The 144179-nt window shown below is 42.2% G+C and overlaps 1 protein-coding gene across 1 annotated transcript; it reads left to right on the forward strand.

The window, feature by feature from the left end:
* Positions 1-5051: 5051 nt before the first annotated feature.
* Positions 5052-116113, forward strand: LOC126095595 (para-nitrobenzyl esterase-like). The gene is made up of 10 exons (XM_049910368.1): positions 5052-5108; positions 11910-12056; positions 27989-28250; positions 37077-37262; positions 57105-57322; positions 63075-63240; positions 73444-73625; positions 86284-86407; positions 89351-89483; positions 115936-116113. The coding sequence occupies exons 1-10, from the start codon at positions 5052-5054 to the stop codon at positions 116081-116083; spliced, it is 1623 nt and encodes a 540-aa protein (XP_049766325.1). The 3' UTR covers positions 116084-116113.
* Positions 116114-144179: the final 28066 nt, after the last annotated feature.

Genomic DNA, 144179 nt, shown 5'->3' on the forward strand with positions numbered 1-144179 from the left:
CGACACTTTGCCAACGATAAATCTCTTAATTAATCTCAACCGCCTTCCCGCGAAATTATTGTATTAGTGAAATAACTTTCTACTACAAACAGGTGCGCGTGACTGCTGCTTGCGGGTGCCCAACACAAACTTTTCTTGCACACGCGAAGACGGCGTGCTACCACCGGCGTTGGGGCATTGTCATTATACTGCAAGACAATGCTCCCTCATAGAGAAGGCGTGCTTGGCACCAGAAGTTCCAGAGGGCAAAATAAGTATTACAACATAAAAGATAGCAGTAGTCCTTAGAAATGTTACTTGGGCAAAATTCATCTGTATGGCCATTTTGGTACCTCATTTCTCAGTGAAGAAGTTTGCTGCTAGACAAGTTGTGTGACTGCAATGGCGTTTATGTGTGATCATCCCTCAGTACCTAGTATTACAGATCAAGATCCTATCGACTCTTTCTAACGGCAACTCTAAGTCCGACTTACGTAGAAACCTATCACTGCTCTCACTGAAATAAAAACAAAGGTGAGTCCAGTTCCTTATCAGAATGACATGTTAATGATGTAAGAATTTTTAGCACTGTACGTGAGTCAAAAGGCGGTTCAAAAAATACTGCATGACTGTGAGTCAACACCATCGAAAACTTGCTACTGACCTGCCTAGCCAGGCATTTGAGCAAGTGTTTAAATATCGACGGTTAGAGGTAAAATAGCATAAGATTAGTCTTCTTTACCTGCTTTGGGCTGTCTTAACATATATGAAATGTTATTTGTCTGAGAACTTGTAGCATTGTACTTGATAATGGCATAAAATCCGAAATATAAGTATGACAGAAGATAAATACAGTAATACACAATAAAATTCCGGTTAACTCTTTCAAAGAATATTCCATGACCGTGGCTCAACACCATTGAAAACTTTTTAAACTAAATAGGATTGTTTTTACATAAACTCCGTCGCCTCGTACCAATTGAACTTCCACCAAATTCTCCACCCATTGTCAAACTGGTTTCACTACACTATGTCTGCTAATATAAGGACAGAAAGTGGGCGGTAGTTTTACTGTAAGCAAACTAATATACAATTCTAACAATCGCTCTCGCTCTCTCTTCGTTACACACACATTCTCTCTCTCTCTATCCCCCCCCTCTCTCTCTCTCTATCCTTCCCTCTCTTTCTCTCTCTCTCTCTCTCTCTCTCACACACACACAAACACAAAAACACACACTCTCCTTCATACTGTGCCTTCCTGTCCCTCTCTCCGCCCTCTCTCTCTCATGCACACACACACACACACACACACACACACACATACATACACACACACACACACACACACACACACACACACACACAGAGTTCCTACCTCTCAGCTTTCCTTCCTCCATTAACTTAGTAAGTACGCTAAGCAGGCGAACAGTTATCAGATATTACTCGAATGAGGTTGTTATAAGAAAATACTTAGTTAATTTTTACGAATGAGAATAAGACATTTTTAACTACCAAAAATATGTGTTGTACATTCACTGCCTCTTGTCACTCTCCCTTTATCTTTAATAGAAATATTATTTATGGTTACTTTCTGTGCATTATTTTTGGTTTTCTTCCGTGTCTTTCTCTGCAAGAGATTTGCTCCTTTGCTATCATTAAGAACTGCAAGGAAGGAGGGAAGGAAGACTGAGTTTAAAGTCCCGTCAACATCGAGGTCATTAGAGACGGAACACAATCTCGGGTTGTGTCAAAGATGGGGAAGGAAATCGGACGTGGAATTTCAAAGGAACCATACCGGTATTTACCTGGAACGTGGTAAGGAAATAAACTAAATTGTCACGATTTTACTTAACCAATTGCAGTTTGTTGCTTTGCTTGTCCTCCTACTTGCTCTCCTATCGTCAACTACAGCCTGAAGGTGGCGCACTGAAGGGTCGAAACTGGCAGCTACAAAATAAGTAAAATTATAAGGACGGCTGTAGGCGTTTCACTTTCTCACAGTAATAAACGGCGGGTGATCACAAGACCTCCTGTCAAAAAGATGGACATACAAAAACAAATTCTCTGTCGTATTTTTATGGCGGCGTCGAGGACCTTTTGTTGGTTAAAAGTTTTTCCGACGCTTCCTGGCGCCAATAAGGGGGTTTAGTAACACGCCTCCATCTAGCACCGAGTAGGCCACGAAGGAAATTTGAAGGGAACAGCTATTCCTCACAGCCATAGAAATATTGGATTTACAGTAATCACATAATTATTCTGATGTCACTATCTGGTAGTTCTATTCTTCCGCAATATGTTTTACTTCAAAAATTTAACGCATAATTAATTTACTGCAGGAAATTTGTATATTAAGGTTATGGTCTTTCTGCACATGAGTGCAACTGAGCGGTGATTTCTGTTTTATCAGATTTGTGATCAGAATTTAGGTGAACTGTTTAAAGACATGTTTTTCCTTTGTTTGGGATGGACGTAATGATCGACTTGATGGTTGACTTGGCCTTGCCAACTTGAGCGTGAGTCGCTCTGGAAACGTTTTTGATCTACGAATCGAATTAAATCAAGTGGTTAGCGAATTTGATTAGAAAATGAGACAGTAAAAGTAGTATGGTACTGATACTTGGGCAGCAACACAGTTGACGATGGGACAATTAGAGGAGATGTAAAATACAGACTGGTAATAGAGAGAAAATATTTTGTGAAAAAGAAAAAGAAATCTTACTATAGATTATAAATTGAAGTCTTTTTGGAAAGTATTTGTGTCGAGTTGTTCTTATATTGAAGTGGAATGTGGTCTACATTATCAGTACAAACAATTAAGAACAAAAGCTTCTGATCTGTGAAAAGTGCTGACAATTATATGGCTAGATCGTTTAAGTAAAGAAAATTAAATGAATCGGAAAGCAAGGAACTTTATGGTACAACTTGAGTAAACAAAGGGTAAATTGATAAGTTAGTCGGATACATCTTGAGGCATCAAGGAATAGTGAATTTGGTAGTAGAAGGACTTTGTATGTGTGTGCATATGTGTGTGTGTGTGTTTCTTGCGAAGGTGTCACCAGTCTTCTGACTGGTTTGATGCGGCCCACCACGAATACCTCTCCTATGCCAGTCTCTTCATCTCAGAGTAGCATTTGAAACCTACGTCCTCAGTTATTTGCTGGATTTATTCCAATATCTGTCTTCTTCTACAGCTTTAGCCCTCTACAACTCCCTCTAGTACCATGGAGATCATTCCCTGATTACTTAACAGATGTCCTATCATCCTGTCGCTTCTCCTTGTCAGTGTTTTCCACATATTCAATTCCTCTCCGATTCTGCGCAGAACCTCCTCATTCCTTACGTTATCAGCCCACCTAATTTTCAGCATTCGTCTGTAGCACCATATCTCAAATGCTTCGATTCTCTTCTGTTCCGGTTTTACCACAGTCCATGTTTCTCTACCATACAATGTTGTGCTCCAAACATACCATTCTCAGAAGCAGCCTGGCCTGAAGTATAATCTGTGTTGTCAACCCCGTAGGTAAGCTACACTGTCCTATCTCTGTCATTGTGAGAAAATGAAGCGCCTACAGCCGTCGTTATGATTTTATTTATTTTGTAGCCACCAGTTTCTCCGCTTCAATGCGCCATCCTCAGGCTGCCGTTTTTACCCACTACATTTCCCTCTAGTACTATGGAGATTATTCCCTGCTGTGATAATAATATTCCATTGCATTAACCCTTCTTCTTGTCAGTGTTTCCCGTATAGTAATTTCCTCGTCCATGCTGCAAAGAACCTCCTCATTCTTTACCTTATCAGTTTACATTATTTTTAACATTCGTCCGCAGCACAACACTGAGATGCTTACATTCTCTTCAGTTCCGGTTTTCCCACAGTACATGTTTCACTACCATACAACGCTGTGTTCCAAACATGCATTCTCAGAAATTTCTTCCTCAAATCAAGGCCTATGTTTGATACTACTAGACTTCTCTTGATCAAGAACACCCATTTTGCCTGTGCTAGTCTGCTATTTTGTCTTCTTTGTTCCATCCGTCATGGATAATTTTACTGCCAAGGTAGCAGAATTCCTTAAATTCATGATCACAAATTCTGATTTCGAGTTTCACGCTATTCTCATTTCTGCTACTTTTCGTTACTTTTATCTTTCTTCGATTAACTCTCAGTTCATATTCTACGCTGATTAGATGATTCCATTCAACACACCCTGTAATTATTCTTCACCTTCATTGAAGGCAGAAATGTCATAAGCGATTTTTATCATTGATATCATATCACCCTGAATTTCGATTCCGCTCGTGAACCTTTAATTTTATTTCGGTCACTGCTTCTTCCACGAGTAGACTGTGCAGTAGGGGCGAAAAACAACATTCCAGTCTTACACCCTTTCTAATCCAATCACTCTTGTTCCTTCTAGATTCCTCTATATGTTGTATTGTACCCGTCTTCTCTTTAGCGTACCCCATTCATCTCAAGATTTTGAAGATCTTGCACCATGTTCTACTGTCGAACGCTTTTTGCAGTTCAACAATCCTATGTACTTGTCTGGAGTTTCTTCAGTCTTGTTCCGTTTATCATCCGCAACATCAGAACTGCTTCTCTGGTTCCTTTACCTTTTTTATAACCAAACTGATCGTCATCTAACAGATCCTCAATTTTCTCTTCCTCTACAAAATGATTAACATATTTGTGGACCCAACCAAGGGATCCACCACGTAGAATTACATAAAGATAGAGGAAATTCTACGAAAATGTTCTGTATTTAAATTGCTGAAATATTCCCCTTCAGTGACTCGAGCTTCCTAAGTAGGAATTACTCACTAAGACCTCTTCTTCCACACAGTCTAGTACGTTTCGAGTCGTCGAATGAACTGCTACAGCTAATGAGTGCAATTTGCGTTTCGAAAATAACTCCGAAGCATCCATACCAGCAAACATCTGTTTGTAATCGAGGAAACGCCGTGGTATCAGCTCCAGCGTGAACTGCAGATAAGAAGCGATACTGTACACTTGGCCACTTCTTGCATACAGCTGCAATACTGTGCAGTAGGGAGCGAGCATCGTTTCAGACATGTGTCCCTCTGTGGTGCAGTTCCTGTTGCTGACCTCCATTGGCTTCTCAGTGGGGGTGAGGGCCTCCGCGAGCGGTCATCCAGTCGTCAAGGTTGTAGCGGCTCACACGCTTTCACTTACAACATTACGCCTATATCTGTGATAAAGGGTTCTCATTTTGCGATTGCTCGGTTATCCTGGCAGTAAAAATTCGGTCATGACGGAATTTAAAGAGCGACACGTCAGAAAGATTAGATACCACTAGCACAGAGGAAGGACATAATGTAACGCCATATGTTGATTTTATAGAGCGCATCGGAGATACGAGCATATACTCATCTTTGGTCACTGTTGAAAATGATTGTAATCTTTTTCAACAGAAATTTCAGTGATACTATAGGAATGTGGTGATTTAATAGGCTCTTTCCCGAAAATACTATCATTTAATTTCTTCAGACATGTACAGTGAGTTTGTTGATTCTCCACGAGAACTTTACAAGTAGAAACTTCCAATGGTGTTGAGCTGTGTTTATGTTCATGTCTCTCACTATATTTATTCGTTTATTTATTTGTTTATATAACTGCCTAGAACAAAGCTTTCTGCAAAAGACGTTACTGTGTATTGAGATGAGCACACGATAACAGAAGTCTAGAAATTTGAAAAAGAATCACTACGTAATATCGAAAACAATACGCAGTATCATAAATTCCAAATGCAAGTAGCACAAAAACTAAAAATTACAAATGTAGAAACAGGTCACTAAGCGTTTCTAATTGACAAATTCAAGCAAAATGTGATTTTTTTGAAGTTATTCACAAAAAATAAAGTTGTATAACGCCAGACAGAATTTTTGTGGATACTTCACAAGAGAACGTAAAAATCGAAAAAAATCGAACTACACTCAAATAAAAACTTATTATAGTTTCCATATCGAGGTAGGTGCTCTGTGCGAAAGCCAACACTTACTGACACCTTTGAGAATCATTTATTGTAAAAGAACATATATGAGTAATAGTGGTCTACCGCCCACAGGGCGAGGTGTATTCCCGGGAGTGATAATCTTAAAAAACTAAAACTATTAGCTTGGCTCGAGTCGGACACGAAATGGTCTGGACAGGGAATGAAAGCGAGCTACGAAACCAATTAAAACGTGCGCAAACGGTACTGCGAGTTCGTGGAATACTTGCCAGTAACGAGAACTTATGATCTGCAACATCGTCAATCAGCAGGTACGAAAATAGGAAAGACTGTGCAAACGCGACAGGTTACGAAACGTACAGTCTCGTTGCGCGATCTTAGTAACGTTTGCTTCCAATAAGTCTTATTTTCTGTAACCGTCTCTCGTCAGGGGGACGACAGATTGTTTTTAATGTAGGGGACTCTGTAACTGTTGTTTCTGATTTTAATCTGCTGGGTGATTTCATAACACCACATATCGGTGTGGAGTGAGAGCTTTTTTCCCAGAACGTCCTCGCAAGAAATAACATTTTTTGGAAAACAAAAGAGCAGAAATGGTTTTAGCATAGAGTTTCACCTGAGTTGGATCCCGTGGACAAAGCTGTGTAGAGCCTTCCAGTGAACAAATTCAGTGTATGACTCTATCGCATGTTATCGCACCGTTGTTCCTTGTTGTGACTGCAACTTATTCACGCTGGGATAGTATGCTATTGGATTTCTCTGCTGACACAGAAGTTACATTATGGCGTTTTTAATAATAACGGCTGTAAGTATTTTCGCTGTCAGGGCTATAAATTTTTTGTGTACATTTAAAGACAGCAAGTGAGTACAAAATCCTCTGCACATATGGTGTCATTCTTTGACTTCATTCAATTTTTCAGTTCAACAATAAGAAAGACATTATTCATACTGGACGTGTAACTGATCCACTGTGATAGTACCTCCGAAAAAATGAATAAAAGTAGGTTTATTTATAGATAGATTTTTGAGTAGTGTCTCTTTTTAGTAGCAAGGTGTGATCCCTACAGGGTGTCGACCATTTCCACTTCTTCATCTCCCCCCCCCCCCCCCCGCCCCCTACTCACCATAAAATCCATTTTGGAACAGTATTTCCCATTCAATACTTGCAGATGTGATGTTAAAAACTTGAATTATACACAAAAAACAACGATTCGCACCAAAAGCTGTCCTGCTCTAGTGAAAAATGACATTCTGTGCCAATAAGTGACATGACCCCCTACTTCTTCCTTCAAGGCATACTATTATGTAATTAATACTAGGTAATTGTTTTTATAGTGTTACAGCGTTTGGGATTCAATATAAATGTCAAATTACTTTCTCATTCGAGGCGAACCTAAGTTTTCTTCCTGATACATGGACAATTTTGTTCTGGAGTTTTTAGGTGGACTTCTCTGCCCCGCAAGAGTTCATTCGATAGATTCTTTATTTGATTCAGGTAGAAGCAGGCATGTTCAGCGAATGGAGCTCAGTTTCCTTCGACCACAATGGTTTGCTTATTCCTTTATGGAGATGTACATTATCATTTTGAAAGAGCGAAGTCTATTTCTTAACTAGACCATCTTGAGAAGCGTGATCGTCTTTAATTTTGTCCATGTACATCCCGCTTCAACTTAGATTTGAAAACCACACCATAGACGATCTCCCCTCTCCCATATAATATCGTTGCTACTATATTCTCCGATAGAAATCGAACGCGGGGCCAACCATAGCGCCATCTGGTTTCCCCCTTCAAGCTAGACGAATTTCGTTCTTTGTAGTTTTTCCGTTTGACGCTTATATTGTGAGATATTTGGCCCGGTCACTATCAATGGACCACCCTCTATAACCAGACGACACACATTCGCTTTCTGAGGGGTTTCTGGAGAGTATGGTCCCCTATTATAACTATTATAGCAATATCTACTACTTTGTTCCATCTCTGATTGCTTATTTTCTGTAGCTGCAAATCGTGAGTGCCAAATAAATTGTACGAGGGCGTGCTGAAAAGTAATGCCTCCGAATTTTTTATGTGTAGACTCTTAAAGCTTATTAAACAAAGCAAACGTAATTATCATTCTACATCTCTGTTCTTCATGTCTATGTATTTATTTCTCGACGTAGTGACCCTGGCGACGTACACATTTCTCCCAAGGAGAGATCTCTTAGTTGGTACCGTCACTGTAGAATGTTTGACTTTGTTGATGGAGCCGCAACGTCACCTTTGCCTGCACCGTATCATGTCTGTCAAAGTGAAGTGCTCAAATGTATTTTTTAAGTTTTGGAAAGAGATGAAATTCGGATGAACCCAAGGCGTCGGATATTTGCAGCGTCCGTGTGTGGTATAGGATTGTCATGCTTAAGGAGAAGATGCTACATATGTGTACGAATTCTAAACTCGATTATAGCAGGCTATTTCTCACCTACTGTACTACTGTATCGTGTGTTAACCGTGGGGCCTAGAAACGGCGGAGAGGCTCCGTCGCCCCCCCGCAACCGCAGTGGTTCACAACCCCACGACGACTACCGCAGTCCACTAAACAACCCCACCGCCCCACACCGAACCTCTCTTTCAGGGTTATCCTGCGGTTCGTTCCCCAGTGGACTCCACCGTCTCACGTCTCACACCGGACGAGTGTAACCCCTTTGTTTGCGTGGTAGAGTAATGGTGGTGTACGCTTGTGTGGAGAACATGTTTGCGCAGCAATCGCCGACATAGTGTAGCTGAGTCGGAATAAGGTAAGCCAGCCCGCATTCGCCAAGGAAGATGGAAAAGCGTCTAAAAACCATCCACACACTGGCCGGCTCACCGGACCTCGACACAGGTCCGTCGGGCGGATTCATGCTGGGGACCAGGCGCTCCTCCCCAGTCCGGGAAGCCGTGCGTTAGACCGCAAGGCTAACCGGGTGGGCCTTAACGACATGTTACGTTACACACCGCTACATTACATGAAACAATTCGCAGCCCTTTAGCGGCAGAGGACTGCAAATGTATAGACAAGAGGGACAAAGACGTAAAATGTCGAAAACTTCTGTATTATTTTAAAAGCTTCAAGAAGTTTCACAAATAAATTTAGGGGGCATTACTTTTCAGCACCCCTTGTACATATGGCCATTTATCATTAATTATTCATATAGTGTACTATAATTTTGATATACACTGCGCAGAAGAACCGTCCGTCATCCTTACAAGGATGTAATGAAATTGAGGGTGAAGTTTTTTGAAACCCTGTGAGTACACGGGAAAGGTACACATACTGTCCTTTACTAATGACAGTCACTGCAATCGTTGCTCAACGTCACGTCTACAGTTTCAGAATAATAAGCTTTCATTTCTGTGTTATGACATTGCACACCGCGCCCAACAGAAAGATCTCATCGTAGGAAATATTGAGTGGTCACTGGCATATGGGCTTTGGTACCGAATTAAATGTAGAGTAGGAAAAAAAATACTTTGTCCCCTAGGCTGATACTTATTCATATAAAAGTAGATGCTATAGAGATGATTTACTGCGGCGTGTGAAGGCGGTTTAAAGCCTAGTTTGAAAGTATGGTAGGGTGACAACAGCAAGGTACCATTATATAAATGGCTGTTTACATTGTTTATTTGCTAAGTGAATCAAAGTAGAACATATATTTTCGCCATACAAATTAATAAAGCTCGGGAAAAGCGTGCACTGAAAATGAATCAGCTTTTTAAATGGGTGGGCTGTGATTTGTTAAAACGATTAAGACGTTGATTTCGTATAATTTGGTATCGATATTCAAAATAACGTTATTCTGCCATAGCCTTTCAGTGGTTTACTAGAATCTCTTTAAGCAAATGCACGGTGGGAACTTCGCTGAAAGGAAATGCGTTTCCTTCGTTACGAAAGACAAATCAGTTAATAAAATGAAAACATCTCCATAGAGTAAAAGATTAATAAGGTAAATCGCAAACGACGGACCTCCAAACTAAAATTATTAGATAAGAATGACGTATATGTATTCTTTAAATGGACGTCAATAAAACTATGGAGCCAAGAAATGGTAACATAATTACTACACGTTACGACTGTCAGTTTAACAGCAAAAAGTTAAACTATATAACTTTTACAGTCAGAAATTCGAAGGGAGACTAGAGTTACTCATCGCCGGCCGCGGTGGCCGTGCGGTTCTAGGCGCTTCAGTCCGAAACCGCGAGACTGCTACGGTCGCAGGTTCGAATCCTGCCTCGGGCATGGATGTGTGTGAAGTCCTTAGGTTAGTTAGGTATAAGTAGTTCTAAGTTCTAGGGGACTGATGACCTCAGATGTTAAGTGCCATAATGCTCAGAGCCATTTTTTAGAGTTCCTCATCTGTCATATAGCGATCATAAGAGATACAGCATTATCTCAGTTAGGTAAGAATAGGGGTTAAATAGAAATTCAGGTGTGCATAATGTTTATCTGGTAAGTTAACGAGCACCTTTTGTCACATATCACTTTTAATAAAATTTAAACTTCCATCGACACACCAAAGCGCTGATATCGGTTAGTTTTACCTAATTTTAAAAGTATATATGTCCACATTTAAAAGTTTTAATCTAGTATTTAAATAGTTGTTCCTATAAGAAAAAACCTGAAACTTTGTAGAATTGTAAGGGTTTGATGGGTCACTTTAAGTGCGAAATAACACTAGTTCTCTCGTTTTGCTTCTGTGTTAATATCACTTTCATCAGCTCACCCGAGCTAAAAAATTTCAACCGTTCGCTACGTCTGCATAAAACATGACTGACCGTTTCAAGGGACTTCACAAGACCATTCCTTTCAACTACTCATCCTGCTAATAGAGAAAGGGCAGAGAGATTACACTCGAAGCCAAAGAATCTAATTGTTTACATCGCTGGCGAAGACAGTAGTTAAATTGATTGATACATATTTGATAGAGAAAACATTTTAAAATAAATTTACTGAAAATATTGTAATCAATTTTACAAAATTTACATCGGTACGTTTCTATGCACAACGAATGTAAGAACCAATACACATAATTTGACATTCACGAAAAATTAGTTTTGTATGAAGTTATTGTCCTACAAACGAAATGATCGATATCAACTGGTATGAGAGAGATCATAAAATGCATTACGTGTGATTACGTTTCACTGTGACTATACCCCTGAAGATTCACAAATCCCCAACTTCCTTTAATAGTACTTTCTTTTGACGTCGTGTTCTTATCCCAACCACGTCTTCTCCTGATGTCTAATGTTATCTTAATAGTATAATCAACGAACAGCAAACGTTTTAGAGAAGTTTTGTTTATTTTCTCACTTTCAGCTTTGTAGACGCACGTAAATGACAAGGAATTGCTTTAATTTTCAAGGTGGGTGACATCGATGTTACCATCGTAAAATTATTTCAAAGGATAATACTGATGCTACGTATGTGGCACACATAGTGTCTCTATCATCCATTAACACTTCCTTCAAACATTATATCAGCTATAACGGGCTTTGAAACTTAACCCTCCCGAACACGAGTCCAGCGTGTGAAATACTGAGGCTCCTCGCCATTTTGTGGTCCTAAGAGAAGGACAATATAGAAACTTATCGAGAATTTGTGAGATACTACTCGTCGTCATTAATATATTTTTTGCTACCATCGAAACTCTGGCGCTATTACGACTGAAATTGCGAAGTATCGTAAAACGTTGAAGAAATTAGGAATTAAATGTTATCAACTTTATTAATCATGTCTATTAAGTCTATGCGAAATGTTTTATCATCACATCAGACGGTTTTAAAGTGTTAATTACAAAGCTTCATTCGTTCTAGGTGAGCCATCAACAAAAACTTTTACGACTTTGCTTGGGATTTTACCCTGATTTGTGGATTTGTGGAAACCTGTGTAGTTAGCTCCAGTCACGTTCACGAAATTCTCATCGACGCCTTTGTTGCAGGTGACTCAAGACGGCAGTTACGTTTTCGTGACGACTGAGAATGGTGAACTACGGGGCACCGTGAACACCACGCTGAATGGGACGCTCCACAGCAGGCTTCTCGGCATCCCGTACGCCACACCCCCTCTGGGGGATCTCAGGTTCCGCGTAAGTATAGACACTGACTTACTCGTGTGTCTTACACCTGCTTCAAGCTTTTGTAGTTCCATGAAATTTGACATTATCAAGCTGACTTTTGGGAGCTATTTCAAATACACCCTTTTATTCACAAATTTGTTGATCACATTTGGTGGGTTTATGTCAATTTGTTTTGACTCTAATGACTTTCACCACGAAAGTAACACGTCAAGCCGTGGTCACTTACAATCAACTCCAATCAACTCTATTTTGACTTCAAGAGACTATGGGAGTACTATATGACACTTCGACATGTTACTTTCGTAACAAGATGCTGGTTAATTGGCATAAATTCACAAAAACTGATCAAGAGATTTTTGAATAACAGATACACTACTGGCCATTAAAATTGCTGCACCACGAAGATGACGTGCTACAGACGCGAAATTTAACCGACAGGAAGAAGATGCTGTGATATGCAAATGATTAGCTTTTCAGAGCATTCACACAAGGTTGGCGCCGGTGGCGACACCTACAACGTGCTGACATGAGGAAAGTTTCCAACCGATGTCTCATACACAAACAGCCGTTGACCGGCGTAGAATGGTGAAACGTTGTTGTGATGCCTCGTGTAAGGAGGAGAAATGCGTACCATCACGTTCCCGACTTTGATAAAGGTCGAATTGTAGCCTATCGCGATTGCGGTTTATCGTATCGCAACATTGCTGCTCGCGTTGGTCGAGATCCAAAGACTATTAGCAGAATATGGAATTGGTGGGTTCAGGACGGTAATACGGAACACCGTGCAGGATCCCAACGGCCTCGTATCACTAGCAGTAGAGATGGCAGGCATCTTATGCGCATGGCTGAAACGGATCGTGCAGCCACGTCTCGATCCCTGAGTAAACAGATGGGGACGTTTGCAAGACAACAACCATCTACACGAACAGTTGGACGACGTTTGCAGCAGCATGGACTATCAGCTCGGAGACCATGGCTGCGGATATCCTTGACGCTGCATCACAGACAGGAGTGCCTGCAATGGTGTACTCAACGGGGAAACTGGGTGCACGAGTGGCAAAACGTCATTTTTCGGATGAATCCAGGTTCTGTTTACAGCATCATGATGGTCGCATCCGTGTTTGGCGATATCGCGGTGAACGCACATTGGAAGCGTGTATTCGTCATCGCCATACTGGCGTATCACCCCGCGTGATGGTATGGGGTGCCATTGGTTAAACGTCTCGGTCACCTGTTGTTCGCATTGACGCCACTTCGAACAGTGGACGCTACATTTCAGATGTGCTACGACCCGTGGCTGTACCCTTCATTCGATCCCTGCGAAACCATACATTTCAGCAGGATAATCCACGAGCGTATGCTGCAGGTCTTGTACGGGCCTTTCTGGATACAGAAAATGTTCGAGTGCTGCCCTGGCCAGCACATTCTTAAGATCTCTCACCAACTGAAAACGTCTGGTCAATGGTGGCCGAGCAGCTGGCTCGTCACAACACGCCAGTCACTGCTCTTGATGAACTGTGGTATCGTGTCGAAGCTCCATGGGCAGCTGTACCTGTACACGGCATCCAAGCTGTGTTTGACTCAATGCCTAAGCGTATCAAGGCCGTTCTTAAGGCCAGAGGTGGTTGTTGTGGGTACTGATTTCTCAGGATCTATGTACCCAAATTGCGTGAAATGTAATCACATGTCAGTTCTAGTATAATATATTTGTCCTATTAATACCCGTTTATCATCTGCATTTGTTATTGGTGTAACGATCTTAATGGCTAGTAGTGTATTTTCTCGTTGGTACTTCTAGGACACCTAGTGTGCAAAGTGACTATGATGAATCTGTATAGCGTATAGTGTTGTATTTTCGCTGTTGTTCTTGCAAGTGATAGTCGTGATGAAAAAATGGAGATGGAGAAATACGGTACAAGTGCAAATAATAACGTATGACAGACGGATACCGACAACAGAGTCACATACTCCCACCTCAAGTGACACTTTGAGGAGGTTTGAAAGTTGACACAGGTCACTCCACATCTACATCCATTTCCAGCTAAATACTAGAGATGGAAATTACCCCATGTAGAGCGCACACAATCGTGCGTTAGTATCTTCTGAGATAGAGGCACTTCGCATCCATACTGCTATTATTAAATATTCGCTAATTGTAATTTTTAAATGTTGTGATTTCCATGAAACTACTAATTGGATTTTGAAGAGTTAAACGCCGTTGATTACGTCTCTTTTAAATCGACGAATTAACAATAGAAGCTGTTCAGCTCCATTTGAAAAGAAGAATTTGATGACGATATCTCAGCAACGAGAAAAGATTATACGTATAGTTGCGCTCTGCCAAAACTACGACCGCACTTCTCTTAGTGTTTGCCAGTTGTGTATTTTATGTGCCTAAAAATATAAATTGAATGTTATAAGTAATAAAAAACTAATTGGTTCCACAATTTCTTCGCTTTTACGTAATCAAAGCAATTACTTTTGATGCAAATACAGTTTACAAGCAGAAACATAGAAAAGCTATATAATTATTGGGATTATTTTATACCTCTTTTACTGCTCTTCATCATGATCAAAGGCAAGAGTTTCCTGTTATTACTGATAAGTGTGAAAGTTGTTTATCAATAACAAAAACATGTTTCATACAAGCTGAACGGAGGTTTTTGGAGTAAATTGTGTTTTCCAGTACTTCATGATAAATATTTATCGCTTTTTTTTATTTCTTTCTGCAATATCCCTCATGTTACACATCAATAATTTGCTAATGAAACCTGAATTAAACACTGACATTTTCAATTTTTTCTTATAAATACTGTGTATTTTTAAGAAACAGCAGGTGGATAGCTATGTAAAACAAAAATGTTCTGTAGGTTACGTCGCCCCATATATATCATCAATGAGTTTCTAGACAGTACAACGCTTCTGCTTTCTAAGGGAATCTACATATGTAAACAAGATGATCAAATTGGATTAATGTTTGATAAGTACACAACACGTATAACGTACAGGTAACATGGTTATGATTTTAACTATAAAAGACTACTAGGAAAACTACCATAGTCTATGCTTACTTGTGACAGCCTATGGTAATCATTTCGCGAGGAATTTTATGCAATTCATTTGGGTGAAAGCAGACTTGAGAAACCTTTAACGATTGTGTTTCCCAGCAGTTTTCCGTTCCACTGTACATATTTCATGTTAGTTGTTTACTACTGTGAATTATTAAAGTAGTTGTTCACTAATATTCATACCCGTTAGTACATAGTGTCAAATATCCTGCGAACTAGGTGGTATTGGCATGTCATGGTTAGATTGTCAAAATGTGTTAAAAATTCCACGGGAATGTAGTCTACAACAGGAGACGTTTTGCTACTTATGTCTCTCACTGACCTGTAAAATTCTCTTCCCAAAATCGTACTTCTTACCTCGGCTTCTTCTACTCCTCTTCCGTTTTCATAATATGATCCTGAAGTCCTTTTCTTTTGTATAACCTTTGTACATATTATTTCCACCTTTCAGCTTTCCCTCGTTTGCTTAGTACTGCATTGTCATCTGAGTTTCTGATATTCATACAGCTGCTTCTTTCTTTCCACAGGTTTTTTCACTTTCCTATAGGTGGCGCACTCCTACAACTTTTCGTTTTGCTTGCTTCCTTTCTCCTTTCATCCATTCAGTATAGCGTAAGTTAACTGGGAATTTCTGGTGGGTGTGACCCTCTTCCGGATTCACTATTTCGTTTCTCTAAGCTAACCATTCAAATTCTAATGTATTTTTAACCAGTTTCAATCAGTAACTGCCTAATGGATTTTATGAAACCCTCAAAAACATCTGGTTCTTTCTGCTTATCCAAGTCCCTCCTCTTAATTTCCTATGTTAATGCAACCGATCTAGTTTTTGTTTGTGTTTAATAACTAACGACTGCACTATGGCGAGAGTTCAGATCTGGTTTTGGAATTATTCAGCAGTTTTAAAATATAGTTCCTGAATCTTAAACATTCCGGTGTCTCCATGTCTCTTCCTTGTTGTTTCCTAATCTTTAAAGCACTTGGTTACATTGATTAAATTGTGTTGTGCTCTATGCAAAAATTTTACCAAACGGCTGCCTATTGCACTGCTGTCCATTAGCAATATAGGACTCGACAAACCACGGGAAGAGGGAAAAAGGAACTATGTCCCCACTTTGGTGCTATTTGCAGCTACCCTATAGGTAAGGTAGCTCAAGAAATGCGTCGAAAATTGTAACAATCTGTCATAGCCATTGGTGTCAAGCTTAGGGTACAGTTCAGGGCGGTCGCCGACTTCATCCAAAAGGGCGGCCACTGACGTCATGCTGTGAAACGGCCGTCACCCACAGGAATTGCTTGCACACGCGCACACCTCGAGAGCCTCGATTCTAGCGCCGGCCGCGAAGACGTTCTTCCGTAGGCGTGAGGTTTCACGCCGCTTCACACGGAGTTTTTAACATGCTGCCATTGGACACGAACAGCGGGAAATTCAAGTAGGTGGATCGATCTACCGGTTTAGTTAGCATGTTCTGATATAAAGGTTGTCTCAAACCTTTCGGAACAAATAAAACAGATGATAATGGGTCCGTAACCGATCATACTGAGATAGGAAAGCAATGGTCGGAAATGCATATTTATTATCTTGTGGTCATACACAGCGTACAACGCTTAAAAACATCGTAGCTCATAGTAATTGTTCAAAATGACGATCACCTATCTCAGTGCTTGTATGAAAAGGGTGCATGAAGTTGTGCTGTACAAAAAGATCCCTGATGTCTGTTGTACCAGCTGACGGGCAGCTTGGGCCCTAGCAAGCAGGTCGTCATCAATTTCTATGTGCGTTTCGAACACCAACGTCCCGACGAAAGCCCAGAAGAATAAGTATGAGATCCGGCTATCGCGCTGGCCATGGGACAGAACCTCCTTTTCTGGCCTTGCGAAGAGTCTACATGTTGTTTAGGCGCTCGCTGGCGTTAACATCGAAGTGGACTGGTGCATCGTTGTGTTGAAATCGCGTTCTTTAGCGGACAACAATGGGACAGTCTCCAAGAACTGTGGCAGTACATCTCGCAGGAACACGAGATAAAGTGGACCAGTCAAATGGGCAGACAGTAAATAAGGGCAATGCTGCCCATACATTAACAGAACATCGTTGCCGACGGTCACCGATGTGGTTGGCGTGGGGATTATCCTCACTCCAGACTTGGCTTTTGCGGTTGTTGGAATCACCATCAATGAGGAATGAAGCCTCAGTCGTGAACAATACAAACTGTACGCAGTTCGGCACTGCAGCACTGCGGTGTATAATCGATTGACAGAAATGAATGCGTGGTTCGCACACATTCTTTGTGATGGGAGCGTAATACCTGTTCCACCAGTACTCTCCACACTGTATACTTCGAAATGTGCGCTTCACGAGCAAGTTGACAGATACTTATTGCTAGATGGCTGGTTAAACGATCCAAAACCGTCCACTCAAAGTCTGATGTTCGGATATGTCTTTGGCGGGAACCTTTCCAGCTCTCTGTCTCGTTAACGACCTCATTTCCCGTTTGTTGGTATCCACGGTGACAAACTTCTTCCAGCTGGGATGATGGCTGTTGGGATAACGTTTTCTGTGCGTTAGTGTATTAAATGCATGTCTGCCAACTCTCGTAATTAGTATTTTCCATTTTTGACTAAGTGTCATGCGATATATACGCATCACCGTGATCACATAACACGCTATCTGATGCAATGGATACAAGACACCATGGATAGTAGCGTGCATGCAGCACAGTTTAATGCTCCCATGCGATGCATGTAGTCGTCACATGGCACAGGTGCTATGAGCCAAGTTGTGTACAGCATGTTTGTTTGGTTGTTAGGGGCGTACGCTAACACCTGCTGCCTGCTCTAGTGTAGGACACTGGTGATCCCTAGAGAGTGCGGCAGAACTGCATGCACCGTTGCAGTACATGCGTTGAGACTGGCGGTTGTCGCATTGAACAGTTACTATGACCTACATCGTTGTAATGCTTTGTACATTGTGTATGTCCATGACACAACAAATATACTTTTCCAACCATTGGTTGTGGATCCACTACCACCTGTTTCCATTTGACTCAAACTGTTTGAGACCACCTGTATTTGGATTCTCAGAAATTATAATATTCGTATTTCCATTAGATGGGATGGAAATTCAGAGGAAAAGACAATTGTCCAGAGTCTATTGCTGTCTTTGGAATCCGTCGTCTGAGTAAAGCTGGCAAATTTATCATAGCGAACTATATATGTAATACTGGCCTTGTATTTAGTAGGATACAAGTATATTTTGTAATGTGAGGAGCTTAAACTATTGAAAGGCCATGGGAAGCTCTGAAGATTATGCATGAACTTAAATTAAGAGAAATGTTGTCAATTTTGACCCGTCTGTCGAGTGTATCCTGCGCCAACTCTCTTCAGCGTAGAAGCTTCTGCTGGCGGTACAGAGAGGCTAAAGAAGCGCAGAAACACAGAACGTTTTTCTAATCGTTGAGCGCGCCAGACATGGTTTACATCGTGGTTGGTGTACGCTTAGAAGCGAGCTGGTGCACCACACGGAACGTGCTCCTAATCATGACTCACGACTGCGGCTTTCTCCAGAGGCAGTTACTAGCGCTACTTCGCTCGCTAGTCACACGATTTGCCTACGAAAATGTCTGATAGTAAAATTCCCATGTTAGCTCTATTAATACGCTCATTTCCTCTCTTCTCCATATGTTAGTCAGGTTCTGTTTGTAGTATGTGTAAAAAAAATCACAAGTACCCGTGAACATGACGAAAGTTAAAAGTAAAGTTCTATGTCCACTCAGTAACGAATCAGCTTATAAAAGTTCCATTACAAGTAGTGCAAAACAAATCTACGATGGTCTTTCACATATGGTAAAAAATTTTCATCCTCACGTTTTAGTGAAACTCTAAGTTCAGTCTTGGAGGGTAACTTGTTTTAGTCGGTAGCAGAAATTTTTGGAACACAAGACTTAAAATAAGAAAGTGGAAAATATCTCAGTGCAAGCTGTCTTGTAGATAAATACAGAAGCCAGAAAAATAGTTTATTTACTGCCATACTACTTTTCATTTTCTGGACTTCGTTTAAGTGTGTGTGCGTAAACACAATAATAACAAATAAAACCTGAATAGTGATCGAATTACATACTGAAGCTGAAAACAATCTTGCAGTTCGTTGGTCCGTGCTCCCTGGCATGTTCAGAACACTGAACAGACTCACTCCTGAGTATATTATATACCGCCAGTAAATTAATAATATGTCTCAGAACTTTTTAAAAGATAAAAAAGAATAAAAAAATTGTATATAGAGGGACATGAATTAACTATACCTGGCTTGCCCGCCCGGCTAGCCTCGCGGTTTCAACACGCTGCTTCCCGAGCGGGAAGGCGTGCCAGTTCCCGGCACCAATCCGCCCGGTGAATTAGTGTCGAGGATCGGTGTCCCGGCAAGCCTGTGCATGGCTTTTAGGCCGTTTTCCATCTGCCTCGTCGAATGCGGGATGGTTCCCCTTATTTCGCCTAAGTTACACTATGTTGGCGATGGCTGCACGAACACTGTCTCCATGTACATGTACACCATAATTACTCTACCACGCGTCCGCCCCCAGTAGCTGAGTGGTAGCCGGCATGGTAGCTCAGCGTGTTCGGTCAGAGGGTTAGCTGCCCTGCGTAATAAAAACACTGAATTAATCGATCAATGACGAACTTAAACTGGTGACTTACGACGTCCACTCCGAGCAGATGCAAGGAACGAAAACGAACAAAATGAGATTAAAAAGAAAGAGTGGTCAGAGCGACAGAATGTCAATCCTAAGAGCCCGCGTTCGATTCCCTGCTGGGTCAGAGATTTTCTCCGCTCAGGGACGGGGTGTTGTGTTGTCCTAATCATCATCATTTCATCCTCATCGACGCGCAAGTCGCCGAAGTGGCGTCAAATCGAAAGACTTGCACCCGGCGAACGGTCTATCCGACGGGAGGCCCTAGTCACACGACTTTTACATTTTTACTCTACCACGCAAACATCTGGGACTACACTCATCTGTTACGAGACGTTCCCGGGGGCGTGGTCCATTGGGGGCCGAGCTACACAATAACCCTGGGTTCCGTGTGGGGCGGCTGTGGGGTGAGTGGACTGCTTTTGCCTGTTGTGGGGGTGTGAACCACTGAGGACAAAGGCGGGGACGAAGCTTCTCCGTCGTTTCTAAGTTCCCGGTTCAATACACACACAATGCACACAGTACCTGGCTTTGTAACTGCTTACCTCCACCCGCTACATTACCGACAATGATGCATTTTTGAGAGATACTCAATGTGCTGGCGTGTCGAAAAGGCATATATTCGTGGCAATTCACCAAATACGGGCGCCGGCCGTTGTGGCCAAGCGGTTCTAGGCGCTTCAGTCCGGAACCGCGCTGCTGCAACGGTCGTAGGTTCGAATCCTGCCTCGGGCATGGAAGTGTGTGATGTCCTTAGGTTAGTTAGGTTTAAGTAGTTCTAATCTAGGGGACTGATGACCTCAGGTATTAAGTCCCATAGTGCTTGGAGCCATATGAACCATTTTTTAAATACGGGCTTCAACCTGAAATGACGAAATCCGATACGGTGTCACCAAAGTTCCGCTTGTGACGAGACCACAATCTTGCATCTCATTGGCGGGTTCCTCTACGCAAAACAAAAATCTGACTTGTCTCTTACAGAATAATGTGGAACGTAAAATTTCACGCGGTCATTCCACAAAACTAGACCACCTCCTCGCTCTCAAATTCTGTCTCACCCCGTGTGAGGGCAGCTTTATTTCGGAAAGACGTGTAACTCTAAGAGCGCAGTTCACTTGGTCGATTTTATGCAAACAATGCCACTGTTTGTAAACACTGGAAGTATTGTCTGGCAAAGTGGATTGAAGAGCAGGACAGGATAGCAGCACTGCTGCGTTTATGTTCGAGATCCGGAGATTGGTATTCGTTGACAACGGACTCTAATAAGTCAAAACAATATAACCACTCCCCGCGGTGAAGGTTGAATGCCGCCTGTTGGCGTTAAGGGCACGTGACTCGTAACAAAAGTGAGTAAGCGAACCAGACACGTCCGGAGGATCACCCTAGTGAAGATAAGTGCCGCAATAGTCAACTGAGACAAGCTACTTTGTCAAAGGACTTATTATTATTATACGAAGCCTGTGAACGAACATCTCGAAAGAGGCGAAGCTGGTTGAATGTTCACGTGCTACTGTCGTGAGCATCTACGGAAATGGGTAGAAGGATAGTAGACACATAGTTGGACGTCCACGACTGTTCATAGGACGTGGCGTTCGGCGGCCTGTCTGTTCTGTAAAGTAGGATGGCTGGTGATTTGTGGCACCTCTGCTGTAAGAGTACAATTCTCGTGCATGCACAAGTGTTTCAGAGCTCGCTGCTCATCGTACATCGTTGAACATGGAGCTGCGCGGTAGATCCCCCCTACGTGTTCACATGTTGACCCAACGACATCGTCAATTACAATTGCAGTGGGCACAGGACCAAGGGGATTTGACCGTCGATCAATGGAAACTCGTCGGCTCTTCGTGTGAATCACATTTTTGTTACACTACGTTGATGTTCGTCTCCACAAATGCCTTCATCAAGTTGAAGGGTAGCTCGAAACGTGCAGCGCGCCACCGCACCACGGACGCAGGATGGTAGGACAAGTATTATGCTAAGGGAGACATTCTTCTACGCATGCGTGGGACCTATGATAGTAATCGAAGACAGACTGACAGCTGCGAACCACCTGCATCACTTCATGCGTCATATCTTCTCCGACGGCGAAGTAATCATTCAGCTGTATAACTGTATGTGTCTCGGAGACAGAAGCGTGCTACAGTGCTATGTGGGACATTGTAGCGGACTCATCTTGACGTCTTGACGACCGAATTCACCTAATATAAATCCTATGAAACTATTCTGGGTCGCTATCTGTCGTCGTCACCGCGTACATAAATCAGTGGCCCGTTATTTATGCGAAATGTATGACCTGTGCGTAGACATTTAAAGCCGTATACCTCCACAAACCTACCAGCAAATTGTCAGACCCGTGACACGTAGAATCAGTTGTGTATTTCGTTCCAACGACCGACAGACAAGGTATTAGGCAGGCGGTCTTAACTTTTTGGCTTATCAGTGTGCGTTCTCCCTAGTAATGTACGTAAATTTATGATTCGTGTGAATAACCAAATGGCCGTTTTAATTATGCTTACGTTGAAACTGAAGATTGTTTGCCGTGATTCCGTGGCGCAGTTGAAGTCCCGCCCTACTCGACTGGTGTTGTCAGGGCCGTAACTGCTTCCTCGCTTTGCTCAAAGGGCGCGTGGATCAACGGAGGTGCCCTTGCCAGCGCCAGCCATGTTGGAAGGCGAGCAGCCACGGCGGCCGTGACGTCCTGTGTGGGGCAGCGGACGAGCCGGTACTTCGAGAGAGGCCCTGGTCACTCCATTGGCGGATGCTTGCTCACAACACCCAGGCAGCGCCGTCGAATGCACGAAGCACGTGACGGACTTTGTCTTGGTGTCTGAGAAGTCTGCTCCTGGAGTGGTCAACATGCACTCTTTGAAACTCTCAGCAACTCACTGAATTGATCCTCCACAAGAAGGAATCAATATGGAATTTTACTGGTTATATGTGGCAATGACTGACATTCACTGTATCAGTACTCGTATACTCATTTTGCGATGGGAGTTAATTCATACTAGTTGGGTGTATCAGTTTACTGGAGTTTGCTTATTATGTGTAGCAGTTTTGGTAAACATGGTTTGCGTATCACCTACTAAGGCAAATATTCCCTGTGATTACTGAAATTAGCACTCTAATCACTCTGTTCAGTGATTTTGACGAAAGTTTCTTAATACAGTAAGTCGTAATATAATTACTGTAACACTGAAATGACCTTGGACATGGCAACAAATGGACGTTGAAGCACATTAACACTTCACATTATTTTAACTGAATTAAACCCCCGGGAAAAAAATAAAATAATTACAAACTACTCAAATAACTGTTGAATCCCTGTTAAAACACTGCACATCAAGAGACTAGCACACAGTAAGAATATGGATGTAGAAGTAAAGTACATTTAGTATTTGTTTAGTGTCAAATTCAAATAAAATCAAATAATTACTTCCAAATAAAAGAATCGATTTACTCACGAATTTTTAAACGAATAAACTTTTAAACAACCCTTTGTAAACTGATCCTGAAGTCCTGGTAGATCTGTGATCATAGTAAGAGTAACTATGAAAGTGAATTTAAAAATTCAGGTAAGTCGCATAAGTAATTATTGTTTGTCACCAGGTCACCTGATGATGGATACGCCCAAAACGTGTCATGAGCAGAGTAAAGGCTTCAGTACTACCTGGATCTGAACTACTTACGCGACATACCAGCATTTTTAAATTCACTTTCATAACTGATATAACTCTGTTAAATTGTGAGATACATGTATCATACTTGTTCATGCCAGTAGGAATCTTGGAATCACGAACGTTCCCAGGTAATAATGTCACAGGTCAACAATGTAGTTTACCACTCACAATCTACACTGATAGAAAACACTACATATTCTAGGAACATTACTGGTTTCAAGGAGTCATTGGAAATTTACAGTTTAAATTTTTGGTAATTTGTGATAAGATCCTATGGGACCAAACAGCTGAGGTCATCGGTCCCTAAGCTCACGCACTACTTAAACTAACTTTAACTTACCCTAAGGGCAACACACAAAGCATGCCCGAGGGAGGACTCGAAGCTGCTACGGGGGAATCGTACGAACTGTGACATGGTGTCTAGGCTACCCCGCGCGGTTACAGGTTAAATTAATGATGAGTCTAGGCGTCAATCTTTCAGTCTCATGATGCTCGCTTAGTCGAGCATCGTAATCTTGTGGCGTAGTTAGTCGTTGGTGACAATGATACAGAACTACTACACATCCGACTTTGCGACTACTCATTAATATTTTGCAGAGGCGTGTTGGCGAAATTTTCTTCTCTGCCCATTGCAACTCCTGCGTCTTACGCTTGCGAAAAATTGCATGATGTTAAGGGGAGCCTCACAGATGCACGAGAGAACAGTACGCCGTTTACCAGCTCGCCCCCCGGTTCAAACCTGCTGATAACGACATGTACAGCGGCCAAATTGCTTCCGTCGGCCAGCACGTACCCCATGCGGGACTCGTCTACTTCAACTGACGCCAGTATGATGTATCTTCGATAAAACGCGATGTGAACACTACATTGCATAAGAGTCGACAAATGCAGAACTTAGCAGGGGCCGTTCCGAATTTACATATTTCATTGTTCTTGTGTTTTAACTTGTGTGTAATGAAGTATGCTGTTTAAGGTAACGGATCATTGGAGATTTACTAGAAACATGTCGCTCTTGATTCGTTTTGTTATGCTTAAATGTTTGTTATTGACAAACTCTTCCAGCACATCGTAACATAGAAGATAACGTCACAAGTTATAGGGAGTTCACTGTAGTGCAGTGTGCAGAGATACGCAGAAAGAAGGTCCACATCATTCTGCACGCTGATACCTTTTTCACCTTAGAGTTTGTAAAGAATTGTGGGACGTTGTTATTAATTTAAGAAATGTACGTTTTGCAGCATTGGATTTATTTACACGCAACAGCGCTCACTCTAAGAGTGTGTTTCTTCAATTTTTTGATTTCAGTCTCTTTAAAAAACGAAAGATTAAAATGCAGGGAGTGAAACGAGCAGCAGTGATGTTCATATTGTTGCTTTCACAAATATTCGGCAGTTTATTTACGAACAGATCGCAATTTCCTAGGGTACAGTAGGCAGTAACCTAAGAGGACAGCTTAAATTGCTGCGAGTGAAACGAGAACGGTGAAAATCACACTCTTACTTCTTACAAATAATATCAAGCGGAGATTCTGAAATTTTAAGATTTTGAACGTGACAGCGCTACAGTAATTGTGCTTGCAAGATCTTCAATGGAGTGAAAATAACCGCCTACTAGTTACAAAATATAGCTTTATCAAACCTTGATCATGGTTTTGACAGTTTTAAAACTGTCTTGTCCAGAAGGTATTGCGTTTAGAATCATATATTATCCATATACGATGTGGAAGTCGTTGGCTCTGTCTGGTAAATGTGCGTGTGACCCGATAATAATCATTTAAAATACACTCCTGGAAATGGAAAAAAGAACACATTGACACCGGTGTGTCAGACCCACCATACTTGCTCCGGACACTGCGAGAGGGCTGTACAAGCAATGATCACACGCACGGCACAGCGGACACACCAGGAACCGCGGTGTTGGCCGTCGAATGGCGCTAGCTGCGCAGCATTTGTGCACCGCCGCCGTCAGTGTCAGCCAGTTTGCCGTGGCATACGGAGCTCCATCGCAGTCTTTAACACTGGTAGCATGCCGCGACAGCGTGGACGTGAACCGTATGTGCAGTTGACGGACTTTGAGCGAGGGCGTATAGTGGGCATGCGGGAGGCCGGGTGGACGTACCGCCGAATTGCTCAACACGTGGGGCGTGAGGTCTCCACAGTACATCGATGTTGTCGCCAGTGGTCGGCGGAAGGTGCACGTGCCAGTCGACCTGGGACCGGACCGCAGCGACGCACGGATGCACGCCAAGACCGTAGGATCCTACGCAGTGCCGTAGGGGACCGCACCGCCACTTCCCAGCAAATTAGGGACACTGTTGCTCCTGGGGTATCGGCGAGGACCATTCGCAACCGTCTCCATGAAGCTGGGCTACGGTCCCGCACACCGTTAGGCCGTCTTCCGCTCACGCCCCAACATCGTGCAGCCCGCCTCCAGTGGTGTCGCGACAGGCATGAATGGAGGGACGAATGGAGGCGTGTCGTCTTCAGCGATGAGAGTCGCTTCTGCCTTGGTGCCAATGATGGTCGTATGCGTGTTTGGCGCCGTGCAGGTGAGCGCCACAATCTGGACTGCCGAGACCGAGGCACACAGGGCCAACACCCGGCATCATGGTGTGGGGAGCGATCTCCTACACTGGCCGTACACCACTGGTGATCGTCGAGGGGACACTGAATAGTGCACGGTACATCCAAACCGTCATTGAACCCATCGTTCTACCATTCCTAGACCGGCAAGGGAACTTGCTGTTCCAACAGGACAATGCACGTCCGCATGTATCCCATGCCACCCAACGTGCTCTAGAAGGTGTAAGTCAACTACCCTGGCCAGCAAGATCTCCGGATCTGTCCCCCATTGAGCATGTTTGGGACTGGATGAAGCGTCGTCTCACGCGGTCTGCACGTCCAGCACGAACGCTGGTCCAACTGAGGCGCCAGGTGGAAATGGCATGGCAAGCCGTTCCACAGGACTACATCCAGCATCTCTACGATCGTCTCCATGGGAGAATAGCAGCCTGCATTGCTGCGAAAGGTGGATATACACTGTACTAGTACCGACATCGTGCATGCTCTGTTGCCTGTGTCTATGTGCCTGTGGTTCTGTCAGTGTGATAATGTGATGTATCTGACCCCAGGAATGTGTCAATAAAGTTTCCCCTTCCTGGGACAATGAATTCACGGTGTTCTTATTTCAATTTCCAGGAGTGTATTTGTAGCTTTCTACTGTAGAGTTTTGTCTTTAAAATGTTTCAAGACTAAACTCTACAGCAGGGAGCTACGTCTTTTTCATCACGTATTTTTAAAATGGTTATTAGTGCGCGACCTGCACATGTACTAGAAAGAGCCAACAGCTTCCACATCGGATACAGATAATATGTGATTCTACGTACAGTATCTTCTGGGGAAGACAGTTCTAAAACTGTCGAAACCATAGTCAAGGTTTAATAAACCTATATTTCGCAGCTGGTTGACTGTTATTTCCAGTCCACACTAAAGATCAAGGGAGGAAGCTAGTTTCACCCGAATCACAATGGGACACGTGACCACGAAACTCGATAGTAGTGGACAAATGAACAGAGTCATTTATATTACTTCACAGTAACTTTACAGTTATCTTTGCCCTATCGTATCCCAGTGATCACAATAGATACACATCAACATTAGATGGATTATTTTTTTTTATTAATGTGCGTTTCATAATAAAATACATGGAAAATGACATATCTGACCGAGTTTATATCTCATAATTGACTCTGTGATCTCTGTACTGGGGCGAGTGATATTTCCATAGTCGTTTACCTTAAGATGAAGTACACAGGAATCCTATATAATGTGCTGTTATTGTGCAAAAACTATTTAAAGTTTACGAATTGAATCTGTACTTATTATGACACTCGGTCACAACCTGACCATCCTTGGGCCATAGAACACGTATTTTATGGCCAGAAGATGGCCACATTGTGAGCGAAATCGAGTGTCACAATAAAAAGAAGTACAACTGTGTATTCCATGACGCGGTTCCTAATTTTCCTGAAAGTTGTTCATCTCGCTACACAAAAAGAATTAAAATGTTCCAGAATATTGCGAAATGCATGCAGTTTGTTACTGTTTCAAAAATATTGCTGAGAATATGGTTCAAACGGCTCTGAGCACTATGGGACTCAACTTCTGAGGTCATCAGTCCCCTAGAACTTAGAACTACTTAAACGTAACTAACCTAAGGACATCACACACATCCATGCCCGAGGCAGGATTCGAACCTGCGACCGTAGCGGTCGCGCCGTTTCAGACTGTAGCGCCTAGAACCGCTCGGCCACCCCGGCGGGTTGCTGAGAATACTTAAGCTACGAGACTGTTATCGATGCCTTTATTTTGTCGCCGAATTGGATCAGTACTGGTACTAACTGGGTCAATCGTTTAAATCTCTTCTATTAAACCTCCAGGTTGGCGAAATTGGGCTGCATTTTGCCAGCTGGGAAGTGATTTGGTACAAGCGCGGGTGGTGTGGTTTTCCGGCAGGCGCCGCAGCCGGCGGCCAACTGGTCGGGCACCCGCGACGCGATGACGATGAGCGCCGTGTGCCCGCAGAGCGGCGTCGGCTCGGAGGACTGCCTCTACCTGAACGTGTACTTCCCCGTGTTCCACGACTCGCCGCTGCCCGTCATGTTCTACATCTACGGCGGTGCCTTCACCACGGGCAGCGCCACCGGCAAGGCGCCGGACTACTTCATGGACGAGGGCGTCATGCTGGTCACTTTCAACTACCGCGTCGGCTCCATAGGTACGTTCCGCGAAAATTACGGCTCTTCACTTCTAACGAGTACGACATAGAAAAATCTGATCAATTCCTTAACATTTTCATAGTTCCTGAACAACATAGCACCAATTTGAACAACGTACTCGTGTCATGCTCACTGCAACTCGACTTTACAAAGAGATGGTAGATTGGTTGTGCTGAAAGACCTCAACATCCATAGTCGTTCCGCTGCCCAGTTACGGCGGTGGCATCGGTTCCTCTCCTCCCTTCAAGGCGACCTCGTCCCCATCCCCCAGCACACCCGTCCCAAATCCAACTCCACTCCCGATGTTGTCCTTTCCTCCCCCAACCTCCTTGGCCGCATAACGGTGGAAGTCCTGGAGCCTATTGGTAGCGACCGTCTCCCTGTCCTCCTCACTGTTTCAGACGGTCGTCGCCCCCGCCCCGACCCTCGTAATGACCCTCCCCCTAAGTACGTCCATGACTATTCCCGTGCCAACTGGAATGCCTACCGGGATACCCTCTCCACCCAGGTCGATAGCCACCCTTTCACCTACCACCACCCCGACGATGTCACACATGCCTCTTCCTTTCTCCAGCAGACCTTGTCTGAGGCCGTGGAGGCCCACGTCCCTACTGTCGCCATCCACCCCCACCGTCCTACCTTACCCCCGCAGGCCATACTCCTCCTCCGTGAATCCCGCCGTCTCTACCGTGCCTTCCTCCGCACGCGTGACCTGGACACACTACGACGCCACCGGCATCTACAGCGACACATTCGAAATTTGCTCGCGGCTAAGAAACGCCGGGACTGGCGACAGACATGCACCCGTTTAAATGCTACCCTCCCTGTCAACTCGTCCAAGTTCTGGTCAGCCTTCCGTCGCCTTACCGGAACTAAACCCTCCCCCTACTATCCTCTTCTCCATGATGATCATCCCTTCCCTGACACCCTTAGTAAGGCCAATCACTTTGCCTCCTACCTCTCCGATGTATTTTCCATCCCCGATGATCCCCAGTTCGATTACTCCCTCTTCCCAGATATCCGCGATCGAACTGACACCTCTGTCCCTCCCCTCGCTCCTGGTTTCCAGTACTTGGACAACATTGCACACACGGAACTCAATGCCCCCATCACCACACAGGATCTCATTGATACACTCTGCACAAAACGCAACACCGCTCCTGGTCACGATCGTGTCACCTACCGTCACCTTCGTGAAGCTCCTGTCTCTTTCCTGTCCACCCTGGCGAGGCTCTACAATGTCGTCCTGTCCACCGGTTACTACCCCGACCTGTGGAAAACCTCCTGTATCCTCATGTTCCTTAAACCTGGCAAACCGCCGTTTGCCGTCTCCTCCTACCGTCCCATCAGCCTTACCTCGGTCTTCAGCAAGGTCCTGGAATCTATCCTCACCCGCCGCATCCACCAGCATCTCCGCCAGCACCGCCTCCTTCCCATTACCCACTGTGGTTTTCGGCCTTCCTTCTCTTCCGACGACCTTCTCCTTCACCTTACTCATCTCCTTTCCGAACAGCTTAATTCGCGTCGCTCCGCTATCTTCCTCTCCCTGGACCTCGAGCGGGCTTATGACCGCGTCTGGCATTCTGGTCTCCTCTTCAAGCTCCAAACCTTCGCCCTTCCCATTAACCACGTCCGTCTGATCGGCTCCTTTCTCTCCCGCCGTCCTTCCTATGTCACCATCCATAACACAGATTCCTACACCTTTTTCCCCCTCCGCCGGTGTGCCCCAAGGCTCCGTCCTCTCCCCCCTTCTGTACCTTTTGTACACGGCGGACATGCCGCCGCCGTCACCCCCCGTCCACCTTCTCCAGTTTGCCGATGACACCGCCTTCCTTGCCCTTGCCCCCACCCTGCAGCGCTCCCAACACCTTCTCCAATCCCATCTCGACCGGTTCACCGCTTGGTGCAACCAGTGGTTGCTCAAGGTCAATCCCTCCAAAACCCAGGCGATCATTGTAGGCAAAACCACCCCTTCCTACCACCTCCTTGATTTCTATCTCACCGTCTATGGTCGTCCTATCGCCCTCACCCCCACCCTTAAGTACCTTGGCGTCACCCTCAACCGTCGCCTCTCCTGGACTCCCCACCTCCGGACAATCCAAGCCAAGGCATGCTCCCGACTCAGTCTCCTCAAGCTCCTCTCCGGCCGTACATGGAGTCTGGACCCCTCACCATCCTCCACACCTATAAATCCCTCATCCGTCCTATCCTTTGGTATACCCATCCGGCCTGGATCTCTGTCCCCCCTATCTTTTACAAATCCGTCCAAATCCTTGAACGTCATGCTCTCCGCCTCGCCTATCGCATCCGTCTCCCCTCCCCCACGTGGATCCTGTACGATCTCATCCCCTTCTCCAACCTCCTCCTTTTCCTTGAAAGGATACGGATCCTGCACACCTCCCGTAAACTCGATCCTCCTCACCCGCTTGTCTCCCCGATCCTCTCCCACCCCCGCCCGCTGCCGTGCCTGTATTCCCATGTCCCGCCCGGTCTCCATCTCTCCACCCTCCTTACCCTCTCCCAAGGTGGCTTCCTCCAGCTCCCCCTCCCTTCCTTTAGGCACCCTCCCTCCCTTCTCTTCCTTTCCCTTCTCTTTCTTTTTCCCCATCCCCTCACTCCACCCCTCTTCCCCCGGGCTTCCCCTTCCCCCTTCCTCTCTCACCCTTCTCTCCCCTGCCCGTGGCATCTCTGCTCTCCCATCTCGCTCTCCCACTCCGCTCCTCCTCCTCCTCTCTTGGCAGGTCCCCGGACTCGCACACGCATAGTGAACATTCGCGCGCAGGAGATCATCGCCATCAGTGTCTTGTGTGTGTGCTTCGTTTTGTGTTTCGCGTTCTTTCGCAGTTACGACTCCACTGTTCGCATGTGCCGTCGCCGTCCTCCGTGTTCTGTGCACCGTGTCAACCAGTGTTAGTGTTTTTATCGTCCAGCGTGAACGGCTTCATGTTTATTGTTTTTTGTCTCTACTTTTTTTGCCCGCCATTTTCATTGTATTGTCTATGTCGCCTCTTTGTCACGTGATTGTACCACTTAAGGCTGAAGAGCGGCGTACTATGCTGCTGACAGCCCGCCTGTATGAGGTGCTAAAATTACAATAAAGAAAAAAAAAGTTGTGCTGAAACAACATGTTTAACGTGCAAACGATTGTGAAGCAAACTGCAGACGGTACTTTACATTGAACCACTTGTCAGCAGTTCTACCTGCTACATCCACATGTGGAGCATGAGAAGAATGATTGCTTAAACGCCTCTATGTGCACGATAATTTATCGAATCTTGCGATCGCTACGAGAGTGGTACATAGAGGGTTATAGTATATTTTAGGGTTCTCATTTAATTTGATGCAGATTTAATCGAAGATACTACAGTTTTAAACATGGCTGTTTCTCAGCACCCGTATAGTAGTCCCAACACAGGATTATACAGCCAACCGGTTGCAAATAACTATTTGGTACACGGATATAGGTTTCGACACCTGATATGGATGTCTTCATCAGAATGAAATATTGAGAAACCGTAAAATTACATTGCGAGAAAGCAGTGGTCACAATTTAGAGCAGCTGTGCTCAAGTCAAAAATAAAGTAAACCATGTTATTTTTGACTTGAGTATAGCTGCTCTAAATTGTGACCATTGTTTCCTCGCAAAGTAATTTTACGGTTTCCCAAAATTTCACTCTGATGAAGGCACCCTTAAATAGTTGTCGAAACCTAGGTCCATGTAACAAACAGTTAGTTACAACCGGCTGCCTGTGTTATCCTATGTTGAAACATTCGTACTAAGTAGGACAATGTTTCATACGGGCGTGACTGGCGGCTCGTAACAATTCATTTGCAAATATCTTGCAAACGATTGGTTAGGTTGGTTGGTTCGTTGATTTGGAAAAGGGCACCAAACAGCGACGTCAACAGTCCGATCGGATTAGGGAAGGTTGGGGAAGGAAGTCAGCCGTGTCCTTTCAAAGGAACCATCTCGCTATTTGCCTGAAGTGATCTAAAGAAATCACGGGGGACCTAAATCATGATAGCCGGACGGTTGATCTGCGGACCCAAGTGTACTGAAACGTATTTGATTCTAATACCATATATTTTCACCCTTGCGAGTTTTCGCGAAGGTGACTTGTTCATCCAACATGGATCTCAATATTTGAATCAATTATACGAAGCGAGTGCAGAAATGGCGAGTTTTTGAATTTACATATACAATATTTCTCATTCACAACAAAAGCAAACTGCATTTTGTGTTTCTAATTTTTCCCGATCGAAATTAAATTTTGATTTGATTCAGATACACAAATGAAACTCAGTAGCACTGCCGAAACAGCAAGAAACTGTAGAAAAATACAGATATGTTACGTGAATTTAAATGGACTGCCTTTCATCCCTCTCCCCTACCTCTAGGTGTTTCTATCCCAAAGTCTCTAATGACCTCGACACTTACATGATGTTGCACCCAAATGTTGTAACCAAGGAGTTTGTTACTTAGTGTAGTGATCAACCACTATGTATCTTCCCAATACCGGCCAAATACAGCTGATTCTTCTGGCATTAGGAGTAGGCAACACGGTTATCTCCCTAAGGCTCGTCACCATACAGATGTTTTCTAGCGACAGGCTATGGAAGAAAACCTTTCTTCGTTCCACTGGAATGATGTGCAGGTATAAAGGTCTGTGCATGAGGCGTTCTACGCAGAGAGAGAAAAAGAATACTTCGCAACGTAGCCAGTGTGCAGTCCGTCTGTTCCTCCACGCTACACACCACAACCGTAGCCTACGTTAGCAACTTGAAAAACAGTGGTAATTGTCACATTAGGCCCCACTTTTTGCTCCTAACGTTCTCTCGAACAATTTATATTCTCGAAGAATTATTGCTGTAGCATTTAACATTCGTCGTGTTTCCTTTATGTCATCCACATTGAATACTACAATGACTAAATATCCTCATACCTAAGCGAAAATGAATATCAAAGGAAAATGTTCAGCGCGCTCCGGAAGCTCCCGCTACAGTCAGATGCAGGAGAGTAGCGCTACTGTCAAGAATAATTACTCGTTTCTCGCGTATTGAAATTGCTTGCAGTTCTCATACATGGAGTATATATGCTGAAAGTTGTTCATTAAAATGTTAGCTTTCAAATTATTCAGTCCTCCGGGAATTCTAATCGCAAGTACGAAGGGAAGATGTTCTGCAACAGGTGATCGATTGTTTAAGATATCGCAGCCTTTGACTAGTCGAGTAAAGGCTACCACACCGATGCAGAGAAGTGAGGAAACTCTTCGTGCATTCAAGTCCGCCATTTCCAGGAACGAATATGAATAGTGGCTTATGGTTTATATGATATGAGAGACACTGAAAGGAAATCAAAGAACAAAATGAAAGGATGTTCACTACACTTTCTAGTGAGTAATCAAGTCTGTCTTAAATGATTCTCGTTCCCTAGTTTTCTGTATCAGGTCTCCATCAAAAGACAGAAAGTTGTAAATATCTATTCAGGAACGTAAGATTCGTTTCTTACATGTACGAGCGAGACGTTTTCGTTTGAAGATAGTTACATGAAACTTATGAAGTAGAAGATAATTACATTATCATTCATTTTTTCACTCTCGGTTGTTATTTAATATTTCCTGGCACATAATCTCCGCCTGTCTTTCGCGATTATTATCCAGTTTTTCATTTATTTTTGTATGGCATAATTTTATTCGTCTTACCTTTCACAGTTCTATCGTATATTTCATTCAACTAACTTGGAACTGAATAATTGAAATCTCCAATATCACTTGAAATAGCCACACCATTTTACACATTTTTCTAACAATACTGATACAAACTCCTTATGAATGTTATTTTCATCTGTTAAGTCATCGTGTGTGCAACGTTTTATCACATATTTGGCATCATTTACTAAACTCAAATACAGCGCTGTCCTGCAAATGCCAGCTTCAATACGGTAGCGTACACTAACGCCAGTGAGCAGTCTCATTATTCTTAGTACTTCTATGGTAAAGGCATGTCTGCCAGTAAGTATTTCCTGGCAGTAAGTAAGAGACAATCACACACCTGTCCGAACCCCATCGTACGTTTGTGCGCCTCGTTGAATGAGGAAAAAATCATCGTGTTCCTGACTCTGTTTCCGGGCGACTTTCCATAGGCTACCCTCATTCTGATGGGGTTCTTGGTTGTTGCTTCCACGTCTCTTACTAAGAACTGATACGGTATCTCGATGATTTACTTATTGATGGCTATTCTCACGCAACGAGCTGAAAGAATTATAGTGAAAGGGCGACATGCATTTTGCACATTGGCGTAAGATTAGCCTGCAGTACTCTGAGGTGACAAAGGTCATGGGGAATCGACTGTACACATATACATGGCGATAGTACCGCGTACACAAGGTGTAAAAGGGCAGTTAATTGACGGAGCTGTCATTTGTACTCAGGTGATTCGTGTGGAAAGGTTTTCGACGTGATGATCATCCCACGACGCAAATTAACGGACTTTGAACGCGGAGTGGTAGTTGGGGTTAGACACATGCGACACTCCATTTCGAAATTCAATATTCCGAGATCCACAGCTCAAGACTGTGCCGACAGTACCAAATTTCGGGCATTCCCTCTCGCCACGGACAACGCAGTGGCCGACAGCCTTAGAGCAGCGGCGTTTCCATAGAGTTGCCAGTGCTAATGCCACTGCTAACAGACAAGCAACAATGCGTGAAATAACCGCAGATATGAATGTCGGACGTATGATGAACGTATTCGTTAGGTTAGTGAGACGAAATCTGGTTTTAGTTGGGTACGACAGCAGACAATCAACCCGAGTGCCTCTGCTGACAGCACTACATCGCCTGGAGCGCATCTCCTCGGCTCGTGACCAGACGACTGGAAAACCGTGGCCTGGTCAGATGAGTCCCGGTTCCAGTTCGTTAGAGCTGATGGTAGGGCTCTATTGCGGCACAGACCACACGAAGCCATGGATCTAATTTGTCAATAGAAGCCGGTGGTGGCTCCATAATGGTGTGAACGGTATCCTCTGATCCCACTGAACCGATCATTGACTGGAAATGGTCATATTAGGCTACTTGGAGGCCGTTTGCAGCCATTCGTGGACTTTATGTTATGGGTCACAATGCTCTCTGTCATTGGGCCACAATTGTTCGCGATTGGTTTGAAGAACATTCCGGACAATTCGAGCGAATGAATTGGCCACCTACATCGCCCGACACGAATCCCATCGAACATTTATGGTACATGATAGGGAGGTCAGTTCGGGCACAAAATCATGCAGCGGCAACACTTCCGAAACTGTAAACTGCTATAGATCCAACATGGCTCAATATTTCTGCAGAGGACTTCAACGACATGTTGAGTTCATGACATTTCGAGTTGTTCGAGTTGCTACAGTACGCCAGGCTAAAAGGGGTTCAACACGATGTTAGGAGGTATCCCACGATTTCTGTCAGCTCACTGTCTTTACATGTGTTTAAAGGTTCTTTTGCTTCTATTCAGACGTGACTTCCATTGTTCAGTGAGTAAGTTAGCTTTACATGTATGTGGTACAAAAACAATTTTTCATTAGTTCATCTTTACGGTAGGCTTATTGACTGTATCACATTATCGTTTATTTAAATGTGCTCAGGATTTCCTGATGCATCTGGAATTGTTCTTAAATGATTCAAATGGCTCTGAGCACTATGGGACTTAACATATATGGCCATCAGTCCCCTAGAACTTAGAACTACGTAAACCTAACTAACCTAAGGACATCACACAACACCCAGTCATGGAATTATTCTTAGTTCTTTTCTTGTTTATATGGCGGTTCAAAAATGGTTCAAATGGCTCTGAGCACTATGGGACTTAACTGCTGTGCTCATCAGTCCCCTAGAACTTAGAACTACTTAAACCTAACTAACCTAAGGACATCACAAACACCCATGCCCGAGGCAGGATTCGAACCTGCGATCGCAGCGGTCGCGCGGTTCCAGACTGTAGCGCCTAGAACCGCTCGGCCACTCTGGCCGGCTTATATGGCGGTCTTGCATGTCGCGTGATCGTGTTCAGACAGTTATGATCTTTCCTGTGTTGCTGGGTGTAGACTGACTCTCAGTACCCGTAAGGTTGCCTTAAGAGTCCATGAGTTATATTCATACTCATATGAAATTCATGTCCAAATATGTGAGTACCTACGTGTCTTCCTATTCATTTCTCTATCTGCACTTACTTGAAAGCCTCATCTTCAATAAGAATTCTGCCTTCAGCAGTAACGTTGTTCATTGTGAAGCTAAACTGCAGTCAGCATAAACTTTTTCAAAACTTCAGTGAGCAGAAACTTTTCTTCCATTGACTGCATGCTTTACAGCTTGGAAGATAAATGGTGGTGCGCAGATTCGGAGACCGTTTGCTGCTTATCAGATTGTGTTTCGATGTGGTTGTTATACATTTTTATATTTCAGGTCTTGTGTGGAAAGGTGTTAGGCTATCAGATGGAACCACGCACGCTCATTAAACATGATCTACGTATACGATAAATCAATTACACGTTCTCTGGATCAGATTATGAAATTACTAGACGTGACTGTGGGCTTAAATTTCACTCAAGTATTCATTTGTGCCCCGCATTTGTTTATTTTACTGAAAGAAAACACTCGACACTCTTGAATATGTTTATGAAATTTGGTCAGATTGTGTTATAAATTATTTGTTTGGTTAAAGTTTTATGTAAAGAGGGGAACATATTCAGGACATTTTTCGGATGACAGACTTTCTTCGGGTGATTACAAAAAAGAGTAGGTGACTTACAATGATAATAGCACGTTTGCTTATGACCTCTAGGATTCCTGAGCCTGCAGAACGACGACATCCCTGGTAATGCGGGCCTCAAGGACCAAGTCATGGCCCTGCAATGGGTGCAGCGCAACATTGCCGCCTTCGGCGGCGACCCGGACAAGGTCACTGTTTTTGGGGAGAGCGCAGGTGGAGCCTCCACGTCACACATGCTCCTCTCGCCGGCTGCCAAGGGTAAGTGCATCTCCTCATCCGCAGATACGTTCAAGACAGTTGTTGGAGTTCTGTTGTATGTGGCTAATTGACTGCTACAAAACTCAGTTCCTACCTGTGTTCTCTATGTAAGCGTCACCCCTTGACAACATACCAATTTTGCTTGTAGTGCTTCAGCTCATTTTAACCATACCGCCCGAAACGATATATAGAAAGTTGCAAGAATCGCTATAACATGTCTGGCTTGCAATCCTATTACCATTCTGAACTGAATATTTAAAATGCGAATCTAATTGCAAATTACTCCAAATAATGGGTATGTTACAACGTTTAAGAAATATTTGAGAACAAGAAGTACTACATATTTTTATTTACCGTAGCTTTTGTATCGCTGGCCCTTACAGAAGTTCATTGTATGCAGATGATTTGGAGTTTCTATTATTGTCCCAATCTGATCTCGATTTTAGGATGTTGCAAGTGTATCTGATGATTTTTCTCCTTATAAATTATTTCCTTCAGTTTCCCCAAATACATTGTTTATTTGTTTTCAATTAAAACTGTGTGCCCGACCGAGACTCGAACTCGGGACCTTTGCCCTTCGCGGGTAAGCGCTCTACCATCTTTTTTTTTAAATCTCATTTTGTTCTTTATTGTTCGTTCCATTTGTTCGGGGCAGACGTCCCACGACACCCTTTCAAGTTCGTCGTTGATCTATTTATTCAGTTTTGTTATTACAGAGGGCTTCTAACCCTCTGACCGAACACGCTGAGATACCATGCCGGCAACCATCTGAGCTGCCGAAGCACGACTCACGCCCGCTCCTCACAGCTTTACTTCTGCCAGTATCTCGTCTCCTACCTTCCAAACTTTACAGAAGCACTCCTGCGAACCTTGCAGAACTAGCACTCCTGAAAGAAAGGATACTGCGGAGACATGGCTTAGCCACAACCTGGGGGATGTTTCCAGAATGAAATCTCTCTACAGCGGAGTGTGCGCTGATATGAAACTTCATTCATTCTGGAAACATCCCCCAGGCTGTGGCTAAGCCATGTCTCCGCAGTATCCTTTCTTTCAGGACTGCTAGTTCTTCAATGTTCGCAGGAGAGCTTCTGTAAAGTTTGGAAGGTAGGAGACGAGATACTGGCAGAAGTAAAGCTGTGAGGACCCGGCGTGAGTCGTCCTTCGGTAGCTCAGATGGTAGAGCACTTTCCCGCGAAAGGCAAAGGTCCCGAGTTCGAGTCTCGGTCGGGCACACAGTTTTAATCTGCCAGGAAGTTTCATATCTATATATGATTATACGATTCAAAGATCCACATCGATGGTTTAGAAAAAAATTCGTTTTAAACAATTGAGCTATAATTCAAATTTTAGTATGTTGATAACATGTTTTCAGATGTGCAAGCATTAATTTTGTTGAAACGAAGTAACCTTTTCAGAATTTCAAAAATGGCAAATGGATCTGAGCACTATGGGACTCAACATCTGAGGTCATTAGTCCCCTAGAACTTAGAACTAGTTAAACCTAACTAACCTAAGGACATCACACACATCCATACCCGAGGCAGGACTCGAACCTGCGACCGTGGCGGTCTCGCGGTTCCAGACTGCAGCGCCTAGAACCGCACGGCCACTTCGGCCGGCAGAATTTCATAATTTCTATAAACTGATGATTATATCCAGAAATTATTATAGAGCTTATTTGAATGTGGCAGAAACACATTCACAAGCGTTATTTTGTAAAAAAACAATAATAAAATGCCTTCCAGAAGGAAGATAAAATAATCTGACTGAATCCCATGTCGCATATAAAGGTCAATGGAAGTGACTACCGCCACCTCACGACAGCAAATGAAAACCCAAACCCCACGGAACGAAATTCCATTGCGCAGAAACATTATAGTCCTCATAAAATTTGTCCGAATGTGCTGATCGGACAGCTGTGAGTCTAACCGCTCCTAGAATAGCTTAATGTGCAGTGGAATGCATTTAAATTTTTGTATACACCACAAAACTCTGCTAAAATCTTTATGCTATATCCATATAAATAATATAGATTTCAGCATGCACGAAACTACTTTTTTTTTTATCAAAGCTATAGAACACAACCTAAACAAATAGGCATTTTATTAGCTGCGATTTAATGTAAGCTTAATGCAATCGTCAAGGGTTTCAGATTATATAGAGGAACAAGATGAATTAACTTATCAAATTGCAGGGGAAGCAATCAATTTAGTTTCCCGCGACAAATTCGAAACAGCTTTTCCTAACCTACGGGAAGTTTTATATGTAGAACCGCAATGCTGAAAATAATAAAACAGGTTCCTGGGAAACGGTGGTCAACAAAGTTATCCACAGGAATCTAACACATTGCGTAGTATAAAACAAATCCCACAGATTCGCGTTCGTGTCAGCAGCTTCACACATCATATATGGCTCTGAGCACTATGGGACTCAACTTCTGAGGTCATTAGTCCCCTAGAACTTAGAACTAGTTAAACCTAACGACATCACAAACATCCATGCCCGAGGCAGGATTCGAACCTGCGACCGTAGCGGTCTTGCGGTTCCAGACTGCAGCGCCTTTAACCGCACGGCCACTTCGGCCGGCACACATCATATATACATGCATTCCTTTATAAACATTATGATATTGAAATAATACCTCTTTGTCCTTTGTCAAATATCTGTTTCGCTATACAGTACCGTCCTCTGTTCATATCAAAGCACGTGACCCTAACTTCCCAAGTTCATGTGTCAAATACCCATGAGGAGCGTTCCTTCAAAATTCGATAAATGCAAGACATACAGTTTTTCATAAAATGAGTTTTCTATTTTCACAAAGCTACGGAAGTTCGAGTATTTGAATTTTTACCTAGATCTTACTGACATTAATAAAGTGCTGTAATGAAATATACTAGAATTTAATTTTATAGGAGTGTATTAAGAAGCAATTTTTTTTTCAAAGTGCTTTTAATTGTTGCTGGCATCACTTATGTTGCCTTCTTTAATTCTGTGTATTTTTTTTCCACAGCTAATCTTTTTATGCACTGTGGTGTTATTATGCAGCTGCATTCATATTTTTGCATATATTAACATACATAACATGTTCTTAAAATTTAGAGTTTTTGCTTTTAGAATAACAGAAACAGTAGCATAATATTATAATAGAAATGATATCTATGTTGTCTCCAACGAGGTGTAAAACACGATGCTTTCCTTTTTTTGCTCCTTAGTGTAGATCATGATGCACAAATTGTATAACCATACTTGTCTACCACAGAAATCGTCACTGGCTGATAGTTTTGGGATGGCGTGGTTTCGCTGTATGTCAAAAAAATCTTAATGACAGTTGGGTTATCTTCCTTCATTATATCATAAAACCACTTTACACGACTTGTATATAACCTGTGTCCAGTTAGTGGTCCAGTCTTCTTCTCCAGACTTGTTTCTGCTGTTATTCCCATTAAACCAATCTTAAAAGTGGAGGAGGTATCAGTACGAGGTGTCCCGAATGATATATTGAAATGTTTGTAAAATATGTGTATATATTTTGGTAAGGAGCATTGTTTCAGTCTTGAAAGTCTCCTCTCTTCACAGAATCTTTTGAACATTGTATTGAATATGAGATCTGCAGTTAAATAACTTCTCGTAGACTTCAATTCCATGACGGCTCTCTCTGCATTTATATATTTTTTATATCATTCTTAATGGGAAAGTTGTGAAACTTCTTATGATCCTTTTATGTTGTGTTGCCTCCTATCCTTTCAAAAAAGTGTTCAAATGTGTGTGAATTCCTAAGGGAACAAACTGCTGAGGTCATCGGTCCCTAGACTTAGACACAAACTAACTTATGCTAAGAACAACATGCACACCCATGCCCGAAGGAGGACTCGAACCTCCGGTTGGAGGGGTTGCGCAGTCCGTGACACGGCGCCTCAAACCGCGCGGCGACTTCGTGCAGCCCTCTCCTTTCCTTTGAAAATCTTCCTCCTTCATGAAACCTGCTTACTAGACAGGATAAACTGTTCTTTGACATGTCAGACACTAGTTGGAAAGCGGCAGCACAAACAGGCATTTCTTCACCACACTTCTTTTTTAATGGTATACTTCGCTCTCACTGTTTTCTTCCTTTTTGCATTCTATGTGTCCACTACTCTGCGCTGAGGCGAAGAAATAATAAGAAATTTTAACACAAACTTATCTTGATCCATTTTAGTTAATGATTTCCAGTGATGATGAAAGTTGGAACTATCTTCATAGCAGAGTTCAGTTCCTTTACATTCTTTCATTCCCTCAGCTTTTGGAGCCGAAATCTCAAACACATGATTCAATTTAATGATTGGTTACTTTTTACACTTTTTGTGTTTTGTTTCAGGTCGATGTAAGCTCTTTTTGAAGCGGGATTTTCTCCCAGCATAGCGTACTTTGACCTGTACTCTGTTTGCAGAATCACAAAAAACATCCACCATTTTGGTTTCGCTTGCAATACTTCTTTGTAGACGCACACTTGAGCGTCCAGTGAATACTTGTCTAAAATTAAGCTGTAGGTGATCCGATGACAATAAAGTCTGGTTGCCGGTAAGTCCGCCGGTAAATATTGTTACATAAATGAGTAACATCGCTTAAAAATATATAAATGCAGAGAGTAGCCAGCATACTGCCTTATTGTTAACTGATTGCTGCGGAAAGACAGCCGATACACTAGAGAGTAATTATACTGCATGTATCTACTTTAGCTATAAATGTAAGAGTGCATACATGGTGTTTTGCTTAAACCTTATGAATTGGAGGGTTCACACACACAGCAGTTTTTGATTTTTGCTGAAACTTGGTTCGGAGGTTGATTATATCACAAAAACGCTTCTGAATTATGACACAGTTTATCGCAAGGATATATGTAGATAATATATTCACTATGTAGTTGAAAAGTACAGGCCATGTGAGCTGTTACGTTCCATTTTAACATTCAAATACGTTAATACTTTAAACTACGCTTATTTCACCACTGATTTCACATTAATGTTCATAACAATAACAAGTAAGCACGATAAAAAATTATCTTTAAGCTGAGTTGCTCTGCTCGGTACTTCAATTAGCAAAGGAACAGCAATATGAATCGTGGACGGAATAAAAAAAAACTGAATATTTAACTAATTTTTATTGATCGTATTTGTGACTTGGTTGAAGTTGCACAGGTCTATCGAAGGCTACATTGGCTTGCAGAGCATGGTCACAACGTCACCAGACGCGTAGTGTTGATGCAGCAGCGATTGCCATCTTAGCTCTGTAATTACAATTTAATTGTTATCATACTAGTAATAACGGCTCCTACCATTGTACTGGATCCAGTGATAAGATACACCTAGAAATTGATCCATCTCAACGTTTGGTAGCCACCATTGCATCCCAGCACAAGAATTCCCTCGCATGTCCGTACCGCAAATGAGCAGCGACAAGCATGCCACACAACCCGAGCACAAGGACAGTCATCATTTAATCTTGTTATTATTTGGGGTATGGGTTTCAAAGCATGAATCTCATACCGGTAGGAGAATGATTGTTACCACTACAATATGCAACTTTTGTATCTATGTGAAACATGATGTTGCAGGATATCTGATGATGGCAATGTCCGAAACGCGTAAGATTGGAATGATAAGGTCATCTTGCATCTAGTCCTTTACTAATGACTTTTTAATCAGTGACCTATTCATCATACTATCGGTCTGCACATACTACTGTCATTGCCCATTGACCCGGTGAGGCAAATGAAATAACTACGTGTCTTGTGTTGTTGTTGTTGTTGTTGTTGTTGTGGTGGTGTGGCCTTCAGTCAGAAGAAAGCTTTGATGCATCTCTTCACGCGACTCTATTTTGTTCAAACCTCTTTTTCTCTGAATGACTGCTGCAATCTACATCTTTCTCAGTCTGCTTACTGCATTCATTTATTCGTCTCTCTCTACAATTTTTACGCCTCACACTTCCTTCCTGTACTAAATTGGTGATCCCTTGATGTCTCAAAATGTGTCTTATCAGCCGATCCCTTCTTCTATTTAGGTTGAGCCACAAAATTCTTTTGTCTCCAGTTGTATCAAGTACCTCTTGATTAGCTATGCGATGTACCGACTTTGTCTTCAGCATTCTTCTGTAGCACACCATTTAAAAGTTTCTATTCTCGTCGTGTCTAAAGTGTTAATTACGCACGTTTCATTTCCACACACGGCTATACTCCAAATGCTTTCAGAAATTGAGTTAAAACTGTACTCGATGTTAACATATTTCTTTTCTTCAGAAAATCTTTCCTTGCCATTGAAAGTCTACATTTTACATCCTCTCTACTTCGGGTATCATCAGTTATGCTGCTGCCCAAATAACATAACTCTTCTACTTCTTTAAGTGCCTCGTTTCCTACTCTAATTCCCTCAGCATCATCTGATTTAACTCTCCTCCTTTGAAGACACTGTCCATTCCAGTCAGCTACTCTTCCGAGTCCTTTGCTGTCTGTGACAGATTAAAATATCGTCGACAAACCTCAGAATTTGTATTTCTTCCCCCTATTCTTTAATTCCGACTCCAAATTTTTCTTTTGTTTCCTTTCTGCTTGCCTCGTGTACGAACTGAATAATATTAACGATAGGCTACAACCCTGTCTCACACTCTCCTCAACCACTACTTGCCTTTCGTGGCTCTTGCCGCTTATAACAGCCGTGTGGTTACTGTGCGAGCTGTACACAGCCATTCGCTCTCTGCTGATCACTCACAACAAATGGCACACAGCGAGCACGGCGAGGCATAGGAGTCGCAGTCGGCTTAAGCAGCATGTGGGCCAGGAATTCCCTATCTTTACTCAAAGTTGGCTGAAACAACTGTTTATGAGACTGCAAAACGAATAATGGGCGACACTTAATGAAAGTGATCAACAACAAGAAAATCTAATGCCATAGAAGCGTCAAATCCAAAAACATTCAGTCCCGAGGAAGAATAATGTTACTTAGGGCTTCACATCCTTATATTTTACCGCCTTAATCGGTTGAGCCCTGAACATAATTCGTTGGCGACTAGCCCATAGGAAACGATTGTTTTGGTAACTGTAACGGACGGCTAACCAGTTCATGACGCATAGCCAAACTGATCAACGAAGACGCAGCAGCAGTTTCAAGATGAAACGGTGCTGAGCGTCCAAAAATAGACAATTGTAGCACAGGCTAATGATCCGTTTGCCAGATATGCGAGATTGGCGCGGAAAAACAAACTTTATTTAAATGGGCACACATACTCCATTTATGTTGGGTATGGCAACCGGGGCAAGCCCTACAATCTAAGGGACTACTCGACGCCAAGGGAGGGCGGCTGTTCCTGCCTACCGTACCTCCCCAGGAAATGCTCAGTTTCCGTGAGGGCTGGTCGAACGGCTGGGAGAACTGATTCGTGGTATCACTGATTAAGCTGTTTAACAGGACGGCGGCGAGACCGCTTTTTAACAACGAAAGCTGACACGTGCACGTCGGACCCCAGGGAACGAGACTTTCTGTGTCGTCTGACGACTTACTAAGGAAAGAAACACAATGTGCTTCCGCAACAAAAGATTCCTGGGCCGCCGCAGACTGCTCGTATGACTGTTAAAACTGTACGACATTAGATAGGGTCGAGCCAGACGACTCTAAGTCCTTCTCTCGAAACAACTTACCTGGAACTAATCGAATAATTACGTCGTGGATAATGGTATCCGTGTTAAAATACTCCATAGTACAATCAAACTTACGCTCTAAGACTGCCCTAAAACTCCGCTATCCATTCAACGTACGCCTCGTTAACCCGTTTTTTTCAGTGATTTAACTTAAGTAGCACTGCCACAACATGCTATTTACACTCAAGGGGCGCAGTCAACACCGTAGACAACTCACGGAATTTTAATGAAGCGCGGACGAAACTTTTGCAACAAAGTATACAGAAATGAGCTGGAAGAAAGGCGGAGTGTACTCAAATCTACAGGATCACTAACTTTCTTTACTTTGGAGTAGACAATAAAACGTTTCAGGTAGTTGTTCCAAGCTCCGTACGTACATCGAAAGGTCCAAAAGCCCAAAAGCCGAGGGGGACGGAGGGTGCTGGAGTCGGTACAAGGTGCCTTTTGCCGCAGTTGCTGTCGAGGCGCCACTTGCACAAGCTCAGCATGCTGTTGCTGTAGTTGATGCTGCTGCTGTATCTGCAGCTGCTGCTGCTGCCATGATTTCAGAAACTGGTCGACCATGATGATGCGCTTGAGATAGGCTGGTCGCCTCTTTAGCAGCCCGGCCCAGCGTATAAAGTATGATTTCGCAATCTAGGAGGAAAGCGCCACACTGTGTCAACAGCGAGAGTTCTAAGAGTTCTTGGTTCTTGCTAAACCAAGCAAAACTGTACTTAAGCCAGAAACGTCAACAGAGCACTTCATATTTGATAAGAGGGTAAAACGAGAAAGAGACAACGCTATACAAGCAAAGGTCTAAGTGTCTTTATGTGGCAGAATATCAGCATGTCAGGCTTCTAAGCTAGCAAACGTGCAAGAGTCTTAAAATGGCGGCCGCCTTAATATCGCTGTTCGGAAACCAGAGGGTGTTTCCATCAAACACGACGCTGGCACGCCCTGTCAGCCGCCGCCGTAACCAGTTTCCTAACTTCCAGCACGTTTGTTTCCGCAAAGTTAGGTGCCATGGCATTATCAGCACGATCAGATGCCAAATTTGAATACTATTTTTAAAGATTACTGTGACTGAATTTTGTCATTATCTTTTGTATATTATAACTGCTACTGTCCGTGAGCGTGCGAGTTTGTGTTTGTTACTCCTTCACGCTGAGGTGGATGGACGGATTTGGATGAACTTTGGTATGAAGATAGCTTGTAGCGCAAATTAAACTTGGGCTGCAATTATATATACCTACCTATCAAAGGGGATGTGGGAGTTGGGAAGAGAAAGGATTGTAGCCCACGACGCGTGAACACTCGTACTATATTCATCCAGTACTTGAGAACGGGAGCACTTACTGACTTGCAACAAACTTTACACGTAAACCTTTTCTCGCTGACAGCTGCCACAAAATGATGAAAGGATAAAAGCTTATCGCCTAACATTTTCGCTTTTCATGCAGTAAAACTGCGCATTTGGCATGACATATTAATTTATTACTCCTTTACTATTAATCGTATTCGCGACACATTTTTTTCACTATTCACATATACCACTGAATTTACCAGCAAAATTATATCATTGTACAACACATAATACAGGAAATATGACGTCATGTCGCATCTCGTGTGGCGTATAAATTTATTACTTCCTTGCTACTAACTCTATTCGCAACAGATTTCGCAGACAGTATCCACGTGAATATATTTACAAAAAGGTATGGCTGTACGACACATAATTCAGGTGATACGACGTCATAAACATCGAGTAGCGTGAAAATGAAACTTCAGGAGGAAATTTGCTCGAGTTACAGGTCAAATATGTGTACAAATACGTGTGAAAGGGGGCAAAGCTACTGGTAAACAGTTCATCTTGAGCCCCTGGAACAATTTGAACCAAATTTGGTACTCATATTAGCTTTCTTTCTTTTTTTTTCTTTTGAGACGTCGGACTGGTTTGATACGGGCCCCCACGATTTCCTCTCCTGTGCCAACCTCTTCATCTCAGAGCAGCACTTGTAACCTATGTCCTCAATCATTTGCTGGATGTAATCCAATCTCTGTCTTCGTCTACAGTTTTTGCCCTCTAAAAGTCTCTCTAGTAGCACGGAAGTCACTCCCTGATATCTTAACACATATCCTATCATCCTGTCCCTTCTCCCCGTCAGTGTTCTCTACATTCTTCTTCGATTCTGCGCAAAACCTCGTCATTCCTTACCATATCAGTCCACCTAATTTTCAACATTCCTCTGTAGCACCAAATCTCAAATGCTTTAATTTTGTTCTGTTCCTGTTTTCCCACAGTCCATGTTTCACTGCCATACATTGCTATACTCCAGATGTACATTCTCAGAAATTTACACCTCAGATTATGCCCTATGTTTGACACTAGCAGACTTCTCTTGGTCAGGAATTCCCTTTTTTCCAGTGCTAGTCTGCTTTTGATGTCCTTCTTGCCCCGTCCATGATTGGTTGTTTTGCAGTCTAGGTAGTGGAATTCCTTAACTTCATGTACTTCGTGACCATTAATTCCGATGTTAAGTTTCTCACTGTTCTCATCACAGATACCTCTCACTAATTTCGTCTTTCTTCAATTTACTCTCAATCCGTATTGTGTACTCATTAGATCATTCCATTCAGCAAATCATGTATTTTTTTCACTTTCACTCAGGATAGTAATGTAACCATCGAATCGTATCATTGGCGTCCTTTCACCTTGAATTTTAATTCCAGTCTAGGATCTTTCTTTCATTTCCATAATTGCTTCTTCGATGTACACATTGAACAGTAACGGTAAAAGACTACAGTCCTGTCTTACACCCTATTTAATCCTAGCACTTCGTTCTTGGTCGTCCACTCTTATTATTCCCTCTTGGCTCTTGTACATATTGTATATTACCAACCTCTCCCTATAGCTTACCCCTCTTTTTCCCACAATTACGAACATCTTGCATCATATTACATTGTCGAACGCCTTTTCCAGGTCGACAAATCCTATGAACGTGTCTTGATTTTTCTTTAGTCTTACTGCCATTGTCGACTGCAACGTCAGAATTGCCTCTCTGGTGCTTCTGTCTTTCCTAAAGCCAAACTGATCATTATGTAACACATCCTCAATTTTCTTTTCTGTTCACCTGTATATTAATCTTGTTCTCAACTTGAATGCATGATCTGTTAAGCTGATTGTGCGATAATTCTCACAACTGTCAGCTCTTGGAGTCTTCAGAATTGTGTCGATGATATTTTTCCAAAAGTTAGATGATGTGTTGCTAGTCTTCTACTGGGGTGGGGTGATGACAAGGAGAGAGAAGGGAAGGAGGAGGTGGACGAAGAGGGGGAAGGAGGAGATGAGCACAGAAAGGAGAGAGGAGGAGATAGACATTGAGAGGAGGGAGGAGGAGATAGACAGTGAGAAGGTGGAGGAGATGGACAGAGAGACGACAGAGGCGGAATTGGACAAAGAGAGGGAGGAGGAGGATATCGACAATGTGTCGGGGTGAAGGAGGTGGACAGAGAGGGGAAGGAGACGATGGACAGAGGGGGGGGGGGGGAGGAGGAAATGGATGGGGGAAGGATGACACGGACTAAAAGAAGATTGGAGTACATACATACTGGGGAATTTTTTAATGAATAACTGTTTAACTGCAGTATGGGGTGTACCTAGAAATTAGGTATTTACTTCTGATTAACAACTTAGAGTCACATATTTTTATACTTAACTTTTCAATAATACATAGCTATTGTGACTGTAAAAAATTTTGTTTCCAGATAGGTACAGTCAACAATACAACAGTAACTGTCGTCCCAGCGGAATTACAGTAAAAATGATGATAGTATCTCAGTTACAAAACACTTCATACTTTACAAGAAACAAATAGAATACGTTTGATGCTATTATCTTCTTGTGACTGGTGTACAGATTTAGAGTCTTAATGCACATGTCTTTGTTCCCTATTTTATTATGGAATTAGAATTTGGAACATTGCACTTAAATTGCCGAGGTCGCCAACTCACGCTTGTGCAGTGGCACTCTACCTGGCAGTAAACCGATTCGAGAACTGCTGGTCGAAAAAAAACTTTCACTGTCAGTATATGGCTAGGAAGGGGAGGAGAATTAGAGGCGTAAGTTTCATGAACATTAGACTTTGCGTCAATGTCCTGGTTTAAATACCAAACCTCTCCACAGTGTCTCATGAAGTGAGAGCATGTGAATCTGTTGATAGTGATGCGTCCATAGGACGGGGACGTTAAGCTTGGCGGCCCCCTTGATGCTATTCGCAAGGAGAAGGCTATGCGCCGGACCAGGTTTCACTGTCTCTCATCATTATCGCCATCATCACACAACACAAACATTACACTCCATAAGCACCCACCCACCCTACACACACACACATTACGTGCATGTAGTATTACATATATTGTAATGCAACATATTGCAAATAGATAAACAAAAAAATGCATTACTCCAAAGTATTTATACTGCGTATGTGAGCAGAAGATATTCAGAACTAAATGTTTACTCAGTAGCTCTAGCAGGTTTATGTGCTCGACTGAAACTCGCACATGGGATCTTTGACTCTCAGGAGCAAGTGCTCTACAGACTGAGCTACCAACTAAGCTACGAATACGACGTACCTGTGAGGCCTTGTAGAAAGCCATGCTTGGGTAACTCAGTTGGTAGAGCACTCACCCGCGACAGGCAAAGGCCTCGATCTCTAGTCTCTCTGCGGCACACAGTTTTGATTTGCCAGGAGGTTCCAAGCAGAAAATAGGTAACTGCACCTCATTCAGAGGTCTGTTTGAGGCTCTTTGAGTTCTTGCACCCAGTTCCCAGTGCATTTACTCTTTACGTTATGTAATGTTCATAATAAAAATGAATTTCAGGTGGACGGTGATTAGTACAATACAAGACGAAAATTATATTCATGTGCGGTTCGCCTCTAGTAGTGTTCAGAATGTCATTATGATCTTTGGTGAAAATGTCTTCATCATGTTTTCATCTAATCTGTCTTGATGCAAAATTAAGTTGAGAGTAAATAGCATATACTATTAGTCGTTTCTTCTAAAAACTATATGCTTACCTAGATTTAAAAAAATTGAAATTGAAAGATTTGCGAGGTCCTAGCGAACTGAAAATCTGGATCATCCACGAAACATATGGATGGCTCAAATGGATATGGCTGCAAGGACAAATTCAGTATCTGAGTCTTGTCAGGGCACATCTCCAGTGAATTCCTTTATACTCACATGCTTAAGATCTTGTTCTTGATCGGATTAAATAATAGTTGGTCTCCCTTTTATCAGCTCAATATGAGCATCTATCAGTCGTATCCGAAGCTGTCAGTCATTTATTGACACATGGAATTGCAAATAAAACCATTATACACACAGTCTGGCTCATCATTAGCAGTCACATTAACCGTCTAAGCATACGAAGAGGCGACCCTCAAACATTCATTGTCACTTATGCTTCCACAAATCATTTCTGAATGCTTCTACCTGTAAACGAATTTTTGTCACTAAATGTTCAGTACATAGGATCTTAATTGATTTAGTTCCCATTAGACCATTCACTTCTTTTTCTTCTTTCGTTTCGTTCAACTTTGGAGTACGTTAGATCAACCACTTTTTAGTGTTCTGTGCCTTTTGGCCCAGTATTGTATCTTTCATTCTGATCTTGCTTTCCTTTCTTCTTCAGAAATTGGATCGTTCCTATGAGTTGGAACTTCTCCTTACTGTCTCTTTTATATAAGAGAGTACGTTCTGTGTGATTTGGAGTGTTTTTTTACCTCCTTTGTTTCCTTAAACTTTTTTCAGTTGTTTGGTAAACGTTTTTATTTCTGATGTAGATTAGTTTATTATGATGGAATTAAGGGGATAAGATTTTTCTTCATGTCTTCCTTGGTTTGACCTCCAGCCTTTCAACTGGTCCATGATTGGTGATGGATAGTGTTTCGGCTGCATGCAGGGCTTCCTGTTGGTTACCGTGTTTAAATGTCTTACGAGGTGCATTCAAGTTCTAAGGCATCCGATTTTTTTCTCCGTACTGGAAAGAGATAGAACAGGTGCGTCCTACGAAAATGTTTTGAAGAACAAATTCCTTCCTGCACTGCAACAAAAACGTCCGGGAAGGGCTGCGCATGTGCTGTTTCACCAAGACAACGCACCCGCACATCGAGCTAACGTTACTCAACAGTTTCTTCGTGATAACAACTTTGAAGTGATTCCTCATGCTCTCTACTCACCTGACCTGGCTCCTAGTGACTTTTGGCTTTTTCCAACAATGAAAGACACTCTCCGTGGCCGTACATTCACCAGCCGTGCTGTAATTGCCTCAGCGATTTTCCAGTGGTCAAAACAGTCTCCTAAAGAAGCCTTCGCCGCTGCCATGGAATCATGGCGTCAGCGTTGTGAAAAATGTGTACGTCTGCAGGGCCATTACGTCGAGGAGTAACGCCACTAGTTAATTAGAAAAAAAATCGGAGGCCTTAGAACTTGAATGTACCTCGTATTTTTGCACTAAAGAAAAAAGAATGTCGTGTGACTAGGGCCTCCTGTGGGGTAGGCCGTTCGCCGGGTACAAGTCTTTCGATTTGACGGCACTTCGGCGACTTTCGCATCGATGGGAATGAAATGATGATGATTAGGACAACACAACACCCAGTCCGTGAGCGGAGAAAATCTCCAACTCATCCGGGAATCCAACCCGGGCCTTTAGGATTGACATTCTGTCGCGCTGACCACTCAGCTACCGGGGGCGGATGTTTTCGCACTGAATGTGAGGGACTTGTTGTTATACGTGTTTTTAGTGAGCAGAAAGGGCAGTTCAACTTTTTCTTCTTTTTCCTCCAGCTGACCCATCCTTAAAGATGTTCAAATTGTTTGATGATTTGTGTTATTCTTTCACCCATATTAAAATGTTACAGTTGGTTTTTGTGTTTTCCATTATTTTGTGGTTTTGAATGAGAGTTCGAGACGTTTCTGCTTTTTTTTTTGTTATTTGTGGGCCTGTTTTTTGGCTTCTTCTCAGGTGTCGACTAGTAGGCCATGTTGTTGTTGTGGTCTTCAGTCCTGAGCCTGGTTTGATGCAGCTCTCCATGCTACTCTATCCTGTGCAAACTTCTTCATCTCCCAGTACCTACTGCAACCCACATCCTTTAGAATCTGCTTAGTGTATTCATCTCTTGGTCTCCCTCTACGAATTTTACCCTCCACGCTGCCCTCCAATACTAAATTGGTGATCCCTTGATGCCTCAGAACATGTCCTATCAACCGATCCCTTCTTCTAGTCAAGTTGTGCCACAAACTTCTCTTCTCCCCAATTCTATTCAATACCTCCTCATTAGTTATGTGATCTACCCACCTAATCATCTGCATTAATCTGTAGCACCACATTTCGAAAACTCCTATTCTATTTTTATCCAAACTATTTATCATACATGTTTCATTTCCATACATGGCTACACTCCATACAAATACTTTAAGAAATGACTTCCTGACACTTAAATCTATATTCGATGTTAACAAATTTCTCTTCTACAGAATAGCTTTCCTTGCCATCGCCAGGCTGCATTTTATATCCTCTCTACTTCGACCATCATCAGTTATTTTGCTCCCCAAATAGCAAAACTCCTTTACGACTTTAAGTGTTTCATTTCCTAATCTAATTCCCTCAGCATCACCCGACTTAATACGACTACATTCCATTATCCTCGTTTTGCTTTTGTTGATGTTAATCTTATATCCTCCTTTCAAGACACTGTCCATTCCGTTCAACTGCTCTTCCAAGTCCTTTGCTGTCTCTGACAGAATTACAATGTCATCGGCAAACCTCAAAGTTTTTATTACTTCTGCATGGATTTTAATACCTTCTCCGAATTTTTCTTTTGTTTCCTTCACTGCTTGCTCAATATAAAAAATGAATTACATCGGGGAAAAGCTAAAACCCTGTCTCACTCCCTTGCCAACCACTGCTTCCATTTCATGTCCCTCGACTCTTATAACTGCCATCTGGTTTCTGTACAAATTGTAAATAGCCTTTCGCTCTCTGTATTTTACCCCTGCCGCCTTCAGAATTTGAAAGAGAGTATTCCAGTCAACATTGTCAAACGCTTTCTCTAAGTCTACAAATGCTAGAAACGTAGGTTTGCCTTTCCTTAATCTAGCTTCTAAGATACATCGAAGGGTCAGTATTGACTCACGTGTTCCAGTATTTCTACGGAATTCAAACTGATCTTCCCTGAGGTCGGCTTCTACTAGTTTTTCCATTCGTCTCTAAAGAATTCGCGCTAGTATTTTGCAGCTGTGGCTTATTAAACTGATTGTTCGGTAATTTTCACATCTGTCGACACCTGCTTTCTTTGGGATTGGAATTATTATATTCTTCTTGAAGTCTGAGGGTACTTCGCCTGTCTCATACATCTTGCTCACCAGATGGTAGAGTTTTGTCAGGACTGGCTCTCCCAAGGCTGTCAGTAGTTCTAATGGAATGTTGTCTATTCCCGGGGTCTTGTTTCGACTCAGATCTTTCAGTGCTCTGTCAAACTCTTCACGCAGTATCATATCTCCCATTTCATCTTCATTTACATCCTCTTCCATTTCCATAATATTGTCCTCAAGTACATCGCCCTTGTATAGACCCTCTATATACTCCTTCCATCTTTTTCCTTTCCCTTCTTTGCTTGGAACTGGGTTTCCATCTAAGCTCTTGATATTCATACAAGTGGATCTCTTTTCTCCCAAGGTCTCTTTAATTTTGCTGTAGGCAGTATCTATCTTACCCCTAGTGAGATAAGCTTCTACATCCTTACATTTGTCCTCTAGCCATCCCTGCTTAGCCATTTTGCACTTCCTGTCGATCTGATTTTTGAGACGTTTGTATTCCTTTTTGCCTGCTTCATTTACTGCATTTTTATATTTTCTCCTTTCGTCAATGAAATTCAATATTTCTTCTGTTACCCAAGGAGTTCTACTAGCCCTTGTCTTTTTACCTACTTGATCCTCTGCTGCCTTCACCATTTTATCACTCAGAGCTATCCACTCTTCTTCTACTGTATTTCTTTCCCCCATTCCTCTCAATTGTTCCCTTATGGTCTCCTTGAAACTCTGTACAACCTCTGGTTCTTTCAGTTTATCCAGGTCCCATCTCCTTAAATTCCCACCTTTTTGCAGTTTCTTCAGTTTTAATCTAGAGTTAATAACCAATAGATTGTGGTCAGAGTCTACATCTGTACCTGGAAATGTCTTACAGTTTAAAACCTGGTTCCTAAATCTCTGTCTTACCATTACATAATCTATCTGAAACCTGTCAGTATCTCCAGGCTTCTTCCATGTATATAGCTTTCTTTTATGATTCTTGAACCAAGTGTTAGCTATGATTAAGTTGTGCTCTGTGCAAAATTCTACCAGGCGGCTTCCTCTTTCATTTTTTAGCCCCAATCCATATTCACCTACTACGTTTCCTTCTCTCCCTTTTCCTTCTGCCGAATTCCAGCCACTCATCACTAATAAATTTTCGTCTCCCTTCACTATCTGAATAATTTCTTTGATTTCATCATATATTTCTTCAATTTCTTCGTCATCTGCAGAGCTAGTTGGCATATAAACTTGTACTACAGTAGTAGGCGTGGGCTTCGTGTCTATCTTGGCTACAATAATGCGTTCACTATGCTGTTTGTAGTAGCTTACCCGCAAACCTATCTTTTGTATTCATTATTAAACGTACTCCTGCATTACCCCTATTTGATTTTGTATTTATAATCCTGTATTCGCCTGACCAAAAGTCTTGTTCCTCCTGCCACCGAACTTCACTAATTCCCACTATATCTAACTTTAACCTTTCCATTTCCCTTTTTAAATTTTCTAACCTACTGGCCTGATTAAGGGATCTGACATTCCACGCTCCGATCCGTAGAACGCCAGTTTTCTTTCTCCTGATAACGACATCCTCTTGAGTCGTCCCCGCCCGGAGATCCGAATGGGGGACTATCTTACATCCGGAATATTTTACCCAAGAGGACGCCATCATCATTTAACCATACAGTAATGCTGCATGCCCTCGGGAATAATTACGGCTGTATTTTCCTCTTGCTTTCAGCCGTTCACAGTACCAGCACAGCAAGGCTGTTTTGGTTAGTGTTACAAGGCCAGGTCAGTCAATCATCCAGACTGTTGCCCGTGCAACTACTGAAAAGGCTGCTGCCCCTCTTCAGGAACCACGCGTTTGTCTGGTCTCTCAACAGATACCCCTTCGTTGTGGTTGCATCTACGGTACGGCTATCTGTATCGCTGAGGCACGCAAGCTTCCCCACTAACGGCAAGGTCCATGGTTCACGGGGGGAAGAGTAGGCCATATCATCTGTAAAGGTCAGGAAAATTGGTCTGTGGTTTTTGTTCTCAACTGAATTTCGCTGCGGGTCTTCATGTTTCACTTTCTGATGTTTTTTCTAGGGCCTAGTTAAGCAGCAATAGTGAGAGACCATCTCTTTGCCGAACGCTGGATTATTACTTTTTATATACACTCCTGGAAATTGAAATACGAACACCGTGAATTCATTGTCCCAGGAAGGGGAAACTTTATTGACACATTCCTGGGGTCAGATACATCACATGATCACACTGACAGAACCACAGGCACATAGACACAGGCAACAGAGCATGCACAATGTCGGCACTAGTACAGTGTATATCCACCTTTCGCAGCAATGCAGGCTGCTATTCTCCCATGGAGACGATCGTAGAGATGCTGGATGTAGTCCTGTGGAACGGCTTGCCATGCCATTTCCACCTGGCGCCTCAGTTGGACCAGCGTTCGTGCTGGACGTGCAGACCGCGTGAGACGACGCTTCATCCAGTCCCAAACATGCTCAATGGGGGACAGATCCGGAGATCTTGCTGGCCAGGGTAGTTGACTTACACCTTCTACAGCACGTTGGGTGGCACGGGATACATGCGGACGTGCATTGTCCTGTTGGAACAGCATGTTCCCTTGCCGGTCTAGGAATGGTAGAACGATGGGTTCGATGACGGTTTGGATGTACCGTGAACTATTCAGTGTCCCCTCGACGATCACCAGTGATGTACCGCCAGTGTAGGAGATCGCTCCCCACACCATGATGCCGGGTGTTGGCCCTGTGTGCCTCGGTCGTATGCAGTCCTGATTGTGGCGCTCACCTGCACGGCGCCAAACACGCATACGACCATCATTGGCACCAAGGCAGAAGCGACTCACATCGCTGAAGACGACATGTCTCCATTCGTCCCTCCATTCACGCCTGTCGCGACACCACTGGAGGCGGGCTGCACGATGTTGGGGCGTGAGCGGAAGACGGCCTAACGGTGTGCGGGACCGTAGCCCAGCTTCATGGAGAATGGTCCTCGCCGATACCCCAGGAGCAACAGTGTCCCTAATTTGCTGGGAAGTGGCGGTGCGGTCCCCTACGGCACTGCGTAGGATCCTACGGTCTTGGCGTGCATCCGTGCGTCGCTGCGGTCCGGTCCCAGGTCGACGGGCACGTGCACCTCCCGCCGACCACTGGCGACAACATCGATGTACTGTGGAGATCTCACGCCCCACGTGTTGAGAAATTCGGCGGTACGTCCACCCGGCCTCCCGCATGCCCACTATACGCCCTCGCTCAAAGTCCGTCAACTGCACATACGGTTCACGTCCACGCTGTCGCGGCATGCTACCAGTGTTAAAGACTGCGATGGAGCTCCGTATGCCACGGCAAACTGGCTGACACTGACGGCGGCGGTGCACAAATGCTGCGCAGCTAGCGCCATTCGACGGCCAACACCGCGGTTCCTGGTGTGTCCGCTGTGCCGTGCATGTGATCATTGCTTGTACAGCCCTCTCGCAGTGTCCGGAGCAAGTATAGTGGGTCTGACACACCGGTGTCAATGTGTTCTTTTTTCCATTTCCAGGAGTGTATGTATCCTTTGCTGCAGGATGCGCCCCAGTTCTCCATTGATTCCCACATACTACCTGGAAGAAAAGATGATGATAGTGTTTTTATATCATTGGTGGAAACAATTGCGACAGTAAAAGTTAGTCAGGCGTGGAGGAGTGTTTAGCATAATGGTTAAGGGAACTTAATCGCGACGAGCAGGAAATTCGAGCTGGAATCCCAGACTCGTGAAAATTTTGCATTGCATTTCGAAACAATTTGTTAGCGAGATGTGTTGCTTGTCCGCAGGCCTGTTCGGCGGGGTGATCATCGAGAGCGGCCAGGCGTCCGCCAACTGGACGGTGGAGCCGGTGCCTCGAGAGAAGGCGTACCGCCTGGCGGCTGCGCTCGGCTTCCAGACCGCCAACCTCACAGCAGCAGAAGAGGACGAACGCCTCGCTGCCTTCCTAAGGACAGCCAACCACGAAGACCTCACCGTCGACGACTCGCGTGCCCTCTCTGATTTCGTGAGTTCGTTGCGACAGGGTGTTGCCTGCTGAACATTCAGCACCCTATTTTTTTCTCTCTAATGTCTTAACACACATGTCCTATCACCCTGTCACTTCTTCTATTGTGTTTTCCATATATTCCTTTCTTCGCTGAGTTTTCGGACAACTTCCACATTCTCCGTCAGTCTACCTAATTTTTAATATCCGTATAGAGCACCAAATTTCAAACGCTTGGATTTTATTCTGTTCTGCTTTCTCCACAGTCCATGATTCACTAGCACATAGTGCTGTGCTCCAAACGTACATCATCAGACACTTCTTCCTCAGGCTAAGGCCGATTTTTGATACTAGCAGAGTTCTCTTCGTCAGGTATTCCTACTTTGTTAATATACTTTTTATGTCGTCCTTTATTCGTCCGCCACGTGTTGCTTTGCTTCCAAGGTAACAGGATTCCTTAACTTAGTCTACTTCCTATTTCACCAGTTTCGATGTTAAGTTTCTCACTAATCTCATTTCAACTAAACGTCAATATTTTCGTGTTTCTTGTGTTTATTCTTAATCCATATTCTGTACGCATTAGACTGTTCGGTTGTTTAGCGAGTGTTTCAATTACTTTTCATTATCACCGAGAATAACAATTTCATCAGGGAATCTTATCATTTATATCATCTCACTCTTTATATCATCCCACTCTCACTCTTAATCTATATTCTGTACGCATTAGACTGTTTACGCTGTTCACTGCGTCTTGTAATTATTTTTAATTTGCGCTGAGGGTAACAATTTCTTCAGCGAGTCTTATCATTTATATCATCTCACCCTTGAGCTTTTATTTCTATCGTTGCTTCTTCGATGTGTACATCGAACAGTACAGGCGAAGGACTTTATCCATGTCTTACTTCGTTCTTGTTCTTTCATGTTTATTGTTCCCTTATGGTTCTTGGGCGTATTATACATGTAAAACTAGCTCCTAGCCTAGACCTTGAAGGTCCTAGGGATTTTTGTCGGCCACCGTGTCACCTTCTACCATTCGGCGTCATGCGGATGCAGCGTGGAGCTGCATGTGGTCAGCATACTGCTGTACCGGCCGTCTTGCCAACTTAACAGACGGAGCTGCTACTTCTCATTCAGGTAGCTCCTCAACTGGCATCATAACATGGAGTGCACTGCGTGCCAGTCCTCCCGCTAAGGAAAAATCGTTGGCAGTACTGGGAATCGAAAACCTAACCCAGGTCCTCCACATGGTGTCCACTTGCACTGGCCACTCAGTTACGTACGCAGACCATTTTTTTAAAAATAGAATTTGGCCATTTATGGAACGCTTACATTCAAGGACTAAGATATTGTCTTTTTCATCTTATCTTCCCAGAACTTCTTCATGTTTTTGCTGATGGACTATTTCTGTTCATTTGATATCACACTCCCAGGTTTTGGTTTTTGGGATCTTAATTTCTCCTCTTCGTCCAGTTATTACCTTTGTTCTTCTGTGATCTTAAGATTTTTCTGATTGTTTCCCTTTCTTATTTTCCAGTTCCTCTTGTTCACCTCTTTTATTCAGTGTTAGTTATTCAGATCCGTATCATGCTTCCGGTTTAATTACTGTTGTGTAGCGTCTCTTATTTTTGCCTCGAACGATACTGATGTGTTGGATTATATTAGACTCAGTTTTCGTTCCATAGATCCAAAATTGAGATGATTCTCATGCGTGTGGAACATGTCAGAAAGTATAACATAAAAAACATAAAACATTTGAATATAATCCGTACTCCCGATCATTTGTCAGGAGACTGTCAAAATAGATACAGTAAACTAGAATTGCTAATTTTTACAGAATTAATACCCTGTCAGGATGAGACACTGTTATGCATTTTTAATAAATTAATCATACACAAAATATCTAATCTGGACTGTTGTATCCAAGTGCTGTCAGAAATAATTCAAACAGACCTTTTTACTTAAGCTGGTCTAACAGTCCTTCTTAAGATATCTATCTATAGAGTAGAAGAATTGCCTGTCAAAAAGTCTTTTAAACTCCATTTACGCCGTGCTTTACCTGAAACCAAGTTTTTAATGGCTGCTGGCAATTTATTGAAAATGCGTGTTCATCAGTAATAGAACCCTTGTTGGACCAAGAGACGTTGTTGTAGGGCTTTTTGTAGATTGTTTGTATTCATAATATTGATAGTATGTATTGATCTACTGGTTGGAAATAGAGATATATTGCTCGCAACAAAATTGATTAAGGTATAAATATACTGAGAAACAGATGTTAGAATACATTCCTTGAATAACGGTCTACATCATGTTCTTGAATTTACATCACAAATGATTTTTTCCACTCTTTTTGCACGCTGAAAACTTTTTATCAGTTTGATGAATAACCCAGAATATGATCGCACATGGCATAACAGAATGAAAGTAAAGAAAGTATGCAAGCTTTTTATATTTATATGCCATACATCAGACATCATTCTCACTGCAAATACAGACTTGTTCAGGTGCTTCAGAAATTCTGTGGTATGCCTTTCCCAACTGAATTTATTATCGAGCTGCAATCTCAGAAATATAACATTGTGAACCTCTTCGATCTGCATGTCTTCATATGTTTACGCATGTGGGAAGAAAATCTGTTACTGGTTCTGAACTGCATATAGCGGTTCCTTTCAATGTTTAATAACAGTGAATTAGCTTTAAAGCACTTATTTATGTCCGTGAGCATTTGAATAGCAGCCATTTCTAGATATATTCTTGACTCGCTACTTACTGCAATGTTTGTATCATCTACAAACAAAATAAACTTACTATCTGGCAATGTAACAGATGAGAGGTCATTAATATCCACAACAAAAAGCAATGGACGCGAGATGGAATCTTGAGGAACACCACATGTAATTAATACCCAAATAGATGAAGACTGGCTGCGTACTGCACAGGTATTTCGCAATGACACCCTTTTACTCTTGTTTGTCAGATAAGACTCATTTCTCAGCATTGCCAGTGAAATCGTAATATACTAATTTAGTTACGTGAATGCTGTGGTTCACACAGTCAAAGGCTTTTGACCAGTCACTGAAAATGACAGCAGCCTCTAATTTATTATCTAATGAATTAATTATATTCTCACCGTAAGTGCAAATAGATTTCTCTGTACCAGAATCCTTAAAAGACACAACCTGTGACTAGGACAATATATTATTTGTAGTCAGGGCTTAAGGAGATGCTGAACACAACATTTTCAAACATTTTTGAAAAAGCTGGTAAAAGTTAAATTGGTCGATGGTTTGATGGTATCTCTTTATCTCCCTTCTTGTAAAGAGGCTCAACTTCAGCATATTTTAGCCTGTCTGGAAATGTTCCACTGATAAAAGACTGATTATACAAATAACTTAAGATAGAATGCAACTCACATGAGCACTCTTTGATTAACTTTGTTGATATGTTATAATACCCACCAGAATACTTAAATTTTAAGGATTTTATGATGGATGCTATTTCTTTGGGAGGCTTGAGTATCAGTCCCATTTTAATGAAAATATTTTTGAAGACTGGTCTCAGATACTCCATTGCACTTTTCACCTAACCTGACAAGACCAAGCTGTCAGTAACAGAAATAAAGTACTTGTTTAAGAGGTTTGCATCACTAGATGCACTTGATACCAATGTCTCATTTATTTTTAGAGCTATCTGTTCCACTTCTTTTTTGGCACCACCTGTCACTGTGCTCACTATGTCCCACATAGTTTTTATTTTGTTATCCAATGTAATTATCTTTTTCTCGTAACAAAGATGCTTCAATTTCTGGATTACTTGCTTCAATATTTTGCAGTATTCTTTGTAACATATTACAATGCTAACATTAAAGCTGTTCCTAGAGAGTAGATACAGTCTCCTTTTTGTCCCACATCTTTATTCATTGTGTAATCCATTGTTTATTTTTTTCACTTGTGTGGTTTTAATTACCTTTAGGTGAAAATAATTTTTCAAAAGTGGAAGTAACTTATTAATGAATGCTTTGTATTTGCCATTTGAGTCAGAAGTATCGTAAACATCTATCCATTCATGTCTTAGAGGAATTTATTGAATTTCTCAATTTTTGACTGATTTATTACCCTCCTGTACTCGATTTAATAGATTTTTAATCATGACAAGTTTCAACATTTAACACGTGATTCTGCGAGTAATGATCAGATAGCCCATTTGCTATTGGTTTTGTGATATGCCTTTTTTTAGATTTGTCTACAAAGATATCATCAATACCGGTCTCACGACATTCACATATCCTAGTTGCAAAGTTCACAGTACAACTAAACTGAATGACGGTGTAACTGATTGCAATTATTGTTCACTGATAGAACTTTTCAGTAATGTTATGTTTCCAAGCGAACACTTTTTTTTTCTTTTTTTTGCCAGCTGTGTTCTGACTGGTTTGACATGGTCCGTCCACGATTTCCTATGCTAACCTTTTCATCTCAGAGTAACACTACCAACCTACATCTTCAGTTTTTTGCGGGACGTATCCCAGTCTCTGTCTCCCTCTACGGTTTTTGCACTCTATAGCGCCTTCTAGTACCATGGACGTTATTTCTTGATGTGTTAAGAGATGTTATATCAGCTAGTCCCTTTTTATTGTTAGTGTTTTTCATATATTCCTTTCCTTGCTGATTCCCCAGAGAACTTCCTCATTCTCATTGCTTACCTTTTCAGTCCACCTAATTTTTAAAATTCTTCTGTAGCACCATATCTCAAGTGCTTCGATTCTCTTCTGGCTCAAATGCATCGAGTCTCTTCTGTCCAGGTTTTCCCACAGTCCATGCCTCACTGCCGTACAATGCTGTGCTCCAGACGCACATTCTGGAAAATTTATTTCTCAAATTAAGACCACGATTATTTTGCGACCTGGGACGCAGAATTTCTTAACTTCATGTACTTCGTCTCACCAACTCCGATGTTAAGTCTCTCGCTGTTCTCATTTCTCCTACTTCTCATTACTTTCGTCTTTCTTCGATTTGCCTTCAATGCATATTTTGTTCTAATTATACTTTCATTCCATTCAACAGGTCCTGTAATTCTTCGACACTGTCACTGAGGGTAACAAAGTCATCAGCTAATCTTAACTTTGACACCCTTTCACCTTGAATTTTACCCCCACTCTTGAACCTCTCTTTTATTTTGACTTTGCTACACATCAAATTTAATTGCTATATTCCTTCTCGTTAAAATATTTATTCCTCGCTCAGTTGCTGTGTGATTCTGATGATCGTGATCAATTTAGGCTGCTGGGAACTATTTTCGGACCTTCCATTTCGTGTTAAATCTGTTCCACCATCTTCCACTACCATTAAGACATTTTTTCTATATGAAGACGTGTTCGTCATTTTAATTTAGCACAATATTTAGATTATATTCCTAACCGTTTCTTCAGGTCCTGCGTGCAACATCATCGTTATTAGTCCTAACAGATGAATAGACGTCTAAGGAATGTGCCAAACCTTCATGTAGAAATAAAATATTTTATTCAAGTGCATGGGCGGGTAAAGTTTTCCGTCGCATACTGAAATCTTGAAAAATTGCATCACTGTTATTGAACATGACTACTGCCAAGATCTGAACTACAGTAGTTCACACTAATTATGAAATGGATTTTTATGCCATTAAATTACCATCTGCATCCCCGCAGTACCTGGGTGTGGTTCTTCTGGGTCACTGAGTGCTGCATACTTGCAATCTACGAGAAAACTGACCATAATTTGTGCATTTACGTTCGTTACAGGAAAAACGACGTCTCAGCCCCGTGGCGTGGCAACCCGTTATTGAGCCACCGTCAGCGTCGGCAGTGGTTACTGAGTCACCGATCAGCATTCTCATGGAGGGCCGCTACAACCAAGTCCCCGTCATGACCGGCGTCACATCCGCTGACGGGTCCGTCTTTGTTGACAGTACGTACCTGCACACACACAAGTGATCCATCATTCTTGACAACAACCCTTACTGTGATACTGGAATGCTCCGTCTCACGGGAACACCCTTGTTGGTTGGTGCAAAGTGGGGAGGAATGCAGCACCTACACACATAAGCGTATACTCATTCCGAGCTGAAGTGACTTTCTGGGGATATGGAGGCAGCCGCCCCGTTTCAGGCACTAGTTCTGTTGTCAACGCAAGGATGCTCTCGAGATTCTGTTCCTTTTAATCGCAACACCGTTAGAAGAATTTCGCGGTGCAGGTGGTGGTTTACTCCTATGGTTATTTGCCAGTATTTATTTCTTGTTATCTACTAACGTTAATACGAGGGCTATTCAGAAAGTAAGGAACGATAGTTCGCGAAATGGAAACCACAGTGAAAATCAAAACTGTTTCATTTGCAACAGTTAGCTACAACTTCCAGCTACTTATCTCCATAGTCGCCGATCCGACTTAGACTTTTGTCGCAGCGTTGTAAGAACTTTCCAATACCCACGTTATAGAAGGCAGCCACCAGTGCTTTCCGCCAATTCTCTACGCTCGCCTACTGCTCGTTGTCTTTGCCAAAATCTTGTCTTAATAGCCAGCGGTTCATGTGAGCAGTGATGAAACTCAGAGGGAGACAATTACGGGCTTTATTGTGCGTAGTCAAACATTTCCAATTGAAAACGATGCAGGAGCATCTTCATTGCCCCAGCAGAATGCGGCTGAGAATTGTCTTGAAGAAGAAAAGGCACGACAGTTATGTAATGTTGGCTGCCTGACGTCAGGCGAAATTCATCACCAGGCCCTCGTACTTGGCGGGAGACACTATTGTTCTGAGAATCTTTATGTAACAGGATCCACGTTCATACTAGAGACACTGACCGACACACCTGTGCAAAACTTCATCGGATTTTCACTGTGGTTTCCATTTCGCGACCGATCGTTCCTTACTTTCCGAATAAACCTCGTACAAAGAAAATACCTTCTTTCTGAAATAATCCCATGTGAGATATTTGTCAAAAACGTGAGAGGGTAACTGGTTGTAATAGGTCTACATTTCACGTGGGGTGTCACCAATGGACATATACATGTGAGCGATACGTTGTAAAATTTTAATTTGCACTCACCTTCAGTCTTGACACAATGTCCCCAGTCACACTAGGTAGAGTGTCGTTTCCAGTTCGTTGGTCACTCACCTTTCACACAGCACTGGGCGCTCCGAAGAAATGGGCTACTGGCCACAATTAACTAGCGTTTTCTTTTATTGAGCGCTATAACGGCCCATACATCGGGAATAATGAAGACAATCATTCACAATTTCCGGCCAGGTTGGAGATTTCTGTGCTCGTGGACTGGGTGTTGCTTTGTCCTCATCATCGTTTCGTCCTCATCACCGGCGCACAAGTCGCCCAAAGTGGCGTCGAATGAAATAACACTTGCTACTTGGAGGCCGAACTTCCCCAAATGGGGCCTACCGGCCAATGTTGCCATACGCTCAATTCCATTTTTTTATGCCATATTGTTCACCAGTTGATTTAAAACCTGATTAGTAAACTTTTTAATGGTGTATTGAATTAGGAGGCGTAGAAGAAAAAGAAAAGTATATACAAACAGCGCCAGCACACATGAATCATGACGAGCCTGCTGCCGATCGCCTGCTGCTGATGTTTTGCGGCAACCTATCGTCAAATTTTAACTGACTCAAATCAGCAAATCGAGGGTAGTGATTGCATTCATGTTTGGAATAGGAGTGACCCTGTTGTGGAACTGTGACAGACCCAGAGCCGCGGTATAGCTTAGCTGCGCAATTACTGACGCAGATTAAATTCATTGCGACCTATACCTCCTGTGTAGGCCCCTGTTCGCCCGATTCTTGAGTACTGTTCATTTACCTGGGTAGGACCATCTCTATCAGGTAGGACGGACAGAGGACATAGAGAAGATCCAACGAAGAGCGGCGCGTTTTGTTACGGGATCGTTTAGCTGCGAGAGAGCGTTACGGCAAAGCTAAACACACTCCACTGGCAGACGTTACAAGAGAGATGTTGTACATCACAGAGAGATTTACTACTGAAATTTCGGGACAGTACGTTTCAGGAGGAGTCTGACGACATATTACTTCCCCCCACATACATATCGCGCATTGACCACGAGGAGAAAATTCGAGACATTAGAGCCAATACAGAGGCATACCGACAATCATTCTTCCCACACACTATTCGCGAGTGGAACAGGGCTGGAGGGATCAGATAGTGGTACCGAAAGTACCCTCTGCCACACACCATTAAGTGGCTTGCGGAGTATGATGTAGATGTAGATGTAGATGTACTGCCAGTAAATCTCACCATCGCTGGTGAGCGTGAATGTCTGGCCGTGGGAGGCGCCCAAGGTTCGCTTAGTACGACTGTGCGAGCGCCGCTGCTGCATCGCCCTCGGACGAGGTCTGACCCAGCAGTCTGCTGGTGAAGATTCCGCCTGGAGCGTCGTGATCGCGAAGTGTCCCACCTGCGTACGGAACCTGAAGTGCCTCTATCGAGCGTAAGGCGCGAAGTGACACTGCTGCAAACAGAGGCCGAAGTTCTCCTTTGGAAGCAAAGCCTGAAGTCGCTCTACTCCGAGCACAATCTGATGTGAAGTAAAAGAGCAGAGTGCGTCAGTCTTGTGGAGATCTCCGGCGTCTCAAGAAGCAACAGCCAATCAGAAAGGTAAAGTTTTTCTTCCCTCAAGGAAAAAGTTAACCAGACCCGATATGCTTCCACCACCGTTGGAAAAATGCGACGCTTCATATCAAGCGTACAGAAACCTCTCTTCCAGAACCTTGAGTCTAAAAATTTTACGTCACCGTTCTCTAGGCAATCATGCTTGCTACTGTTTGGCACTTTCTGGGCGCAGTTTTCTAGCGTGGGGCATATCAAGAGAAAAAAAGTAAAAATGTGGGGCTAGATGCCGAGCAGGCGGATAAAGCGTGTGACCTTCATCCCAAGGGATTGCCTGTGTGTTTCAGAAAGCTTTAGAGATCTCAATCTACCCTAAAAAATTTTCTCTTGACAATCGTTCTAAAAGCTGGCCATGTTATTTACCAAATCCTATTTCCACAAGGGAAAGGTTTCACAGAAGTTCATAGCTCCAAAAACGTCCAGAGTGCCCCTCCAGAAAGCTGATACCGCAATGCCTGGCTATGAGAGTGGCACTAGAGGCGACGAAACAGGGTTGTTGGAGCGATTCCTCAATTGAACTGCACTTGCTTCTCTAAAGCAACTGCCCGAACAGCCCAACAGTCCATGAAGGGCCACTGGTACCGAACGGCCGCAGAGTTATTCTCAGATCATAGGCGTCAGTGGATGCGGATATGAAGGGGCATGTGATCAGCACATCGCTCTCCCAGCCGTATATCAGTTTACGAGACCGGATCAGCAACTTCTCAATCAAGCAGCTCCTCAGTTTGCCTGAGAAGAGCTGGGTGCACCCAGCTTGCCAACAGCGCTCGGTAGACCGTATGGTCACCAATCCAAGCTCTAGCCCAGCCAGACAGCGCTTAACTTCGATGATATGAAGGGAACCGTTGTTACCACTGCGGCAAGGCCATGCTACTCTGGCCATGTTATTTATCAAATCATCTTTCCTCCAGGGAGAGGTTCCACAGACGTTCGTAGCAACAAAATTTCCAGAACGCCCCTGGCTGACAGCCTCTCCAGGAAGCCGATAGAACACAAATAGAGCGCAATGATTGACTACGAGATCGGTGCTAGAGGGCAACGTGAGCAGGAGCTCTTCTGTTGAGCTGCACATTTTTCGCTGCTGCTTTATACCCAGTACGTGGAACTGAGTATCTACAGGTATCTAGATAGAAGAAAAGGAAGTAATCACATACATTATCAAAGGTGTTCTACTAAAATTTAAAATAAGCGGGCGTTCCCTCAATCTCCTCGAGTTAGGTTGGATTTAATCTGAATTGTAATTTGTATAGATTTGAAACTGACTGTAATTTGCACATAAAAATTGGCTAATTTGTACAGAATGAATAGGGGTCTAGCATTTTCCTTTCCCAGTTTTCAAAATAGATGGTGACTTTTCCAATTTTTCGTCCGATCTGAAATGGAATCGTCCGTACACTCCGGAATTGGTGCAGAAATCAAAGAGTATGAGACACTGTCTGTGCAGTGCACATATGATGAAAAATGACGCAGTTTAGTTGCTGTGCGCCTGTGGGGCGTCTAGGTGGGTTGGCTGCTTCCTACTAGTAACACGGCTAGCGCGGAATCAGAAGAGCTCAGTAAGCAATAACATTCCTTATTCAGACTCCCGTACCGAGTTTCATGTCGGCGCCTCGACGACGTGCATTGCTGCCTCGCCATAACACGCGTTGGTGTATTTCAAATGGTTCAAATGGCTCTGAGCACTATGGGAATTAACATTTGAGGTCATCAGTCCCCTAGAACTTAGAACTACTTAAACCTAACTAACCTAAGGACATCACACACATCCATGCCCGAGGCAGGATTCGAACATGTGACCGTAGCAGCAGCGTGGTTTCGGACTTAAGCGCCTACAACAGCTCGGTCACAGCGGCCGGTGAAGTCACCATAGAGGAGGACTTCCTCTGGCGTCATGTGGTCGAGACGCGCAACCATCAGGTCTAGTGGCAGCTTGTAGCCAGCAGTTACAAAATGAAGTTGCTAGGTGACGTTGAAAACTACTTCGTTCATAGAGGACCATGGGCTTTCATGGAAACGCCGTCGTCTGCAGTTCGAAGCCCCAGGAGCAGTAGCAGTATGGTTAGAAGAGATAAAGAGAGAGAGAGAGAGAGTGTATGTGTGCAGAGCTGGTCTAGCTGAATTGACTGAGCGTGAGATTAACTTTAGTTATTTATTCACACTTAAGGCACGGCGTTTAGGGCTTAGAGCACCTTACCGCCCTCCGTTCTTTGCTTTCCTGCAGAGGAGGCCACCCAGTGACTTCTCCTACTAAGACTGTGGCGTGCGGTGGACTTACTCATTGTCCATATGCAAATCTTCCGAAAATGAGAGCAGTACCAGGCAAGGATACCAGTTTTGAGGATGTGTCGTACCTAAAGTGTTGTCTTTCTGAGGGGGTCAACCTTCAGGTGAATGCGTCTCGCTTCGTCTTCCATGAAGTCTTTTACGAAGGGCACTCCGGGTTCCTCGTGAAGAGCCGCAATGCGTGTTAGCGGCGACGCCAGTAGACTCCGACGAAGGGCCATATTTTGGATTCTTTGGACCTCTTCATCCGTGGGACACTAGCTATTGTACCTCACGAAAATACGCTCGTCAGTACAATTGCCGGTTCTTTCCTTGATCCGAGAGGAGAACAAGTGGAAATTAGATAATGTAAAATATTAGTTCACTTTACTACAAGACAATATGAAGATTTACTTAAATTCCACAGTAATTTTTTGAGTGTTTGCAACTGTTTTCGAACATTAAAGTATCACTGGATACAGACAAGTCTACAAGACTTTTCACTTTCAGACATGATGTTCACAGTTCAGCATAAGACATTAAATACACTTGTGCCCTACCTATGACGATACTGTTTTCTTAATGTATGATCACGAACCAAGCGTGAGCGTTCCTCTACTCGGTTGTCTATTGGTGTGTCGATGTGGTGGCGCTCCGAAGGTGAGAGAGAGTGTAGCTCCGCCAGCGCCTCCCATTCGCCGCTGCAGTACGCAGCGAGAGTTAGTTATCTTCTGTGGTACTGATGCGAACTTTGGACGATACCATACTAATCATGGCCCACATAATGCTACTGTAGGTGAGTAATGATCGTACTACTGAGCAATAAAGACACAGCTTAGTGTCTCTATTGTCTCCACAGATGAAGACGGGGTATAAAACCTTCACCGGTCGCAGGTAGAGCGGTTGACCAAGGCTTTGTAATCTAAGCTGACCCCAAAGTGTTTAGTGAGTCTGACGCCGGAGTCTGACACCGTTGATGGTGATGTTATTGCGAAGAATTGATTTATTCGTAAAACATGCTGTGGTTTGTCGGCATTCAGCACAATTTTGTTTCTCCTGCACCACATGACCAGTCCATCGATTTGGTGCTGGAGACTGTTAATTAACTACTCAGTATCGCGGCCTGTGGGAAACAAGGCTGTATCGTCGGCGTGTTTGGCTAACTTTTACTGTGGATCCAGGAATAAGCCATTTACGTAGATTCACTATAGCCGACATAATTGTCTTGAGAGATTCAGCAACTGTATTGATAATTGAGATAATTCTCATTTTTGTTCTGTCTCAGTTGCATATTTTTCATTAGATTATAAGTTTAGATCACTCTGGACCACCTTCAGCAACTACTTAGATTTGAGGATATCCCAAAGACATAGAAACATGTGAGCTGTTTAAAAGTGTGCAACTGAGATGGAATAAAAAATGAGAATTATCTTATTTACACAAATGTTAATATGGGTCACAGAATTGACCCCCTGCGGTGTTCCAGTGGAAATGCGTTTTGTGCCGTAGCTTTGGCTATGGTGGGCGACCATGAAAGTCCTGTCTCGGAGAAAGACAGTGATGAAATACAGGGTGTTTGTATCTGTAACCAGTCTTTAGATCAAGTTTTGCTGCCAAGCCTTGTCATAAGCGTTCTGTGAATCGATAAAGACAGCCACAGTAGACAAGGGACAATTGACGCCTTTGGTAACTTTCAGTCAGGTAAATCACTTGTTGTTCTTCAGACAGGTGCAAAGAAAATGCGATATGTTCTGGTTGTATAATCCCATTTGCCAATAGTGATAGTGATTTTCGTTGCTGAACAGGCGTCTCCAGTACTTTATATCTTTAAAATTGTGGATTTGGTGTATGTTTTAAACTGTTTGTGTTTTTCATTAATGTCTCCGTCTAAGGAAAATTAATAGCCCATCGCAAAATTGGTAGAATATGTGGACCATACGACTGTAATATTATTCAGCAAGACTTTCAGTAGCACTTTTCATACATAAAACTGCATACTGTATATATTGATCTTTGTAGACTAATGTAACTAAAAGTAATTTCAGATAAATACGAAAATTTAAACCAAATTTTTCTGTGGCAATTTTATGTTTAGATCATGATGAGCAATTTATGAGCTGCTGTTTGTTTAAAACTAATTTAATAATCTGGCTAATCTCTTTTATCATTTTAATTGGTAATGTCTGCAAAAACCCAAATAATAATCTTCACATTCATGGATACTCAGAAACTTTCAGGATCAGGAACAGAGCATTAATACAATTATATGACTGAGGTGAATGATATTCTCATGACACACAAACACTGAATTTTACAGTATAGCGGCACACTGCAGTGAAATGACTGATTCATTCACTGGTACTAGTCTAAATAATCTGTACATCGCCTGGAAGTGTCGAAGCGATGACCTGGCATGGTGATGGTCCTGTAAAGCAATCTTGAATTTTCATTGTCAGGCTTCTTAGAGCATTACATTTTATGCCATTCTGCAATGTGCTGATAATACTGTAAAAGAGATTTTAGGATGGCTAGTTGTGGGCAGTGACTCTGAACTGTAGATGGGTACAGATACTCAAATAAGGCTGCTCGTGGATACAAGACACGTTATTGCTGTTTGTTTGCATTCTTTAGACTTTGATGCTGCTAGTGTTGATGGCTAACTTGGTAAATACACTGTCACGACGTCTCTAAGCACGCTGACCTCCGGTCTAGCTCTGTAGATAATGGCGATGCGTGAGCACGAGTGGCTGTCGCTGCACATTTCCTCCCACTGCCACGTCACGCTCTCAGAGCATGAGGAAGGGCAAGGTGGAGACATTGCGAATGTGCCTCGTTTAAGTGGCAGCGCAGTGGTGTTGCTTAAGAAGTTATTGTATGTTTCACGTTTCTGAACACCATAGGTCACAAAGAAAACAAATTTTCTCTATTGTTTGATTATTTTTTATATGATGAAGATATTATTTTCACCTGGTGCAAATATCGCCATACGAATGAGTGCAGCTAATTTGAGTGCAGTTAATTTCACAGCTTTTCAAACTCAAGTTGCCACGTGATTGTGACTTATTTCGCATCATTTCGTAGCATACTTGAAAAAAGGTATTTCACATAAATATGTCGTTCGAAATATATTAACATTTTGCAACCTCATTTTGTTGACGTAGAAACTCTACCTGAGCAACGCAATGTATACGTCCTAGGCAGTTTTAACGTAAAAGAATTTGTCATTAAAATGGGAATTACTTTGCAAGTCAGCCAGTTACATCTCCACGTGCCCAAATGTGCTTTCAACTAAAATGGCAAATGGTCTCGTAAACAGCTGGAAAAGAGATGAAGATTGACAGTGCCTTCTAAACGTTTAGGAGAATTTCCTCGGATTTCATTTAAGGTCACAGTGAAGTCTTCAAACCACACATTTCCTTTACAGCAGTGACCATGAGGAAATGGACTGTGTTTGTCAGAATGTGTCCCTTCTACAACCCGATTTTCCTTTTAAATGCATGCCCACCAAATCAGAAAGAAGTTGGTTTTCACCCTGCAATGTCTTACTGTAGGCAGTATGCAGTGAAGTCTACTCAGAATGCAAAGTCTGCAATTCATTCTGGATGTTCTAATTGTCATTCCAGCATTAATTTTTGCTTCATAAATTCCACAATAAGGAATTTTAAATCAAATAGTTGTTCCTGACATGTTCTTTGACTTAACCAACCTGCTTTACAATCGTACATTAAGTCTCCATACTCTTCGATCAGTTCCAACTGACAGTGACATAATGCAAGCGACTTCATAAAATTTTACTGTTAATACCACCAATTTCTTCATGTGCTACTTGGCTGCACATGTAGCACAAAGTTCTTCCAGATCCACTCAACAATGAATTCTGTCTGCCAGCCGTTGTAATTTTTGTTCTTTCACTGTCATCTGAGTATTTAAATTCTTTCTGCATGGTATTTTAATGTCACTTCATAGCAAGTCTGCAGTACCCATAGCTTATGTGACTGTATAATATGTATTAAGAATTCTCGTTCCTCTCTTCTGTCATACCCATTCATCTCTAAAGGCTTATGGCGACACGTCGCACGACTGTGCAAACATCCACCGAACCCAGGGACGTCCTTCACACCATGAACAAATAGCGATTGGAAAACAGCGCTGATACCACAATTCTCTCAAACGGAAGAGAGTTGTGCCGACAGAAACGTGCTACATTGCAGTACTAAATTAAATGTCTCACTGTGCTAAGTATTCCCAGAGAAGTTACGAGCAAAGGAGAGACAGGCCGAGACTCGGCTCGCACACGGCCCACACGCGGCCAGCATACCATTCCTGTGTGAAGTTTGGCACCAAATGACTGGCCCTGGTACAGGTGATAGCACAGACCGTGCGCCATCGTTAGTGCAACGGCTCCGCTTCTCGTTACCCCCAGCCCATAGCGTGGGACCCGACGAAGACGGCTGTCACTGTGTGTATCAGGCTGCATCTCTTCTTCCCTGGCAAAGGCCGAGGGTGTTATATCTCGAGAGAGGCGGGGACGGCTGGATCGCCCATATCGCATTACTGAGAGGGAAACAGAGTGCTGAGCTACCTGATCACCCAGATACTCAGGCGGGAACTGTGGAGACAGCAGCGTCATCCACACGAAGATGGCCAGTACTGACTAGACATCATATTACCGCCCAGCTGTTCCGTAGTAAAAGGATCTGCTCCGGGCATACATTGTGGAAGAGGCCACGTTTGTGTCACGCGGTAATGTCTGGAACAGAGTCTGATGACCAAGCTTCAGCTATTATCACATGGTAATTGGTCAAACCGCAGAAGACTACTGACGACTGGTCCACCCCCAAATCGTTGTCATGCGGAAGTAGTGGTACAGAAGCTGAACGCTATATCTGAGTTGCTGAACTGATGGTGGTCAATGCCAAATGCGTCAGTCAAATACCTAATTTCATCTCCATAATGAAACATGCGCATTCTTTTCATCTGGAATTTCCTCACCAATGTACAATTAGTACACTAGCATTTCAGGACAGGCAATAATAATAATATATCAGTATTTTCTTAGATGGCAAAAAGTGTAATTTGTACGTCAGTGACATAGAGTGCTGGTATTACAACAGCTGTCGAATTTGTTCCGTTTAATATAAGTCTGCTGACCCATGATATGTCGCACATCCACCTGCTGAAGACCGCATCGTAACAGATGTGCTGATTTTTACAGTGTCTGGAGTGATGCAGAGCGAGTCTGTGGCGGCAGATCTCAACGAAAACTTCACGTCCCTGGTGGGGTCTCTGCTGCCGAGGCCGACGAGGGAAGAGCAGGAGGCGGCGGCGCAGCAGCTGGAGGACTTCTACTTTGGGGACCAAGGATTCTCACAGCAACAGCCGCAGGCCGTATATGATGTCTGTATCAACATTTAATTGACTCTTAAATATCTACAGATGTATGTGAAATGCATTCGCAGGTGTAAATACCAACAACCATTGGCTGTATAAGGGAATGACGACAGTGAAAATTAATTCCGAACTGGGACTTGAACCAGGATTTCCCATTGCGCGCGAGTGGTCAGCTTGTTGTCTGTGCACGACTCACACCGAGACCCAAAGTTCCACACGTCGTCGTTCCTGCATCACAAAGTGTACTGGTACACACGTTATGCAAACCCGTACAGCGGGGGACACGTAAAATTGAATGTCGTTACCTGGTATCGGCAGTTAAATACGATATTCCAGTGCCCCTGTTGTTAAGAAGAACGATGCAATGTTCCTTCGGACATGTATGCATGGACGTGAGTCGTGCAGGAATAGCCAAAGCGGTTAAGGCGGCGGCTAGCGTACAGCGTGAAATCTCGGTTCGACTCCCCGTCCAGCGCAAGTTTTCTTTGTCGTCATTCGCTTATACAGCTGATACTTGTGCGTACTCGCAACTACAAATACATTTCATGCATTATATAACAGCTGTAGTTGCCACGGTGCCTGTTCCTTCGGACATCCATGGATGATCTAAGGAGCACTGCACCGTTCTTCGTAACAACACAGACACTGCAATATCGTATCTAGAGATGCGCTTCTGTACAGTAACATACAAAACAATTTACTGCTGTTTGTATTCAGAGTACAAGAGGAATCCTGTAAGACCTCGACCTAGGACAAGGGTAGTGGTTACGTCAAGGAAATTCTGATTTTGTCTTGTAACATATTATTGTCGATTCGGATGAGATAAGTGGGACGTGAATCAAAAGAAAACGCAAACACAGGCTTGTAGTTCACAAAGTTTTATTACACATATCCCCCTACAAAAGCAGTACAAAATATTTTACGTACCTGGCTTCCAATAGCCACCAATAACAAATATAATTAAAAACCTTATAGAGCCTTTATAATATTATACAGAATGAAACAAGTTAAGTAAAGTTCCTTCCTTTTAACTAAAGAGCAGACACCATATCCATGTAAGTATATAGATGCTGTCAACACCGGCCATGACCTTCTTCTTCTGTGCGGATGCACACTTATTCCTCGAACTCTTAGGAGACTTGGTAAGAATGTCTTCCACGAGTAATGAGTGTGTTGGGGTAGGACACTACGAGTGTAGTGTGTGGACATACAAGGTGAGAATGGTGGGTCTCGCGGGAGGCGTGCGCGAGATAGTCCCTGCAGTCGCGCTATCCTCTGTGCCCTCGGTGGCTATGGACCAAACATAGCACAGAAGCTAGCCGAAGGAGGCACAAATGGCGAGCGGAAGGACGGGCTGTAGGGGAGGAAGGAGGCCCGAAAAAAAAAAATGTGGCTCAGCTGGATAGAGCGTCTGCCATGTAAGCAGGAGATCCCGGATTACAGTCCCGGTCGGGACATACATTTTCACCTGTCCCGTTGATATATATCAACGCCCGTTAACAGCTGAAGGTATTAATATAATACCAAAATAACAAATAGTTCCAGATAAAAATAGAGGAGAAACATAATTGACCACAAATTTAACAGGAATTTACCAGGACTAAATCCCAATTGGTGAAACAAGCAACAGTACAGAATATTAAATAACAAATTCCAAGTAAATGAGCAAAATCTTGGACCAATAGACAGATCATAGAACCACGGCATTCCACCAATTATATAATTATATAGTGACTTATTCCACTGAACGCGTTCGTGACGTTCCTCTCTAGTATAACAACAATATTTAGGCAGACATTTATCTTGCACGCAACAGCGGGCACAGCCCGACGGATGACCCACCCTAAAACAAGAGTGACCAAACTACTAGTAACAGGGGACGCACCTTGACGCAGCTCGAACACATTAACGAGAGGAATCTCCTAATAATTACAGGAGAGAATACTCAACTACTGGAGCGAGCAGCGACTCTGATAGGTTACAGCCAAGTAGCGCCAAGCGTCACCAAAACGTAGCTGGCAGAGCTAACGGCGTCCGAACACATTTCAATCAAGGCACCGCCCCATGTATTGGTCAATCCGGAACTGATTGGGCCCGCCGCTCGTAGTACACTGTAAGATTAAGAAAAAGTACAGACTACCAAACTAAAGAACACAATACAAACCCTCTTACTTCAGAGTTATCTGCCCCCCCCCCCCCCTACCCTTTAAATTTAAAACATACAAGACCTCAAACACCAAGCGAGGTGGCGCAGTGGTTAGCACCATGGACTCGCATTCGGGAGGACGACGGTTCACTCCCGCGTCCGGCCATCCTGATTTAGGTTTTCCGTGATTTCCCTAAATCGCTCCAGGTAAATGCCGGGATGGTTCCTCTGAAAGGGCACGGCAGACTTCCTTCCCCGTCCTTCCCTAATTCGATGAAGCCGATGACCTCGCTGTTTGGTCTCTTCCCCAAAACAACCCCCAAGCCCTCAAACAAATAGCATGGAAAATTATTCTTTACTCTTAGAAGCAGACCCCAATAAGAAGCATAAAGTCTGGAGAAGTTAACGGCCTTCCGACGCAAGAGCATAAAATCCCATAATACAAGACACCAAATGTCACGGCCTCTCCAAACGAAGACCACAGAATAAGTCATAAGATGTTCATGTAACATTACAAGCACACTATCTTAACACTAGCTGACGCCCACCTTTAGTAGCACCAATCCACATAGCATAGATAGGCATCCAGCATCAGGTGGTACAATATACACACTTGCTAGTGCATTGGAGGCCATCAGCACCATCTCGCCGCCGACACTCTCCTCAAATCATAACACAGCACCGCGAACAACCAACGCCCCTTGTAGTGTAACGACGTAAGTTTCTTATAAATGATTTTCTTTCGACGTATGACCATGTGCAGACTTCGTCACCTACGTCAGTTACAACCCACTCCAAAATTATTTATATTCTTTTTAAATTGTCTCAGAATGGTTCTTGAACGAAACCGTAAAACATCATTTGAGTCGTATGCGCAGAATTACGTCACTCGGGCCAATTGGTTTGCGTGAACTTTTTCAATTTTTGACGTCGTTTGTTTCTCCTCAGAAATTATATTGATACACTTTATCTTGATTTAATCGATATTAGACCCACATTAAATAAACTTTTTGAGATTCAAAGTTGCGATGAACACTGTCAAAATTCAATAATCTTGTCAAATATATTATTAATTCATTCACATAATTCTTCATAAATAAATCCTCAGAACACGTATTTCAACTTTAGTAGCATCCACTAGTTTATTATCTTCCTACATACAGACGTGAACCTGAGCCTTGACAAGATAGGACTAACATTTTCAATAAGATTAAACTTCCTATGATATCATTGTTGTACAAAAAAATTACATATTTTCATTTATCAATTTTTAGAAGCACGACGCAACAACTCGGTTCCAGGATCTTCTGTTGCTCTTTGGCTGTCGACCCGCGATGTATAGACGCCAGCAATTTTCTCTCTGGTCGCGGCAGCAAAGATGCTGTCTCCGTTCGTTGCGCCGCCCTCTCCGTACATGAAACATAAAAAAAATACAAAACTTTAGGCAATTCACAACCATTACAAAATATTACAAAAATACATAAACAAAAACTAAATTAAACTTATATTCACCTGCAAACTGGGCTGACACTGGTGGATGGGTGACGCTTCAATTTCGTCCCACTACACCCTTCGTAACAGTCACTCCAAGAGTCGCCAACACAACATATGCCCAAGAAACGGGCAAGCACAGCCACTAGGGCCTCGGAGCGAAAAACCAAGAGAGCCATAGCCGGAAGCGCCGCGCTTAAATAGCGACCACAAGAGGAAAACCAAAGAGAAAACGCGCATGGCAGAACGAGCTGGATTACTGCCCCTACAAGATAAGAGAATCACTGGCGCCAGCGACTCCCCCACGGTTCAATAAGGATCCGAGGGATTAATTATCTGATACGCTTGTAATTGGGAAAGGTTCTATTTTTATTTGCTTTTGAGTGTCACCCATTAGAAAGCCACTCCATGGGGAGGTGGTGAAACTGTTAGTGACGCAAGAGCCAACGTCCAACGTTACTTCCGCGAGCCCCATGGGATAATTGTATGGTATTCAGACCTGGACCTGTCTGTTAATGTTTATGCACCGATTGTTACAAGACTGGTGAAAAGAACAAAACGATTCCTGCAACTGTAACTGGAGAAATATAGCGCTACAGTAGACTCACATGATTTCTGCTACTCGGTCCGCATCAGGGGTGCTGGAACCTGTTACATCTCACACGTCTCACCTGGCCTGCACTCGTTCTGACGTTGCACTCTAAGAGGTAGCACATACAACATCTTTGAGTTAAATGATTGACGTGGGAAAAGATAGATTGCCCAGAAAAGAAGTAGACAATTCTTCTGGTACAAGTAAATTATATTGTCGACGTTCTGTGTCCTCCAATTAAGTTGGTGCATATCAGTAACAACTTCAAATTAAAACAAGTGTGCGTCACCCCAGAACTCACTGAGCCTTCAGGGAAGTCACTAGTGCAAAGTAATTGTCTGTCCAATGTACCTTCGACGAACTAGTCATCTCAGTAGGATATGGAGGAAAATATGCTGCAATGCGCGACTTTGTAAGAGACACGCCAAGACAGTTGTGACACTGTTCACCACCTCGATGCGCAGGTTTCTGACCTGCTGCTACATTTCCACACACAATCGCGACCAGAAGGCAGTCTACTTCTGTTTACAACAACACCGAACGTGTAGACACTAAGACAAAAACATAGCCTTACTTACCACTACGAATGCAAGACATGACGTAGTAGCATGACATAAACTTTGCCCCTCTGATCTAGCCACATTTAAATCTGTAGTTATTTTCATAGTTAAAAATATAACATTTCGATACCAATCAAAGTAACTTCGTGTCATTTCCGAAAGTTATACTTTGCAAAAATCAGGTGAACCAACAATAAAGCTTTGTGGGCTGCTGAGATTGACTTGACACTTCCTCTGTCTTCAAATCCATGATGATCTGTATTGAGCAGATGTAATATTACCCCTATTTCTGACTTTTTAGCAAGTGGTGACATCAGAAATGTCATTTTTCATGACAATCAGGATTAAACTATTTTTCACACCAGTAAGCCATATTTATACCCACTCATAGCACTTCTAGTAAAATTTTACGATCTATGTGTCTACTGCAAAACGTGTTTCTATTCAAGAACTGTTTTTCCCCTCCACCCTTCAGAGCCAGGGACGAGTCCATCCTGCTGTTGCCATGGGGTGTTTTGTTTTCTGTTTTGCTTCTTACTTTCTAGTTTAGACAGTATTCCTACTCCAAGCTTCTAGAACATTTCGCTTTCGTCGCTTTCTGGGATCTCACTTCCACCCACATCTTCTGCTGGTGGGTGTGCCACACCTTCTTGCACGGCAATGGAAAAATGGCTGCCTCTCACGTCCCTGAATTACGATTCTGTATTCGTTTAAAATTCACATAAATCTTGAAGCAAAAGTCGGATCTTGATTCGGGTTGCATCAATAAACTGAAAAACTCTTAGAACACTTTTTATGCTTTGTTTGAAAAGAAGTTTCGCTTTATTTCAACTCAAGAGATTACGTAATGTTAGGTTGGGAAACGAGCATGGGTAGGTAAATAGCATGTCGGCTTAAAAGACCTAAATGGGTTAGTTGTCCCTGACTGACACCTAAAATGAGAGGTATAGAATCGACAAAATGTATATTGAAGGGCTCGTGTAAAAGGCATTCCAAAGATGCCAGCTATTGTTACAGCATCATTTAAGTTGACCGTAAACTCTCAAGAAGTGCTGACAGGGAGCAGCACTTTCTTGGGGAGTGCTGTTAAGAGGAGAAATCATTAACAATGCCTACATTCTGGTCTTTACGGTGACAGCTTGAATGACCTCAATGTTTAAACATATTCAGGAGCTGTTTGGCTCTATCAAATGTGAATAGTCGTCTGAAAGTCTTCCTGTCTGAAGGGAAAGAGGATTTAGCAGATTCTAATAGTTTGGAATTCTGGCTGCAGTAAGCCAACATTTGTTTCCGGAGAGCTTTTCAAGTGCTTCATCATCCCTTACTATACCTATCCTGTTCATTTTTCTCCATCCACATCAATTGTCATATCTGAAAGCCATTCAAACATTTCTCCTTTTTCTCGATAACTTCGATGTTTCTGTGTCATGTATAACATCACACCAAAAAGGCATTTCGCAAACGTCAAGTCCTATTGCTGTACCTCTCAATAATCCTGGCATTTTTCTAAACAATTATTTTCCACATAGTATCATTTTTTCCAGCCTTACATTTTCAATTCGAATTAAGCTGCTTCCTAAGTTAGCGAAGGAGTTTACATGTTCAATTTCCTTTCTATGTAGCCCTAATTAGTCTATGCATGTCCCTGGATTGTTTCTGTCTTGGATGATGAAAATAGCAAGGACTCACAGCACTGTAAATCCACAGTCCGGTCACGTTAATGAAACCACCGTCTGTGTTCGACATCGCTGTGCAACAACAACTAACGGACAGAAGGTGACACACCTAACAGTGGAAGGTACATAAAGCGTGGAAAACAGTGCAGACATGATCGTAATACATAAACTGAGCAATTGATCCGATGATCACTGGCTTTCGGACAAAGAATGGAATCATCCTCGTAACGGCTGAGCCCGTAAACTGTTAGCGTGTTGTTGTGGCAAAATGGCCCTAACCAAAACTTGCGCCGAGGCAACAGGGTGCGCCACGAGCCGTAGCTGACCGGGGTAAAGGCGACTGCGGAGGTGTCTACGGGCGGACACATATGCAGCTGCTGAGCAACTCACCACCCAGATGAACCAACGTGCTACCATCAGTGTGTCCTCAATGACTGTACACCGAACGCTGCAGTGTATGCTCCTCCACTGCAGGCACTTGGTTCATGCACCCATAGTCACTGCTGTTCATCGTTGACAAAGCCTGGATTTTGCAAGCCACTCCCTCAGTTGGACTTCCACTGAGTGGCGACAGGTAGTTTTTTCAGATGAAACCACCATAAGCATTTTCCGCCAATTTTATAATTTTTGTTGTTGTTAGTCACAAAGTTGTGTTTTGTGGTGCATTTGTAAATATTTACCGTTCTAAACACTTAAGTGCTGTAGTTAGTTAGTTAGTTAATTAATTAGTTACATGTTCCATAGAACATCTGAACGATTGTTTTATCGAAGTTATGCGAAACGAGTCAGTTTACAGGATATGTATACTGGCCACCACTTTTTGAGTAGAAATTCATAAATGTAATAGAAGGGATTGACCAGGAGAAATGATTTCAAATTAGATTTAAAACTTACTTCGCCACCCGTCCGACTTTTTATGTTATCGGGCAAGTGATGAAAAATTTTTATTGCTGCAAATTTAACTCCTCCCTAAGCCACTGACAACTTTAACAGTAGTTAACGTAGGTTACTTTTTCTGGTGTGCGTACTGTAAGTCCTTCAAGACACACACCATCAGATTATTTGACTTGTCGCTCTAACGAAGTAGGCGAGTGTCAGCAATATGTCTCGTGGTCTTATCGTGGCGTGTTTATCTTCTGCCGTTAGGTCAGACGATAGAAATGCCACTTGCACCCTTCGAGTAGCAGATTGACGGTGACCATCTTTAAACAGAACGTGATTAATTTTCACACACATTTATTAAAATAATAAAAAGCATAGACATTACGTAACTTGATTCTGCTGTTTACAACTGACAATCTGAAGTTCCTTTAGTCTTGGTACGTAATCTTATTCTCAGATATCTCTGATACTTGACAAAAGTGTCTATACATTTATCTTCATGGCTATGTACAGGAATATGATAATCTTATTAGGTGCAGACTGAAACTTGACTATATACTGGTACAGACTAATGCAGACTGGTACAGACTGCTGCAGACAAATGCAGACTTGTACAGACTGGTGCAGACAGGTGCAGACAAACGCAGACTGACTAATCGGAGGTCTGTACCCTCGTTATAATACCTCACGCGTTCAGGTATCACTGCGCGAGTGTGATCCGCGAGGAGAAAAGGTTCTACGTTAGCAGCAATCTCATTGGCTGCGTTACATATTCGTACACGGATCGGCGGAAGCAGAATTTGGTCCATCTCTAAGGCAGCGCCATCTCGTAGTGCAGAGACAGATGAGTGCTGCACCTGCGCTGTTGTGCTTAGCGGGGCGCGCTCGAGTGGGAGAGTTGTGTACGTGCTGACTACGCCGAACTATGTACACAACGCTTTTCCTCTCTAGGGTTGTAGGTACGTACATAATTGTTCCTCTCAAACATCATCAGCGAAAACATGCATTGTGACGGCGCAGCTAAAACGCCTAACTCCTTGAAGAGGTACCTAAATGCCATGGGTGAACACCACATCTTATTCTCATTGATCTCTCTCTCTCTCTCTCTCTCTCTCTCTCTCTCTCTCTCTGTCTGAACAGGCCTGGGAAGGCCCAAAGGTACCGTCCGGCCGCCGTGCCATCCTCAGACCACAGGGGTCACTGGATGTGGGTATGGAGGGGCATGTGGTCAGCACACCGCTCTCCGGAGACGCTATTTTTCAATCAAGTTGCACCTCAGTTTGCCTCACAAGGGCTGAGTGAACCCCGTTTGCCAACAGCGCTCGCCAGACTTGATGGTCACCCATCCAAGTGCTAGCCGAGCCCGACAGCGCTTAACTTCGGTAATCTGATGGTAACAGGTGTTATCAGTGCTGCAAGATCGTTGGCTGTTCTCACTAATAGCTTTTGTGCAATCAATACTTTCTTCCTAAATGATGGTTTAACGCAGAAAAGAATTCCCTACGACATTACTGTGTGGAAATATGCAAAATATGTCAGGGGGTTGATAGATTTGTTTCCAAGCTTAGCACTTATGAGGAAGAGCAAAAGTAACTGAACTTACGTGTTTGAGAAGCTCAGTAATATGCTTCTTCCAGGCCAAGTTTTCATCAGTATGTACACCCCATAATTTAGAGCATTGTAGTGTAGTTACTGAATCGTGCTTATGTGATACATCAATTCTAGTGTGACTCTATTTGCTGTACAGAGCTAAATGTAGCGTGTTCCTTCAAAATTTACAGAGAGGTCTTTTTCAGAGACCCATTTAATCATTCTTTTGAAAATATCATGTATTAAGGGGATACGGAATCACCTATCCCCGCAATGTTAATATATGCCTACTATAGGGAACATTTTCTCACAAACTACTGGAGACAGAGAGGTAAAAATTTTACTGTATGTGCATTCATATGTTACTACAACACTGAAACAACAGTTTATTGTCAAAGTATTTTCTTACAGAGATATTGTACATTTATTTTTAAGTAAATTTTTTCCATCGCTTTTTACTAGACTATCACCCCTAAGTCTTTTGTAAATCAAGTAATTAAAAAATCGTTGTTTCAGTATGTAATAGGGACCTATGTCACTACGTCATAAAAATTTCAGACTTCTAGGTTGACCAGTACCTGAGATAATGTTCCTAGATGAAGTAAAAAGTAAACTTACGGGAAACGGAGAAAGAAGATTAAAACATTCCTGATCCGTAGCTAATACCCCCTTCACAGTCTTCATAATCATCTTCAAGTCTTCTTTTGGCACCCCTCTGCACCTGTCTTGCTTTTTTCACTAATGTCTTGATTATATTATCAGCATGCCTTAGTCTGTGCTGATCTAAAAAGAACATAGCACGTACCGTACGGGAACCAACACACATACCCAACTTTTGAAGGACCTGGCATTTAGTTATATTTCCAAGATTGAAGGTTGCCACAGCATCATACACACCAAAATGTAGTGTATTAATTCCGACAAACACTGTTTTTGGGAGACGATGCCATATCACACTATTCAAGCACTCGTTGGGGTTCTGCGTTTTTCCGTGAAGACATTTCATCAGAAGACTTCTGTCAGCCAGATCTCTGAAAATGGGCTTTATTTCTGCCATGATGGCTGATGGTAGACTGTGGTGGTGAATGTATTTCTCTCCTGTTGTTAGTCCCCTATTGTATTTACACCAGCTGTTTTCACCTTTGGGGCACAAACCATGTTGTGGATGCTCATCCGTGGATGCGGTGTGGAAATATAAAGCCCATATAGCTCTCCTCATTTCTTCAAGATTGCCTGTATTTTGCCTGATTGCAAGGCCATAGCAGTTCTGAATGTGGTCTATTATGGAATCAGTCAATCTTCCTCTGCCATCCAAGGTTTTCCCATCATCTAGTTTTTTCCCTTTCATAACTGATTTTAACCTTCTCAGCCTGGCACCCATTCTCTTCTGCACATGTCCTATACATTCAAGTTTGCTTATATTTACACTGTTCCCATATGGTTTGCTTTCCAAAACTTCTTTGAATGCTTTAGAGTCACCATCTCCCAGATATTTGACATAGCGAACATTATACCACTGTGAAGAGCGATGAAAAATTTTCTTCACCCCAGCAACCTCCATGCCACCACTACTACCATAATAATTAGCAATACAGTCATCACTGTGTTCATTTTTCAGCCTGCCTGTGCACCTACAGTATTTAGACATTATTGCAACATCAATAACCTTGCCAGTATCAACACTAGTTGCTGTTACAACACCATTGTTGGAGGTGTGGCCCCTTTTCTGCCACGTGCCATCAAACGCCACTGTGAGGTCACGACTGCCGTCATTTTCTTCCACTGCTTCTTCCACAGCAACCTGCATTGACTTCTGTGCTACATCTTCAACTGCAGATCCTAGTACATAATTGTAAGCTTCAAACTTTGAAGGTGCACTTGGAAGATTTAGAACACCACATAGCATATCACCAGCTGCTTTGCCCTTACCAATTGCTCGCAATCCATAAACTAACCTAATATTTACACTATAAAGTTCAGTTTTCTTGTATCCATTATTTACAGTTACTGAAACCGAACTTGGAAACTTACAGCTGTATTTACAAACACTGCATATTAAATTAAACTGGGCAGCCAGGCCAACATGGGATTCTACTTTCAGAGAAACGTTTCCATGACATTTTTTGCAGCACAAACTGTTTTCAAGAGCTTCACACAATATATTCGTATCAATGAGTTCAAAAACTTCATTCCCTCTATCAAGTAAATTATATTTCTCTTCCAAATCTCTTAGTTTTTTATGAGAAGCACTGTTTTCATTTGGTGTAAGTTCGTTCGGCAAATCAGTAATAAGTGGATTCACATTTTCCAACAGTGATGATGATGAACTGCTTTGCTTTGCTAATGAATCATTATTTCTTTTCTTTTGCCAGTTCACACGCTTTTTAAATACTTTTGCTTTAGCTCTAGGCATTTTCACTGCGAAAAATGAAACACTAAATACGAAATAACTCAACAACAACTACTTTCTTATATCACACTGTTTACAAAACAGTCCCGCCACAAAGTCAAAGAGTAACTTGAGGAAACCAGAGAGAAACATTTTCGGGCAACTAGTGTATAAATAGTCGCTGGAAACCGGGATATTTGAATTCATGTCACTTTAAAGGTACTGCCAAAAAGTTCATGGTCAGCCACGAGAGACGTGTATAACTAAAGCGCAATACCCGATCTCACAAATATATAAAAATAAAATAGTTATAATTGTAGTAGAGCTATGTATGATACGTCATTTTAAAGAGGAAACATGGCAGAATATAATACGCCAATAAAAAAAATTCGGTTTTTTAACCCAAAATCCGATTCCGTATCCCCTTCTTCCGTTACTTTCTCTGTAATGGTATTTGTAACAACACTAGTACCGTATGCACCAAGAACCAACATTAAAGCAATTTGGAATATATTGTTAATTTTTCACTTACAGAATTTTATGGCGAGTGAAATGTTATGTATTTTAGAACTCTTTATATAACATGCAGACAGTTAATCCACACGTCGTCAGTCGTGAACCATCTTGTACCATGAAACAGAACAAAGTTTTTTGTCATGGGGCATCTGGTACTTTACAAATGAACCGAGTTTCTTTAATGTCTTAACAATTTTATCTACCTTGAAAACAGAAATCTGTGGTAATTTCTAGTAGCTATTTCAAAACATATGCATCTGCCTAATTTGATTTCACTTACTGATTATTGGTGAGTAGTAGAGTAATAATGTAGGAGATGGACTCTTAAATATAGTAACCACAACGTTTTATCGATAACAACGCTTTTAAATTTCAATCTAATATTTGTTCCTAGGTACGTGACCATACTGGAATACATTTTCACGTTTGTCAAAACATCAATTTCATGGAGTAACTTTTATAATTTCAGAAAAAGAATGCAGCACAAAATGTGAATAGCATCATTTCATAATGGAATAAGATAGTATGTTAAATTTCTGTTACAAGGATTGCTAGAGACAAAAATTTAAAAAGTATGCCATGTCAGGACACTCTACCCTACTTCATAGTGGTAGAGAACGGCGATTAGTTCTCCCTGAAATCTGTATGCACCTAAAAATTTCCGTTCTTTTCTTTATTAACTCTCTATTTCCCTATCAGTTATTTTAATAGTACTTTCCAGGTATTGGTAGAGTAGCATAATTTTTGGAGAAATATTTTTCTTGCTGAAACGGCTTGTAAAACACCCTAAAATCACCTGGCTTTTTTTTTATAAATTTGCAGATGATTTCCGACTTGTACTTTATACAAGACACCCAGGCTTTCGCCAGGGTCGTGGCGAACACGAGCTCGTTCCCACTGTACTACTACTATTTTGACTATGACGGCTACGGATCCACTGAATACGGTAAGTCTCGTTCTCACATTTTACTACACTTCTTACAGCTTATGTTCTATTCGAGTAACGGTGCACAGTTTACCTATAAATTTGCGAAGTTATGACATTTATCTGTGACTCTAAATTGCTACAAATCAAGTACAAAGACAAGTGACAGTTGTCAGAAGTATTTTAAGTTTAGCTCTGATTTTTGAGAATAATAACAAATGTTGAATGTTCTCATAAGGATTTGAGTTCGGTTCCGAGTTGTGGGCTACTTAGTACATTGCAAACCTTTGAGATTCGTCTACTACATGATGAATGCTGTCCTCATCTTACATGGAATAGCTTTTCCCAAGAAATTACATTCCGGTTATTTTTTCATACAGTTTACCATCTTCCTCATCTGGCTTGAATTTCCCTTGGACGCTTACGTACTCGCTTACAAACAGGTTTAAGTAGCCCTAGAGGTGCCTCGAGTTGTTTCCAAGCTGTTCTTTTTCTGTTTTTTATGTATTTACGTTCTTGCGGCAACACTATATGCTAACTTTCTGAAAGTAGGCAATAGTCACGATTATGAATGGGTTAGCGTACACCATCATCCGTCGCAGAAACTGTCATTAGGTAAAATGATGTAGAAACTACTATGATTCCCATTGACGGTATAAAAGAAGATGAGCACACTGATTTGCTAATTTCCTTTGTGGGAAGTGAAGTAATAGCCAATATTAAAGATATACCTCAGCAATGTAGCAGAATAAAGAGAGGTCAGAATGTAAAGACAACGATTTTTGGATGCCCGATGTAAAAGGAACAGGACAAGAAGCAGTTGGGAAAAAATCCACAAAATTATAATAACTTCAAAAACATCATGGACGATGTAACACAAAAACTGACTCTGCCAAAACCATTTGAATGCAGCTGGAACCTCATGCCTGAGAGTCGATAAGGATACGTCGATGGATGGAGAAAAACGAGGGAAAATTATCGAATTATCGAATGACGTCCACTACATACGATACATAAAAAAAGTTTGAGGTTGAAAATACGAGAGTGACAGGTGAAGCCGTCCTCCGTCTACCTACTGTCGTCGACTATTCTGACGGAAGATATAAGGTTACTATGTTCTGTACATGCCCGGATTTTAGTTATATATGTACATCAGATGTAGCAGCCACAAACATCTTCACTGTAACGGCGACTAAATTTCGGGTTTTCCTAATAGTTATGTTACCTTTTTGGCTCAGTCGATCTGCGTTACCGAAGACAATATAGCTAGTAACGTCTTTGGGTGTTAGTTATTATTCACCAATGTAAGCGATGTTATGGAAAGCAGTTTAGTTTTTTATTAAAAACATTCAATAATAATTACATGACCATGAATGATTGCCTTTTGTATAGAGGGAAAAGGAGGATTGATCCTACAATTACTCTCAGCAATTATGGCAACCAAAATGTCCATGATTTTCATAGTTCGTCACTCAAAGACATTATAGCACGGACTATGATCCATTATTATACTTCGCTACAGTCATTCAAACTTCGTACGCTTTTATTTTCTCAAAGCTAAGTGTCCAATTCCGTTCTTATATTTTATTTAACGACCCTTCGTATAGTCCACAAATCCGATTATCAGTTATTCGGCATGTAGCAGCACTCCGTCTTCAGGCTACAAGAGGCCCATCGGGACCATCCGACCGCCGTGTCATCCTCAACTGAGGGTGCGGATAGGAGGGGCGTGTGGTCAGCACACCGCTCTCCCGGTCGTTACGATGGTTTTCTATGACCGGAGCCGCAACTATTCGATCGAGTAGCTCCTCAATTGGCATCACGAGGCTGAGTGCACCCCCGAAAACGGCAACAGCGCATGACGGCCCGGATGTTCACCCATCCAAGTGCCGGCCACACCCGACAGCGCTTAACGTCGGTGATCTGACGGGAACCTTTGTATCCACTGTCACAAGGCCGTTGCCATATTCGGCATGTACTAGAATTTAATACTGATGACTACTTTTTCTCGCTCACACAATTCCTCAGATATTCTCAGTCTGTGACCTACAGCAAAAATCTGTCCAATATAAATTAACCATAGTTAATTTCCTTTGCAATTTAACAAAAGTGCCCTGACCCCTTCCGTAGCGTATCACACGCAAGTCCCCACTATAACGCACGCCGGAGCTACGTAGACTTCATTCAGAGCGAGAAAAACAAGACAAGAGAACCAACAGTACCCGGGCATGGTTTATGTAGTAGAATTTAGGAACAAAAGTTGATTTCCCTGAAGCGATACTTTGTTGCTGGCATTATTCTGATGAGATATTATGTACCGATAACTTAATCAAAACCTTTTCAAAGCTATTAACTATTACCGATATCATCGATCACCTCTCCCCTATATAAATATAAGCCTGATAATATTGTTCTTAATTAAAAGAGCGGTTATACAGGTTGATAAAAATTGCTTTGATATTTTCGATTAAATGATTTATAAGTTCCGAAGACGACCTAAAGTTTTGAGTCAAATTTTAAAATAATTTCGACAGAGACCACTCCCGCAAAGATTTTGACAGTATAACCTGAGATGAACACCAAAGAGAAGACGACCTACTCCGTGGACACAGAGATTTCAAATAAAAAGGTATCTTATTCCGAATGAAAGAAGAGTTGATTGCCGAATTCAGTAAGACTTCGTGTGGTCCCCGTTGACCCAATGAAATTAATATAAATAATAATAGTGAGGTAGAATATTTAGGTATTATGTCTATCAAAATCGTTTGTGGTGCTTCGAAGTTTAAGAGTGATAATTGGCAAGTGAAGTTGTCCGAGCTTTATGTCTATCAAAATCGTTTGTGGTGCTTCGAAGTTTAAGAGTTATAATTGGCAAGTGAAGTTGTCCGAGCTTTCAAAGCAAATATTCGTTTCCTTATAGCTGTTCATGTATCTGTTCTGCGGTAACTTATTTGTGTTTTACAGGTATGGCACATGCTCAGGAAACGGGATACCTATTCATGCAATTGGTGGGAGGACCAAACAAAGATCCAAACTCAAATGACGGCAAGGTACTGGATCTGCTGACCACCCTCTGGACGAACTTCGCCAAGTATGGGTAAGTTCAAAAATTACTAGGAAGTTTCGTTGTATGTAATTGTGGGACATCGAAATATTTACATATACACTGTAAAAAAGTTTCGGAAATATTGGTTGATTTAATCAAAAATTCAAGAGAAAGAGTTTCACAAATTCTGCAAGTCAGTAACGCGTTGGTCCACTTCTGGCCCTTATACAAGTAGTTATTCGGCTTGGCAATGATTGATAAAGTTGTTGTATGTTCTTCTGAGGGATATCATGCCAAATTCTGTCCAATTGGCGCCTTAATCGTCAAAATCCCGAGCTGGTTCGAGGGCCCTGTCCATATTGCTCCTAACGCTGTCAGGTAGGAAGAGATACGGTGAACATGCTGGCTAAGATAGGGTTTGGCAAGGACAAAGACAAGCAGTAGAAACTCTCGGCTTGCGCTGTCGGGAATTATCTTGCTGAAATGCAAGTCCGGGATGGCTTGCCATGAAGGACAACAAAACACGGCGTGGAACACCGTCGATGTACCGCTGTGCTGTAAGGGCGCTACGGACGACAACCAACGCTCTGTCTGCTCTGGTGATGGCAACCTCCTTAGAGATTGTCTATATTCTGGTATTTGTTTTACTTGTCGTGGTACTGGGTTGAAATTTGTTTCTGGGCCTATTGGAGGGCATTGGACTAGTCTGAGCAGACAGAAATCCATTACATTAGGAGTGCTATAAAGCTGGCGAACTACGACAAACAAAGCGGCCTGCTATGAAAGGAATGGCACCCGAGAACATCACATATGGTTGTCAGGTTGTATGGCGGGCGACAGTCGTTATCCCACCACTGTCTAGGGCTTCTCGAGGCACGTCTTCGGCCTGGAACTGCATCCACTGGAGTAGAATTGTCTTCAGTGACGGGTCCTGCATCGAACTGTGCCCCGATGAGCAGCGAATACATTTGGAGACGACTCGCACGACGATGGAATACGAACCTGACTGTCACCCGCCACATGGCCGTACAATCAGGAACGATGATGCCGGATTCCATTCATTTCTTATTTACACGTCCATTTCCGCAGAACAAAACTGAGGAGCAAATCTCCATGGTCGTGGAACGTGTAAGTACATGAACTTACAACAGAAAAGTAATAACATGTAAAATAAAATGACTATGACTCCTAAAAAGACGTCAAGCTTTAACTTTGCGTATACGCAATCAACAACGTAACAAAGGAATCAACTTAAATTTTCAAGGAACTCCTCGACAGAATAGAAGGAGTGAGCCATGAGGAAACTCTTCAGTTTCGATTTGAGAACGCGTTGATTACTGCTAGGATTTTTAAATTCTTATGGTAGCTTATTGAAAATGGACGCAGCAGAATAGTGCACTGCTTTCTGCACAAGAGTCAAGGAAGTTCGATCCAAATGCAGATTGGATTTCTGCCCAGTATTAATTTAGTGAAAGCTGCTTATTCTCGGGAATAAGCAGATATTGTTAACAAGAAATGACACTAAAGAATACATATATCGAGAGGACAATGTCAGGATATGCAGACTAATGAACAGAGGTCGACAAGAGGCTCGCTAACTTACACCACATATTACCAGAACCGCCCATTTTGCCCTTTGAGAAAGGAAAGAGTTACCCCAAAATATAATACCACGCGTCATAAGCAAATGAAAATAAGCACAGTAGACTGCTTTTCGTGTCGAACCGTCACTTGCTTCAGATACTGTTTTCATAGGGGAACTGGCAAGATTGAGTCTTTGAACAAGATACTGAACATGGGCTTTCCACGACAGTTTAATGTCTATGTCAACACACAGAAATTTTAACTTTTCAGTATCACTAACCTTATATTCATTCTGTATAATTAGAACGCCAGATTTTTTTGAATTGTGTGTTCTGAGTCTTACTGTGCGTTAGTTTGTTTTTTACAATTCATGAAATAATGTATTGAAATGCACTATTTGAAACAAATCCAACGTTGTACACAAACTCATTGACCACCAAATTAGTGTCACCAACAAAGAGAGTTATTTTAGAATCACCACTTATGTTGGAAGATACATATCATTCATACAAATAAGGAACAGGAGTGGCTCCAGCACTGGAGCACACCCCATTTAACTGTGTCCCATTCAGACACCACATCGTAGCCATTTTAAGTACTACGGGGAACTACCTTTTGCCGTCTCTTCTTAATCAATTGTGAGCTACCCCCTGTATTCGATATTGGTTCAACTTCTGGAGTAACATTTTGTGATCAACACAATCGAACGCCATGGTTAAATCAAGAAAGACGCCAATCGTTCGAAACTTTTTGTTTAATCCATCCAGTACCTCAGAGAGAAAAGGGAATATAGCATTTTCAGTTGTTAAACCACTTCTAAGACCAAATTTTACATTTGACAGAAAATTATGCCAAATGAAATGATCAATTATCCTTACGTACATAGCCTTTTAGCCTTTTCAATACCTTTAGCAAATACTGATGTCATAGAAATAGGTCTAAAGTTGTCTGCATTATTCCTTTCTCCCTTTTTATTAAGTTTTACTACTGAATACTTTAATGTCCAAGCAACTGACCATTCCTAAAGGAAGATAATGCCCTCCCACTCACGTCGAGAGTTTCTACTGCTTGTCTTCGTGCTTGCCAAACTCTACCTCGACCAACATGGTCGTCGGATCTCTCCCCAACTGAGAACGTTTGGAGCATCATGGGCAGGGCCCTCCAACCTGCTCCGGGTTTCCCTGTTCTAATGCGCCAGAATTTGGCACGATAACTCTCAGGAGGACATTCAACTCTGTCAATCAATTCCAAGCCGAATGCTTGCTTGTATAAGGGCCAGAGGTGGACCAACGCGTTATTGACTTTCCCAATTTCTGAAGCTCTTTCTCTTGAATAAAGCATCACATTTTTCTGAAATTGTAATCATTTGTTTGTCTGTACTTCTACATCACATCCAGCGATTTCCGCCCCCTTCGGACAGCGTCTTCGTGGTGCTTCGTTTCCTTTTCGTCGTAGGCTGTAACTTATTTAGTAAATCTTGTCAGTACTATTATTTCAGCCGACATTTAGCACGTCATATTCAGAACATTTGACTTGTAATCCTGATTTATATATTTAGTGCTTTCCCCAAAACATTTCATGCCGTGCACAGCCGCTTGTCTTCTTCAACATAACCTACTGTTACTAATGCCATCTTAACACTGGAGTGAACAGTAAAGTAGATGTGTAATTCGGTGATGGAATGGAATTTCAGGTTTAGGACCATTTAACACTTATAGATTTTGAGGAGCAAGACGTGTCTTCTTGTTGCACCACATGTAACCGATAACTGCCGCTGCAGCCGTAGGTCACGTTGTCGTGCACTTGGCTTGTGATCGTTTCTGATTGCTCACAAGCCACGTCGGAAGCCACGCCCTCTTTCACATTCTCGGCCACGTAGGCGCTTACGCCGAATTTGAGGAAGGATACAGCTGGCGCAGCCATGTCGTCTACGAGGCGTTAAACTCGAACTATTCGAGCTCACATGCACCGCAGATACATAACTAGTTGTAGTTGTTAAGGAAATGAGGTATATTAAGCAAATGCTTACACATAGGTGATACGTTTCTCGAAGATAGAATGTACTGTTACTACCAATTATATGAAGAAGAAAGCAAGTTACCTCATTGATGTCAATGCAGCTTATTGTGATGGAAAACAGAAATACAGACAACATTATGAAGCGAACCTTCTACTCACAACAGGCAGCACATCAGCATCGTTTAAATTAAGGAGCCTAGTGTCTTTCCAGATTTCGTGTGGCCAAACAAATGACTCTTTTTTATAGGTGTATAATTTATAAAACGATTCATTATTCTAACATGTTGAAGAGATTTCTGTCTGTATTCTTGGAGGTACTCTGTTATAAGTGTTGCCTTAAACTGCTTCGTTATCAGTTCTTTGTGTTCATGTTCAGGATCATACCTTGAAATTTTTCTCACTAATTTCTTCATTTCGAATGGTGCACGCTGCGCTTTCTTAATAGATCGTTTATGAGGCATTATTATTCTTTTTTCTATTGGGATATATTGTTGCTTTGGAAACTTGATTGAAGTCACTGAGTATTCTACTTGACCTTTGTATTTTGCATGATATACGGGGTGTCCCATTTAACTTGTTCGCATAAAATAACTTTTCCCTGTCGCGTTAAATGAAAAACTGTTTAAACCAATGTTTTTGACATAAGTGTGTAGTTATTGCTACCAGTATACGTTTTATGTATCCACACAGATGTAGGAGAGGTTAGCGTTTAAATTTTTCATATAGAACCATATACGTTTCAGTCAAGAATACACTCGCCTTCTCCAGGAACTACTCAAAAATCAATTAACTGTACCATTTCAATTCACGAAACTAGTAGCTATGGAAATGATAAATAATGCATAACTTCTCTAATTTGAATATCACTTCAGTGTATTTCTTTAACTAAATCATTTAATCGCGTCAAGGTGCTTTTGAACATTTTAAAATTACCAACAAACATTGAATGTGACAGTACTGCACTGATCAGCAATTGGATCCTGTTATTGTACAGTAATTATGACAAAGCAGAAGTAACATGGCCCTTTGTACTAACTTTTACTGTGATACTACCACCACAGGAAAAAGAGTGGTTACGTCCTAAGCTCAAAAGGATTAACACTGACATTTATACACAGTGTCGTTCTGTGGATGAAGGACGTCCTACGTCGTGCTAATACTTCCTCTGTGATGGTGGTACAGCAATCAGTAATAAGTTATTCACTTCCTCTGGTGTCGTTGGAACATTTTAGTAGACAGCATTCTACACAGCTCCCCACAGAAAGAAATCCAGTGGTGCAAGGTCCGGAGATCAGGTAGGCATGGTCCACCATGTCCAATCCCCCTACCATGGTATTTACGGTCCAGAATTCGTCATGCTAGTTAGGAATTATATTCAGGGCATCCATCGTGCTGTTACCACGTAACCATCATCTGATTCAGAGATAAGGCGTCCAAGTGAACAGGAAGAGTGTGTCTCACACATCGGGCATATTGTCTGCCATTTTGGTTGTCATTTACAAAGGAAGGCCCGTTACTGATTTCTCCAATAATTCCGCACCAAACATTAACGTTCCATGGTCGTAGACGCTCTACCTGTTGGAGCCATCGTGGATTGCCCGAGGACCAATAATGAATGTTTCTCATGCCGACAGTTCCTTTGCTGGATAATGTCACCCCGTCGGTGAAAAGGACATCTCAGAAGGAATTACGGTTAGTCATAAGTAGTTGCTGAGAACGCTTCCAAAATTGAAACCTATTGTTGAAGTCACTTCCATGAATTTCTTTGTGTAAGTGAACTTGATAAGGATCGAATTTATGACGTTGCAGACAGCGATGTGCACTTATTTTCGAGACACCAGCTTCATCTTGAATTCGTCTTGTGCTCATTTGTAGATTCACGGCTTCGTCTGTTCGTGTTGTACGACGATTTATAGGTCTTGCATTTAACCTTTCCGATTCAAGTAGACGAGAAATGAGACAACCATACGTCTAGCGAGAAGGCGATGGCTGGTCAGGGAATCGTCTACTGTACAATAGTTGTGCCTGAACAGAATTTCGCCCGCCTACAGCAAATTAAAAAAATAGGTACGTACAGTCGTACTCAAAATTATCCGAACGACCTGAATTGCATTTCGCCTGATTCACATGCAACCCACAGAACGCAGCTGTATAGCAGGTCCTCTAATCGCTCCTTGGTACAGTCGTTTGACTATTGAAAATGATTCCAACAAGACACCACTACAAAACACTGATCTGTATAGCAATAACTCAAGATGTAAAGTAATACTACGATACTACAAATATTAGGGAACACCTTATAACAGGTAAGACTGTCCTTAAGGCTTGTAAGCTCACATTTATTACAATAAATGACATACCGGAAATGTTACCACTCTCATTATTACGTCAGATAGGTAATGCACGTAGTAAGTTCGACGTATTCATGATTTCCTCTTCAAAATAGCATACCGTACTTATCATTTAACACAAAATGACATTAAAAATTTAAGTTATTTACTAGCAGCTAGTTGAGAATATGTATGAACTTCAAATGACACGACGAACTGTCTCGTTCTGCATATGGATTCAAACTCAGGTCATGCAGACTAAGCAAAGATTTCGTGACTGACGGAAACTAACAGTCATTCCTGATTAGGCATACAGAGAGTGATATACATCGATTTTAGACAGTATCAGTTAGCAAATAGCAACTTTAAATTACATAACGCAAACATTTTAACGGACACGAATTCCTACCCAGAACCTATTGTCCCTGTTAACGAACTACGAGAGATGTTAAATATTGCTTCTTAACAAGTAACTTATTTGAAATGCCGTGAGGTAAAGCTTTGTGTTGGACAGGGATTCGAACCCAGAACCTAATTAGATAGATATCGAAGCACAATCAATTGTGACGTACCGGATATTCTCGGCAGTAGCTAGATATTTTAACTGAAATGACGAGACGAAACATTAATTTTTTCCTTCCCAGGACTCCAACCCGACACCTATCCCTGTTATATTCTAGAGAAAACGAACGTTAAATATGGGTTTGTTGCACCAGCAGCGACATGTGAGCATGTTTGAACTAGAAATAATATGACGAAAAGTTCAGTGCTGACTGGGAATAGAGCTCCACGCATATCGTGGTTGACTACACACAAAGAGACGTCAGCTACCGAATTTTTCTCCACCAGCAGCTCGGAATAACATCTTGAACTTACAGTGATCTCGCAAATAGTTCTGTGTCTCACTGGGAGCCAAAAACGTCAAATATCGTTAGTGTTGACATCGAATGAAAATACATTAAAAATCAAAATTATTATCCACCAGCAGACAGGTGTTCTCATGCTAGAGCTTGATAATACATAATTAAATCTTTAGTGCCGGGCCAGGATTCGAATCCATTCTCACACAATATGTGGAGATGTTGAGGAATCTGGAGTTTTGAAAAAAAAAAAACTGTACCCGAGCTGTATTGTCACGAAGGGATCAAATTCCGCGTTAAGGGCGGTCTGAGTTGCATTCCCAGTTCAGAACCAATTTTATCGACATACAGAAGCTCAGATAAAAGATGGAATAAGTGTCCTGTGAGCCTACATAGCGTTTGTTTCGTCACTAGAAATAAATAACTGGTATAAGAAAGGTTACTGGGGATAGAGATCCCACATTTCACCACTCCAGACTCTATTGTGGCTCAACCTAACGTCTACTTGGTAGAGAAGGAATATCATTTTTAATGTAAATTTCAAACCACAATGCCATGATATCTTCTTCACTTGGTGTAGCCAGAAGAGAATGGAATTTGTCCCTCCCTATCTAAAATCATTGACCCAAGTTGGAATTGAACCAAGACCATACATATATGAACCTATCATCAGCCCAACTGACCACCAAATCCTTTTCTCATGAGCTTAATTTTTCTATCATAACGCCTTTGCACCACACTGGCTGAGAATTCTGACACACAGGCTCCCTGTATCAATTTGTAGCATGTTCAGTAAATTCATTTACTTGGTTGACTGAATCACCATGAACTAGCTGCCTCGGCTACCCAGTGCATGCATTCATCTTTATTTTGTAATCACCAAAATAAAATGACATAACTGCCACAAAACAGAACTGCCAACAGTGTAGGATGCAGAAATTAAAATAGCAAGTGTTCCTTTCCACTTGAGCTACTCTATTGCGCTCTCGGTTTGTCGAAAACGTCATGCAGTGCAAAAGAAAAGGTATAACTGTTTGTCTCTCATAAGTATCGACCTGGCGATATGCAATATCCCACAGCGCAGTGGAATGCAGAAGTTCTGGAGGACTTGTTCTTAACTTCTGGAGCTTTTATAGCTTTGTGTCAGCTAGTCAGCGTAATGGTAAGTATCGCGCATTACGTATTCCAGGCCGTAGCAGCCGCGACTTGGAGACACCAGCTATGCTCACTTCCCAGCCCGCTGTAAGATCACATCGGTTCGTCTTCTTCCTGCTGGTATTGTAACTGAGATTTGGCAACAAGGCAATGTATGTTTGGCAACTCTGTGATCGACGATTTACTTCCTGGTGTGTACGGAATTAAGCCTCAAAGTTCAGTTGATTTTACCTGTCATTTCCATTGAATAATCTGAGTTATTATCGCTTGAGGAGTAACAAAAGATTGTAAATTTACGGTTTTCAGCCCAGGAAAGTCGTTGCACGTGGAAATCGCAACTAATCTCGTCCTTCAAATAGCGGTTTACAGGTTCTAGCCACTATTGGTCTCGTAAGAGGAAGCTAAGACACGTAGTTCTTGGCCAGCTCTGTGGAAACGTGCTGACCTGTGAAAAGGCGTCTGATATGGTTCGCAGTACCAGTCCCACTGACTGTAGCGTTTTTATCCCTTCTGTGAAAGAGCTACAAGCAGTCAGATCAAACATCGATAAGGAAATACTTGCGGCTCATAGTGCAATGGTGAAAAACTTACAATGCTGCACAACAGGTAACGCCTCTTTCAGCTGCTGACATGCAAATTTTAGGTTTCTAGAAATACATAACTTTATTTATGAAATTCCACATATGCGTACCTCTTGAATATGACACAGCATACCAATTAAACACAGACCCAATCAAAATCTAAGTGAGTAGTATTTTACCAATTCGTGACGATAGAGGCACGCTTGTGTACAGATACTCAGTTTTATTAAATCAGACTTTCGTTGTAAGGTTATCGTGGGTAGTTTTATTTCATATTTTATAATACAGTTCACAATTTTCGTAAGGTTTCCTTTAATGTTGTTAAAACAGTAGTAAACATGAGAGAGAAATTAATCATCAACGATATATGCTCTCTGATGTCATCTATAACAGTCTGAAAATGCACATGCAGTTTATTGATTACATGCATGTAGAAAACTTGTTCTGAGTTAAAGCTGTCAAACAAGGTTTGAAGAAGAATAAAATGCCACTACCAGACGACAGCTAATGTTGAAAATACTTTTCCGACGTGTTCTGGCACGATGCGCTCTACCCATACATAATACAAAAGTTTCGAGATGCATCTACCGTCTGGCTGTCTATTAAACCTGAAATGAACAAAATGTCGCAGAAGTTAGCCCTTTTTTCACATACGACTATTTTGGGTTGAGAAGTGAAGGAAATTATGTTACAAGTTCCATTAGATTGATAATTTTAGCAGACAGCAGAATTGCGTTTTAAAAAAATATTGCAGTGAATGTACTCGAACTCGCGATATCTTATCTACCGTGCGCGATACTTACCATTACGCCACTAGCTGACACAGAGATATAACAGCTTGGGAAGTCAAGAACAAGTCCTCCAGAACTTCTCCATTCCACAGCGCTGTAGGATAATGCATATCGCCAGGTCAATACTTATGAGAGACAAACAGTTATACCTTTTCTTTTCCACTGCATGACGTTTTCAACAAACCGATAGCGCAATAGAGTAGCTCAAGTGGAAAGGAACACTTTCTATTTTAATTTCTGCACCCTACACTGTTGGCAGTTCTGTTTGGTGGTAGTTATGTGATTTTGTTTTAGTGATTACAAAATAAAGATGAATGCATGCACTGGGTAGCCGAGGCAGCTAGTTCATGGTGATTCGGTCAACCAAGTAAATGAATTTACTGAACATGCTACAAATTGATACAGGGAGCCTGTGTGTCAGAATTCTCAGCCAGTGTGGTGCAACGGCGTTATGATAGAAAAATGAGCTCTTAAGAAAAGGATTTGGTGGTCTGTTGGGCTGATGATAGGTTCATATATGTATGGTCTTGGTTCAATTCCAACTTGGGTCAATGATTTTAGATAGGGAGGGACAAATTCCATTCTCTTCTGGCTACACCAAGTGAAGAAGATATCATGGCATTGTGGCCAGAAATTCACATTAAAAATGATATTCCTTCTCTACCAAGTAGACGTTAGGTTGAGCCACAATAGAGTCTGGAGTGGTGAAATGTGGGATCTCTATCCCCAGTAACCTTTCTTATACCAGTTATTTATTTCTAGTGACGAAACAAACGCTATGTAGGCTCACAGGACACTTATTCCATCTTTTATCTGAGCTTCTGTATGTCGATAAAATTGGTTCTGAACTGGGAATGCAACTCAGACCGCCCTTAACGCGGAATTTGATCCCTTCGTGACAATACAGCTCGGGTACAGTTTTTTTTTTTTTTTTCAAAACTCCAGATTCCTCAACATCTCCACATATTGTGTGAGAATGGATTCGAATCCTGGCCCGGCACTAAAGATTTAATTATGTATTATCAAGCTCTAGCATGAGAACACCTGTCTGCTGGTGGATAATAATTTTGATTTTTAATGTATTTTCATTCGATGTCAACACTAACGATATTTGACGTTTTTGGCTCCCAGTGAGACACAGAACTATTTGCGAGATCACTGTAAGTTCAAGATGTTATTCCGAGCTGCTGGTGGAGAAAAAGTCGGTAGCTGACGTCTCTTTGTGTGTAGTCAACCACGATATGCGTGGAGCTCTATTCCCAGTCAGCACTGAACTTTTCGTCATATTATTTCTAGTTCAAACATGCTCACATGTCGCTGCTGGTGCAACAAATCCATATTTAACGTTCGTTTTCTCTAGAATATAACAGCGATAGGTGCCGGGTTGGAGTCCTGGGAAGGAGAAAATTAATGTTTCGTCTCGTCATTTCAGTTAAAACATCTAGCTACTGCCGAGAAAATCCGATACGTCACAATTGATTGTGCTTCGACATCTATCTTGTTAGGTTCTGGGTTCGAATCCCTGTCCAACACAAAGTTTTACCTCAGGGCATTTCAAATAAGTTACTTGTTAAGAAGCAATATTTAACATCTCTCGTAGTTCGTTAACAGGGACAATAGGTTCTGGGTAGGAATTCGCGTCCGTTAAAATGTTTGCGTTGTGTAATTTAAAGTTGGTATTTGCTAACTGATACTGTCTAAAATCGATGTATATCACTCTCTGTATGCCTAATCAGGAATGACTGTTAGTTTCCGTCAGTCACGAAATCTTTGCTTAGTCTGCATGACCTGAGTTTGAATCCATATGCAGAACGAGACGCCGGCCGGTGTGGCCGTGCGGTTCTAGGCGCTTCAGTCTGGAACCGCGTGACCTCTACGGTCGCAGGTTCGAATCCTACCTCGGGCATGGATGTGTGTGATGTCCTTAGGTTAGTTAGGTTTAAGTAGTTTTAAGTACTAGGGGACTGATGACCTTAGATGTTAAGTCCCATAGTGCTCAGAGCCAGCCAGAACGAGATGGTTTGTCGTGTCATTTGAAGTTCATACATATTCTCAACTAACTGCTCGTGAATAACCTAAATTTTTAATGTTGTTTTGTGTTAAATGATAAGTACGGTATATTACTTTGAAGAGGAAATCATGAGTACGTCGAACGTACTACGTGCATTACCTATCTGACGTAATAATGAGAGGGGTAACATTTTAGGTATGTCATTTAATGTAATAAATGTGGGCTTACAAGCCTTAAGGACATTTGTACATGTGATAAGGTGTTCCCTGATATTTGTAGTATCGTAGTATTACTTTACATCTTGAGTTATTGTGATACAGATCAGTGTTTTGTACTGGTGACTTGTTGGAACCATTTTCAATAGTCAAACGACTGTACCAAGGAGCGATTAGAGGACCTGCTAGACAGCTGCGTTATGCGGGTTACATGCGAATCAGGCGAAATGCAATTCAGGTCGTTCGAATACTTTTGAGCATGACTGTACAGTAGAGTACTAGATGGACATAATAATATAATAATCACAATGTTCTGTAACAGTACTGAATGTAAAAATGCAAGTTACTAAATCATTTGCTGTCAATGTACATTCACTGTGGATCAGCAGCATGTCTACCATATCGTCATGCGTGTACATAATAGATCTTTACACAACAAAAACTGTATTCACAATGTGTACTGCCGCCATGCAGTTACTAAATTACTCTGATATACGATTCCACTGGTATGCAATACAGTCAGGCAGCAGTAGCCGAACGAGACAGACGCAGCAACCAGGAAGTAACCGCTTTTGTGTCCTTTTCGAGTTCCTAACCAGGTGCGAATTTTATTGTATCATCTGTGTGCTTTAATCGTTTAGTTTCTTGAGTTTCTGCGTGCAAATTTAATATCTAATAGCCGTAGTTGTCGCGTCTTCGTTTGCTTTGGAAAGTAAACCGATTTTGTGACATATTACAAGTTCCTAACCAGGGCAAATTATTTAGTTTCACCTGAGTGCTTCGGTAGTTAGATTTTCGAATATCTGCGCATTACTAGACACAGTTCGTGCGTTTCCGTCGGGGTCTAGAGTTGCGCAGCACGTGCCGATAGTCCATTTATCTGCATAGTTTAGATTTCCACGGTTTAGTATGAACAGGGACTATGATAGATATGTGCGGATGCGAGCTGAGTTGGTGACATTTCGTTCTCAGCTTCAGGCTGTGATGGCTTCGGGTATACAGCTTGAGGCTGCAGTGGATGGGCACCACTATAGTGGGCCGGCCGTGGGGATCCAATGGACGTCCAGCACGTCAGAGTCCTCCGATCGGTCCTCACCGGTGGCCAACCCAGTTATTGCTCGCACTGAAGCTGACCATTCACCTGTGCTCGAGTGGGAGATTGCCCCAGGGCGAAGCAGGTGGCGAAAGACTTCCCAGGCGGCCGCACGTAAGGCCTCCCCGGTTTGTCTGACAAACAGGTTCCAGGTGCTGTCTGTGGCTGACACAGTCACTGAGCGAGATGCCGTCGCCTGTCCTGTTTCAGAGGAAACCACTCAGCCTGCAAGATACGGGCAATCGCAGAGGGTGGGATTATTGGTAGTTGGGAGCTCCAACGTTATGCGCTTTATGGGGCCCCTTAGGGACTTGGCTGACAAGAAGGGTAAGAAAACCAATGTGCACTCCGTATGCATACCGGGTGGTGTCATTCCAGATGTGGAAAGGGTCCTCCCGGATGCCATGAAGAGCACAGGGTGTAGCCAACTGCAGGTGATTGTTTACGTCGGTACCAATGATGTGTGGATCAGAAGAGATTCTCTCTGGTTTCGAGCGGCTAACAGAAGTGGTAAAGGCTGCCAGTCTTACTTGCAAGATTAAAGCAGAACTGACCATTGGCAGCATAGTCGACAGGACCGATTGCGGGTCTCTGGTACAGAGCCGAGTGGAGGGTCTGAATCAGAGGCTAAGACGGTTCCGCGACCGTGTAGGCTGCAGATTCTTCGACTTGCACCAATGGGTGGTTGGATTTCGGGTTCCGCTGAATAGGTCAGGTGTCCACTATACGCAGGAGCCGGTTACACAGGTAGCAGGGGCTGTGTGGCGTGGACTGGGCGGTTTTTTAGGTTAGAGGGACTCGGTAAAACACAAGCAGGGCTTCAGTCACAAAGGGTGCAGGCTGAACACAGGAAGAACGTAGATACGGGAACCATTGGTATAACAGTTGTAAATTGTCATAGCTGTGCTGGGAAAGTAGCAGAGCTCCAAGCACTAATAGAAAGCACTGATGCTCAAATCGTTATAGGCACTGAAAGATGGCTAAAGCCGGATATAAGATCAGCCGAAATTTTTTCGAAGGACCTAACGGTGTTCCGTAAGGATAGGCTAAACACGGTTGGTGGTGGCGTGTTTGTTGCTGTCAGAAGTAGTTTATCTTGTCGCGAAATATAAGTACTGTAGATACTTTCTGCGAGTTAGTGTGGGCAGAGGTCATTGTTGGCAACCGGAATAAAATAATAATTGTATCCTTTTACCGACCTACCTATTCAGATGATACAGTTGCTGAAATGTTCAAAGAAAACTTGAGTTTGATTTCAAACAATTACACGACTCATATGATAATAATTGGTGGTGACTTTAATTTACCCTGGATATGCTGGCGAAAATACATGTTTAATTCCGGAGGTACGCATAAAATATCATTCGAAAGTGTGCTAAACGCATTCTATGAAAATTATTTCGAGCAGTTAGTTCATGAGCCCACGCGAATAGTAAACGGTTGTGAAAACACACTTGACCTCTTAGCAACAAAAATCCTAAGTTAATAACGAGCATCAAAACCGATTCAGGGATTAGTGAAGAGAGATTGATTATTGTAATCCCAGAAGACTCGAAAAAGAAGCGAAAAATTTACCTATTAAAAAAGCAGATAAAAATTCGCTTGATGCCTTCCTAAGCGACAATCTCCACTCATTCCAAATTAATAATATAATTCTGGACCAGATGTGATTTGAATTCAATGAAATAATATCGACATCAATTGAGAGATAAAAATTAACAAACGACGGAGCTGATCCTCCTTGGTTCACAAAACGGGTTAGAACACTGTTGCAAAAACAACGAAACAAACATGCCAGATTTAAACAGACGCAAAATCCCCAAGATTGGCGATCTTTTAGAGAAGCTCGAAATTTAGCGCGGACTACAATGCGAGATGCCAATAACAGTTACCACAACGAAACTTTGTCTCGAAACCTGGCAGAAAATCCAAAGAGATGCTCCTCGTAAGTGAAGTACGCTAGCGGCATAAACAATCAATGCTCTCTCTGTGCGATAGCAATGGAAACACTATAGAAAACAGGGCTGCCAAAGCAGAGTTACTAAACGCAGCCTTCCGAAATGCCTTCACAGAAGAAGATGAAGTAAATATTCCAGAATTCGAATCGAGAACAGCTGCCAGCATGAGTAACGTAGAAGTAAATATCCTCGGAGCAGTGAAGCAACTTAAATCACTTAATAAAAGCAAGTCTTCTGGTCCAGACTGTATAGCAATTAGGTTCTTTTCGGAGTATGCTAATGCATTAGCTCCATACTTAACAATCATATACAACCGTTCGCTCGACGAAAGATCCGTACCCAATGATGGAAAGCTGCACAGGTCACACCAATATTCAAGAAACCTAGTAGGAGTAATCCACTAAATTACAGGCCCATATTGTTAACGTCGATGTGCAGCAGGATTTTAGAACATATATTGTGTTCGAACATTATGAATTACCTCGAAGGAAACGGTCTATTGACACACAGTCAACATGGGATTAGAAAACATCGTTCCTGTGAAACACAACAAGCTCTTTATTCACATTAAGTGTTGAGTGCTATTGACAAAGCATTTCAGATCGATTCCGTATTTATGGATTTCCGGAAGGCTTTTGACGCTGTACCACTCAAGTAGCTTGTAGCGAAATTGCGTGATTATGGAATATCGTCTCAGTTATGTGACTGGATTTGTGATTTCCTGTCACAGAGGTAGTAATTGACGGTACGTCATCGAGTAAAACAGAAATGATTTCTGGCGTTCCCCTTTGCTGTTCCTTATGTATATAAACGATTTGGAAGAAAATCTGAGCAGCCGTCTTCGGTTGTTTGCAGATAACGCTGTCGTTTATGGATTAATAAAGTCATCGGAATATCAAAGCATACTGCAAAACGATTTATTAAAGATATCTGAATGGTGCAAAAAGTGGCATTTGACCCTAAATAACGAAAAGTTTGAGGTCATCCACATGAGTGCTAAAAGGAACTCGTTAAACTTCGGTTACACGATAAATCAGTCTAATCTAAAATCCGTAAATTCAACTAAATACTTAGGTATTACAATTACGAACAACCTAAATTGGAAAGAACACATGTTGTGGGGAAGGCTAACCAAAGACTGCGTTTTATTGGCAGGACATTTAGAAAATGTAACAGACCTACTAAGGAGACTGCCTATACTACGCTTGTCCGTCCTCTTTTAGAATACTGCTGCGCGGTGTGGGATCCTTACCAGATACAACTGACGGAGTACATCGAAAATGTTCAAAGAAAGGTAGCACGTTTTGTATTATCGCGAAATATGGGAGAGAGTGTCATAGAAACGATACAGGATTTGGGCTGGGATTCATTGAAAGAAAGGCGTTTTTCGTTGCGACGGAATCTTATCACTAAATTCCAATCACCAACTTTCTCCTCAGAATGCGAAAATATTTTGCTGACACTGACCTACATAGGGAGGAACGATCATCACGATAAAATAAGGGAAATCAGAGCTCGTACGGAAAGACATAGGTGTTCACTCTTTCCGAGCGCTGTACGAGATTGGAATAATAGAGAATTGTGAAGGTGGTTCGATGAACTCTCTGCCAGACACTTGAATGTGATTTGCAGAGTACCCATGTAGATGTAGATGCAGGTGCAATGTACTCAACGCTAAAGTAACAACAAATCTGCGGGGGGGGGGGGGGGGGGGGGGCAGGGAGGAGTACATAAAGTGTACATTCAAGGCAATAAACAGCTTGGTTTCTTTACAACCTGCTTGTTCATTATGTTTGCACATCTAAGTTTCATTGACAAATTGGTACAGTGTGATACATTTTTGAACAGGTCACGGAGATGATATGAACGCACATGGCTCCTTTAACAAAATTTCCCCTCTACCCCGTATCTCCGACATCTGTGGGGATCCATAAAACGTATACCCTCGAGAGAACTACCCAATGATCAACCATTGGTTGAAACAATTTTTGATTCATCTCATCAGGAAAAAGTTATTTCGGGTTAGCAAGATAAATGGGACACCATGTATGTTATTATAAGCCAAGGTGAGACCAGGAGTGATTTTCTCTACTATTGATGTTTGTTTTTATAAATTGTGCTTTTGTACGGCATTTTTCACTTAACACTCTTGGCTTATTTTTAGTTGTTGAGATAACTATATCATAAGTTTCTACTGTAACGTTTAGACGACGAACTGTACGGGTTGTTTCCGTAACAGCGTGCAAAAACGTAACAGGACATAGAGCATGCTCCACTGAACAATTTGAGATACCAAACCTCGGGTCGGAGAAGCCAGCTTAAGGAGATATGAAAGTAAACTATCGCGTTGTCTAACATATTCTTTTCCACCTGACTCATAATTAACATGCGTACAGATTTACGGTACTATTCTGTTTATTTACATGTACGTTCTTTATGTTCTGCAAGGAAAACAAGGAGGACGAGTCTGATTACCCGGAAGTCATAATGCAGGTTTCGTTTACTTATCCATAAGGTGGCTCTGTTGTATCATATTTACACTGTTCCTCGGCAGAACATACTATGAATAAACGACAGACCCACTCATTATTCAGTGCTATTCAGAGATTACAGTAAAATACCATGGAGCAGTACCGGTACAGTATTTCCCCGCCGCTGGATTGGAAATGGAGGTTCTATTCCATGACCTGCGAGGTCACCTGACCCGAAACCCCTTGATATATTTCCTATGGGGAGATATCAAGTCACCTGTGTATAAGACTCCAGTGGATACGGAGATGGAATTAGTTGTCAGAATTGTATCAGCCTGTGACGTGATTCTAAACACACCAGGGATATTTGTCAGTGAAACTTGTTCGCCGACGTCATGCTTGTATTTATCTACACCTACATTTATACTCCGCAAACCACCCAACGGTGTGTGGCCGAGGCCACTTTACGTGCCACTATCATTACCTCTCTCTCCTGTCCCAGTCGCGTATGGTTCGCGGGAAGAACGACTGCCAGAAAACCTCCGTGCGCGCTCGAATCTCCCTAATTTTACATTCATGCTCTCCTCGGGAGGTATAAGTAGGGGGAAGCAATATATTCGATACCTCAACCAGAAACGCACCCTCTCGAAACTTGGACAGCAAGCTACACCGCGATGCAGAGCGCCTCTCTTGCAGAGTCTGCCACTTGAGTTTGCTGAACATCTCCGTAACGCTATCACGCTTACCAAATAACCCTGTGACGAAACGCGCCGCTCTTCTTTGGATCTTGTCTATTTCCTCTGTCAACCCGTCCTGGTACGGATCCCACACTGATGAGCAATACTCAAGTATAGGTCGAACGAGTGTCTTGTAAGCCACCTCCTTTGTTTATGGACTACATTTTCTAATGACTCTCCCAATGAATCTCAACCTGGCACCCCCCTTACCAACAACTAATTTTATATGATCATTCCACTTCAAATCGTTCCGTACGCATACTTCCAGATATTTTGCAGAAGTAACTGCTACCAGTGTTTGTTCCGCTATCATATAATCATACAATAAAGGATCCTTCTTTCTATGTATTCGCAATACATTACATTTGTCTATGTTAAGGGTCAGTTGCCACTCCCTGCACCAAGTGCCTATCCGCTGCAGATCTTCCTGCATTTCGCTACAATTTTCTAATGCTGCAACTTCTTTGTATACTACAGCATCATTCGCGAAAAGCCACATGGAACTTCCGACACTATCTACTAGATCATGTATATATATATTGTGAAAACCAGTAGTCCCATAACACTCCTCTGTGGCACGCTAGAGGTTACTTTAACGTCTGTAGACGTTTCTCCATTGAGAACAACAAGCTGTGTTCTGTTTGCTAAAAACTCTTAAATCCAGCCACACAGCTGGTCTGATATTCCGTAGGCTCTTACTTTGTTTATCAGGCGACAGTGTGGAACTGTATCTAACGCCTTTCGAAGTCAAGGAAAATGGCATCTACCTGGGCCCCTGTATCTAATATTTTCTGGGTCTCATGAACAAATAAACCGAGTTGGGTCCCACACGATCGCTGTTTCCGGAATCCATGTTGATTCCTACAGAGTAGATTCTGGGTTTCCAGAAACGACATGATACGCGAACAGAAAACATGTTCTAAAATTCTACAACAGATCGACGTCAGAGATATAGGTCTATAGTTTTGCGCATCTGCTCGATGACCCTTCTTGAAAACTGGAACTACCTGTGCTCTTTTCCAATCATTTGGAATCTTCCGTTCCTCTAGAGACTTGCTGTACGCGGCTGTTAGAAGGGGGCAGGGGGGTTGATGGCCTTCTGTTAAGCACATTTTGTAAGATACAGTACAAATTGTTCATTCATTGTGTCAATGATGTTATTTGCAGGTAGCTAACGTAAACAAAAAGTGCAGTGCAATGTGATTTTATTCCTATTACCTCCTTAAGCTGGCATCTCCAACCCCAGGTTCCCTGTCTCAGATTGTGCAGTGGAGCATCGTCGATGTCCTGTTAAATTTTTGTACGCTCTTACGGAAATACCGTGTACATTGCCTATCAATAGCAAGAAAATCAGTAATGTATTGTAGCTGATGACAGGAAGGATAAAGATTCTATTCTTGTGGCCAATAAACTAAAATAACAGTTGTTTTCATTGATAAACGATGATTTATGAACGTGTCAGCCAAAGAGCTCAGTGCACATTTAGAAGAAAAGGTGTGATCACGGAATCAAGAGTGTAAACACATCCGCTGACAAGTGCCCATCACATATGGTTAATTGATGTACATAACTGGTTATTAATGTGTGAGGAAATAACGAGCGCTTTTGTGCAGCGGCTAACAAACCGTAATAGTTTCCAGAAATAGTAGATTTAAAATCACCCGATGGCAATCGTGATTAGGTTTCCGAGTTGTTTCTAGATACGTTGGAGCAAATTCTAAGTTATTTTTCTTAATAAGGACGGTTCCATCTGCTTCCCTCATCTTTGTCCGATCTGAAACTACTGCCATGCGGACGGGTGTCAGAATCCAGCCCCCTTTCGTTCCTCATGCGGTCCTCTGTGTGTTATCTTGCTTGTGCTCTTTGAAACACTAGTAATATTCGTGGAGGGAGCTAAATCCTATCGAGTGTCTACAGGGAGGGATACCGATTAAGTTCGTCGTCGCGGGCGCATGCTGGCTAATACACAGGTTCTGGTGCAGTTCTCCAAGTGACTTCTGTTTGCAAATCCGTCGTGTTGACGGTAATGTTCACTGTTAACGTATTGTCGATGTCGACATCATTATAAATGGAGAATCAGCTCTGTGTGAGATAGTGTGTGCAAGAAATAGACCGCAACCTCGATGAGGTAAGCTCTTCTATGTCTACATCAACACCAGTACGCCTTAAGATTTTTGGTGCTATGTATATAGTGCACCAGTGCAATAGCGCTCCACATGATATTTCATTCCTGGATGGCACACGAAAACTAAGAGTGTCAGCTCCGTGTAGCCCCAGATTGATCATATTTCATCATCATGACTATTATGCGAGAGGTATTTGGGGGAAGTGACGTTTTCTAGACCTTTCTAAACACAAACTCTCAGGATTTTAGAGTCATGCTTTTTATATATAAGTAAAACACTGATAATTCCAGATAATTTGCGACGAGTAGAGCTCGGATTTGGGAAAACTCAAGGTTCACGAAGACTGACAGTTTTAGAGACATTTCATTTAAAAACAGATTCAGAACTTGACATTCATTCAAGAGATAACGTCTTGCTTAGAGTTAGTTTAGTATATAATGTTCTAGAAGAAATTCTAACACTGTAGTGTAAACACATATTACATAAACTGCTGTATAACTGTTACTACTGTATATATTTCATTTTAGGGAAAAGAGTCAAGAGTTTTTTGTTTTTGTGAAGGACGTCTGTTCTTACGTGTTAGCAGCGTAGTCCCCCCATCTTCGCAGAAACACGGCGTCATCCAGTGTCACTACATTCTGCTGCTCCACGTAAATTCTAATGCCGAAGTTCCATCCATCCTCATCACTAGGATCTCTGTTTCCTTTACTTACTATTTCCACAATAGCTCACTCTGTCTCTTCATGTTGATCGCCTTGGTGCAATAACATCTGCATTTCGTAGTCGTTTACATTTTCACACCCAGAAACATGTGGAACGAGATCTAACAACTGTCCATTTTCGTTTTCTCCTGATCGAGTGTCGTTGTTACTTTCATTACATTTTTCGTTTTCGTTATATTTCTGTAAAAGAATTTCCCAAGACTTCTTTAGGATTTCTGGTTTTAAATGGTTCTAGGTCCCGGTAGACAACATCCTTCAAATTAGTTTTCTTCAGGGCAGCGTTTAGTGATCGGCGTTAATTTGTGTAAAGTGCAAAAGTGATTGCAATAGGTTACGTCGATACATTTTTTTTTAAACACACCCAAGTTTCCTTGGTCCATTGGTTGGACAAGGCAGAGTAGTACTGGGTGAGTGGGTCAAAAACCTCCTTAAAACTGAGGTATGCATCCAGGCACTTTTTTGATTTTTTTATACAAAACTGCTAAGACCGACGTATGTATATTTTTGAATACTGTTGGTTTGTCACACTTACCACTTAAGAAAAGAAGCAGTTTTTGATCTCCAGAGGCATTGCTGCATACTAGAATCGTTACTCCATCTTTTGATTTCTTATAACCTGGAGCGGAAGCTTCATTATAGCCGGTAGTGTTTTAGTTGGAAGCATTAGTCCTGTCTCATCACAGCTATAAACTTGATCCAGAGAGATATTTCCGATTTGCTATATTTATTTGTTCTTGGATCACTTTAACAGCTCCGGAGAACTTTTCACCACAGATTTCAAACTGGCGTACCCCATGTCTTCTCTTCCACCTCTGCAACCAGTCGGAACTAGCAGAAAACTTTTTTCTGCTACTTCTAATACTTTTCGAAATAAAAGTGCCTCCTCCTGAATCATTGGACCACTTACCGCACTTTCCTTAACTCGCTGATGAGCGAACCACAAATAAAGGACTTCGTGGTTTTACGATGTATGAATTTTGATTTTTTTATAAGTAGAACAAGACGCATTGGTACAATATTAGGCTATAGTTTTAGTTCTTTTTTATCGCCATTGACCTACCGTAACTTCACTTGCGCCCGACTCTACCGATACCTTTTTTGTAGTTTCCCTGTCCAATCTTTTCAACGTTAAAACTTTCTTCTCCAAAGAAACAAATTTACTATTCTGTTTTGAAGAGTCAGCGCCCATATTGCTGGAAAGCGACACCAACTACAATCAAGACTTGGCGCTGCAGTGAGCCTCAGCAGACTCTGGCCGACCGGCAGCGGGTCGTGTTGCCAGCCAAAAATAAATTATTTCTGCTGCCCGTATACTCAAATTCCGCTGCAGCGTCAAATATAGTTTTTAATATAGCCTATACAAATTACTGGCGATATATAGGCTAAATAAACAACTTAAGCTATTAACAAGTTTGTTGAATACCTTTTTAGCAGGCCATTTGACAATCAACGGCTTCAGAGACGACACTGATGAATTTGGAGATTGTGGATCATTCACAAGGACGCTTTTACGTAATAATTATGGGTTGGTGCAACAGGACTTTCTTCTTTATGTGGAATATGAGCTTGTAAAGTTATAAGTAATTCATTCGAAGGAGGTTTTGTTAGTAAGACTAGTAGTAGTATGTTTGCTAATTTGGCAATTTTTTTTATTTCACCTACTACGCTCCAGCACTCTTCGATATTCTTTGAGTATGCCATTTTCTGTGTATCAGAAAAATACAGCCTTGATAAACTCTTTGATGGTTTCGTGTTTATCTACTTCCTGCCACGCTTCTCGGCAAGCTATGTTATGTCACCTATTTGGTTTGGGAATACGTGCAATTTTTTGATTCGCAAGTGACATATTCTTATATAAATTGTGGTTTCCTGGAAACCTCTTGTAGCTATCACTCATGCACGTTTGGTAAAATATCTCAAAAACTAACCCAAAATGCTCCTTGACCCTCTCATTACAGTCTTTCAGCGGTTCCACACTTTGTTCTCCAGTGTTCTTCAGTACCGAGCAACACATTAGGCTCATATAAATTTGAATTCTCGTCCTTGCTGAGGAAGGAGGGTTTGATAAAACTAACTGCCAGAATTCTGTTAAATCTTCAACTTTCTGGATATAGATTCTATGCAGAGACTTTCCCTGACTGAAACATCAATTGAAATGATTAATTAGTGTCATTATGTACTTCAAAAATGAAGATAAGACTTTAGGTATGGATTTTGAAGCGCAGGTAAGATTATATTCTCTATATGATTCTTATCTTAGAGTTCTGCTTCCCTAAACAGCTCAACAAGAACGTTCCATTGTTTCAATATATGGTTAACACAGTTCGAAAATGCTGACCAGCTTGTTTTACTGGGGCTCATTGTTTCTAATACAAAAGATTGCAGGAGCATCTGAAATTGCTCTAATATGCTCTAGCGTTTTGTAGAGCGAGAAAAATATCATAAATATTCTGTATCATAGCTTCAGCACAGCTAGAGATTCCTTGTGGACCAGCTACGGCAACTAAATATGTTGAATGATAAAAACAATGATTCACAATTATCTCGGAGTTTTCTGTTAAGAGGTAGGTATTGAACAATTCAATCTTACATAGCAAATGTGGGCGTTGTTAGCGCAAAACCCAACAACGTCATCAAGCGATAACTCAACCCTTTCTATATAATTTGTGAAAAGGTTGTACAGACGCTAGCTTTGCCTTCGTCTCAGCCCACGGAACTTAATTCAAAAGTTGTGTTTTGGCTTCAGAATTGCCTATATACACTCCTGGAAATTGAAATAAGAACACCGTGAATTCATTGTCCCAGGAAGGGGAAACTTTATTGACACATTCCTGGGGTCAGATACATCACATGATCACACTGACAGAACCACAGGCACATAGACACAGGCAACAGAGCATGCACAATGTCGGCACTAGTACAGTGTATATCCACCTTTCGCAGCAATGCAGGCTGCTATTCTCCCATGGAGACGATCGTAGAGATGCTGGATGTAGTCCTGTGGAACGGCTTGCCATGCCATTTCCACGTGGCGCCTCAGTTGGACCAGCGTTCGTGCTGGACGTGCAGACCGCGTGAGACGACTCTTCATCCAGTCCCAAACATGCTCAATGGGGGACAGATCCGGAGATCTTGCTGGCCAGGGTAGTTGACTTACACCTTCTAGAGCACGTTGGGTGGCACAGGATACATGCGGAAGTGCATTGTCCTGTTGGAACAGCAAGTTCCCTTGCCGGTCTAGGAATGGTAGAACGATGGGTTCGATGACGGTTTGGATGTACCGTGCACTATTCAGTGTCCCCTCGACGATCACCAGTGGTGCACGGCCAGTGTAGGAGATCGCCCCCCACACCATGATGCCGGGTGTTGGCCCTGTGTGCCTCGGTCGTATGCAGTCCTGATTGTGGCGCTCACCTGCACGGCGCCAAACACGCATACGACCATCATTGGCACCAAGGCAGAAGCGACTCTCATCGCTGAAGACGACACGTCTCCATTCGTCCCTCCATTCACGCCTGTCGCGACACCACTGGAGGCGGGCTGCACAGTGTTGGGGCGTGAGCGGAAGACGGCCTAACGGTGTGCGGGACCGTAGCCCAGCTTCATGGAGACGGTTGCGAATGGTCCTCGCCGATACCCCAGGAGCAACAGTGTCCCTAATTTGCTGGGAAGTGGCGGTGCGGTCCCCTACGGCACTGCGTAGGATCCTACGGTCTTGGCGTGCATCCGTGCGTCGCTGCGGTCCGGTCCCAGGTCGACGGGCACGTGCACCTTCCGCCGACCACTGGCGACAACATCGATTTACTGTGGAGACCTCACGCCCCACGTGTTGAGCAATTCGGCGGTACGTCCACCCGGCCTCCCGCATGCCCACTATACGCCCTCGCTCAAAGTCCGTCAACTGCACATACGGTTCACGTCCACGCTGTCGCGGCATGCTACCAGTGTTAAAGACTCGATGGAGCTCCGTATGCCACGGCAAACTGGCTGACACTGACGGCGGCGGTGCACAAATGCTGCGCAGCTAGCGCCAATCGACGGCCAACACCGCGGTTCCTGGTGTGTCCGCTGTGCCGTGCGTGTGATCATTGCTTGTGCAGCCCTCTCGCAGTGTCCGGAGCAAGTATGGTGGGTCTGACACACCGATGTCAATGTGTTCTTTTTTCCATTTCCAGGAGTGTATCTCACTAACATACAACTCTCATCTAGAAGGATGGAGAATGCTTTGTTTCTTGGATAATTATTCAATTCGTCCTTAATATTTGCGGAGAGTTCATTCACAACACTTCTTCCTGTCAGATAAACGAAATTAAGCGCTGTCCAGCACGGCTAGCGCTTGGATGGGTGGCCGTCAGGGTCTGCCGAGCGCTGTTGGCAAGCGAGTTGCGCTCAGCACTTGTGAGGCAAATGTATTCATAAGTAGCGGCTCAGGTTCGTAATCTCACAACGGCCGGAAAAGTGGTGTGCCGCAAATGACCCTCCATATCCGCAACTGGTGACGCGTAAACTGATGATGACATGACGGTCGGTCGGTGGCTTTGGGCCTTCAAGGTCTGTTTGGAGTATAGTCTTAATATTATCCTAATCTAAAACACTTTTCTCCTTCTGCGCCTTCCCTAAAATAATGGAGCCTTGGGAAGTACTTGTAACCACGATTCGCATATACTCTACTCTGTTGTTCGGTTGGAAGAGAGAGCGGTTCTCGAAAGCCTGACATGATGCACACTTTTCAATGAGATTCTTTCTTCCTTTCTGCCTCTTCCGACATAATTGTAACAGGATTGCACACAACCACATGTGCCCGGTTGTGAAGGACTTTCCCAGCATCTATGGTGCGCTGAGGCTGGGCTGCCATGCTGCGCAGTAAAGATATAGCAGTGAGGAAGTTCCAAGTGCGCATACCGAAAGTGCAGTCCACTGACACGGCCACCGTATCGTAATAACGTGAAGCACTCGCCCAGCGCTCAAGGTGACAATGTGTTTCTGTGATAGAGACACGTTATTTTAAGTGAACTCTGTAACTCTTCTTTGCATCTTTCCTATATATTTAGTTAACACTGCTTAGCGAAAATACCATATCAAGAAACATTATTCAAGAAGTGATCGTGCGAGTGTTTTCAGTGTAGCCTCTTCCCGGCGTGAAATACATTTCTTTACGATTCTCGCGATAAATCTGAACCTAGCATCTTCTAAATGTAATTTAAGGAAACTGCAAAAAACCTAAACATTAGACAACTGTTTCAGCATCACTTATCTCGAATATCTCTGTGTTCCTTTTAATTTTGCGACACTTGGCTATGTCGACATAACACTGAGTTACATTTTGTGACAGAAATTCCAACCGATGTCACCATTCCAATCAAGCGTTTCTCTCAAGTTTCGACGTGAATGAGGTATTACCTGTGTTACATCTCACATCACTTTAGCTCCACGCAGACTGGCGTGCAAACCGTTTACATCTTATGTCAAGGTCCACCTACAAGCACAATTACTCTCTCATTGTCAGCTCAAAATGCACAGACGATGCACGCCATTTATAACTGGAGAGCACCAGAAAAATTACACTGACATTATGTAACCCCAGTTTGTGAAGCTGAAGGTACATCATCGCTGTCCTACATAATAAACTGTGTTCTCGAATATCGTCGCAACCGCGATTCGATAGGTCCCGAATCTATTGTATCGTGCTTGGGAACTACAATTATTGTGGACTCCTTCACCACTACAATGTATTATAAGATCCGTTTGATGAATAATTCCTGTAGCCAAATTGATGTGAGTATAATTTATGGCTGAACCTCATCCACAATCGGTGTAGCACATGATGTCTGTTTTTTTTTTTTTTTTCAGTGACCCAGCTCCTTCTGGAAGTCCAGTGACGTGGGAAGCGTACACTTCGGAGGCCTCTAATTACTTACACTTGAAACTGGAGTCCGAAACACGGCAAGACCTCCTCCCTGAGCGCACACAACTCTGGAAACAGATCCTGCCTGCTTAGACGAAGCACTTTAATTTCTTTGTATGAGAATCTACAGAATATTAAAATAAATTGTATTTCACACTTTAAGCAAAAATAATTTTATTTCTTCATTTTATAACATGCCGTTTCCAGATTTTTCCTTCAGACTGTAACCTTATTGAAGAAAGATTGGCTTTATTTTAAGAAATAACATTTGGATTGTCACTTTATTAAGACGTACACAGCTCACAAGAAAACAGGTCAGTATTTCTCTTAGATTTAAAGTTACTTCTGTGACGAAGTTGCTACTTGAATATTATTTTACATTTTCATCAAATAATTATTTCAAAGCTTTACATGCTGCTAGATTTTTGTGTAAATGACGTGTTGTAAATATAGTCAAACTTTGCATAATTTTCAAGACGTTTATTTTATGAAATCCACACGCGGACTACATTCCCTTACTGTTTATGTAGTCAGCTGACTACCTTGAAATATGTTTCAATCTATATTTTCAGCCTACTATTACAAATAGCATTGTATAATATATACGTCTTGAAAATTTCGCGAAGTTTGACTATATTTACAACACGTCATTTACACAGAAAACTAGGGTTTTTGCTCTCGTCTTCCCCCTTTTGTACATCTCACTTAAATATTTCACAAATATGCATTTCAGACCTGTTCTCGTCCACAGCCTCACCCCAACTTTGTTGTTGTTGCTGCTGTGGTCTTCAGTCCGAAAATTGGTTTGATGCATCTGTCCATGCTACTCTGTCCTGCCAAGCCTCATCTCCGAATAACTACTGCAACCTACATCCTTCCGAATCTGCTTACTGCATTCATCACCTGGTCTCCCTCTATGATTTTTACCCCCCAAACTTCCCTCTAATACCTTAATTCCACTGTATTTTTGTAGAAATAGTGATTCATGTGTATACCAAATTTGGTTAAAGTTGCTCCTGACGCTACTCAGTTATGCGTTCTTGCTACCGCTTTCCATCCCCTTCCAGTCGTAGGGGTGCAAAGAGTCTCTTACTGTGTCACAGTTTCCATATCTCTCTATCTTTCTCTCATTTTCCCGAGGTGGCAAGTGAAATGTGAGACAAGTTTGGTAGAAACTGTTTCATACGTTAGAGGTATGTCAGAGATTGGGTCCGTCTTCCAACCCCTAGAGATAAATGGAATCGGGGCTGTCATCGATTAATCTGGCGACTGCAAACACTATGGATTCAATACTACTATCGATCTTGATAGAATACTTGTCCTTGTCATGACATCTCACTCCCAACTGTGCCCCTAAAGGTGGCAAGGGTGTATTACCCACACGCGAATTTTATACAAATAATTCAGATAATGAGTCCAGTATATACAAAATTTTGTTGAAATTTCTCCAGACCTCCCTGAATTTTAGTACAACGTCACCAGCCTTCTACCCCTACCACAGCGCCTATGGCTGGTAGATGATTCTTCCCCTTACAGTGCTTATTCGCAGATAGTGAGTGATATGTATACCAAGTTTGTTTGAAATTAATGCAGTGGTTTAACAGGAAATATTGGATGTACGTACATACATGCCTACAATACCTTTTATATATACATAGATAGATTATCCGGTTTCTACCAGACGCCAAGATGACGCAAATAAATAATATTTTAATTTTGTTTTGAAAACGTTTAATATTTTTTACAGTTCCAAAATACAAGAAGAAAATACGGTAAATATTTTGTACTTTTTCAGATTAGTAGAAATAAATAAATTAATGTAAGGAACAATTTTAGTTTTAAATTTACATATTAATGAAATAATAAATAATATTTTATTTCCGAGTACGGTGAACTACGGTCTCACTCAGAAACCATTACCAACATGGTGGCACATTTCCTCCTGCCATTACAGACTGCAGGATTTTTCTGCCACAAAAGCCTCTACCGACAGGTTTCGAAACTGCATGTTACGATAGGAACCAAATGTAATGAGTAAAATTCTATGTGATCACTTCTACTCATTCTGTCTTCGTAGATTGTTTCTTATCTTTCAAAGTAGAATTCAGTTGCTATACATCCACATTTTCTAAGTTTATTGTGTGTCAGATGTGAAATATCTCAGTCTGTTGCATTTTGTTTTCAGTTTCTTTACGTCATTAACGTTTAGTTAGGGAAGATTTCTCTATTTGAGTAGAAAGTCCATCATTAACAGAGGGCGAAACTTCAAATGGAACCTCCCAGTTGTCCCACAGTAACAAAGGAGGCAAGTCTATTTTGTGAATGAGAAAACATTTTTTAGTGCAGCATTTTCCCTACTGAACCTTTAGTCAACAAGTGCATACTAGACCAGAGTTTGTACTTAGAGACATACAATACCGCTCTCAACAAGGCGTCTAGGACCGACTGAAAACCAAGCATAAGTTGAATCACAAACATCCACAACTTCAAATCGCACCAAGCACTATGGGACTTGACATCTGAGGTCATCAGTCCTCTGGACTTAGAACTGCTTAAACCTAACTAACCTAAGGATATCAGACACATCCATGCCCGAGGCAGAATTCGAACCTGCGACCGTAGCAGCAGCGCGATTCCGGACTGAAGCGCGTAGAACATTTCAGTCACAGTGGCTGGCCGTCCACAACTCTAAACATGCTATTCGTTAATGTTTTTTTCCTAGCATCTTTGGGAAAAGGAATGCTGCTGGGAGAGGGGGAGGAGGGGATCAATGCCAGCTTCACGACGCTGAATGCAGTGTTTTTCTTTTGGTGCATAATTCGCTGACAGGCAGTTTCCGCTTGTGTCATGTATTCTATTTTCTGCATTTACAGCAAACACATAGAGCCATTCAAATCTCCATCAGTAGCCCCAATAACAGTTTATTTCTGAAATATTTATGTTTCCAGGGTTCGCCTAAATTTAGATGAAATGTAAATGCCAGACCGGGGTGTTAAATAGATTAAAATAACATTGTGACTGGCGTTTCAGAGAGTCACGTGCGAGAGGCAGATGGTAGCCAACTATAGTGAGATACATGAAAAATATTTGCAGTTGAGAATATGTATAAGCATCAGTTGTGTAATGGAATAATGATAGTCAAAATTTTTTCTGGACCGTGATTCGAACTCTATTTCCCGCTTATCGCGAGCGGTCGCCTTACCATTTGGCAATCGTAATTTGGAATAAGATAGGCATCCGCCGATACTGTACGGAACTATACACAATGGTTGTACGAGAACAGGTTGTAGACACATGTTTGAAGACAAAGGAGGGTCGAGCTCGGATAGTCAAGTGGTGACGCTACCGCTCGCAATAACCGGGAAATCTGGGTTTGAGTTCTGGCCCAGCACAAATTTTATTGTCATTCAGTTATATAGCTGATGGTTGTCCATATTCGCAACTGCGAACACATTTCGTGTATTTCATAACGGCCTTAGTCGCCGCAGTGCCTGTTGCTTTTGCACTTGCATGTATGTCCGAAGGAACATTGCATCGTAATTCAGAATAATATAGGCAATGCAGTATTGTATGGTAGTAACTACCGTTTTTCCTCGAGTGTCAAATGTCTGCAACACTGGGGTGGCAAAAGTCATTGGATATCTCCCAGTACCTTGTCGGGTCTCCTTTTGTCTGGCATAGTGCAGCCACTCGACGTGGCAATGGACTCAACAAGTCGCTGGAAGTCCCCTGCAGGAAGATTGAGCCGTGGTGCCTTTGCAGCCGTCCATAATTGCGAAAGTGTTGCCGTTGTAGGATTTTGTCCACGAACTGACCTCTGGATTATGTGCCATAAATGTTCGGTAGGTTCATTTTTGGTGATCTGGATGGCCAAATAACTCGCTCGAATTGTCCAGAGCGTTCTTCAAACAAATAGCGAACAGTTGTGGCCCGGCGGCAGGACGCACTTTGATCCATAAAAGTTCCATCGTTGTTTCGGAATATGAAGTCCATGAATGGTCTGCAAGTAGCCGAACATAACCATTTCAACTCAAAAATCGGTTCAAATGGACGACACTGTCCATTCCATGTAAACACAGCCACCACCAACTTGCACAGTGCATTGTTGTCAACTTGGTTTCATGGCCTCATGCGGTCTGCGCCACACTAGGAACCTACCGTCAGGTCTTACCAACTGAAATCGGGACTCATCTAACCAGGCCACGGTTAACAGAAATCTAGGGCCCAACCGATGTGGTTACGGGCCGAGGAGATGCGCTTTAGGCGACGCCATGCTGTTAGCAAAGACACTCGCATCAGTCGTCTGCTGCCATAGTCCATTAACTCCAGATTTCGCCGCTCTGTTCTAAAGAATACGGTAGTCACACAACCCTAATTGATTTCTGTCGTTATTTCACTCCGTGTCGCTTGTGTGTTAGCACTGACAACTCTCTGCAAAAGCCTCTGCTCTCGGTCGTTAAGTGAAGGCCATCGAGCATTGCGTTGTCCATGGTGAAAGGTAATGCCACAGACACTGTACTCTCGGCACACTCTTGACACTGCGGATCTCGGAATATCGAAATCGAATGTCTCATGCGTCTAGCTCCAACAACCATTCCGCGTTCAGAGTCTGTTAACTCCCATCGTGATGCCATAATCTCATTGGAAAGCCTTTTAAACGAATCACTTGCGTACATGCCACGGCTCTGCCAATGCAATGCCCTTTGGTACCTTGGATACATGGTACTACTTCGATCTGTTTATGTGCATATCGTCCCATGACTTTTCTCACCTCAGTGTATGTTCATTAAACAAAAATATTAAAAGTAAAAGTTTTTAATGCCTAGGCCGCAATTCTCGCGTCACAATTTAAGTTAGATAATTAGTTTCAGATGGTATCTGCAACCATCTTCAGATCGTTCAAAATATGAAAAGGTAGTGAATATGCACTGGAAAGCATCTTTAGCTATAGTCATGCAACAAACACGCTTTCGTAAGTGCCAAAACAATAACTGCAAGTAATTGAAAAAGTCACCGTGAGAAAGCAAGGTTGTAGACGATGATTTCCCAGGTTGGAAGTCAAATAGAAAATTGTCTAGTTACACGAGTAGAGGTGTAAAAGTGTTTGCTGGGGTGTGGTTGAGTACTTCTCTGGTAGAGATGGAGAGTAGGAGCAGAAGATGGAGGGAGCTGGTGGTGAGATTAATTCATTGTCACATAATTTCGACACCTTTGAATTGACTCTCTCCACATCACATTAAACGGCTTAAGACTTACGGAGTTAATAGCCGTCCTAGATCACTCTATTCTTCCCCCATATTTGTCGTACCCAACGAGCAGGACGACATACGTCTTGTTGTGGGTTACTGGGCCTTAAACAAAAAGGATGTTCTTCAATCAGTACCAGTACCTGACCTGCTACTTTCTTTTGGCTGGTTCTAGAATGCAAATATCTTTACGACTCTCGACGTTAATCGGGCTTATTTTCAAATTATGCTAGCTGAGCAATGAAAACCCATAACAGAATTTACCACCAACTAAAATCTTTATGAATAAAATAGATGTGTTTGGGATATCTACGGGGGCCAGGACCCTCTCCAGACAAGGTTTTTTTGGATCTAAAGTTTCGTGTATTAACCACTGCCTTGGCGATTTTCTAATTTTCAGTGAAATTTCTGATGAACATCTGGAACATATTAAGAAGTCCTTCAGTGTCTTCACAATGCCAAGTTCACTGTAAAGCCATCAAAGGTGAGGTTCGCACAACCTGAGACTTCCTTTTTGGTTCATATAGTTTCCGCCCAGGATGGAACTATAGACCACTGCCACAGTGAGATGATCCACTTGTGCCCACACCTGAAGAATACGAGGTTGGCAGCGGATTTTATTGGCATGATCAACTTTTCTAGAAAATTTCTTCCGAGCTTCGCTCAACTACGGGCGTCCCTGAATGACCTCAGGGAAAAGCGGAGGAAATTTGAGTTGGGTGCATCCCAGGAAGCAGCATTCAGGGCCTTGAAAGGGGGTTTGGAATTTCCCCTGTTGTGGCTCTTCCCGAATTTAATAAATGTTTTATAGTACAGACTAGTGAGTAGATGGCAGTCCTTTTACAGAAGGATTATAGTTGGTGGCATTCAATTGCTAACGCTTTGTATACCCTCTCATTAGTTTAAGCCAAATAGTTTGTGTACGAGTTAGAGACCCTAGCTGTTCTATTCACAGTTGAGAAGTTCACAATCTGATTGAACACCATCCATTCTTGTTAAAAATAGATAATTAGTCTAATGAAGACTAATGTAAGGCCGAGACATACCAGACGAACTGTAAGGTGGCCAGTGAAAACTTATGCATTGCAACTATGGGTTAAGCACTGAAAATATTGTTGCAGGCTGTCTAAGCACAATGTTCAGGGAGGAACTAGGTCACCTCCCGGATGAAGAGCTCAATGAACTGGATGTCCCAGACCGTAGAGTTTACCCAGTATTAAGTGGGTGTTTTCTCCTCTTTAAAGATGTCAGGAAACAACAGAATTCTGACGCAGAGATAAGTTAGCTGAAGTAGAGAATCAGAAAGGAGAGGCTGTTGGGCTGCATTTCATGAAGGGAAGCATCCTGTGTTGCACCATTTGGGGAAGCCGTGTTCATAAAATAGTTTTACCCATGGATTTGCCACCTCTAGTAGTCAAGTATTACCGTGAAACCCCTGCAGGTGTTCATCTGGATGTCTCAAAGAGCAGGATGAAGATCAGGCAGCACTCTGTCTGGAAGGGAAAGGGCAAACGGATTAGGGGCCTCGTATCGAGCTTCAAGACGTAGGCAACTAGTAAGCCAGCGGTGAATTCTCGCCAGGGTTTCCTGGCATCGGAAGTAGCTAATCAGCTCGTGGATAGTATTTTCTCTCGACGGTACACGCTTGTGTGCATGGACGCATTTTCTAGTATTTGCTGGTTGTTCCTGACCGATATATATCCCTTCAATCCATATCTGAGACGTTTGGGCCATGTACGGTGTTACAGATAATGCTCCTACCTTCACTCTGCATTTTTCCACAATTTCCGTTTTGAAACTGGTATTAGCCGCACCACATCGACTGTAAATTACTCCATTCCACCATTTTCTGTGTTAGTGAAACAGAATTTGCGCACTGCCCTCATAGCTTTCCATATACGGATCATACCCATTGGGATACCTCCTTAATGTGTTTTAGGTACGATTTCATCATGACCATGCATGAGTATCGTAAACCAACACCTCGTCTAATCTATGGGCACTGAACTACCTTCTTTCCGAGCAAGTTGACATTTTGTAGATTAATGTTAACTGGAGAATTACGAAGAGTAACCTGAATCTCGCTCGTGAAAAATCGGAGGGCCACTGTAACCCAGGAAGGTAGCTCATCCCTCAGGTGACAGAGTGTGGCTTAAAACTTCGCGGCAGTGAGGCGGGTGGAGTGTTAGACAAGATGGTCGGATAACTCTTGAACATGTTTTTTGGGTCAGTCCAGGTCCTCCACTTTCTGATGATAGTCACTTTGCTTGTCAAAAATCCTCAAAGCAGGTGAAGTTTTAGGGTTCATATTTCAGAAACCAAGCCGTTGCAACAGGGTGGTCTTTCCCAGTAAGCAAAAAGTTTATTTAACGTTGTACAGAATGGGGTCCATTCTTAATGTTTCATGGAGACGAACGCTGCTTGGCATATTGGTTCTAGCTTGTATGCCACATTGGAAATTAATTGTGGTCTCCCCTTGAGAGACAAGCATTCACTTCAGCAGTATGCAACTATATGTCCATCCAGAAGCATTATTACATTTGAATCTGGTGTTGCCATCATGCCCCATAACCCTGTGTCTAATGTCCTTTCTCCTGGACAGGAGGGACAAGGGTGTGTGTGTGTGTGGGGGGGGGGGGGGGGAGCGGGGTGTGACATTTTAATTCCGTCATATCTGCGAGTCACTATGAATACACGCCCAGAGGTTCTGGGGTGACTAGTAAGTAGCACCGAAGAACTGTTGCCACAATTGGTGACAGGGCGTTCCACGGCCTGCTTTGGCTTTCTGGGTTGGTCGCAGTCGAGCAGCCCCCCAGTGAATATCTGGCGGACAACCTGCACTGTGTGGACACAGTTTGCTTTGTGGCTCACTCGACCTGGCAATAAGTGGGTCCCGTCAATGAATTTTCCAGCCGACATATGGTTTTATAATTGGTCTGACCTGTTTGACTTTCAAGTGCTTTAGATTTTTGGCTCATTAGTAACCTGTTACGTGCCAAGGTACACTGGGTTATTGGTGTTTAATGAACTTTGCCTTTACCAAGTAAAAATGTGCTTGCGTCTAGTACAAATGCTTCTTATTCATCGCTAATTGATAGAGATTCTGTGTTAACTCGCATAGTGACCGTTGCTGGGGGCTCTTTCGAGAATGATTGTAATTACTGATTACTGTTTTTATGGTTTTTGTTTCGACTATTATATATTTTGTGGGTCCCAATTCAAAATGAAATGTTTCATCACACCTCTCGTGGTTAGGATATGAAGTTGGCAATATATAGTTGCCAGCTTTGATTAGAAACAATATGTTACTGTTTTTAATACTGAACTTGTTTTAAAAGGAATGTGGATGATGTTATAAACCTACAGCTTCGAGACTAGTCTTTTTAATTCGGATCTTGGCAACTGGCTATTGTGAGACTTTAAATTTCTTTATTTCTTTAACTACATCTACATCTACATCCATACTCCGCAAACCACCCGACGGTGTGTGACTGAGGGAACCTTCAGTACCTCTATCGGTTCTCCCTTCTATTCCATTCTCGTGTTGTTGTTGGAAAGAAAGATTGTCGGTATGTCTCTATGTGGGCTCTAATCTCTCTGATTTTATCTTCATGGCCTTTTCGCGAGATATACGTAGGAGGGAGCAATATACAGCTTGACTCCTCGGTGAAGTTATGTTATCGAAACTTCAACAAAAGCCCGTACCAAGCTACTGAGTGTCTCTCTTGCAGAGTCTTCCACTGGAGTTTATGTATCATCTCTGTTACGCTTTCGCGATTATTAAATGATCCTGTAACGAAGAGCGCTGCTCTCCGCTGGATGGTGAGTGTTCATCGGAGGTGATGGTGTAATCTTGAGTGCCCCAGGGAAGTGTGGTAGGTCCGCTGTTGTTTTCTATCTACATAAATGATCTTTTGGATAGGGTGGATAGCAATGTGCGGCTGTTTGCTGATGATGCTGTGGTGTACGGGAAGGTGTCGTCGTTGGGTGACTGTAGGAGGATACAAGATGACTTGGACAGGATTTGTGATTGGTGTAAAGAATGGCAGTTAACTCTAAATATAGATAAATGTAAATTAATGCAGATGAATAGGAAAAAGAATTCCGTAATGTTTGAATACTCCATTAGTAGTGTAGCGCTTGACACAGTCACGTCGATTAAATATTTGGGCGTAACATTGCAGAGCGATATGAAGTGGGACAAGCATGTAATGGCAGTTGTGGGGAAGGCGGATAGTCGTCTTCGGTTCATTGGAAGAATTTTGGGAAGAGCGTCTGGCATCCCTATCAGGTCGGAATGAGGGAAGACATAGAAGCAATTCAGAGGCGGACTGTTAGATTTGTTACTGCTAGGTTTGATCATCACACGAGTGTTACGGAAATGCTTCAGGAACTCGGGTGGGAGTCTCTAGAGGAAAGGAGGCGTTCCTTTCGTGAATCGCTACTGCGGAAATTTAGAGAACCAGCATTTGAGGCTGACTGCAGTACAATTTTACTGCCGCCAACTTACATTTCGCGGAAAGACCACAAAGATAAAATAAGAGAGATTAGGTCTCGTACAGAGGCATATAGGCAGTCATTTTTCCCTCGTTCTGTTTGGGAGTGGAACAGGGAGAGAAGATGCTAGTTGTGGTACGAGGTACCCTCCGCCACGCACCGTATGGTGGATTGCGGAGTATGTATGTAGATGTAGATGTAATAGATCTTCTCTATCTCTTCTATCAACCCTATCTAGCACCACTTAAGTGATGCTATCCTGTGCGTTTTCTTAAATAATCGTGGATTGGGGTTATTGTACATTGTGGTAATAAAATGTTAAGACTAACTTGGGGCTGCTCTCTTGATTGGGTTTTGAATTAAGTACACGCTTTGTGTTGATAATATATTTTTTTAATATTGTTGCTCACGCCTCTCAATCCGACACCACCCCTTCCATCCATACATCACAATTTGCATAAAACTGTAAAATTAGAAAACTAGAATAATGAGCAATTGAAGAGTACGGCTCGACTGAAATTAACAACTGATGCAAGAACGTATGTGATGTGTCACAAGAAGTTGTGAAATACTGAATTCTTCCAGTATTTGCACGAAGGACTAATGGAGCGTTATAGAAGAAAGTACACTCTTAGACACTATTGGGAACAACTTAATGTTACAATTCATAAAGAGGGAGGATCTGTGGAAAATTTGTGGATAGTATAAGTGAAGCGCTAAGGAGCTGGTTGGCGATTTGAGAAGTCCTGGGACTACAGAATAAGGTACTCTTTAACCACAATTTGTTATTGAAAAAAATTTAAATTTTTACAATGGGAAAAAACACACAGCTTGGGAGTAATGCGATAATTAAGAAACAGTAAAATCGCCCCCACCCAGGAAGTCCCACAAGAACTCATCAAATAATTCAAGTACTCAGTAGTTGCCACCAAATAATTAATTACCCAGTGGCGTTGCTCGTTAGCAAGAAACGAACTGATTATACTTAATAGCTGCAAAAACGGCGTAAGGACCAATAAATGGTGTGTTTTATCGGTAAGCCAAAATAAATTAAAGTTACAGGTAGGTACAGTACAAGCTGTTAACAAAGCTACAAGCCAAATAATTATTCTTAGCAAATGTGCAAATGGCTTAAGGCCTAATAATAAAGGCCTATCACAGCGGGGCCAAAAATAATTTAAAAGTACCAAGTAGTTGCAGTCATACTATAAACTACTAATTAAATGCCAACATCTTTTCGGAGCTAATAACTGCACTTAGAAATTACACAAAATGCTTAAGGAACAAAAACAGCTATGAAAATTTTGAGGTGTTAAGTTTTACGTATAATGAACTTAAATAGTGTTTTAAAAGGCAGTACGCACAGAATAACTGAAATTTAATTTCAGGATGAGAATTGATTAGTGCTTTATGTATTTCATCTATGCCAATGTCCGCCCCAGTAGCTGAGTGGTCAGCGTGACGGATTGCCGTCCTCCGGGCCCGGGTTCGATTCCCGGCTGGGTCGGAGATTTTCTCCGCTCAGGGACTGGGTGTTGTGTTGTGTTCATCATCATATCATCCCCATCCGGCGTGCAGGTCGCCCAATGTGGCGTCGAATGTAATAAGACCTGCGCCAAGGCGGCCGGACCTGCCCCGCGAGGGGCCTCCCGGCCAATGACGCCAAACGCTCATTTCCATCTATGCCAATGGGGCTATCTTCTGTAAGCATTAATGTGTCATCTACATCTCTGTAGCAGCATATTATTTTGTGATTGTTAAGCTCTTCGTCTTGAAGAATTTTTCTTCCGAGCTGTTAAGGAATACGTCAGCTGTGGTTCCAGGAGTGCTATATCCAATAGTGGCAGCATCTTTTTGTGAGTATATTTTATTTCCAATTTCGAATAAATTTTGTATGAGACTACTTTTATTAGTTTGTAAATTTCTGTAGGAGTTTGTATCGAAATTTCTCTGTATTTGAGTATGTTTTGTTTTATAATATCTATGGTTTCCTGTAATGGGATGTTTGTATATACATTAGTAATGATGAGAGAGACAAATCTCGCAATTTCAAGGTTTTTATGTCTTCGAGTTCTTAGCCAGTGCTCTATAGTTCTTTATTGCACATTGTTTGCTGTATGTATAAAATTTATTAATGAGGTTGTTTAATTTCTTTCTTATATAGTATGTTAACATTGTCTGTTACAGGACATATAGCAACAGCCTGTTTGTGTATCTTAGAGTGTTCCCAGAGCTTTAATATTCTAGGGTTATGGGTATATGTGTCCTTTCCTCATATTCTGTAGGTTCTATATGACATGTTTTTCTTAGTTTGGGCTGCAAATTTGTTTTTAGGATCTGTGTGATTCCTGCATTACTAAAGAAGTAGTTAACGTTTTGTATGTAGCCATTTTTCTTGATGATGACTACGCTATTGCCTTGATCTGATTTAATTGCTAGAGCATGATTACTCGTTAAGTTTTCATTAATTTGGCGTAGTATTTCATTATTTAAATAGATATTGTACTTTTTCCTAATTGTGGGTCTCTTTCTATTTCATTTGCTTATTTGATAGGAATTTGGTTTTGTTGTTTTATATGTCAATTGACCAAACCTAGGGTAACTTTTGCATATGCAATTAGTTGTATTTATTCAGTGTTGTGTAATCTAGATTCGCTAGTATACTGCATTGTATTGTACAATAGTGTTTGTTCCTGATCCTTGAAAGTAATTTCAGTCACGTTGATCGTTCCTTTATGAAAACTGAATGGAGATATGTTATTAGTTTTGGCGATGGGGTATTGCTTTTTCATGAGATGTTTCATTTTATTTTTGGGTTTAAATCTGAACTGAGTGCTAATGTTATGTATACAAATATGTATAAAATGTGAAATAATGTCAAATATTAATGAAGTAGTACTATTACTTACTTTTAGGTAAGTCACATATATATCTTGGTTTAGGTATTCTTACAAGATAGTCTGCTGTTCATTTCTCATTGGATCCATAATTTTGCTCCATAATGTCTGGTGTAAGGTGCCAGCCTTGGTTCAGCTGAAATCTTGATGGTGACATAGGTCACGATGAATCTCTTGTTGGAACATATCTTACTGAACTTTGCACTGTCGATGAGTTTTATCACATTCACTCTTATAACATTAAAGTCTACAATTTTTGTTCCTTGGCGCCTGCAGTGTAAAATTTGTCTCGTAGTGACGTAATTGTGACGAGGATACTCCAGTTATACTGCTCTCTATATGATTTTTACTGCATAAATCACAATGAGCACATTTTGGCATAATGCCATTTTCAGGTGTTTAGTAAAAACATTCATACTCGTCACCTGTTAATGTACAGTATTTACAGAATAACTGATGATGACAGAATGCTCAGATGAGCACATTGTGATTTACATAGTTAAAATCAAATAGAGAGCAGTGTAACCGGCGTATCTCTATCGCAATCACGTCACTAGACATGATTTGCAGGCAGGGCCCAAAGAACAAAAATTTAAGATATTCGTCTGAAAGAAGGAATATGCTGAAGTGTTGAGAAATTATTCAACAGGAGAGACAGTAGCTCAGACAATGGTTAACAATGGATATTCACTTTTGGGAGGCCAGAAATGGTAATAACCATCTGGATATTAATATAATGTCCTGGCTGATGACTCGTTACGACAACTTTCATAACGTCTGAAGTTATGAACAAGCACACGGCATCTGCAAGATGATGAGAGAACAGAGTGGGTGCACAAGACGAAAGAGAAAATGTTAAATTTTTGTATGAACGATTAACAGTGACTGGTTAGAGTAAACGTTATGTAGCAGCGTTTTACAACGAAAAGGAGCAACAGACTACAGGACTGTCACGGTGTGAGATTTTCAATGGGCGGAAGATTCCTTCCCCTTCCGAGTTATGTAAACCAACCCCTGGGAGGATGTGAATTTGCGTCTTCCAACACATACCACTGTGGTATATGTCGAGGGAGATCGTCCATTTAGCGCTGCGTCAGACACCCTCCCATAGTTGGTTGCAGTTCAGTTTCCTCGAAAAGTGGGGGGCGGGGGGGGGGGGGAGCCTGGGGAATGAAGTGAAATGCGAAAAGATAAGGGACAGAAGAATGACCGAATTTTATCTGTTGTTACGCCTTACTAATTGTATGCTTCAAGTTCACAAACAGACTGCGTTCGTAGGTTTGTGGCTGCACAATTTATCTTGTAAAATTGCAAGTTTAACATATTATGCGCAGGGAAATCCGAATATGAGTGTCCTCTTGGTTTTTTGTGAGGCAGGACTATTTTCAGCACGTTGGGTGTCATAGACCCCTTTTAGAGACGCAACCGATGAGCACCATTTGCAACTGTTACGTTCACGGTCACCTACGTAACACACAAAGCCTGCTCCTACAGGGTCAGGGTTTGATAATCAACAATACCGGTTGTGACGTAGCGGGTCCCTCCATGCAATTTTAATTACATGATCTTCAATACAGAACACCATCTAGTCATTACTTAACCTGCGTGACCTTTCTCTCGAGATCCTGTGCTATAAAAAGACACGACCTTGGACTCGACGCTTCTCGCCTCACTAGACCAAATGGCAGCAGCTTAGGATTATCCAATTTCGATAGAGAAACTCTAAGGTCATATAAGACAATACTCCAGGGGAATCAGCTTCGACACATAACGGTAAGATGTTCTATTTCAGCCACACTCTATGTCCTGATCCACATGGGTACTATCTATTACTATCATAAGCATAGAGTCATCAGAATTCTGCCCTTAACGTCCTTCCACCTGCAGGCCAATACCGACAGTGAAGATACTCAAGAATAAATAGCATAGAACTGGGAAATTCAAAGAGTGTCTATGAAAACTTTTAGAGATGTATTCCAGGTGGTCGTTTAATGGAAGCTACTGTTATCAGCAAAGATGATAAGCGCTTTGTACTCGACGATAAAAAGGCTATCATTGCCACTTGAGGTGAGACAACGTCTCACTATCGTGACAGGGAGCTGATAAAACGCAAAGGAACATCGTGCCTCTGTAACGCACTTCTCACGAGTTACGGACGCTAGCTGTTTATAGCTAAGATGGGCTGCAAGTGGATTAAGAGAAACTGTTAGAACCGGCCTGTAGATGTGACAGGAATTACACAAAAGATTGAAACTTTTGAAATAGAGATATTGCTTTATTTCATTAATTTTGATTTGTACATCTTTCTTGTTTTAATATGTAATTGTTGAATCACTGAATCATTAATCATTAAAAAATAAGCTATCATTTTTCTTGGGAACGGCGTTTGCATTTGAATTCCGGTTCTCAAATCAATGGCGGGCGATATTAATGTATCATTTTGACTTTAACTCAGTATGACTCATGTGTGGAATCTTCTTGGACCACCGTCACGGGCATCTCTTTCCTCTAAAACAGTAGCTGAAAATTACATTTTATACACTTGAACATTATTCTTTTTACGTTCTCAGGTATCGTAAGACATGTAAAACAGCATGCGTGGTGATTTAAAACACGAAGTATCAAAACATAAGCCTCATAAATCGCTACTGTCAAGTATTAAAATATTTTACATTGTCAAACACTGCCAATATTCGTCATATACATGAACTCTGGTTCTAACAGTCTGTGTGGAGGCACTCAACATAAGGGGCCCGCTCTTTTAAATACCTTATGATACGTGATTACGGTCTGAGGACTGAAACTTCTGTTAACATAGAAGTATCTATTGTCAGCTCTTGGCGGAAAACTGACTTTTTTAATGCGTCGCTCAAGGGGTACTATAAGCTATCCTAAAAGTAGTACCCAGTATCACGTTACGGAAATAAAGATTTAATTTCTTGTGTGCCATTTGAAGCTGAGCCTAAAAAGTCTTGACAACTGGTTTATGGGAATAAATAAGTGTTTCAAAAAATGACTGGTCGCACCTTTTTATATTCAACTAGCGATCTACTGTGGCTTAGCATGTGCTATGTATCCTGCAGCCGTATAGCCGTATAACTTATGTGGCATAGCAGTAGTAATTTACACAAGCAAACCTCCCCCCTGAATTAGGCTATGTATTAGCAGAAACAGCATAAATGTTTATACAGCTGTTGCTGAGATTATTTTTCACCTCCAGACGGAAGAAATGCTGCAACTGGCTTTAGACCAACATAGTTCAGCAGTTTGCACAAAGTATTTACAAATTATGTACAAAATCCTCGATAAAGAATATATCAATTTATTAGTGAGAACTGTATTTAAATCTCTACAGTAGTTTCTGAGATCATTCTGCACATTTAGACATTAATTATGATGGAAGATTTTATTTATACACTGTCCAGCACGTTAATGTGACCTCCTGTCAAAAGCCTGAATAACGGTCTTTTACAGCGCGAGACGTGTAGGAAGAGAGTCAATGAGGTTTTGGAAGGTACCGACTGGGATGTGGTGACATGCCGACTACAGTACTGTGGTCAGGTGTACTAGGTTTCCAGGTTTAGGATCCACGGCGCGAACAGCTCGATCGATCTGATCCCATAAATTCACGATTAGGGTTAAATACGGGAAAGTTGTTGGGCTGGATAGTACAGGAAGAAAAACAAACTGACTGTAGTGCTTGACATGGTCGTCAAGGATAGATGCCCACCTGTGTTGATCCACTGTGCCTTCGAGAATGATGAGATCACCCAGGGAATGCAAACGTAATATTTTCAAGACCGTAACGCTCCCTTCTGGTTGTAGGGTGTTTGCTTCCAGACGTTTCATTCCGTAAATGCTGACAGCCATCTGTGCGATGGAGCATAAAACGTGATTCATCTGAGGAGGCCACCTGCCGTCACCAATGAAGACCCATTTGCGGTATTGGCGTGTAAATACCAGCCTTTAGCGCCCATGGACAGCAGTCAGTATGGGAGCACGAACGAGGCACTTGCTGCAGAGGCCCATACACAGCAACGTTCACATAACTGCCGTTGAGGACACACTGTTGGTAGGCCCTTTGTGCATCTGGGCTGTTAGTTGACCAAAATTGCACGTCTAGACACCTGTACCCATCTCCACAGCCGTTGTGCACCCCTGTGGCCTATGGTCCTAGGTGCACAACATTTGACGCTGCGCCGGTTTTGGATAGCGCCATTTTGCCATGCACAAGTTTACAGGCTCAGCCCTTTCGGAAATTCTTTCACCCTTGGCCCGGAAACCAATGATCATACCCTTCTGGGTGACATATAAATGGACCAGTTTTGGCATTGTCGCGTTACGACAACGACTACACTGTTTTTCGCGTTCTCCCGACACACTTTATGTATCCTCCATTGCCAGTGCTGCCACCAGTAGTCTGTGAGTGTTTATGCACATCATCGTCGAATTTAGGCGCCAGCACACTAATGTGGCTGGACCATATGTAAACACTGTACTTTCAAGTTCAGTTGACAGTTTTGTGTACGAATGGAACAAAATCAGGGATGGTTTACGTCTCTGTCGCAACTATGGTTTCCCTTTCGGGTCCTCTCATTCTCATAACTGTCGTCTAGGTTCTGTATAAGTTGTGAATAACGGTTCGCTACCTGTGTTTTATACTTGTAATTTCGAAGAATCTACTCCAGTCGATACTTCCAAAAACTTTATCTAAATCTACAAATGCTGTAATCGTAGGTTTGTCTTCCTTAACGTATCTTATAAGTTAAATCGTAGGGTCAGTATGTACTATCGCCCCACCCTGACTTCGCTCCGGTCGCTCTACGTGTCTGTAGTCAGATGACTAGTCTGGCGTAATATTAATTTTGTTCATGGGCCACTGTGTAGAGTTATGATTATAATTCAGGGAATAATTCAGAATAACTGAATATTATCACCTTCATGTATCTTAAGCAATTTGAGTTGGCTCTGGAGGAAAACTTCACACATGTTATGTGTCCCTTATTTAATTGGCTTTCGTAGTGACACTTTTGGCACTGATGGGATTTGCAAGCTACCGAGCCGACCCGTCCGCCCACCTGCAGCGTCAGTTCAGTGTGAGATACAACCACTTGCTTGGCCGCCCAACTACAGTGGCAGTTCGCGTAGTCTGCCCGACAACACCGAGCGAGGTAGCGCAGTTGTTAGTACACTGGATTCACATTCGAGAGGACGGCGGTTCCAACCCGTGTCCGGCAATCCCGATTTAGATTTTCCGTGATTTGCCTAAATCGCTCCAGGAAAATTCCGAGATGCATCCTTTGAAAGGACAGAGCCGATTTCCTTCCCCATCCTGGACACAATCCGAGCTTGTGCTTCGTCTCTAATGACTTCTATGTCTACGGGGCGATAAATCCAAACTTCCTCCTTTTATCGGCTTCTCGATTCCAGTGACAGTCTGCAGATTAATGTGTGATACGACCTGCACCAGAGGTTATTTAGGAAGTCACGCCAGCCTTCCGTTAGTTGTGTATTGTGCTTGCCTGAGGCTGACGTTAGGTGGCCTTATGTCCAGCTCCTGTGCCCACTTGCCTGCTGCCTGACAACAGTTCAAGTCTGGTGCAAGCTACATATTCGGTTTTTCCTTGCATTTCTCTTCACATCCTTTAACAGAAACTCTACACCAAAAAAAGTTATCTGTTTAATGTCTGGCACTTCCTGCCTCGCAGGTCATTTAGGAAGACGATAGTAGCATATGATAACCTGCCGGTAGTGTTAGCACCAGCCTGAAGCTGCGCCAGGGCAGCCTTATGCCTATTTAATGTGCTCGGCTGCTGGTCGATCCCAGTGACAGTCCAGCTCGAGTTACACTTACTGTTATACGTTTTGCTATATTTCTGTTCACAACCGTTAGACAAAAAAATCTGTTCTCATCTGCTCAATATCTCATATGTTCTCCATCACAGGAAGACAGTAGTAGCTCGTGTGGAATTCCTGATGGCAGCAGCCCATGTCAGCTTGGCGCTCCATTCAGGTGGCTTTGTCGTATGCATGTATGATTTCATCGAGTTCTGCCATTCATTACTAAATAGCAATGGCACGGTTTTCACCGTAGTTATTAGCTTTAATTATCATAGTTCAACAAATTTACCCCAAATAGTTATAAATTATGTACACTTACGTTCCTCTTGAATCAGTCCCTCTGTTAGTGTGAAACATATCAAAATCCCTACAATAGTTCCTGAGATTAGCCTCAGCTTACAGACTTTAACCGCAGCAGGGGAAACTAATTTATATATGCATAGGAGATAGAAGAAAATGAAAATAGAAAGTGTGTAGATAGATACACAGTCACTGGCTCTATGAGTATGTGCTGAAAAGTAACTGCTGTGAATTTTTCATACGAAAATTTTTAAAGCTTTTTAAATAAGGGAAATTATTATTAATGTTCTATGTATCTACATACGAAGATTGCCCAGAAACTAGCGCTCTGCATTTTTTTTTTGTCAGCCGAAAACAATGCTACGAATGAGAAACGTTACGTATGTATTAATTGTAGTCTACGTAGTGAGCGCGCAAGTTCACCTCACTTCCGACAGATAGCGTAGCTGCAGGACAGTTTCAGAATGGCGTCTGTAGGTGACGTACGTTACAAGCAACGGGCCATCATTGAATTGCTCACAGCAGCTAAAGAAATTGTGGGAAATATTCACAAACGTTTGGGCAAAGACTACGGAGCATCTGCTGTCGACAGAAGTACAGTTAGTCGCTGAGCACGGAGATCATCAGAAGGTGGTTCGGTGGAGCTCTACGATTTACAGCGGTTGGGAGACCCTCCACGGCTGTCACACCTGACGTCTTGCAGCGATCTGATGTTATTCCGTTTGTTTGGGTCATTGAAGGATGGCTTTAGTGGAAGACATTTTAAAGGACGATGAGGAGGAGATTCGCACAGTGAAGCACTGGCACCACCACCAGGTCAAGGATTGGTACCTATAGGCCATACACGCCCTTGTTTCGAGCTGGACGAAGGCTACAGAACGGGTTGGAGATTACGTGGAAAAATACGGTATATACACAAAACATCATTCTTTCATGCGTGTAATTCTCGTTGTGTGCGTAATTATCATTATGTTCAATAAAGAATTGTTGAAAAACATGCAGTGCATTACTTTCTGAGCAACCCTCATTTTTGTAGTTCTCTGCTTTCAGCGCGTAACGTAACAATGTCAATGCACGAGACACAGCGTGCTGCAATCGAGTTTCTAATTCAAAGATTTCGTCCACATACTGAGCACCCTCCCCTTCAGCATGACAATGCAAGAGCACATCTGAGGGCTGCGACACCTGCAACAATCCGACGCCTTTAGTTCACTGTTATCGATCATCCTCCATACTATCGAGTGCTGCACACATCGAGGGAGGGATGTGTGAGTGGTGGTGACAGGCTGGTGGTCCTTGGGAAGTCCTGTAGACAGTTACAGATTGCTTCTACATGACGTTGTGAGGCAGCCACGCCACTCCCCATTGTCCGCAGCTGGTGCAGATGAACGAGCAGTGCCTTCCACCTACAGCCTCTAAGCTCGTGACCGTGTAACGCCGGAAATGTATATCCTCCTATTTCCATCTATAGTACTATAATTTTTTTCCTTATTTTGTTAGCTGAAGATATAACATTTCTCTGTCTTTATATATTGTAATTGTTTTACTATTTGTATATATACATATTCATGCATTTATGTCGATGTATAATTGGTTTGTTTTGTAAATATTATTTGTGTTTTTACGCTGGGTCTTACGTAGGAAAAACTATGCTATCGGACGAATGCATCGATAGGTTGTGTGGAGAACCAAAGTGTTTAGGATCTTTGGTAGTGTGAAACTCTGCCGCATGGAGCGCAGAGGAGAGAGAGTCTGGCTGGAGCAAGGCAGTGGAGCAGATGTGTTGTGTGACGCTCCCGCGAGTTGCCGCGCTTTCGGGATTTGGCAGCATGTAATTGCGCTCGACTTGCTATGATAGTTTCTGGCACGGGGTCGCGGACGGGAAACATTAGCTGGCACACATCAAGAGCCCGTTTCGCCTGGTGACCGTGTCGAGAAGAAGGCGCGCCAACATCCAGCTTCTGCAACAGCGACGGCCGACAATAAGTGATTGTCGCCACCTCCTCGATCGACGATTTCAAACTTTCAATCAACCAACAAGGAAGACTGAAAGCACGTAAAGCTTTAGAACTGTATGGCAGACCTCAGCTTTTCAAACTGTTCCATTTGCATCACTAAAATATAGCAACTTAGCATGAATCTTTGTTGCTCATTGTCCCAATTGCATTACCGAGCAAGGTCCCTCCCTTTTCCGAAATGAACCGGAGTGCCGTTGAAATTCAAACGCCAGCATTAAAGTAATATCATTCCATTTCACTGCTTTAATTTCAAAGTTCAGCTAAAGTATTCATAGCTGGCTACAATAATCAAACATAACTATATTTAGATTACACAACCACAAATTAAGACTGCGAGTTTTTTTTTTACCTTATTTTAGCTTACCTGTGACTGCAGCTCAGCATGCTACGTACTAAATTTTACTATTGTTAATTGTTCAAAATCATTTAATTCAAGTTCAAAGTTAAATCTCTTATTTCAAAATTGCGTAGATTCAAGTTGCTTTTGAGATGATTGTTGAGGTAGCACAAGACTAACCTTATTTTATTTAATTTCGTAGTGCTTCAGAAACGAAGTTCACTATTAATTTCAGTCACGAAATTAATTTTCAATTTTCCGGTTTTATTAATTCTTTTCCTAAATTAAGTCAGAGTGTAGCGGAATTTGTTACTTCTGACAAACATTAAGTTTTCACACAACACATGTCAACCTTCAGTTGCCACGCTTTTAGTGCTAATTATATGTGCATTAACCTTTCTTTTTCAGTTATTATAGTAGTTGCCCATAGGACTGGCGACCGTAATTTTACCCAAATCTCAAATATCTAATTAACGCCAGTAAATTTTTAACGTAATGACCACACATTTACTTTCTTCATTAACTTTGCCCTTTTTCAAAATTAATTTCCACCAATTTAATTTGCATTTTTCCTTTCATTTAGATGTAACCCTTCCTCCCTCTTTACCGACAGATTAACTACGGTGACGATTGCTTTTCCCAAATTTCCATCAGGTACACGCGGTTTAATTTTTCACTGTCATTAAGGTAAGTGAGGGAGGGGGAGGTGTTAGGAGTCAGCTGTGCGTTGGGCTCAACCTGCTGCCCTCTGGCAGGTGTCAGATGGCAGCTGGTGCTGGTGCAAGTCCCATTAGCAACTCAGCCTCGCTGACGGCAAGCAAAGATGGCAGATCAGTAGGGCTGTGGCACCAAGTCATGCGAAGATATGGAGGTAGACACAGCCTGGTCTCGCAACCACGGATTGTGTTAGCGGAGCCGCCCCCCTGTCCGTCGTTGCTCTGGCGTCGTGGGGTGCTGCTGGTTTCTGACGACGAGATGTGATGCCTGTCTATGCCTCCAGTGCCAGTTTGTTCACTGAAATCCGGCACCTAGTCACTTCGCCACAAGTGACCCCCGCTGCTGTGGAGACATGGGCCCACTTACACACGGTTACTGCTGTGCGATACCCTTCACTCCTGTGCCCTCTCTCCTTCCTTCGCAATATAATTGTGCGTCTGTTATTGTGAACCACATGTCGTCACACTGGCGACTACCGACGTGCGGCTGTTAACGCAACGGGCTATGTCAGATATCGTGCTGGGTAGTGGCACTACAATACATTCCTAACTTGGTGCCATCCGTTTTTCATCATTTTCCAAAACTTACGCGATACCTTAGAGGACTTCACTCTGATAGTGATGAAGCAGTGAGAGGAGATCTGAGGTTTTGGTTCTACCAACTCAGTCAAACACTCTGCAGTAACGGTATCGACAAATCAATCTCTCGTTAGGAGAAATGTGTTCGTTGCCATGGTGACTATGTTGTGAAATAAATATGTAGACATGAAGAATAAAGTTGTAGAAAGTTAACAACTTGTATTTTATTCAAAAATCTTTAAGAGTTTTCATATGTAAAACTCGGAAGCATTTGTTTTCAGCACGCCGTCGTAGCAAATCCGTATTAGATAAGTTTAATCTTTAGATGAATTCAGTTGTTATATGTTCATTGTATCGAATATGACACAATCATTACAAATCATATTCCTTTTGAACCGAAATGTGATAATTTCTTATCTGACGGTATTGAGTGCGGTATTGAATTAAAATTGCAATGTATATGAACTAATCTCTAATGCAACTCAGACTTTAAACTCTTTTTAGGATGTTCCACTCCAGTAGCAATTGTTTGTTTTTACTGAAATTTCACAGTATGTCTTTTGAAGCACAGTTTTGAACTTGGTGTCTGATTTATCATATATATCACATTTTGTGTCTCACCTGCTGTGAATCGGTTCAAGTTCACGGCATGTGTTGAAAATAACCATTTAGTAAACCACTGTAAACCCGAGTATCATCATGAGATGACACGTCCTTCATTATGAAGAAACCGGAAACTTTGTTGCGATTTTTCATGTTGTGCACTCAACAAGATGCTAAGAATGCAATGCAAATCATCAGTTTCATGTTTTAAATTAATTATATCCAAAATTTACTGATCTCCTGTCTGTTGGTTACATCAACAGAAATTCTTGTTTCCTCATATCATATACTGAATGCAGTTATTGATAAATATGCCGAGAAAATCTATTTTGTAAATGAGTTCTGGCGCATTTAGTGCGGGTTAAGGACAGCAGTTAGAAGCGAGTTTTTACCCGTTAGTTTAAACGTCATCGTTTAGAGTGATATACTTCGTGATGTGCCAAAACACTTGCTAAATTATCTACAATTCACGTGGTTGACCAAACTGTGAGTTTCATTAATTGAAAAGTTTTGTGGTTGTTCTTTATTGTATGCTTATTTTAAATACACTTTGTTATGGAGCTGATAAATTGCCAAAGCTATCGGATCGACATCATCATCTCTCTTTTGATGCACTACCCACAGTGAATCAGGTTCGTCATCTGACAACTACACTCTTAGAGCTTCTTCTAGGCTTACGAGATGCCAACTTATCCCTCAAAAACTACAGAAACGAAGTACTGCGAAAGGTTTTAGAAGATAAATTTAATCAGTACTGGTTAGTGCCCTTGTAGAAAGGCTATTGAGACAATTTTTTCCCTCCATACCAGGTGTCAGATGCTACCCAAATCCGTTTCTTTTGTAGGATCATAACATCATCTTTTTCTCTGCACGAAGCTGTACTGATTCGATTACTTCATCACGCATTGCGTTTTATCTGATACCTAATGTGCCACTTTGGCATCTCGAGGTAAAAATCACAGTGCCAAAAGACAGTCAATATTGGAATCAAAAGTAATAAGTGGCCGGATTTGCAGTCTGCTGAAGCATTTTTCCCCCTGTTGCACTCTGAAGAGCAACCAATGGAGCAATCTCGTCATTTAGTTTGATTCTAATGTGACGTTGTTTCCCAAATCATTGTGCTTAGGACAGTTTCAAACATCTGCGAATATAATTAAGTTACAGTGTACATGTCTAACCTCCTTCTAACACTGACAATGTGAGTACGTATCTTCTTCATTTTCCTCTTGTTAATCTTATTCTTATAATTGTTATTATTGACTATATCCATCTAGATTTTAACCTACCTTTTAAGACACCTGTTACTGCAAGAGCAGCTTATTTCTCGCTGAGATCTGCGTCTTTTGCCCTCACTTATTTCTACGCTTTCTCTGTCAGAATTCAGTCAGTTCATTTAGCTTGATGTCTTTCACACAAATGACGCTTCACTGACATTGTGTAACCTGCATCGTATTCCATACGTATCTGAGCTGATGAGGTGGAGGAATTCTTAGTATGTTCGAAAATTTTGTTCGCTATCTTTTATATTTGGATATTTGCCAACTCCCATTGATTCAGATTGTTCCATATTAATCTTCCGAGACCGACTTCTGATGTTGCCTTTCAACCACTAATTGATTTTCATTATAGAATCTGCTACGGTAGTGCATCCGCTGAAGTTCAAAGCACGTGAGCGGCTACCGCATGAGATGCTGAGGCACGCAGCCGCTGGTCGCTCTTTGGTAGATGAGAACGACAACAGTGGCCTTTTCCTATTCTTTTTGTAGCTGTGTTCGGGATAAGATGTCATGGTTTGCTATTGAAAGTGGACGGATTTATACACGCAGAGGAAGGAGAGAGAGAGAGAGAGAGAGAGAGAGAGAGAGAGAGAGAGAGAGAGAGAGACAAGGAGGAGGGAGGAGGGAGGGAGGGAGAGAGAGAGAGAGAGAGGGAGAGAGAGACAGCAATATATGTATGTACGTACATGTATGTATGTCAAAACAGCAATGATTAGTGTGTATGAGATATTTTGCTACGACAAAGCTCCTCTCACGCGACGATTCTGGACAAAAGGCAACAATTCTGCATTACTAAATGTGGGCAAGCCATGTCGGTTTGTCGAAATCTGCCTGGCTCAAATACTGAATGTGGGGCTGAGTATAATTAGGTGAGGCAGTTTTCGTTCTGTTCCTGAACTGCAATTGTTCCGAGACCAGGTTTTGCAAATCAGTATTTCATTTACCGAACAGTCTGTGTCTTACGTGATTTTTCAACGTAAGTTGAAGATCTGATTCTTGTATGGGAGTTCAAAAGCCAGCTCGTGTCTCCAGTCGCTTTAGTCAGTGTGTGCCAGGCACATTTTGTATGGAAGAGGCACAACAATAATACGAGTTAACGTAAATCTCATCCCTTTTACTTGTAATCCATACCATTCATATATTCAATTAAATGAAGTACAGTATGTGATAATAATATGAGCAACTGTAAGACGTTGCGTGAAAGCTTTGTGTGATAGTAACTAAACTAAATATCTTAAGACCAATTCTATTTACATTTCATTCTGCACCCCTTTCGCTCGTAACGAATATTCAGAAATAAGCAACTATTTGTGTTATTAAGCTACTTTAAGACAATGCAAGCTACCTCAAGAGCTCTGAGAGAGTTGCTGCGTCACATTCTGATATAGGATTTGTGCCACGATGGCATTCCCAGCACCCACGTCGAAAAAAAAAATGCGTTGTATATGAATGCACAAACTTGGATCCATATCTAATCAGAGAAAAGCTAGATATAAGGAAGATTCAATCTGGTTTGAGTAAGAGGAAATTTAACCAGAGGTGAATATTAAATTATTGCAGGTATCACTATTTAAGTACAACTTTCTGAGGACCATAACTGGGAATAGCAGATTACATTAAATTAATTGAGATCATTTTGTGGAATGGGAAAACTTTATGTGGGACTCAATCACCACCAAATCTTCCACTTCACAATCCGAGCAAAATCCGTCACTGTACAAACACCATACAATGTGATTTAAGAAGCACCCAATTTTGATTCACAACAGATCTGTTACTGAAAGAGTGCAGCAGCAAGCATGTAAATATACCTGTGGGGATCACTTACCAGACAGTACTAGATGCACTGCATTTGACCTTTCCAGTAGTAGGAAAACGAACACATATTCCGAACCTATTCAGTAACACACATGTGCAGTTATATTGATATTTCACACTTTCGAATAAGGAAGAAATAATATCGACTTGATGAAGAGCTATTATTTTCATTATTTACTTTCCATTAAAATGATTATAGGACGGTATTCTTTTTAAGCCTCTCTATTATGTCATATATATTTACATAGCACAAGATTCTGAAATAGTTGGGTGTAATGATAATGTAATTATTCGTTTCGAACGCTATGGAAGTAATTTATATGTATCAGTGATCATACTAACTCTGATGTTTCATTTACTGTGTTCCTAGAAATGCGTAGACAATCACTGAAAGTAAAACACACAAATTTATAATTAACGGAAAACATTGCGTTTTAAATAACGTACCTTATCATGTTAATTTCTGTAATCAAATTTGTACTTAATCCATCTCAAGGACAAGAAGAAGATGACAAATAATAGAAAATCAATGTCGCCTTCATGTGAACATCTGAGTAACATGTGTTTGTGGGAACCGATTGGTTAGAAATGCTCAGATACTTATTGAGCAGTGGTCATAACAATATCATATTTCGAAATTCCACTGGAGAGACAGAAGGTAGATGGAAGATCATTTTGTAATAAGTTGGCATACATATCCCGTGATCGTGTTTACAGGATGAGATCTGTCCGATAAGAAGAGAGTGGAGGTTATGATATGATTTTCAAAATTTCTTGAAATCCACTAAGGAATCGACGTAAAAAGCACTAACCTTCCTGCTGACTAGTGTATTGAAACAGTAGCTACAAGTAAACCAATATCGATAAGACTGGCATAGGAAAAGTTGAATATGAAAAAGTTATTGCCATTCTACCATTCTAAGAGGAGGAGGAACAAAAAGATGTAGTAATGATGAAGATGAATTGAAGCTTAGGAGTGAAACACATTAAAGAATGTAGGTGAAATTGTTAAAGATTGAATACGTAACCCAGTAAATTTAATATCGTAATTGTATGTGCACTCTCATGATCTGTTAAAAAGTTCTCACTAAATGATGTGTAATGTTTTGTTATAGTTTCACAACTACGCAGGTGTAGCTATTGAATAACATTTTTGAAACAGAGCTAAAGCAATTTCTGTTGCTGTTATGTCCTAGTGCCCTAAATCCGGTCTAACTCCTACACTGACACTAATCACACGCAAGTTGGCGTCATGTATATTGCCTAATAATTCTCAGCGTTACTTGTTGCGAGAAAAAAGCTAGAAAATAACCCTGTAACCGACTGCAAACATGATGTGCCGCGCGGAGTGGCAGCGTGGTTAGAGGCGCCGTTTCACTGATTGCGCGGCCCCTTCCGCCGGAGGTTCGAGTCCTCCCTCGGGCATGGGTGTGTGTGTGTGTGTGTGTGTGTGTGTGTGTGTGTGTGTGTGTGTGTGTGTGCTGTTCTTAGCATAAGTTAGTTCAAGTAGTGTGTAAGTCTAGGGATCCCTTAGGAATTCACATACATTTGAACATGATGTACAGTTGTCTATCCTACCTCGTGATTTTAACACATTGCCATGTATTTACATATTTGTGTCTCTCACGTTCTCCTCGTCACAAAGGTAGCCCTCAGAGTTGTTAGTGAACTTGTATATAATCAGTGAAAGTGTATGATTCCTGAAGATGGAATAGACCCGAACACGTGTCAAATAAGGCGCGCCGTCCCTACTTACACAGTTCGGTTTTATTCAGGACATTCAGCTTTAGCTTACTATACCGAAATTACATAGAGCACCCGTCGTTTTTTTCTTTAAAGGAATCATGATCCAAACTTACCATCATTAAATTCTTGACCAAGAGTATTAATACTTGTCTTTAGTACACCTGCAATGAACTACGTGGTATTTGTGAAGTTCATTTAAGGTAGGCTGCGATGTAACGGTATTTGGCATGTGGATCGGCATGGTATGGTTTGTGAAGGACTCCCATTTCACTCTAAATACATAGATCAGTTGACCACTTGCATCTCCTTTGGAA

Source organism: Schistocerca cancellata, chromosome 8 (assembly GCF_023864275.1).
Source record: "Schistocerca cancellata isolate TAMUIC-IGC-003103 chromosome 8, iqSchCanc2.1, whole genome shotgun sequence".
Taxonomy (NCBI): Eukaryota; Metazoa; Arthropoda; class Insecta; order Orthoptera; family Acrididae; genus Schistocerca; species Schistocerca cancellata.

Bases quoted from the DNA above. Each gene is read 5' to 3' on its own strand.
- LOC126095595 (XM_049910368.1), top strand. From the start codon at position 5,052: ATGTGTCCCTCTGTGGTGCAGTTCCTGTTGCTGACCTCCATTGGCTTC. The intron at 63,241-73,443 runs GTACGTACCTGC...TGATTTTTACAG, and splicing joins CGGGTCCGTCTTTGTTGACA to TGTCTGGAGTGATGCAGAGC. The intron at 86,408-89,350 runs GTAAGTCTCGTT...TGTGTTTTACAG, and splicing joins CTACGGATCCACTGAATACG to GTATGGCACATGCTCAGGAA.